Consider the following 141,533-nt stretch of genomic DNA (forward strand, 5'->3'; position numbering starts at 1 on the left):
TATTCTGTTATCTTTTTAGTAAAAAAAAAAAAATAACCCAAATTAATTTATAACCAACAATTATAATTTTAAAACATTTTTTTAAAAATTTTTTTTATTTTTTTTATATTATTATCTATGTTTTTTTCTTTTTTTACATACTGTCACCCTAGCAGTACAGTGTCAAAAATCTTCATCACCCCCCACAAGTAGTACAGTGTCACCATGGTGCAACTGTACTGCTTGTAGGGGGTGATGAAGATTTTTTTTTTACACTGATTGCTTTTACACCCATAAAGGCTGTAAAAGCAATCATTTCTCCTCTCTAGCTGCAGTTTTGCAGCCATTTAGAACTACCGTGTGAGCTGTGATTGGTCACAGCTTGTCACATGGTACAAGGCTGTTGTGAATAGCCTTGTACCACGTGACCTCTGTGATCATTAACAGATTTCACACGTAGTAAGCAATGATGTCAGACGTGACATCTTGTTTACTACTCTGCATGTGATCACTGATTGGCCAATCAGTGATCACATGATCGGGACCTCACACAGAGGTCACGTCCGATGATCGGTATTCCACTGTGTCTGGAGGACACAGCGGGCACCAGATTGCTGTGCTGCGCGCTCCCAGGGAGCACGCACAAGCAGGGTGCGAGGAGGCCGTTTATAAACAGCCACCCGACCCTGCACTGCCACCGTCCGGCCGTTTATATACATGGGCCGGACGGGAAGTTGTTAAAGTAGTTGTGCTCTAGGCAGAATTTGACACCCTCAAGAATAAAATGGGCTTGTTTATAGTGAAAATAGGGTTCCTTTCGCAGAAAAGGTCCCACGGCAGTGAAATCATCCTCATGGAGAATGGAGGTATACAATGAACAGACATCCAAGGATAACCACACATATGAATCTTTCCATTAGTAATGAGATAAAGTGTCGAGAAGTAGTGAGACTCACACATATGACAGGAGGGCCTGAACAGTGGGTTGCAGAAAGGAATCAACATATTGGGACAAACCACTGGTCAGACTCTCCATGACTGCAATAATGGGTCTGCCAAGGGGACAGGAGCAGTTCTTGTGTACCTTAGGCAGATGGTAAAAGTAGGGGTGTTTGTAAAATTCCCTATATAGAATATGATACTCCCCCAAATCAATTATTTTATTATGGTAAGCAGTATCAATGAGGGTTTTCAGCTCAGCCTTGCGAGAATTTTTTTTATAGGTGCTGGGGTCAGAGATAAGTCTGAAAGCCTTAGTGACCTAATCAGACCTATCCTGAATTACAATGCCCCTCCCTTATCTGCCTGTTTGATGACTATGTCATCAGAGGCAGCTAGTTGATCTAAAGCTAGTCTTTCTGGTCTAGTGAGGTTATGATGTTTGTGAAGACTAGAGTGAGTAGTGGAACATAACTTTAGTATGTCTGCATATGTGACCTGATAGAACATATCTATAAATGGAACTTTAGAATAAGTGGGATAAAAGGTGAAAGGCGGTTTGAGTCCAGTGTGTGAAATTGAATTACTAGGGATGGAGACATGGTAAAAATCATCCTCACTGGTCTGGTCTGACATAAGTTCTTTTAGAGCGGCCAGTGCCATCAGGTGCTCCGGATCCCAAACCACTTCCTCATTGGATGGGGAGAGGGGCGGGTCTGTGGTCTGGGAACTGAGGCTCCTGATGTGACAGATTCGTCTCAGCTTAAGTTTGTTCATTAATTTGTTAAGATCCCTAAAAAGTGTAAAAGAATTCGGGGGATTGGTAAGAGCAAAATTTAAACCTTTTTTTAAGGAGAGAGATCTCATCTACTGTGAGTGTATGTGAGGAGAGGTTAAATATTTTAATGGTGTCTGTGTTGACTCTACATGGTGTCTTTTTCTTGTGCTTCCCACCTCGTCTTCCTCTTCTGTGGCTTTTCTTTTTATAACCTTGTCCTGTGTGTGATGAGGTGGGGTGGACACTAAAAAAGGTTGACCTGGAGCGGATGGCCCGTCTGAAGAAACAGGTGGGGTCACAACTTTGGACATATTATTGGGAGGGTGCCCTTTGTAGGCACTGAAACCACCACAAAGGGTGGTCTCTCGAGGGAGACTGGTATTGGAAGGAATGGAACTGGGGGAAGGGATGGGATCAGGGGAAGGCTCATCTCGGATGGAACGACGTCTGTGGGGTCTCACTTGAATACTAGTATTGGTGGAACTGACACAATGATCAGTATTAGATGGACATGTAGCTCAGACACAGGAAGAATCAGGATATGTAACAGGGGCAGAGGGAAAGGGCAAATGTCTGGATCAAGACTGATGGGAGATCCTATTGTTAAAATTTGTTGGGAGCTTTTTCAGAAATCGACTGGTGCTAGATCAAATCTTACTAGGATCTGGTGTATGAGAATGTCTCCTATGGTCTGGAGTAGAGATGAGCGAATTATTCAAAAATTCGGTTCGGCTGATTCGCCGAATTCGCGGAAAAAATTCGCTTCGAGCCGAATATATTCGCTGCGAATTTAACTTATAAAAAGGGTGTTTCTAGGCTTCAGAGAGCCTTTATATTAGTGCAGAACACTGTACCTTTAATTTAAATGCCCTTGGAGTCTGCTGGGGAAGAGAAATAATACTGTCAGTCAGTATGACATGCAGATGAGTGCCGTCGATCTTAGAATCACCGCACACTTCACTCATTTGGGCAGTCACGGGGCCAAAACCAGAGTGTGGAGCCACAGTGTGGCGGTGGAGGCAGCAGCAATGGGAGGCCATACAGCACCCTATGACAAAATGGAACCCACCAGCAGTGTGAGGAGACCTGAAAGTGGCACATGGCAGAGTGTGGCGATGGAGACAGCAGCAATGGGAGGCCGTACAGGGACCCATGACACACTCTGGACCTGGCAGCAGCATGAGGAGGCGGTACAGGGGCCCATGACAGATTACGGGCCTGGCAGCAGCATGAGGAGTCGGTACGGGGGCCCATGGCAGATTACGGGCCTGGCAGCAGCATGAGGAGGCGGTACAGGGGCCCATGGCAGAGTGGCGGAGCGTAAGCAGCTAAAATTGAAGGCCATACAGAGGCCTATGTTAAAAAGTCCCCCCAGCAGCAGCGTGGGGAGACGACTATCAAGAGTCCAATGGCAGAGTGGCGGAGCAGAAGCAGCTTCAATTGAAGGCCATACACACGCCTAGGTTAAAAAGCGGAAGCCGTCAGCAGCGTGAGCAGACGACAGAGACACATGGCGCAGGGTGGCGGTGGATGCAGCAGTATTCGGAAGCCAAACACAGGCCTCGGTTAAAAAGCGGAAGCCGTCAGCAGCGTGAGCAGACGACAGAGGCACATGGCGCAGGGTGGCGGTGGAGGTAGCAGCAATGGAAGGCCATACAGCACCCTATCACAAAATGGAACCCACCAACAGTGTAAGGAGACCTGAAAGTGGCACATGGCGCAGGGTGGCGGTGGAGGCAGCAGTATTCGGAAGCCATACACAGGCCTAGGTTAAAAAGCGGAAGCCGTCAGCAGCGTGAGCAGACGACAGAGACACATGGCGCAGGGTGGCGGTGGATGCAGCAGTATTCGGAAGCCAAACACAGGCCTCGGTTAAAAAGCGGAAGCCGTCAGCAGCGTGAGCAGACGACAGAGGCACATGGCGCAGGGTGGCGGTGGAGGCAGCAGCAATGGAAGGCCATACAGCACCCTATCACAAAATGGAACCCACCAACAGTGTAAGGAGACCTGAAAGTGGCACATGGCGCAGGGTGGCGGTGGAGGCAGCAGTATTCGGAAGCCAAACACAGGCCTCAGTTAAAAAGCGGAAGCCGTCAGCAGCGTGAGCAGACGACAGAGACACATGGCGCAGGGTGGCGGTGGATGCAGCAGTATTTGGAAGCCAAACACAGGCCTCGGTTAAAAAGCGGAAGCCGTCAGCAGCGTGAGCAGAAGACAGAGGCACATGGCGCAGGGTGGCGGTGGAGGCAGCAGTATTCGGAAGCCATACACAGGCCTAGGTTAAAAAGCGGAAGCCGTCAGCAGCGTGAGCAGACGACAGAGACACATGGCGCAGGGTGGCGGTGGATGCAGCAGTATTCAGAAGCTAAACACAGGCCTCGGTTAAAAAGCGGAAGCCGTCAGCAGCGTGAGCAGACAACAGAGGCACATGGCGCAGGGTGGCGGTGGAGGCAGCAGTATTCGGAAGCCATACACAGGCCTAGGTTAAAAAGCGGAAGCCGTCAGCAGCGTGAGCAGACGACAGAGACACATGGCGCAGGGTGGCGGTGGATGCAGCAGTATTCGGAAGCCAAACACAGGCCTCGGTTAAAAAGCGGAAGCCGTCAGCAGCGTGAGCAGACGACAGAGACACATGGCGCAGGGTGGCGGTGGATGCAGCAGTATTCGGAAGCCAAACACAGGCCTCGGTTAAAAAGCGGAAGCCGTCAGCAGCGTGAGCAGACGACAGAGACACATGGCGCAGGGTGGCGGTGGATGCAGCAGTATTCGGAAGCCAAACACAGGCCTCGGTTAAAAAGCGGAAGCCGTCAGCAGCGTGAGCAGACGACAGAGGCACATGGCGCAGGGTGGCGGTGGAGGCAGCAGCAATGGAAGGCCATACAGCACCCTATCACAAAATGGAACCCACCAACAGTGTAAGGAGACCAGAAAGTGGCACATGGCGCAGGGTGGCGGTGGATGCAGCAGTATTCGGAAGCCAAACACAGGCCTCGGTTAAAAAGCGGAAGCCGTCAGCAGCGTGAGCAGACGACAGAGACACATGGCGCAGGGTGGCGGTGGATGCAGCAGTATTCGGAAGCCAAACACAGGCCTCGGTTAAAAAGCGGAAGCCGTCAGCAGCGTGAGCAGACGACAGAGGCACATGGCGCAGGGTGGCGGTGGAGGCAGCAGTATTCGGAAGCCATACACAGGCCTAGGTTAAAAAGCGGAAGCCGTCAGCAGCGTGAGCAGACGACAGAGACACATGGCGCAGGGTGGCGGTGGATGCAGCAGTATTCGGAAGCCAAACACAGGCCTCGGTTAAAAAGCGGAAGCCGTCAGCAGCGTGAGCAGACGACAGAGGCACATGGCGCAGGATGGCGGTGGAGGCAGCAGTATTCGGAAGATATACACAGGCCTAGGTTAAAAAGCGGAAGCCGTCAGCAGCGTGAGCAGACGACAGAGACACATGGCGCAGGGTGGCGGTGGATGCAGCAGTATTCGGAAGCCAAACACAGGCCTCGGTTAAAAAGCGGAAGCCGTCAGCAGCGTGAGCAGACGACAGAGACACATGGCGCAGGGTGGCGGTGGATGCAGCAGTATTCGGAAGCCAAACACAGGCCTCGGTTAAAAAGCGGAAGCCATCAGCAGCGTGAGCAGACGACAGAGACACATGGCGCAGGGTGGCGGTGGATGCAGCAGTATTCGGAAGCCAAACACAGGCCTCGGTTAAAAAGCGGAAGCCGTCAGCAGCGTGAGCAGACGACAGAGGCACATGGCGCAGGGTGGCGGTGGAGGCAGCAGCAATGGAAGGCCATACAGCACCCTATCACAAAATGGAACCCACCAACAGTGTAAGGAGACCTGAAAGTGGCACATGGCGCAGGGTGGCGGTGGATGCAGCAGTATTCGGAAGCCAAACACAGGCCTCGGTTAAAAAGCGGAAGCCGTCAGCAGCGTGAGCAGACGACAGAGACACATGGCGCAGGGTGGCGGTGGATGCAGCAGTATTCGGAAGCCAAACACAGGCCTCGGTTAAAAAGCGGAAGCCGTCAGCAGCGTGAGCAGACGACAGAGGCACATGGTGCAGGGTGGCGGTGGAGGCAGCAGTATTCGGAAGCCATACACAGGCCTAGGTTAAAAAGCGGAAGCCGTCAGCAGCGTGAGCAGACGACAGAGACACATGGCGCAGGGTGGCGGTGGATGCAGCAGTATTCGGAAGCCAAACACAGGCCTCGCTTAAAAAGCGGAAGCCGTCAGCAGCGTGAGCAGACGACAGAGGCACATGGCGCAGGGTGGCGGTGGAGGAAGCAGCAATGGAAGGCCATACAGCACCCTGTCACAAAATGGAACCCACCAACAGTGTAAGGAGACCTGAAAGTGGCACATGGCGCAGGGTGGCGGTGGATGCAGCAGTATTCGGAAGCCAAACACAGGCCTCGGTTAAAAAGCGGAAGCCGTCAGCAGCGTGAGCAGACGACAGAGACACATGGCGCAGGGTGGCGGTGGATGCAGCAGTATTCGGAAGCCAAACACAGGCCTCGGTTAAAAAGCGGAAGCCGTCAGCAGCGTGAGCAGACGACAGAGGCACATGGCGCAGGGTGGCGGTGGAGGCAGCAGTATTCGGAAGCCATACACAGGCCTAGGTTAAAAAGCGGAAGCCGTCAGCAGCGTGAGCAGACGACAGAGACACATGGCGCAGGGTGGCGGTGGATGCAGCAGTATTCGGAAGCCAAACACAGGCCTCGGTTAAAAAGCGGAAGCCGTCAGCAGCGTGAGCAGACGACAGAGGCACATGGCGCAGGGTGGCGGTGGAGGCAGCAGCAATGGAAGGCCATACAGCACCCTATCACAAAATGGAACCCACCAACAGTGTAAGGAGACCTGAAAGTGGCACATGGCGCAGGGTGGCGGTGGAGGCAGCAGTATTCGGAAGCCATACACAGGCCTAGGTTAAAAAGCGGAAGCTGTCAGCAGCGTGAGCAGATGACAGAGACACATGGCGCAGGGTGGCGGTGGATGCAGCAGTATTCGGAAGCCAAACACAGGCCTCGGTTAAAAAGCGGAAGCCGTCAGCAGCGTGAGCAGACGACAGAGGCACATGGCGCAGGGTGGCGGTGGAGGCAGCAGTATTCGGAAGCCATACACAGGCCTAGGTTAAAAAGCGGAAGCCGTCAGCAGAGTGAGCAGACGACAGAGACACATGGCGCAGGGTGGCGGTGGATGCAGCAGTATTCGGAAGCCAAACACAGGCCTCGGTTAAAAAGCGGAAGCCGTCAGCAGCGTGAGCAGACGACAGAGGCACATGGCGCAGGGTGGCGGTGGATGCAGCAGTATTCGGAAGCCAAACACAGGCCTCGGTTAAAAAGCGGAAGCCGTCAGCAGCGTGAGCAGACGACAGAGACACATGGCGCAGGGTGGCGGTGGATGCAGCAGTATTCGGAAGCCAAACACAGGCCTCGGTTAAAAAGCGGAAGCCGTCAGCAGCGTGAGCAGACGACAGAGGCACATGGCGCAGGGTGGCGGTGGAGGCAGCAGCAATGGAAGGCCATACAGCACCCTATCACAAAATGGAACCCACCAACAGTGTAAGGAGACCTGAAAGTGGCACATGGCGCAGGGTGGCGGTGGATGCAGAAGTATTCGGAAGCCAAACACAGGCCTCGGTTAAAAAGCGGAAGCCGTCAGCAGCGTGAGCAGACGACAGAGACACATGGCGCAGGGTGGCGGTGGATGCAGCAGTATTCGGAAGCCAAACACAGGCCTCGGTTAAAAAGCGGAAGCCGTCAGCAGCGTGAGCAGACGACAGAGGCACATGGCGCAGGGTGGCGGTGGAGGCAGCAGTATTCGGAAGCCATACACAGGCCTACGTTGAAAAGCGGAAGCCGTCAGCAGCGTGAGCAGACGACAGAGACACATGGCGCAGGGTGGCGGTGGATGCAGCAGTATTCGGAAGCCAAACACAGGCCTCGCTTAAAAAGCGGAAGCCGTCAGCAGCGTGAGCAGACGACAGAGGCACATGGCGCAGGGTGGCGGTGGAGGAAGCAGCAATGGAAGGCCATACAGCACCCTATCACAAAATGGAACCCACCAACAGTGTAAGGAGACCTGAAAGTGGCACATGGCGCAGGGTGGCGGTGGATGCAGCAGTATTCGGAAGCCAAACACAGGCCTCGGTTAAAAAGCGGAAGCCGTCAGCAGCGTGAGCAGACGACAGAGACACATGGCGCAGGGTGGCGGTGGATGCAGCAGTATTCGGAAGCCAAACACAGGCCTCGGTTAAAAAGCGGAAGCCGTCAGCAGCGTGAGCAGACGACAGAGGCACATGGCGCAGGGTGGCGGTGGAGGCAGCAGCAATGGAAGGCCATACAGCACCCTATCACAAAATGGAACCCACCAACAGTGTAAGGAGACCTGAAAGTGGCACATGGCGCAGGGTGGCGGTGGAGGCAGCAGTATTCGGAAGCCATACACAGGCCTAGGTTAAAAAGCGGAAGCCGTCAGCAGCGTGAGCAGACGACAGAGACACATGGCGCAGGGTGGCGGTGGATGCAGCAGTATTCGGAAGCCAAACACAGGCCTCGGTTAAAAAGCGGAAGCCGTCAGCAGCGTGAGCAGACGACAGAGGCACATGGCGCAGGGTGGCGGTGGAGGCAGCAGTATTCGGAAGCCATACACAGGCCTAGGTTAAAAAGCGGAAGCCGTCAGCAGCGTGAGCAGACGACAGAGACACATGGCGCAGGGTGGCGGTGGATGCAGCAGTATTCGGAAGCCAAACACAGGCCTCGGTTAAAAAGCGGAAGCCGTCAGCAGCGTGAGCAGACGACAGAGGCACATGGCGCAGGGTGGCGGTGGAGGCAGCAGTATTCGGAAGCCATACACAGGCCTAGGTTAAAAAGCGGAAGCCGTCAGCAGCGTGAGCAGACAACAGAGACACATGGCGCAGGGTGGCGGTGGATGCAGCAGTATTCGGAAGCCAAACACAGGCCTCGGTTAAAAAGCGGAAGCCGTCAGCAGCGTGAGCAGACGACAGAGGCACATGGCGCAGGGTGGCGGTGGAGGCAGCAGCAATGGAAGGCCATACAGCACCCTATCACAAAATGGAACCCACCAACAGTGTAAGGAGACCTGAAAGTGGCACATGGCGCAGGGTGGCGGTGGAGGCAGCAGTATTCGGAAGCCATACACAGGCCTAGGTTAAAAAGCGGAAGCCGTCAGCAGCGTGAGCAGATGACAGAGACACATGGCGCAGGGTGGCGGTGGATGCAGCAGTATTCGGAAGCCAAACACAGGCCTCGGTTAAAAAGCGGAAGCCGTCAGCAGAGTGAGCAGACGACAGAGGCACATGGCGCAGGGTGGCGGTGGAGGCAGCAGTATTCGGAAGCCATACACAGGCCTAGGTTAAAAAGCGGAAGCCGTCAGCAGCGTGAGCAGACGACAGAGACACATGGCGCAGGGTGGCGGTGGATGCAGCAGTATTCGGAAGCTAAACACAGGCCTCGGTTAAAAAGCGGAAGCCGTCAGCAGCGTGAGCAGACGACAGAGGCACATGGCGCAGGGTGGCGGTGGAGGCAGCAGTATTCGGAAGCCATACACAGGCCTAGGTTAAAAAGCGGAAGCCGTCAGCAGCGTGAGCAGACGACAGAGACACATGGCGCAGGGTGGCGGTGGATGCAGCAGTATTCGGAAGCCAAACACAAGCCTCGGTTAAAAAGCGGAAGCCGTCAGCAGCGTGAGCAGACGACAGAGGCACATGGCGCAGGGTGGCGGTGGAGGCAGCAGCAATGGAAGGCCATACAGCACCCTATCACAAAATGGAACCCACCAACAGTGTAAGGAGACCTGAAAGTGGCACATGGCGCAGGGTGGCGGTGGAGGCAGCAGTATTCGGAAGCCATACACAGGCCTAGGTTAAAAAGCGGAAGCCGTCAGCAGCGTGAGCAGACGACAGAGACACATGGCGCAGGGTGGCGGTGGATGCAGCAGTATTCGGAAGCCAAACACAGGCCTCGGTTAAAAAGCGGAAGCCGTCAGCAGCGTGAGCAGACGACAGAGACACATGGCGCAGGGTGGCGGTGGATGCAGCAGTATTCGGAAGCCAAACACAGGCCTCGGTTAAAAAGCAGAAGCCGTCAGCAGCGTGAGCAGACGACAGAGGCACATGGCGCAGGGTGGTGGTGGAGGCAGCAGTATTCGGAAGCCAAACACAGGCCTCGGTTAAAAAGCGGAAGCCGTCAGCAGCGTGAGCAGACGACAGAGGCACATGGCGCAGGGTGGCGGTGGAGGCAGCAGCAATGGAAGGCCATACAGCACCCTATTACCAAATGGATCCCACCAACAGTGTAAGGAGACCTGAAAGTGGCACATGGCGCAGGGTGGCGGTGGAGGCAGCAGTATTCGGAAGCCATACACAGGCCTAGGTTAAAAAGCGGAAGCCGTCAGCAGCGTGAGCAGACGACAGAGACACATGGCGCAGGGTGGCGGTGGATGCAGCAGTATTCGGAAGCCAAACACAGGCCTTGGTTAAAAAGCGGAAGCCGTCAGCAGCGTGAGCAGATGACAGAGGCACATGGCGCAGGGTGGCGGTGGAGGCAGCAGTATTCGGAAGCCATACACAGGCCTAGGTTTAAAACTGGAACCCAGCAGCGTGAGCAGACGACAAAGACGCAGTATGAGAAGGCGGTACAGGGGCCCGTGGCACAGTGTGGTGATGGGGGCTACAGCAACTGGATGCCAGAAAGTGGCCGATAGGGCTATATACTGCATGACTACATAGGTGGTTTTTATAGTACTTTATTTTGGCCTCCCTCTCAGCAGGTGTGAAAAAGGCCACCATTTTTGAACAGTAGCGAGGGTCCAACAAGGTGGACAGCCAAAAGTCATCCCTCTGTCTGATGGTTATTATTCGGCTGTCGCTACGCAAGCAACCGAGCATGCTATGGGCCATTTGTGCCAAGGAATGCGAGGGACTCCCTGCCTCCATCTCCACAGCATACTGCCACGGTGCGTCTGGGTCCTCTGTCTCCTCCTCCTTCTCTACCAGATGCTCCTGCTCCTCCACTCCTGTCCGCTGAGTGGAAAAACCACCCATTTCACTCAATAATTCCTGAGCACCAATGTCCTCCTCTACCTCCTCCTCTTCTTCCTGTCCTGCCCCCACAGGGGTCATGTGGCGTTGAGATCTGTGCGCCACGTCTACCACACCCTGACCAGCCATTGTTAACAGCATTTGTTCCAGAACGTGCAACAGAGGAATGACGTCGTTCATCCCATAGTCCTGCCGACTCACGAATAGCGTGGCCTCCTCAAAGGGCCTGAGTCAGCGGCAGGTGTCACGCATGAGCTGCCAATGGCTGACATCTAAGTTACACAGGGGAGTACCTTTATCCGCTTGTAACATCAGGAAATCGGTGATGGCCTTTCGCTGTTCGTAAAGGCGGTCTAACATATGTAGGCTTGAATTCCACCTTGTTGCAACGTCGCAGATCAGGCGATGCTGTGGAATTCCGTTCTGCCGCTGCAGCTCAAGGAGGGTGTGCTTTGCGGTGTAGGAATGGCTGAAATGCATGCAAAGTTTACGTGACATTTTAAGGATGTCTTGCAGTGGGATGGTGGATTTTAGGAACCGCTTGACAACCAGATTGAACACGTGAGGCATGTATGGCGCATGGCACAACCTTCCTTGACGCAGAGCAGACACCATGTTCTTTCCGTTGTCGGTCAACATGTTTTCAATTTTCAGTTTGCGCGGAGACAGCCATCTGTCGATTTCTCTGTTCATTACACTCAGAAGTTCCTCCCCTGTGTGACTACGTTCGCCAAGGCATACCAGGTGCAGCACAGCGTGACACCGTTGCGCCCTGCACATGTGATATGCCGGTCGGGTAATGGGACTTGGCACGGGGGTGGCGGCTGAGGACACGGCGGAAGAAGAGGTGGTAGAGGCGGACATCTTTGCTGGACCAAGGACGTGCAAACGTGGAGGCAAAAGCGGCGTGACCTGTCCAAGTTGCTGGTGCGGCTGTGCCGGCACCACGTTCACCCAGTGGGCCGTAAATGACATGTACTGTCCCTGACCGTAGTTACAGCTCCACACGTCGGCGCTGCCGTGCACTTTGGCAGAGACCGACATGCTCAAAGACTGGCCCACCATCTCTTCTACATGTGAATGCAGGGCTGGCACTGCCTTTTTGGTGAAGGAATGCCGGCTTGGCACTCTCCACCGCGGCTCGGCACAAGCCATCATTTCTCGGAAAGGTGCTGAGTCCACCACTTGGAAAGGGAGGGACTGCAGCACCAGCAACTTGGACAGGAGGACGTTCAGCTTCTGCACCGTCGGGTGCGTGCTCGCAAACTGTTGTCTCTTGGAAACGGATTCCAAGAAAGACTGCTGACGGAATCCGTGAAGAGGAGTAGCAGGAGAAGGAGCATCTGAACGAGCGGAAGATGCCAACGAGCGACAACTCCCCTCAGCAGAGGTGTTGGAGCCTTGACTGGCTGATAGAGGGCGATTGACGTCGGGTGACGGAGCAAGTAACGGAGCGGGTGATGGAGCGGGGGCTGGGGCAGGCAGAACCGCCGTATCTTTATCACGGTTTTTCCAGGCCACCGAATGGCGACGCTGCATATGCTGACGCAACGCTGTAGTCCCAACATTGGCCCCCTGGCCACGCTTGACTTTCTGGCCACATAGTCGACATACGGCTACGTTTACTTCCTCGGGCGTCTTGACGAAAAATTGCCACACCGCCGAGTAGGAAACTTTGCCCCCGCTACTCCTCACTGGCTGACTGCTACTTCCTCCGTGCACACCGGCACCACTACTGGCCGTGGTGGTAGGCTGCAGTGGAGCTGGTGCTCTACTCCGTGGCCGTTTGGCTCCACTGACACTGCTGCGACCCTGCTGCCTCCTGGGCAACCCACCGACTGTTTTGCTCGCTGCCAAGCTGGCACCCTCTTCTCCTGATGATGCGGAAGCAATAGCCTGATGACGACGAGGCTGCCAAGTGCGATCAGCCTCATCATCATCAATTAGGGTCTCCGCGTCACTACTAGCCCCCTCGGCTGCGTGTGGGTCAGGAGACAGACCTGTCTCTAGACCGGCTACCGAGCCACTCTCCTCGCCAGTACTTCTTCGCCTGGCTGCTGAAGAGGCGGATGTCTCCCCCCGTTCCTGACCGCCCTCTGTTAGCTCTTCCTCACTGTACAGTGGGGCTGAGCCCACAGCATTTGATACTTCGCTTGGTGAGGGAACACCAAAGGACAGGGGCAGGTCGAGGACATGTGATTTCAGTGGGCTTGCTCCCGGGCCATGCCAACTAACGGTTGTGTCTGACGTACCCACCGACCGTTGGCTGTAGGTGTCAGAGGTGACCTGGGAAGAGGAAGACGACCGAGTCAACCAATCGATGACGGCAGGGTTGTCGGTGGAGACACGACCGCTGGATGACACCGGGAGCACTGGCCTCTGGCTGCGACTAGTGCTGCCTCGACCCCTTCCTCTGCTGCCACGTCTGCTCGCTCCTGAAACATTGCCTCCTCTGCCACTCCTCTGCGTGTTGTCTGACATACTCTTTAATTCAATAAGCACCCCAAAAATAAAACCGGATTTAACTCTTTGAACGTACAATAGTGGTTGTGAAGCAGAAATTCAGTTTATTTAGCACAATCGGTCAATTGCAGCTTGCCGTTGGCTGGAAACTGTACGTTTATGTCACTGGAATGCACTAATCACCCAAAAAATATTACCGCCACCCGGCGTGTAAATGGATCTAACTCTTTGAACGTACAATAGTGGTTGTGAAGCAGAAAGTCAGTTTATTGTACACAGTCGGTCAATTGCAGCTTGCCGTTGGCTGGAAACTGTACGTTTATCTCACTGGAATGCACTAATCACCCAAAAAAAATTACCGCCACCCGGCGTGTATATGGATTTAACTCTTTGAACGTACAATAGTGGTTGTGAAGCAGAAAGTCAGTTTATTTAGCACAATCGGTCAATTGCAGCTTGCCGTTGGCTGGAAACTGTACGTTTATGTCACTGGAATGCACTAATCACCCAAAAAATATTACCGCCACCCGGCGTATATATGGATCTAACTCTTTGAACGTACAATAGTGGTTGTGAAGCAGAAAGTCAGTTTATTTAGCACAATCGGTCAATTGCAGCTTGCCGTTGGCTGGAAACTGTACGTTTATGTCACTGGAATGCACTAATCACCCAAAAAATATTACCGCCACCCGGCGTGTAAATGGATCTAACTCTTTGAACGTACAATAGTGGTTGTGAAGCAGAAAGTCAGTTTATTTAGCACAATCGGTCAATTGCAGCTTGCCGTTGGCTGGAAACTGTACGTTTATGTCACTGGAATGCACTAATCACCCAAAAAATATTACCGCCACCCGGCGTGTATATGGATTTAACTCTTTGAACGTACAATAGTGGTTGTGAAGCAGAAAGTCAGTTTATTTAGCACAATCGGTCAATTGCAGCTTGCCGTTGGCTGGAAACTGTACGTTTATGTCACTGGAATGCACTAATCACCCAAAAAATATTACCGCCACCCGGCGTGTAAATGGATCTAACTCTTTGAACGTACAATAGTGGTTGTGAAGCAGAAAGTCAGTTTATTTAGCACAATCGGTCAATTGCAGCTTGCCGTTGGCTGGAAACTGTACGTTTATGTCACTGGAATGCACTAATCACCCAAAAAATATTACCGCCACCCGGCGTGTAAATGGATCTAACTCTTTGAACGTACAATAGTGGTTGTGAAGCAGAAAGTCAGTTTATTGTACACAATCGGTCAATTGCAGCTTGCCGTTGGCTGGAAACTGTACGTTTATGTCACTGGAATGCACTAATCACCCAAAAAATATTACCGCCACCCGGCATGTAAATGGATCTAACTCTTTGAACGTACAATAGTGGTTGTGAAGCAGAAAGTCAGTTTATTTAGCACAATCGGCAAACTGCAGCACCAACTGTGCACGACAGCCACCAAAAAAAAAAATGGTGTATGTCACTTTGAATTTTCGATTCTTTGATAGCTGTGGCCCTAAGTAACGATTCTGTGTCCCTGAGTAACGATTCTGTGTCCCTGAGTAACGATTCTGTGTCCCTGAGTAACGATTCTGTGTCCCTGAGTAACGATTCTGTGGCCCTAAAGTCTCTGTGGCCCTAACTCTGTCCCTCAATACACAGAGGTCTGTCTCTCTTAAATGACCGGAGGCTAATGGAGAATTCTAAGATGGCCACGATTTATAGCTCCACCATTACACAGTGCTGGCTGGCTGGCTGCTGATTGGCTAATGCGATCACATGTCATGATTCATGACTCATGAATGCATTATGGGTCAGCGCGCCTTGTCTGTGCGCCTTCCCAGAGATCCCCGCCCCATCTTCTCTGTCCATTTTCTCCTGTCGCCACACATGTCGCCGCCATTTTTGGGAAAATTTGATTCGTGCATCCGAAGTTTGCTAATCTTTGGATTCGTCGCGAATAGAATTTTTCCAAATCTTCGGAACGAATTCCACTTCGTCATGTTCGATTCGCTCATCTCTAGTCTGGAGCTGTACGTTCCATTGTATTGTCTGGTTCTTAATCAAGCACTCAGAAGGGATGGGGTGGAGGCTCATGAGAGGTACAGGAGGGTGAATGTTGGACCTCACATTACGCAAACCCCAGCGATACAAAGCTGAAGTAAATGTCCTGTCTAATGTATAGTCCTCCAGGTCCAGGTGGTGTATTGGGTACAGGTACATTACAATTCATGTCTCGGGGGGCAGGGACACACATCATTGTGTGAGCACTGAATACACTTGTTCGTTGTACAAGATGATTATTTTATATACCAAAATGTAATTTATATTCTAAAGACAGAGTGGTCAATTCACTAAGATAAATACCGCATGGATCTTGCCTGAAAATAACTTGTGCTGTATTTACCGGTATCTCAAAAATAGTCAATTCACAAAAAAAAACAATATGTTAAATATTTATGTTTTATGATAGTCATCGCTTAAATCTAGTGTCATTTTTACTTTGTTTTATCACATTTTTTTTCACAGGCTAACACCACACCAGAGGATGATTGTTGTATGAATAAGGGTACATGCACACTGATCATTAAAAACAACTGCTATGGATGTTTTTTTCTGCCAGCAAAAAAACGCTTGTCTGTTTATTAATTTCATTGGCCAGAATAAATAATTGATTCCATTGGAATGAAAAAAACACCCAAACATAAACGAGCCTAGCGTTAATGCGTGTTTACACAAGTTTTTGTTGTGTTTGGCATTTTTCTGTCAAAACACTCCTCTCCTGAATGTTGTGGTTCCTCTTCCTAAACTCTGGTGAAAGCCTATGTGTGCATTGACACCGTGGGGGTTATTTACCAAACTGGAGAGTGCAAAATCTGCTGCAGCTCTGCACAGAAACCAGCTTCCAGGTTTAATTGCCAAACCTTAAAGCTTGTGGCTTCATAGCCTGGTGCCTGCTGCACCTCCTAGTTGGTCCGGCATGTCTTCAGGGACCTGTGAAAGTTCCAAGGAGACTGTGGGAGGGAGGAGGGGGCTGAACTTCTGGCTCAACTCGCCGCGGCAAACTGAGCCGGAATTGGGAGCGGGTACCTGTCAAAAACAGGTATCCGCTCCCCCCTACCACCTAAAATTTCTAATTCTAATTGAAAATATCAACTCAATCTAAATTATTATGAAGAATAGCTGGTTCTATTCTATTCGAATTTCAGAAGATGGCTATATTCTTTCAATTCATTCTATTCTATATTTTTCTATTCTAGGCTTTTATTTTCTATTCTTTTCTATTCTATTCTGTTTTATGCTATTGTTTTCTATTCTATTCTGTATTATTGTCTTCTATTTTTTTCAAAATATGAATAAGTGGAAGAAGGCTATATTCTTTCTATTTTATTCTATTATATTTGAAATTCGAATTTTGGAACTTTATTCTTTCTATTCTATTTTGTTCTTATATTAAATTCTATTAGAATCTTTTATTTTCTATTAGTTTCTATTCCTTTATATTTTATTCATTTATTTCTATTTTGATTTATTGAATTTTGGAAGATCCCTATATTCTTTCTATTTCATTCTATTCTATTTTTTAAAATATTTTATGCTTTTATTTTTTATTCTTTACTATGCTATTCTTTTTCTTTATTTTCTATTCTATTCTGTTTTACTGTATTGTTTTCTATTCTATTTTATTTAATTTTCTTCTATTATTTTTGAAATTTGAATTTTGGAAGACAGTTATATTCTACTTTATTCTATTCTACATGAAATTCGAATTTCGGAAAACTACTTTATTCTTTCTATTCTATTTTATTCTATTTTTTCTCCAATTCAATTCTATTTTTTTCTATTCTATCATTTTCTATTCTATTCTTTTATTTTCTATTCTATTATTTTGCTTTCTATTCTGTTTTATTCTATTTTATTCTAGTCCAAATTCAGATTTTGGAAGAAAGCTGTATACTTTCTATTTTATTCTATTCTAATCTATTTTTTTCTATTCTATTCTTTTATTTTCTATTTTATTCTCTTCTATTCTCTTTTATACTTTTCTATTCTATTCTATTTTATGCTATTCAATTATTTTTAAAATTTGAACTCCAGAAAATGGATATATTCTTTCTATTCTATTCCTTTCTATTGTATTGTTTATTTTCTATTCAATTTTTATTTTCTATTATTTTAGTCTATCCTATTCTTTTTGAAATTCAAATTTCGGAAGATGGTTATATTCTAATACACACAGTCTTTGAAGTAAATCAGCAATAGTTAGCAATATGCTTACATTTCATATTTGTTTTCAATTTCAATGTAGTTTTCAAATTCGTTTCAAATTCATTTTGAGTAATGTGTTACTTTGACGAAATTTAGTTTTGTTATTTTTGATTAATTTATATTCGTTACTATTATAATAGAGAAATTTAGATACATCCGAACTTCTGAATAATAAAAATGTTGGCTACATTTTGATTTGGAACAAAATGAACTGCACATGTCTGCTAAAAAGGTGAGTTTAGGAGCAGCAGTGTGCATGAGGCTTAAGTGCTGGTTCACATATATGCGGATAGGTGTGGTTTGAATGACGTGAAAAAACATTGCTTCCTATGGTGCCTGTTCACATATATCCAGTGCACTGGCGGTGCAGATTCAGTGCGCATTCAGTGCGGATTCAGTGCGGTTTTAAAATGAGTCACGTCCGATATCTGAGCAGTGGCTTCAGGTGCTGGTACAGATTACAGGCTATTGACTTCTGTGGGAACTGTTCCTAAATCGCATATGTGTGAATAGGATAAGATCCTGTCCTGAACCTGATGTAAACCTGACATGAACCTGTGAACAGCTAGGCTCAGTTCACACTAGCTTTGTCAGCACGCATCAGACAGGCATTTGGGAAGCGTTTTTAACACTTATCAAACGCCTATGAAAAGTCTGCACATGGCAGTACACAGGGCTATTCACACTGAAGCGTTAGCATTGCGGCGCAGCAAAACTGACGCCTTGTGTCGAGTCAGGAGGAGTTGAAGCCTCCCATTCAAGTCTATGGTGCCACTCTGCAAAGGCCTGTTAGGCGTTTATGGTGCAGTTGCGACGCAGTTGCGAGGCGGTTGCGGAGCGTTAATACCATTTAACTTCATTATAGGCGTTTGTGGTGCAATTTTAACGCTTGGTAAATGCCTATCAACCTCCTCAAAGCCATGCACGGGGCGTTTGTGGAGCATTTGAGGAGTGTTAAAAACGCTTCCCAAATGCCTGTCTAAGGCTTGTCAAATGCTATAGGGGCGTTTTGCAAGAGTTAGAAATAAAGTCAAGTGTGAACGAGCCCCTACTGTATCAATTAGCTGTGAAACCTGAGCTTCAATCCACTCTGCATATGTGTGAATCAGCTGTAAAGACAAATATTATGACACTATGAACAGATTGTTAGTGTGCCTTCAATCACAGTGAAATGCTACAATGTATTTACATTCCTGAACTCGCCAACTTTTCCACACTGATACATTGTATATTCCCCTCTGTTATTTTGTATATTTTTGTAATATTGAAGGCCTGCACCATGAGATAAATAACAAATGTATTTTTTTTTGGTGAATTGACTTAAATTACTGATCTCATTTTTTTTTTTTTTTTGCAGTGTTTACCTCAAATTCTACATTTTACTTTGATGAACATTAAAGCGGAGCTCCACCCAAAAGGGGAAGTTCCGCTTTAAGGACTGCTCCCCCACTCCCCATTAAGAATTGGCACCTTTGGGGGTGGGTACCCGAATTTGCCAGGTACCCGCTCCCACTTCCGGTCTGATAGCTTAGGCGATCGGAAGCAGAAGGTGTCTTCCCTCCCTTCCTTCTTGTAGTCTTTTGGGACGCGCATGTGCAGTGGGTACCTGGCTGTGACAGACGGTGAAATGAACTGCGGGGGACACACCATGACACCGAGGGATGGGTAAGTGGCTGTTTTTTAAAAGTGAGCAGCTACAGTTTTTGACAGGGTGAGTGGAACTCCGCTTTAAGACTACATGCATATTGGGTTCTTTAACCTCCCTGGAGGTATTCCTGAGTGTAGCTCAGGGTAAAGTTTCAGCACCACAAGCGGTAACCCCGAGCTACACTTGGGAATATCCTGCAGCGTTGCTCTGGGATCTCTTCTTCACTTACCTTGTCCTGCTCTCCCGCGATGTCCCCCCTGCAGTGTCCCTAGCAATATCCTCCGGCAGATGTCGGCATCTGTCTTCTGGGTTCCATTCCCTGCGACGTTGGGACGTACGGGGGACGGAACGGCAGGAAATTTAAAAATGTCAAAAAGTGACATTCACTAAATACACTAAAATCACATAGTATAACATTACTGTATCAAACCATTTCACATACATTTTGTCCCGAGTGCTTTGTCCTGTGCCCTGCCTGCATTTTTACTGTTCTTTCTGCCTGGAAACTGAGAAATGTCCATGGCGTCCAAAAAGCGTCCCTTTAGGTCAAAAGCGGTTTTAGATCAACTACAGAACAGCGATAGTAAATCAGAACCACTTGCAGAATTGAGTGATAATGATTCGTGGGGAAATTCGTCATCAGACACTGAAAACGATTTTGCGACTTTGCTCAGCGATGTGTGAACTTGGCACTATATTTCAAATTTCAGTGTTTTTGGTTTTATTATATTATTGAATTACATTTATTATTATATTATTATTTTTCATGATTATTTATTACATTATAATTTATGATTTTGTGTTTCAAGTTTTAGCCTACCCGGGATGTTTACTAGACTCTTGTTCGGACAGATTTCAGTGACTTATTCCTAAGAATTACAGGCCTACAATATAAAACGCCAAATTTCCATGCAAAAAAATGTAGTGCTTTGAGCACAACAAAACTGACATAATCAGACTGCTAGGGAGGTTAATAACGCTGGTAACCTTAGCTGTGTAAAGGCACGTTAAAAGTTTTTCAGTGTTTTTTCATTAGCGTTTAGTCTTGTTTTGCCGCGATTTTTCACATTTGCAGTTTTACCACATAAAATTTTTTTTTTGCTCCAAAAAAGTCCATAAACTCTGCTTTGCCGCATTTTTCAGCGTCAGAGCGTTTTTACAGCTAAAAAAATCCTCTATAAACCCACTAATTCTGGGGGGGGGGGGGGTTTCCAGCCAAAAAACGCTGATTACAGTGTATGTGTGTATGGACACATAGGATAACATGCTGGGGGGTTTACTTGTTGTAGAAAAAAATGTCAAAAGCCAAAAACAGCAGCTGTAAAAACGTCCCGTGTGCATGAGGACTTATTGTTACATACACAAATGTTGCATGTAATAATATTTAGTGAAATGAGCCCAGAACAGGGGTGGACTGACCATTTGGAAACTCAGGCACTGCCCGAGGGCCCGGGGTCAGTAGGGGGCCCCATGAAATGCCCCTGGTACCTTTCATAGGCTTTTTTGAGTTTGGGCAAGGACACAGGGGCCCCATGATCCCGTATTGCCCGGGGGCCCCATGAGTTGTCAGTCCACCCCTGGCCCAGAATGTGATATAGCCGGAACAATTAGCTAGTAGTAGTCACATTGAACTGGTCTTGTTCTGAAATGGTACACAAGGTTCTCCTACGACTGAGGCGGACAGTACGAGCAGGGAACCGTGTGAACATTGCAGAAGCCGACCTAGTATGATGAGGAACACGAGAGCCTCCCTCACACACGCCTGACTCCCCATCCCATACATTCCCCTCACGCACCCCGCCTATTGCCGTGTGCGCTCCCTGCACACTCGCCCCGCCCCCGATTCCCATGTGATAAAGTAAACAGTTCTTCGGCGTTCCGGCACCTTCTAGCACACGATGACGTCAGTGCTCGGTTCGGCTCCCCCTCCCGGTAACCCAGAACTCCCTGGAATGGTCCACCCCCTCCCCCGGTCACCGCGCACATGATTCACGTCACGGCGCCGTTGTGAGCCGGGGCTGCGGTTGGACGCGGAGGCTGCAGGTGAGTGTTCGGTGTCCCGGTACACATGTTGTTGTTATTGTACACTGACAGCTGATATCAGTGCTGTTCTGGGCGGGGCGCTCAGTGTATCTCTTCTGCTGGAGGTGACACCGCCTACTGCCCTCTGTTCCCTGTGCTGGGTACCCGGGTGATCTCGGGGCCTCCATGGTGATCATGCATTCCTGGTCTTCACGTGTCCTTCCTGGACCCCCATAGGTGTCTATTAGAAGTTTATAGTCCGGATGGAAGAGAAGAAGGCCAGAGAAGAGATCGGTATAAAGGAGTGAGGGGGGAGATGAGCCCCTTCCCCTGTTCAGTGTGTCACAAAGGTGTCACCTGTAGGGCTCATTCACACTGGAAACCCGCATTCTGTTCACATTTCCCACACCGCGTTCAACATACACTGGGTGTGCGATGTGCACAGGGGTGGACTGACAACTCATGGGGCCCCTGTGTCCTTGCCCAAACTCAAAAAAGCCTATGAAAAAGGTACCAGGGGCATCTCATGGGGCCCCCTACTGACCCCGGGCCCTCGGGCAGTGCCTGAGTTTCCAAATGGTCAGTCCGCCCCTGGATGTGCACAATCCTACCAATGCAGTGCATTTACCTGCACCGAATCGCATGGGATCACAGTATCATCCAATCTGATGCAGTGCGGCTTTGAAAAGTAGTGCATACAGCAGGGGCGGACTGACAACTCATGGGGCCCCTGGGCAATAGGGGATCATGGGGCCCCTGTGTCCAAACTCAAAAAAGCCTATGAAAAAGGTACCAGGGGCATCTCATGGGGCCCCCTACTGACCCCGGGCAGTACCCGAGTTTCCAAATGGTCAGTCCACCCCTGGCGTACAGTACTGTTTGTGCAATCCGGTGTGATATCGGTCCATTCAAATGCGTGGGCTGAAATATAACACTGCAGAGGAATCACACAGAAACATGGACTGTTTTCAGATGTGAACCTGACCTAAACGTAAATAAAAAATAAATCCTGTAAGGTAATATAATGTACTAGTGTGCATCACATTCTAGCCCATTATGAAAGACTTGCCTTAAAGGGGTAGCAAAGTCTGCTGTTGGTTCTACTTTTTGGGTATCCCCAGGTAGGTTATGCCGTTGTGTTCTAGTATGCCCAGCGTGTTAGCACATTATGACAGACTTAGCTGTCAAAGCAAGCCCTCCAGTGCTGCGCTGTGATCGATCTGGTGGGTCCCAGGCAATTCCATCTTCCTTCCAGGTTCCATGACTTCAGCCACTTGAATGGCTAGGCTGTGGTGATGTCACTCCCACGCATGTGCACGGGAATCAAATTACAGCAGCACAGATCAGGGCTGTAAGCTTTCACTGAGCTGCACATGCACTGCTCAGTGTACATGACAGCTGACAGGCAGGAGGAATATCCTGTCTGTCAGCAATTTTTTTACAAAGAAAGTTTACTACCACTTTAAAGAGAAGACCTCCAGTGGCACGCTGTTACTGCTGACAGGGCTGCCATCTTCACCTGGTTTTCTGGGTTCATGGGCTCCAGCTGTGTGAATGGCAGAGCAGCGATTACATCACTCCCATGACACAGAGCTGTGAAGGGAGTTCTGGTGTCACTGGCTGCAGAAACAGTGAATATCTCCTAAATGGTGCACATTTAGGAGATATGCCTTGTACCTACAGGCAAGCTTTATTATACATTTACCTGTAGGCACAAGCGTTAAAACGGTGTTTACTACCACTTAAGGTTTGGTTCATACTGCTGCGACTTAGGATCTGACTTGAGACCCAGAGTTACAGGTCATGTGAAATGCCATGTATCTCTACAGACCCTTTCACACAGGCATTCTGTATGTCCATTTTCATCTGTCCATTTACGGATGAAAAACTGACACCCATGTATTTCTATGGACTAGCGGATGTAAACGGTTGATCATCTGTTTACATCCATTAATGTCCGCATCCTATAACATCCTTTTTTTGAATGGAAGAAAACCGTAAAAAAAGATTGATGTAAATTGATGTAAACAGATGAAAAACTGACATAAACTGATGTGACCTGATCCATTTTTTTCTTGGAAAAAAACATAACTGAACTGATGAAAAAAACGGAATGCCTGTGTGAAAGGGACCTATGAGAGCTGTTCCAATAGACAATACCCAAGTCGCTGCGACTTCAGAAAAGCTTCCTGCACTAGTTTGATCCAACTTAAGTGCCAGAGAATGTAAACATTGTATCAAAGTTGGACTCCAAAGTTGTAGCGAAAATCATGCGGTCAGCTAGTGTGAACCGAGCCTTAAAGCCTCACTCACACCATACGTGCAGAAAAATCAAATTTCAGCATATATTTTGACACCCAATGCAGATTACACCTGCAGTGTGGGAAACGTGCATGGACTGTGGGTTTCCTGTACTGCGTTCTGGCCCTCAGTCTAGAGCTCTGTAGACAGTGATGTTCATGTGAGTTTATCAGATCATACTGGCTCATCTCTTCTAGTTAGGTAAATGTCTCTATAGTCTGTATAGAGACATTTATCTAATTATAAGAGTACGCAGCTTACATCAAATGTTCTGCTTTATTTGTTGGTGGACGTCCTTTTTTTTTTTTTTTTTTTAAGCCAGGTCCTGTGCTACGTGGGAATACCTGCACCGTGTCTTGTACACAAAACCTCTAGTACACTTAGCTATTGGCCTCTTAGACATTTTATGACATATTTTCAAGGGCTTGTTTACACTTGCGGTTGAGGGGAAGTAAAAACATGCAGTTGAGCCTGACGGGTGTACACGTGTTGTGCCCATGGTGAGAATTGAACCCCTGTGAATGAGGCCATGGTGTGGGCTTTTAGTGGTTAAAGTGACACTAAAGCTTTGCTGTTGTTGTGTTGTTTTTTTTTTAAATAACATGTTATACTTATCTGCTCTGTGCAGCAATTTTGCATAGAGCAGTCCTGATCTTGTTTTCGGGTCCCCACTGGCGCTCCTGGGTACTCCCTTTCAAGCAGTGTTGTTTACCCTGGGGGCACCGCCGTGTCCTCATCCCCAAGCTGCTGCTGCTCCATATGTCCATAAGACACATAGAGCAACGGCTCAGCCCCCCCCCCTCCTCATTGGCTCACTGGCTGTGATTGACAGCTGCGCCCTGTCCAAACTCATAGCGAGACTTGGGTAACACATAGGAAGAATGGGCGAAGTAGCAGATGTACTTTGTTCCCCGGGAAACTGAACACATGATTTAAAATCAAAGTAAGACTTATTTAAAGCTGAACTCCAGGATACACAAATATTGTCTAAACACGAGTCATTTATTCTTACTCGAATCTTTCTGTGCTTTGTGTATTTCTTCCAGATCTGTGAAGTAATCCATTGCGAAATGTTGCCTTTGTGCAGGAGCTTCCTATAATAAAGACCGCTCATTGCTGCCCTCTCTCCTTGTGCAGGGTGACTGGTTTTGTTTCCGCCCCCTCCTGTAGTTGTCTAAAGGTAGACTGTACTGGGTGGACTCTTTTCATAGCTCTCCACACTGTACAGGCTATGTATAGCACAGTGATTGTCATTGCTACTTTTAGAAGGTAATATCTTGGTTTGCAAAGGGATTTGGAGTACACAAACCAGGTTTGTATCCTTTGTGGCTATTGAAGAATACATTTAAATAAATGTTTTTTTGTGGCTGGAGATCAGCTTTGACAAGAAAAGTACACCAGGTGTCGAAACAGGTCTTTATTTATCCTGCTCTGAATTTTACACACTGCTCCTCATAATTGAGCTTTATTTGGTATTATCTAGAGGTGTCAGCAGTATTCACATGGGGATTAAATGAATTTGGCATGTGCTATAGATGCCAGGCTCGCTGGATGAGCTTCATCTTCTGAGTCATGGTCTATAAACCAAATGGGTGAGGCATTGACTCACAGAGCTGTCACTTACTTGATATTGCCAAGCAGAGTATATGTTTAAGCCAACAGGGCTAGCTTTGAATTAAATTTGAAGTATAGGGAATGTGGACAAGGGTCTTGTCATCTTACACTGAGGAGGGCACACAGGTCTGAAACTGTATCCGGAAGTTTTGTTTCCTCTGCTGTAAAATCCTGTACGTGTTCAGAAAATGTCCACCATGTAAGTGACACAGACCCCCACCAGCTTCCCTGTTTGCTTTTGTTATTAGTTAGTTTTTGTCCTCCCAATGCTTTATTTTGATGTTCTTTTTGTTTCTTTCAGCTCTCCATATCAGTATTACAGAAAAAGACTCTTCAATCTGCAATCCTGGAATATAACTGATCCCTGGATCCCATCGATAATGCTGTGCTGGGGAAATACTTCCTTTGGACAACTAGGACTAGGAGGAATCGATGGAGAAATTGTTATAGAACCCAGAAGATGTGACTTTTTCCTAAATAAAACTGTCCGTGATGTTGGATGTGGCAGTAGGCATACTGTGTTTGTATTGGATGATGGGACAGTTTGTACCTGTGGATGCAATGATCTAGGACAGTTAGGACATGACAAAGGCAGAAAAAAGCCAGGTAAGGTTCTGTTTTGGAATGCTTGATGTGTATTATGTGCAGCTTCAATGATGAACATCCTCCTAGAGTTTGAGTTATCACAACGGTAGAGGAAATGCTGATTTATGATAGAAACTTCATTTTCACTTTACCCCTGGTAACTTTTTAAAAACAACTTAACATCTATTGGAGGTCTACGTAAATGCAGAATAAACTGACTTTATCCTGGAACATGGCTCTGTACATTTTGAGAATGCATTATATTTATTAAAGAGAAAGGTGTAAATAAACCTTAGAAAATGCTTCCTCACTGATGCTGGCTGTGTCAGACCCAGAAGAGTACATAAATCAGGTTTCTAATCAATGCCTTTGTAGTTGTCTGGATAATTGCAGTGCCTATACACAGATTTGGATTTTGCTGCTAACTCCCAGGCTGCCATGTTCTTGATGTAAAGAAAAAAAACAGAGGGCGCACAGGTCTAGTGCATTACCTCAATTACATTTATTGATAAAAAAATAGCAGATGGTGATATATTCACAAAGAGCAATGGTAAAAAGGCTCATCATAAAGAACAGCAATGTCCGGTCCGCCTGCTGCAGTAATCCCCACAGGAACACTGGCCCTGCAATAGACTAAAGCGTTTCAGGGAGCGTTCCTCAGAGCCTGTGATGCAGTGGTGTAAAACAAGTCCCCACTGGACTCTAGAGCAGTGGAGACATGTTCTCTGGAGTGACGAATCACGATTCTCTTTCTGCAATCCCATGGGTTTTTTGGTTGCCAGGAGAATGGTACTTGCCTGACTCATACCAAGATATTTTGGACAATTTCATGCTCCCAGCTTTGTGGGAAGAGTTTCGGGATGGCCCCTTCCTGCTCGAACATGACTGTGCACTAGTGCACAAAGCAAGGTCCATAAAGACATGGATGAGTGAGTTTGGGGTGGAGGAGGTTGACTGGCCTGCACAGAGTCCTGACCTCAACCTGATCGAACACCTTTGGAATGAATTAGAGCGGAGAATGCGAGCCAGGCCTTCTCGTCCATTATTAGTGCATGACCTCAATTACGCTTCTGGAAGAATGGTCAAACATTCCCATAGACACACTCCTAAACCTTGTGGACAGCCTTCCTAGAAGAGTTGAAGCTGTTATAGCTGCAACGGGTGGGCCAACTCAATATGGAACCCAACGGACTAAGACTGGGATGCCATTAAAGTTCATGTGTGTGTAAAGGCAGGCATCCCAATACTTTTGGTGATATAGTGTACTTCAGTGTAGTATTTAGGTGTTTGCTGGGAGTTTTTCTTTAAATGTTATATATCGGGTAGAATATTGGTAGATTAAGTTTAGTTTACTAATTAATATAAAAAAAGCTCTTTACCTGTTCATTCCCCTTGCTGCTGCTTGTATGTGGAAAGTGCTTACAGCTGACACAAGCTACACTTTTGAATCAGCCATCTCCTTCAAAGCTGTTGTCAGACCAGCCCCAGCAGGATTGGAGGTGGGCAGGTGAGACCTCATAACTAGGGTTTGAGAGCACTTAGAAACATGAGAAATAGTACTACATGTACTTTGTTCCACTGGGGACATCACTGTAACAAAAACAATTATAATAAAGTCTTCTCTCTGTTTTCAGGAGCTCTCGTAGTTAGTTCAGCTATGAGCACTAATATAACCAAAAGCTTCTTTTTTTTTTTTTTTTTCTCCAAGATGTGGATTTTTTTTTTCTCTCATGTGTTCAGTAATATTTAGCTAACCTATCCATTATTGGGCATAATGACTCGTTTCTTTATTTTCAGAACAAGTTGGAGCCCTCGATGCTCAGAATATTGTTGCGGTCTCCTGTGGGGAAGCACATACATTGGCTCTCAATGACAAAGGTCAAGTGTTTTCTTGGGGTCTAGCTAAGGATGGACAGATAGGTCTATCTGTGATAGAGGAATACGTCAGAATACCAAGGTAACACGTTTTACTTTTGGTGAGTTTGTTTGTTTGGCAAATTTAGATCTTGTTAATTCATTGGAAAATCTCATTCTGTTCATTTTTGTATTTAAAACATAAAATGTTTGCCTATAAACAGAAGGAACAAAAGATTGCACAACTTATTATCAACAGTCATTTTACTCTCAAAATATTGAAATCTGCTCTCACACGTGGAGTAGTAGGTTAGTAGGCTTCCCCGTGAACACCAAAGCCAGTACCATGGCCAGTGGTACTGGAAGTTGAAAGATTTCTCAGTTAGCCTCATTATCAGTCGGGATAAGTATAACAGTCCATCCTGCTTCCTGATTAAGGCAATATGTTCCCTGCGAGCTTTTGCTGTGCCAGCTACATGGCTCTACTAGTGTGCAATTCTTTGTTTTTTGACTATATATACATTTTAGTTCAAATATCTCCTGTATTAGGTTTTTTATTGTACAAGAGAGAATGAGATCAGCAATCATATTTAAAGCAGTTCTTGAGTCTTTTTGAACAAATTAGAAGTCAGAAGCTACAAATACTTGAACTGCTGACTTTTAATAAAAGGACACTCTCCAGGGGCCCAGTGCCGTGCTCACCCAAACTGCTTCTTAGCCAGTCTTCAGGTCCCTGGTGCTGGCATGTTTACTATGGGAGCCGGCTGTGATTCCTTGCAGCTTCACAGCCGCTTGCCCACTGCGTATGCTTGAGCCATGCTGCACTTTGTGAAAAGTCCCTGTGACGTATCCCAGAAGATTGCAGGGAAAAGAGGCGGGTGTTGTTTGCCAGTGACATGAAATGGCTGCATGTGCAACCATAAAACCGTGTCTCAGGATGCTCTTTTTAATCTTTGAAAAGGACACCGGGATCATGGAAAGGAGAACTACTTCAGGTGAAGCCTCAAGGATGACGGTGCACATACATTCCCTGTCCATACATCTAATAATAAACATATTTTAAATAAAGTGATTCTTAAGATTCATTTTTTATTTTTTTTTAAAAACAAACATTTATTTATTATTTATTTCTGGTACTTTATTGTGCCGTCAATTTACGCAGCTCTTTACATACATATATATGGTACATTCACATCAGTCCCTAACCCTCAAGGGGCATACAATCTAAAGTCCCTAACTCACATTCATACATACACATACTAGGGACAATTTCTTAGACAGGAGCCAATTAAACCTACCAGCATGTCTTTGAAGTGTGGGAGGAAACCGGAGTACCCGGAGGAAACCCACACAGTCACAGGGAGAACACGGAAACTCCAGGCAGGTGGTGCCGTGGCTGGGATGCGAACCAACGACCCTAGTACTGCCAGGCAGAAGTGCTAACCATTTAGCCACTGTGCTGCCCCAAACATGTTATACTTACCTGCTCTGTGCAGTGACTTTGCACAGAACAGCCCCAAACCTTCTCTTCTTGGGTCCCCTGTCAGCACTCCTGGCTCCTCATCCACCTTTCCAAGTACGCCTATAGCAAGCTGCTTGGTCTGGGGACACTCATGTGTGCTCACTCCCGAGACGCCTCTGTGTGTTTTAGACTCACAGAACATGGCTTGGCCCTGTCCCCCGCTTCCTCCTCACTGGCTTTGATTGACAGTAGCGGGAGCCAATAGCTACCTGGCTCCCGCTGCTCTCTCTAAGCTAATGAAATGTGAGAAAGCAGAGAGAGCCTCGTCTCGCATGCACATCACTGGGTTGTGATTGGGCTCAGGGGGGCTGTGGGGGAAGCTGTAGATATAATATAAACTCTAAATATCCCTACGAAAAGTATCACTCTCACCCTTGAAAGTGTAAACAAAATATAAATAATATCTTTTCGATACTCCCTCAAACACGAACTTTACAACCCCCACCAGTGCAAAACATAAAACAGCAAATGTCCACATATAAGTCCAAAATAAAGTGCTTTTCAATAAATAGTGCTTTTTCAAACGTTGAGGACTACTCCACTTTGCTGAATTTCAATCCAGGAACCTCAAATCGGGATACCTCAAAAAAATATAAACTCAATATAGTGTATTATCATTACAACAAAAAAAAAACACTCGTGAAAACTAAAAGTGATTCCTCCTGGACTCCCACCCGTGATAAATCAACACTCCAAAACGTGATAAAGTGCAACACTCCACACCAGTGTTACCATCCAGATAAACTAAATACCATTACCCTCTCATGAAAAATCACATGCATCCAAATGAGATAGTGCCATCTCTCTTGTGATATAAATACTATTACCCTCTTCCAATGCAGACCAAGCAAAACTCCTTCCAGGCAGTCCAAAGTTTCCCCCTCTTCGGAAGCTTCTTATTGCTTCCAATCCACCTTCCCCGTTCCTCAAAAGGGGCAGATAATACAAGACTCAATGAAGTATATAAAAGGATTTCACAAATTTATTCATAGCTTACATAAAGAATGCCAGCGTCCATCCTCTCCCACAGTCCATATAGCTGAACTCCAGTATTCAAGATGGCCGAGCCGCTCCTTCCGGTTTGAAATTGTATTGTACGTCCTTACGTCCCTTACGTCCCTGACGCGTTTCGTCACTTCCGACTTGTTCACAAGGGTTCCGGACGTCTAATGTGCGGCTCCTCTTATCCTACTCTCAGTACTGGCAAAAAGAGCGGGCCTCCATCTTAACTAATGGCAAAAAACCGCCACTTCCTATGCCTTCTAAATACGGCTTTAATAAACGGAAAGGCGGAATACAATCACATTTAATACATCTAAATCCAATTCAATAAATAAAACATTCACCTATTTAAAATACTCCTAAAGATAATTATACTTTAGTTACCTAAAAATGATATTATAACTATAGGGGACAAACCCACCCTCCTGCTCCCCCTATTGTTCAAAAATTTTAACAGCAACAAATTATCACATCTTACTATCCACTCATAACTTCCATTCATGATGACATCAATATCAATATATGTGGGGGAAGCTGCACATAGAATGCATGATGGTTAAAAAAAAACAAAAAAAAAACCTTCTGCTTTTTACAACCATAACAATTTTAAATGGCCTCTTTCCTGCACCTCTTTTGCTGTTGAGTTGAACCGCAATATCAGATGACTGTGCTGTACGCAGCTCATACATTCCTCTGTCTTGTTTGTTGTTTTGCTGTAAGGAGTTATCTTAGTCCTTTACTAGGGGACTTTGTATTGGCATGCCCCTTTATACTGCAGCATGCACAGTCAATGCAGATGTGCATATTTCATTGAATTTGAAAAATGTCACTTTTCATTTGAGAATTTTGGAACAGAAGACAGGGAGATGCATTCTGTTCCAAATCTCTAAGACTAACATGGTTCTATTTTGCTATTAAGTGTTGTTTAAAAAGGAAGCTGGGAATTGACACTTGAGTCTTTGAGCCCTACTGGAAATATTTTCTGCACTGGAGGAGTGTGTCTGTGCTCCTGGCTATGGAATCCCACTGTCGGAGGCTATTTTAATAGCTCAGGCATTTAGTATGTTCTGGTATCTTCTAGCAGTTAGGGGGTGGGAAACCCTTCTTGGCTTGATTTCATAGTTCTCTGCTGCTAGTGTGTATGTATGTTATTTTAAAGTAGTATTAAATCCTTCCTGTAGTGTTGTGCTCAATGTGTTAAGCTAAAAAAAAAAAAAAAAAAAAAAACACAACAAAATAAACATTCTTCAGTAAACTATTTGTAAAAATTCTTACCCCAGCACTTGCAGTTTACAACTTTCAATGCTTCTGGCTCCTGCTCTCTTAGTGCTGCTTCTCTAAACTTCCAGTCTTAACATGAAAGAATTAACAGTAGACAGTGCACTCCCAGTCTGTTAGCATGAAAGCCGGAGATGTAGAGGAGTGCCTTGCCATCCTAGGGACATGGAGCTATGCAATTCTATTGATGTACACAGTGTATGGAGACACAACTCTAGTCCCTACATACAAGGGTGGCTCCATAGGATACTGCAAGAAAAAGAAGCCAAGCTAACAGATGCAGCTGCTGTCAGTGCTGTATAAGCCGTATGTAGCATCACTGCATACAGTATGGCACGGGGACTTCACAGGAGTTGGGTGGGTGCATGACCTCACAATCCCCACCTCAGCCGTTAAGAGGTAGTCTTATGCAGGCCATAGACTGGTCGTTTATCAGCCGAATTTTTGTCCGCACTAAATATCGGCCGATATTCACACCGTTAGTGGGGTCAGCCTGTCAGCCGGTTTTCGCAGATCTTCTCATTTATTTTTATCGGTCATGCTGGAAAATCCACAATAAACGGCCGTTTTTCGTGGACATTGGTGGCAGCATCGGCAACGACCGATTTTTCGTTTATCGGCTGATAAACAGCCCGTCTATAGCCTGTCTTATATTCACTGATAAAAAAAACAACAGATTACTGTGAATTGCTGGGCAGCACTCGGGGAACAAAAAGAATGGGATTTAGAAAGAATGAACATTATTTCAGCATACTGATGTGTAGGGAACAGGCTGAAAAACGCTCAAGTGTTGATGGAGGCCTACAAGCTTGCGGTTTTGTAATTATTCCTTTATTAAATGTATATATTTGCTAGACGTTAACATTTAGTGGATCACAGAAATGCACTGAAGCAGCAGGAAAGCCTGAGGAGGTAAGCACCAAAGTGACTTTTGTTTTTTTTCTTTATGATTCCCTTGCCTGATTGAGTCATTTTATTTCATACAGAAATCTGAAAATCCACCAAAACTCAGAATCCAACAACAAGTATTTCAAATATTGCAGTAAAGTGGATTCAAGTACTTAAAACCCAACTCCAGAAAACTTAACTCTCCTTTGCACTGGGGTTGCACCCACATTGCAAGCATTAACTGCTTGTTTAGGCTAGGGGGCATAGAAAAGAAGACTTATCCACACCTCCATAGAGCCTTGAGACTGATGCAGGGTCCTTAGCTCTGCATTGGACATGTTGACACCGGGGACAGCATGAGTGGGGAGCTGCACATTAAAGGTTTTTTACCTCAACACATGGAATGCATTAAGTACAAAAAAAAACCCTTTAACCTTTACAACCACTTTTAATGAAAGTATTTACACTCTCACCTACAATAAACCATTAACCCACACAGCAAAGTAGAATGTTTTAGTTTTCTGGAGTTGTTGGGCATTAATGCCAGTTTCAACTTTGCCATGTTTGTTTCTAATTTCATTTTTGTTTCTTCCAGAAATATCAAGAGTTTGTCTGAAGTCCAGATTGTGCAGGTGACCTGTGGGTACCATCACTCAATGGCTCTCTCTAGAGGTAACGAGTTCATCTTCCCTGTCACTTACAAAATCCAATGAATATTTCCTTTTCTTCACCAAAACATTACAAGCCATGGTATAGGGCAGTGATGGCGAACCTTTTTGAGCCCGAGTGCCCAAACTGCAACCCAAAACCAACTTATTTCTTTCAAAGTGCCAACACTGCAATGAAACCTGAATATCGAGCTTTTGGTTTAGAAAAAACAACTCGTACAGTAGTGCAAACTAATTAACAGTACAGGGATGACCAGAGACTGCGGACACAGTACAGGGATGACCAGAGACTGCGGACACAGTACAGGAGATGACCAGAGACTGCGGACACAGTACAGGAGATGACCAGAGACTGCGGACACAGTACAGGAGATGACCAGAGACTGCGGACACAGTACAGGAGATGACCAGAGACTGCGGACACAGTACAGGAGATGACCAGAGACTGCGGACACAGTACAGGAGATGACCAGAGACTGCGGACACAGTACAGGAGATGACCAGAGACTGCGGACACAGTACAGGAGATGACCAGAGACTGCGGACACAGTACAGGAGATGACCAGAGACTGCGGACACAGTACAGGAGATGACCAGAGACTGCGGACACAGTACAGGGGATGACCAGAGACTGCGGACACAGTACAGGAGATGACCAGAGACTGCGGACACAGTACAGGAGATGACCAGAGACTGCGGACACAGTACAGGAGATGACCAGAGACTGCGGACACAGTACAGGAGATGACCAGAGACTGCGGACACAGTACAGGAGATGACCAGAGACTGCGGACAGCACAGGGATGACCAGAGACTGCGGACAGTACAGAGATGACTGCTGACCTTTGGGGAGGGAGGGGGAGCGGGTACCTGAATTTGACAGGTACCCGCTCTTACTTCCGCAGAGTTTTTTTTTTATCTTATCTGTTCCTTTATCCAGCCGCGCGCTGTCTTCCCGGCTTCTGTAGTGTGGGCGCTCGTCGGACAGCCGGATGCCCAGTGCGCATGCGCGAGAAGCGCTGCGCTTTGTGATTGGTCCGGCGGCTTCTGGGATCTGTCATGTGTCCCAGGTACTGCCTTACCATTCACAAAGAGCACTGCTTCTTGTGCATGCGCACTTGGGACCCGGCTGTCACGCACACTACAGCTGGGAAGACAGCGCGCCGCTGGATTCTCCTGGCGTGCCCACAGATAAGGCTCGGCGTGCCGGCTGTGGCACGCGTGCCACGGGTTCGCCATCACTGGTATAGGGTGTCCCTAAAGTCTGGGCACATAGCAAAATGCATATTGAGAAAAAGAACATATAGTTAGTGATATTTCCTATGTGTCCAGACTTTAGGAACACCCTGTATTGGGCTTATGGCCAGTGTCATTTTGCTCGACTGCAGTTGTGTATCTCTAGACAAAACTGTTTTCTGATTTGAGGTTAGCAGGGAATGTTTAGCATCTCTGGCAGTTATTTATTGCTGGTTCTAAACCTTCCGCATATGAACTAGAACAAGTTTAAGCTGGTCTACTTCAGTCACCCCCCCCACCCGGCAGCCAGCCTGCAAGTGGTCAGTGAGGGAGTAGCAGCAGATTGATGAGATTATCCACCCTGCTCTCTCCTCCTGCCAACATATTCTTTGCCAGCACATGTATCCAGATTGGCTTTTTGTTTTTGTCTACTGTACAGGGGAATAAAAGGTTTAAATTCAAGTTCACTAGTTGCATTTAAAAACACATGTAATGATCTTTTCTTATTGATTGCATAACTGTATTCATGTTTTCATAATATTCACCAGAAATTTAACTTATTTACACTGCAGACCCTGTAATCAGTGTGCAGCTCCACATGCACATCTACATGTGTTTGTAATATGTTTGCGGTGTAAGGTTTTTTGTTTTTTTTTTGGGGGGGGGGGGGGTTAATTTTTTTTTTTTTTTTCCTTACTGACTTGAACGCATTTAAATGTGTTTGCAGTGTGCTCATATGCATTCTGATGTGAAAGAATGCAGCATGCTGTACTTTTTTCTTTTTTTTTTTTTTCTTTTCAGCACACATGAACTAGGCTCATGCAATAAATTTCATATGCATTTGTGCTGTATTTAAAAATTAATTAAATTGCATATGATGTAAATAAGGCCCTGATGCCTCATTCACATAGATGCAGAGGCCCATATACCATGAATACACTGTTTAGTGTGCCTTTTGGTACTGCTCACCCACATGCTGGTCACATTAGGTTAAACTGCTGTGTGCGTTCAATAGAGTTCAATGAGCTGCCTGCACCCAGCACCTGGAGAATAGAGAGTATGGAAAAAAAAAAGTCCAATCATGGTATATGAGCCTCAGTGCCTTTTGTGAATGAGACATAAATCTGTAAATTTCAATGTTTAACTTTTGTTTGGTAAACTCTGTAGCTTTGCTTGTAACATGCTGTGTTTTTTTTTTTTTGCACTACAGAAAGTGAAATCTTTGTATGGGGATCAAACAGATATGGCCAACTTGGTCTGGGCTATGAACAGAAGAATGTAAATGCCCCCAGACCCTTAAAATCTTTATCAGGGATCCCATTTCACCAGATTGCTGCTGGAGGTGCCCATAGCTTTGCACTGACTCTTTCAGGTGCCGTTTTTGGCTGGGGGCGGAACAAATTTGGTCAACTTGGTCTTAATGATGACAATGGTAAGACAATATTTACATATTATATGCATTATTTGAATATTAATAATAATTATACTGTTGGAAAGTTAAAACAATAGCTTGCATACACAAGACACGGAATAGACTTGTTTACAGGTCATTGTATTCGTATTATTTTGTAATAGTGTGTATTACGCTGTCATTTTTCAAGTTTCTCTTTTAATAAAGAGTTGATTTAAAAAAAAAAAAAGAAAGGTGAAGTTTTACATTTAAAAAAAAAAATAAAAAAATCCCTACAGCTTTAGCCACATCAATTGCCTATAATGAAGTATGTCTCACCTTGTCCAGGTAGCTGGATCCTGAAGAAATCTTCAGTGCAGGGATGTTCCGTCCTCTTCCTGTATCTGAACTTCTGACGCTGCAGTGGTTAACAGCTTTGGTTCTTCAGGTATAATAGCAGTACAGACGGTCTGATGGGGACATGTCCCCTTCTTCCTTCTCTATTGAGAAATGTACTTTGATTAACACCTTCCCGACCGGCCTATAGCAGATTGATGGCTAGGCGGGACACTCGCCGTTGTGACTGGGGCGTCATAAGACGTGCTGTCAAAAAGAGCCACTCGCGGTGCCGCGATCTATCACTGGCTGTGTCCAAGGGACACAGCCGATGACATATCACTACACCAGCCCGTTGCCAGTGTCATGTGACCGCTGTGACCAATCACAGCAGATCACATGTCAATTGTATACAGTGGATGACTTCCTGCCATGCCATCCATTGTATACAATTATGTTGTTAGCTGTGACTGGTCAAGGCAGTCACGATACAGACAGGGCCAATCACAGCCCAACTGTATCATGTGTTCAGCTTTGCCCAATCACAGCTAATCACAACAAAGGACTGAATGAATCCGTTTCATTCAGTAACAATGATTGCAAATATCAATTAAATACATGGTATTCGCAAGCAAAAAAAAAAATCCTGATAACTTACCCAGAGTAGTTCAATGTTACTATGGTAACATTGTATTGCTTTGGTCACAGTGTGCTGAAAAATAAAATAGTAAAAACAGTAATTAAAAAAAAAAAATACAAATTCAATTATTTTCACCAAAGAAATGTAACAGAATACATTGTGACCTAAATTTATGAAGAAATGTTATTTATTTGCAAAATTTTATAACCGAAACAAAGAAAAGTGTGGTTTTTTTTTTCAAAAGTTTCAGGTGTTTTTTGTTTTATTTAGCAAAAAATAGACTCTGTGGTGATTAAACACCAACAAAAGAAAGTTCTATTTGTGTGAAAAAAATTATAAAAATTTCATATGGGTACAGTGTTGCATGACCGTGCAATTGTCATTCAAAGTGCGACAGCGCTGAAAGCTGAAAATTGGCCTGGGCAGGAAGGGGGTAAAAGTGTCCGGTATTGAAGTGGTTATACTGCCTGGAACATGATCTGCAAATGGGGGAGACAATCCTGTGACAGATCAGACAATCCCCCATTCACAGATCGTGTTGTACTACCTCCAACTGTGATATTCTATTGTGTAAACAGTATCTTAAAGTGCAGTGTGCATTATATGGCAAAATTCATATAAATCATAAAGATAGTAAAAATGCAATATATATTAATATCACTCAATATAAAGTGTCCCGTATAATAAATCTACCAAAAAATGTGCTGTGAAAACTTCATATAAACAGGTAAAAAACAAAAAGTCCTATACAATGTCCAATATAAAATGTAACAATCTTGTGTAAAACGAAGGACAATCCTTCCAAATTCTTCCTTGTTTCACCAAACTTGGTACTCTCCACCACCAAATGTACCAAATAAACTCAGCAGAGGAAGGTGCCGGTAATGCTGTAACCCAGCTAATAGTGCATATGACTCTGGGAGTCAGGATCTGCAGCTCATCCCAGTTCAGCAACTAGGGCTGAAACAACTAATTAAATATAATAAATTATTAAAATATTTGTCAACTATTTTTATAATCGTTTAGTTAGTCAGCCGATTAGTTGGCCTGCATACAGAATGCATGGTTTGTTTATTTTCAAGAAATACAGTGCATTACACATACAGCTCAGTACACCATTCATACATGTCAGTAAGTGCCTGAGAACTTGTGAATGTGTGAGGAGCAATGCTTCATGGGACATGTAGTCCTGGGCAGGAGAAGGAAGTGATAAAGGCAGAATTTTTTTTACCTTGCTATAGAGCCACTCTATACTATACTTTTGCAGCTTGCTATAGGGGCACCCTGAAGGCAGGGGGAGCCAGAGGTGGCAGTGGGTGACCCCCAGAAGAAGAGAGAACCGGGGCTGCTCTGTGCAAAACCATTACACAGAGCAGGTAAGTAAGACAAGTTTTCAAATTGCCACATTACTGCGTATATCCTCTGTTCAATATCACATGGATAAAGAAAAACAGAACAGTAAAATAAAAAGAACATAAAATAATGCTTTAAACCAAAAAAGTCCCATAAAAATCGTAGTCCTTATTAATATTTCTCCAGTCAATAAACCGAGCCACCATTCAATAAATATGCTCATATCCTCTCTCAATTTGTGCACCTCCACCAACACACACGGTGTGTTTTCACTTGGGAGATTTTGACCTCACATGTAAAATGTTTGGTTCAATAGCACTTGTCCCTTTTAATTGGACTGTCATACATATGTTATAGTCCTGTCTGATAATCTGCAAAACCATGTTTTAGGTCTTTTTATTTATTTAATTTTCTTTGAATAAAAATGATTCAACCTCTTGGAGTGGAGTCTTTTTATGAACTTTAAATATTAACTTAATTATACAACAAACATTTTTTGAGATTTTTGTCAGATTAAACAATCGGCCAACTAATCGATTATGAAAATAATTGTTAGTTGCAGCCCTAGTGCCAACTCCGGCAGCAAAATCAGGCCACAAGTACGGACCCCGCATGTATGGTGACATTACCTTCAAGCACCACCCTATGCGTTTTGTCATCCAATGGCCTCCATGGGCCCCTGGGTTTTAGCTCTTAAGATTTGGAACACTCACCGTATTTTAATTGGAGGGGTTTAGCACATAAGCAGACCTTGCTTTAATGATTATACTTTTTTTTTTTTTTTGTGTTTTGAGACACGCGCACAAATTTGTCTGCGCTTGTCCCTTCGGATATTCTCTCGAAAGCAGTGTGTTAATGATCACATTATCGGACGATTGGTCCTTGTACAAAAGTTTTTGTATGAATTTCTTATTGTGTGTACGGGACTTTAATCTCAAAACACTAAAAAAAAAAAAAGTATAATCATTAAAGCAAGGTCTGCTTATGTGCTAAACCCCTCCAATTAAAATACGGTGAGTGTTCCATATCTTAAGAGCTAAAACCCAGGGGCCCATGGAGGCCATTGGATGACAAAACGCATAGGGTGGTGCTTGAAGGTGATGTCACCATGCATGCGGGGTCCGTACTTGTGGCCTGATTTTGCTGCCGGAGTTGGCTCTAGGGCTGCAACTACAATGCCAGATTGTACGGTTTTGGTTTAATCTGTACAGTAGTTGTCGGAAAATACATACCGATACATGACATCACTGTTAAAATGCTTTTTTTTTTTTTTTTGTACGTTTTAGTACCCTCTACAATCTCGATATGGTGACAAACATGCAACAACAAAAAAAGATCATTTGTCTGATATTCTATCATATCTACAGGGATTAAATCATAGACTTGCAGCATCTCTTTAAAAAAAAAAAAAAAATGTGCTTTGTATTTTGCACGGTTATAAAACACACATCGGACAATGTTTACCAGTGATGGAACTACAAATTCTAGCATGCTGTGGCAATTGCCTGGCCATCCTTTTACATATTTTGACCATCAGGGCTTGCTTGTAAGTCCACGGCATCTAAAAGATCTGGCTGCATATACTGTATCTGGTGTACGGTGACTGAATTGGGTAACATATGGTGCACTGGAATTGAAATGGTCTAATCATAGAAAATCTAAATATTTTGTTTAACTATGGCTGTTTGCTTTTTTTATTGTAAAAATTGGCTAACGCGTGTTTTAGTCATTGCCTCACATGGGTCTAAAGTTGGTGTCTACACATGTAATTGTGATTGAATTAATTTCATTAACATTTTATAGCTGTTTTTTTGGTGAATTACAAATGTCTGTTTTTCCTGCAGACAGATATGTTCCATGTCTTCTCAAGTCACTGCGCTCTCAAAAGATTGTACATATCTGCTGTGGAGAAGATCACACTGCTGCACTTACTAAGGTATGATAATCCACAAGCTAACTATGTCTTCATTGTGTATTATTGGTGTAAAACGAGAAACCAATGTTGTCTTTGTAAATTCTTTTCTATCATGTTGGTCACAGGTAGTAAGTTGTTGATTCTTTTGAATAGGAGGGTGGCGTGTTCACCTTTGGAGCTGGAGGATATGGGCAACTAGGCCACAATTCTACTAATCATGAAATCAACCCCAGAAAGGTGTTTGAGCTCATGGGTAGCATTGTCACACAGATCGCCTGTGGCAGGTAATTGCTTCCAAACCATTAGTATTACTGCTTTGAACTACTTGATTAGATTTACTTTATAGAGATAAGATTGTAAAGGTACTTTTATTTTATTTATTTTTTATTGAAACTTTCATGTTTAAAATATAACAGCAGGCTGTGTTCTCATAATTTACATGTTATATATGTCATGGCATAATAATTGAATAGCTTATGCTTTGGTTGGTTACAGTAAATTATCACAGCAAGACTCCCTAACAAACAAACTTCACCTGTCAACTTCTGTGTACAAATTTGATGGACATGTATGTCCCTTTCCCCCAATGTATATACCTGTACTCCCTCACATGGATACACATGGTGAGATAGAGCAGATATTATTAAGGAAGCCAAGTTACATAACTTCAAAAAATTTTATCCGACTGGGAAAGGTAGTTCTAAAGATTTCACCAAGCTGGATTAGTGTAGCAACCTTTATGCAATTTAGTGTCATATAGTATAGTTTCTTTTAACCTTTTCCTCTATTCAAGAACAGTTTAAAACTGCTGTGTTTGCTACTCAAGCAGTTCATTTTTTTTTTTCCCCCAAATGTGAAAAGATAGTAAATGTATACCATTTATATGGGGAACTGCATAGTAGAATAAAAAAAAGAAAACTATCCTAGCCCCACTGCACTGAGACACTCTAAAAATTGCCCGTTCTTCTCTATGACTGATGTCAGCGTACTGTGTGCAAAGCTGGAGAATTTAGGACAATGCTCAGCCCTTGCAAAGCTATAAAAACCAGCTTGCTGTAAGTCTATTATATTTAAGGTTATGTACTTTTTACAATCTTTAGGGCACATTCACACAAGATGTCTCCTCTCAAGCCAGTTCGCATCACCCTGTTGCAGTGGTGCGCACTGAAAAAACGTACAGCATGCAGTAGGTCCAGGTTCGGCAAACTATTAACAGATAAGATTCTAATCCCAGAAAACATAACTTTCTCCTATATTTGAATTGCTACAGATGTGTTTTTTTTTTTTTGTTTTTTTTTTGTAGCATAGATAAATCTGAACGGTTAGATTTTAGTTACATGTGCTGTGTTTGGAAGATAAGGCTCCCCCTATTGATATGCAAATGAACCCGCTGGACTAGTTTATGAGCTTAGCACAGGAAGTCAGGCCATGTCAGGATATGATGTAGCAGGAAAAAGGTGGAGGGGAATATGACTTTGAACAAGCTATGTGCTCGGACAAAGACAGTTGTTCTGGGAGACAAAGGAGGAACACACTTGTTCTGAAGACGGAGGAGGAATCAGTTGGACTCTGAGCAAAGAACCATGAAGAAAGTTCCATCAACAGAAAGACCCAGGTTTAGTAGCTTTTTAGTATGCTTATTGCATACAAATTATAAATGCTTATTTGCTAGGAAGATAGTTTATGCATGTCGTAAGCATATTTTGTTATGCTTTGCATGCTAGGAATTGTGTTTTCTGCAGTTGTATGTACAGCTTTTCGGTTTAGTAAAACCATTAATACACTATATGGCATAAGCCAAGAAAGCTTAGACCTCTAAAGAAACTTTATTAGACACAAAGCAAAACCTGGACAAGCTTCAACATTCCTTTCAGCATTGTTAGCAATGTCCTAAGCAGTCTGTTACATGAATGGAAGGAAAGTTCCAGATGAAAGTCCCTTGTCCTCCAGACCATAAGAAAATGTTCAGATGAAAGTCCAATCCAATTCATCTGCCATGAGGAAATTATCCATATCTTCCTCATGCTATCATCTCCTCTTCTGGTTTGCCTCATCCCATCAGGCCTGGTCATCTGCTCTGCTTGCTCCACCTCTTTGATGTTCATTACCTTAAAAGAGTAAAAGACAAAGCAGATTATATATTCCTTCCAACTGTGCCGAAACACATAGCTCCCTGCTCACATTTCTCTTATCTGCCCATTTCTAACTGCAGAAATATTGTAGGGTGCCCACTGTTGCCTTGTAACACTTCCATGGAAAGGTATAGATTTCCAGCGCAATAAATAAACCTGTATCTCTCTCTATGCTGTCCTAGTAATATTGGCTTGCTGTTGTCCAGTCTTTACAGCATGGTACTCTCTAACAATGTGCCCCAGGCTGTGACAACAAAAAAGCCTAATGTGACTGAATCTATTATTTCCAGCTACATGCTTATACCTCTTAAGCAAAAGAGGGCATAGGATTCCCATCTATTTCCTCTCTAGGGACTCCCAGCTTGGCGTAAATCAGTCCACATGTGTCTCTTGGAGATCATAGTCCTTGCCTTCCTTTTATCTGTATCATGTACCTGGTGCTGGAGGCAAAGGAGAAAGGGCTTCCTATTGGAAAGAATTGGGCCATTTTGGATAGCCGATCGATCACTAGTAGTAGTAGTAAACCCCTCAGAGGGTGGCAAGTCCACAGTGAAGTCCATTGCAATCATTTCCCAGGTACGATTTGGGGATAGGCAGGGGCCTCAATAACCCCCAGGCCTCGGTTTTGTTCCCCTTGCTACGTAGACACACTGCAAGATTTTACATAGGATCTGCAATCCTGACTCAAGTTGGGCCACCAAAAGGATCCCTGGATACGTTCCAGTGTTTTATGGACCCCAAAGTGTCCAGCAAGTTGATTGTTTTGGAATGTACTGAGAACTTGGGTACTTACCACTTGGGGTACAAATATCTTATCCTGGTGCTGTAGCAAGCTATCCTGCATCTTTAACGAGTCATGTTCGGGTCCGGAGCATAGTGCAGAGGGGAGGGGGGAAGATGAGAAGGCTCAGCCGGGTCGGGAACATACAGGATAGAGCATCTGCCTTCCCATTTTTGGATCATAGGCGATAGGTTATGTGGAAGTTCAATCTGGAGAAGAACAGAGCCAATCTAGCCTGCTGTGGTCTTGAGCGCTTTGTGGCTCTTAAATATTCCAGATTTTTTTATGATCGCAGATTATTATCGGGTGGCTAGCACCTTTCAAGAGGTATCTCCATTCTTCAAAGGCTACTTTGATTGCCAAAAGTTCCCTTTCGCCCACATATTAGTGTCTTTTAGCTTGGCTCAGTTTCCTAGAACAGAAGGCTACCGGACGAAGCAGAACCTTTGGGCACTGTTGTTGCGAGAGCACGGCTCCTGTCGCAACCTCAGATGTATCCACCTCCAGGATGAAGGGAAGTGCTGGTTCTGGATGTTGCAACACAGGAGCAGAGGTAAATCGAGCTTTTAATTGTTCAAATGCGGTTTTTGCTTCCTGGCTCCAGAGGAAACATGTTTGCTGGCGAGTGAGTTGTGTAATAGGGGCAACGATGGTTGAAACGTCTTTGATAAACTTATGAAAGAAGTTGGCAAAGCCTACAAATCTTTGGACCCCTTTCCTGTCAGAAGTTGCAGTCCAATCCAAAATTGCAAAGACTTTCTGGGGGTCCATGGAAATCCCCTCAGTGGAGATTCTGAGCCCCAAGAACCGGATAGACTGCTTTTCGAACTCACACTTTTCTGTCTTTGCGTACAAGCCATGCGTCCTCAGAGTATTCATTACTTTTCTAAGATGGTCTCAGTGGAGTTCAAGTGAGGCTAAGAAAATCAGACTATCGCCCAAGTAGATGATCAAGAAAAGATCAAGGTATTTACTGAAGATATCGTTTACAAAGTGCTGAAATGTTGAAGGGGCGTTACATAGTCCAGAAGGTATCACAAGGTACTTGAAGTGTCCGAAGCGTGTTCTGAAGGCGGTTTTCCACTCGTCGCCTTCCCTAATGCGGACTCAATTGTAGGCCCCCCATAAGTCCAGTTTAGTGAATACTCGGGCTGTCCTAAACCTCTGAAATAACTCAAGAACAAGAAAAATGGACACCAAATTTTTGATGGTAATTTTGTTGAGTTCTCAATGCAAGGTCTGAGAGACTGATCTTTTTTTTTCAACAAAGAAGATACCTGCCCTGGCAGGTGAGGAAGAGGGGCGGATAAATCCCTGTGCTAGGTTATCATCTGTGTATTGGCGGAGGGCTTCCAGCTCAAGTTCGGACAATGGGAAAATCCATCCAAAAGGTATTTCTGCCCCTGTAAGCAGTTCAGTTGGGCAGTCATAAGACCGGTGAGGTGGCAATGTGTCGGCCTTTTTCTTTTCGAACACATCAAGAAAGTCATGGTAGGTAGGAGTAACAGATTGACTGGCATCTGATGTAGGTTGAACAGAGAGGCACACAGGAGAATTGATGGGAGTGAAGGGACCACAGTGCTGAAGGCAGTAGCTAGATAAGAAGGTGACCTCTTCTTTGGACCAGTCGATATGTGGGTTGTGAGCTTGCAACCAAAAGTATTCCTAGGATGGCTGGAAACATGTGAGACCTAATGACATCAAAACGAATGAACTCCTGGTGGCCTGAGTCAGTTGTTGCGTATTCTGGCTTGCATCCGTGTGTATAGATGTTCGCCAATGTGCATTTCTGTGGCCAAGCAAGGTACAGGCAGGAATGCCAGGTCTCCACTTAGCTCTGCTGTGGACAGAGCCCTGACAATCTGACTTAACTCCGTTATCTTTATTTGAGCTGATCAGATTCCCAGTTTCCTGCTTATTGGAACAGTGGAACATGTCCTACTCCTGCTTACATGTTTATTACCTTTTGTCCTTTTGTAACAGCATCATTGGACTTGTTCATGAGGGCTGCACATCTCTCATTCAAATCTTCAGCTATGCCTACAGGGGTTTGAACACACTTAAAAGCCACTGCAGGTTTGACTTTGAGTGCCCCACTTTCTAAATCCCTTGCCTTGCATGTAGTGTCTTCCAAACACTTGGTCAGCACTGCTACTTTTTCAGCAAGTCTTATTCTACTTCTGCCTTTTTCCTGTTTTCAGAATTAGTATGTAGAGCATGCAGGAAGTTCAAACCAAAGACCGCTACTGCCTGCATATCTCCCTTAATGAACCCAAAGCCGTTAAGACTAAAGTCTGAGGGAAAAATCAGAAACTCCATCACCCCAAGCTCTGTTCAAAGGAGATACATACCTAACGCTCCTTTGCAACATACATCCACTTACTGTCTCTCGCCAAGGTAGGCAGGGTACACTCCTCCTCCTGGACACAAGAAACTGTTGCAGCCTTACTCTTCCTAAATATTGTATGCAGCATTTTTCCTCAGCGCAAACAGAACACACTACAGAAAAAAAGTCTGCTTCGGTGGAACTTTAGTGCAAATCCTGGCACAAGACTCTAATTGTTTTGCTTTGTCTTTTAAAGGTTCTTTTGTGGTACAAGCCAAGGAAGCTTAGACTTCTGTAGTGTACATATATGTACTTTTCTAAACCGAAAATGCTGCACATACAACTGCAAGAAAAACCATTAACAGCATGCAAAGTATAACACATGCATACAATATACACATGCCCAAACTATCTATCCTTCTCAACAAATAAACATGGACCATGTATGCAATGCATACGTATACTACTCAGCTACTTAACTTGGGCTTTCCATTCATGGAATTTTCTTCATGGTTCCTTCCTTCAGAGTCCAGCACAAAACATCTATTTCCTCAGAAGTCTTCCAGCACAACTGTTGCTCCTTTGCCTTCAGAACAAGTCTGGCTTTGAGCACATGGCCTGTATCCCTCCCCCCTATTTCCTGCTACCTCATATCCTGTAACCTGAATCCCTGAGCTCATAAACCATTCCTAATGGGTTCATTTGCATATCAATAGGGAAGCCTAGCTTCCAAAAAAACACACATGTAACTAAAATGTTACTCTATATTAGTGCTATAAAAATCAACATAAATAGCCATGGCAACACAACATGATCAGGCAGGAGTCCCCCACTTAATATAATTTATCACAATGTCACGGCAATTGGTATGGCTGGGTTTTTATACTGTACTCAGGGTGCCTCCTGTACATACCTCTGCTCTCTCCCAGTTACTGTACTGACAACTGCACATTAGAAGCATAACTTAGGCAGGATTTAAACATAACCTCTACATTGCAACAATGTCGCCTTAGCATGAGATTGTGTGACCAGCTTTTTCAGGGGTAGTGAAAGGCCTAAACTCTAATATATATTGTAACAGGTTCACTGTAATACCCCCCCCCCTCAGCAGTACAGACTTGCCTTTTGCTTTATTTTCACTTTATTCAGCTGAGAGCAAGTAAAAGAGCTCCATTTTGGGATTGAGTTACCAAGTGCTTTTCAGTTGTCAAGGGGCTGAACAGTGCAAAGGAGGAGTGGAATAAAGATCAGTATGTGCAGCTGGAGCAATAAAGTAAACCCCTTGGATTACCTTGCATGAACAACGTACAGGTTTACTTTAAAGGATACGTTCACCTTTAGAAATTTATGATGGAACACGTAACATGTTTCAGCTCCTACCCCCTCTCTTCCCGATCCCACCCTCCCTGCACCTGCTGTCACTTTTTTAAAAACAGTGCGGTTGTGCAGGGCTTGGCCCACACTTCATCATTCATTTACAGATTCTTGTGACTGAATAAACTACAAGTACTGCAGATGGACTTGTACTTTCAATGGGCTGCAGGGGCACTGACAAGTGCTTTCATAGTCCTCCAGCTTTCAAACAGAACCTGTACAGAGGTACGGGCTTAATGCTGGAGGACATTTTTGCAGGATCCCACGTTGCACCCATGATCTATTGATCGCAGGTGCAATGCTTTCCAGGTTTGTACAGGAAAAAATAATACATGCCCTTTCTTCTGCAAAAATATGTGCATTTATTATTTTTTATTATGAAGTTAGCCTTTAGGTTGGTGATCACCCCCTCACTTGAAACCATCATTTCCGTATAAAGAAAAATTGCACATCTCATTATTAACATACAAGGTGGCATTTATTTGCTCTCAGCATGCAATGTAGTGATCTGCCTGCTTTCTCTTGTGTGGGCTACACAGAGGTAATCCCACTCTAGGAAGAGAAAGTTCTTCCATGCACAGAATGCTCATTCTTTACTACAGCTTTTATTTTAAAATTTATTTTCAGTCTGATTTTATAACTTGGTGTGATAGATGGGTTGCAAAATATTTTATCTTAGGTCTGTTTGCCTTGGGGAGTCCGTTGTAACGTTGTCCTCTTTCCCTCTCCATAGACAACACACCTTAGCTTTTGTTCCTTCTTGCGGGCGCATCTACTCTTTTGGACAAGGTGGCAATGGGCAATTAGGAACTGGGTCTACGTGCAATAGAAAAAGTCCATTCACTGTAAAGGGAAACTGGCTATCCCATAGTGATTACTCCCAGAACCCTCAGGGTAAGTTCTATATTTGGTGTTCATTTTGCTATGTGTTTTCCTTCTGGCTAACTGCCTTGTTTTATGTTTCAGATGTGGACAGATATTACTGCGTGAAGAAGATATATTCTGGTGGAGACCAAAGTTTTGCACATTATTTTCATATAAAGGTATTATAAGAAACCTGATTTTGCTTCCTTGGCTAGTTATTTTATATAAACACATGTAATTTTTTTTATGGCATTTGCTGTGGGCTTTACCTTTGTGTTGCTGCTGCAGTGTTCAGTAGAATGTATCTGTACCCCACATGAGTTTTTTGGGTTAAAACTAAATTTCACTGTAGTAGGCCCTCTAATATAGGCATGTAGGTGAAGCGTCATAGGACATTTCATACACCACACTCTCCTCAAATTGTCGATTTATGACATCCAAGAACTGTCACAGTGAGCTAACTGCTTCATATTGTAAATGTTGGAATACACTTGGTGTTATTAATTTGCTTGTTGCAGTACTATGAAGCACCTCTTGCCTAATGCTATGCACTTTAACGACTTGCCAACCGTGCTTTAACCAAATGGCCGCTACAGCGTGGTTGTCCAGTTCTGGGAGGGTGTCATATGACGTCCTCCCAGAACGCACCTCCCGTGTGCCCCCGGCAATCTCAGTGATCGCTGTGTCCTATAGACACAGCTGATCATGTAATGTGGTAAAAGGCCAATGACAAAGGCCTTTTTACCACGTGATCAGCTGTGTCCAATGGCACAGCAGGTTGCCGGTAAATGCAGTCGCCGGTTATCGGCTGCACTTTCCTCACGCTGTCACAGCGTGAGGAAAGTACTGCCGATAACTGGCAATTGTCAGAGGATGGATCTGCGCCGATCATTAGGGCACTGTGATCAGTGCCCAGAAGTGCCACCCACCTATGCCAGCAGTTCCTAGTAGTGCCACTCATCAGTGCCCAGCAGTGCCGCCTATCAGTTCCCATCATTGTTGCATATTAGTGCCGCCTATCAGTGCAGCCTCATCAACGCACATCAATGAAGGAGAAAAATTACCTGTTTGCAAAATGTTATAATAGAAACAAAGAAAAAAAATTTTTTTTTTTTTAATTTTTTGCTTTTTTTGTTTATAGCGCAAAAAATAAAACACCCAGTGGTGAGTAAATACCACCAAAAGAAAGCTCTATTTGTGTGAAAAAAATTATAAAAATTTCATATGGGTACAGTGTTACATGTGCTAAAAATAGCCTGGGCAAGAAGGGGGTATAAGTGCCCGGTAGGCAAGTGGTAAAACCCCATGTTCCAGCCTGTGCAGTCTGCTGCATCATTACAGCATTCATATGTAGCAAATGTGGGAAATTTGCTGTTCTATTCCATTAACACCTTATTGCCACCTCCCGGTGAGTGGTAATGCTGGAAGGTGGAGGCAGCTACCTGATCACGTGATTGCCTGTCACAGTTGTCACATGATCAGGAGCATTTTCAATCACAAACAGTGATTGGGAGTTGTGTGAGCAGGCTGTAGGTACAGAGGCTTGTAACCCAACGGATGCATATATGTGGCAGCTGGGCTTTAGGCCCACCCTCTATGTCAGCACATGTATACTTTGCACAGTCAGCAAGCGGTTAACATTTACTCTATACTGACTAGTTGCACCAGCATTTGCTGTGACAGAGTTATGGGGTCACTTGTTCTGTTTAAGCACAACTCTGCACTGAGCTACATTGCCAGCCTCATCTCAGAATATCACCCAGACTGCCTTTTTCACTCTAAGACTTCCTGCTGTCTAGCGCCTTCTTTTATTGCCTCCTAGACTTTTTTAGTACTCCGCTCATCCTCTCAAACTCCCTTCCCCAACTTGTACTACTATCTCCTACTCTCTGCCTTTAGGGGATCCCTGAAAACTCTTCAGGGAAGCCCTATCCAAACTTTGTTTAACAATTACACTTTTGCTTTCTCCATCAACTCATCCCATCACAGTTATTACCTTTTGTATAGCTTGTCCTGCCGTGTAGATTATAAGGTCTCACGAGTAAGGCCCTCCTAACCTTTTTGTTTTGAATTCTTTTGTAATTATACTTCATATTGTAAAGTGCTGTGCAAACTGTTGGCTCTATATAAATCTCGTATAGTGGTAATAATAATGTGAAATGCAATAAGCATTGATTTGAAATGTACTGTATATTCTTGCATTGGCTCTGAAACCACATCACCAACTGCATCACTCAAGTGTTCAGAAAATAAATGAGTCAGCTAAAGAGGGTAATACAAAGGGGGAAAAAAAAACCCAAAAAATTATTTATTTATATATATATATATATATATATATATAAATAACCTTATTATTCGCTCCATAAGACACATTCTTTCCCCCAAAAAATGGGGGGAAATGTCTGTGCGTCTTATGGAGCGAATATGAAGCGGCCGGCCTGCTATTTCCCCCATTGCCGCCGCCATGTTAGAATACCGGGCTGGCCGCTCGGCTCTTCTGTGCAGCAAAAACCTGCTCTTTGGTCCTACCTGTTCCTCGGTCCAGCGGTGTCCTCACCGGCCATCTTCTCTCCCTGGCACTGGCATCTTTAGTGTGGGCTCCCAGCTCTGACAGCTTGCGGCTTCACAGCTGGGTGCCCACTGCACATGTGCGAGAAGCGCTGCGCTTTCTGAATGGCCCTGTCGCCTTCTGGGACCTGACTTGTCCCACAAGACTACGGCGAGAGAGGCGATTGCAGCGGAAGTGGGATCGGGTACCTGTCGAATTTGGGTACCCCCCCCCGCTCCCCAAAGGTCCACAGGCTCTGGTCATCTCCTGTAGGACGTCCGCAGTCTCTGGTCATTTCCCGTCCTATGTCTGCAGTCTCTGGTCATCTCCTGTAGTACATCCACAGTCTCTGGTCATTTGCTGTACTATATCTGCAGTCCATTGGTTCAGAATATTTTTTTTTTCTTGTTTTCCTCCTCTAAAACCTAGGTGTGTCTTTTATGGAGCGAAAAATACGACACACACACGGACATTCAAGTTCAACAGACAGTCAAAACGTTCAAACTTTTGAGTTTTAATAATAAAAGAATACGTTTCAAGGAGTGGAAACCATTTATTTTTCGACATACTCTTCTGCTACATTTCTACACTTATCCCAACGTTTAATGCCTGGAAAGCTTGGGCATAGAAAAGTTTTCAGTATGCCTGAACTTTCATAGGACAGCCTGCCTCACTTCGTCATCATTGTGTTCACCATTCCCACAAAAAAATTTGTCTCTTGTGCAATTTCACAAATGGTTATGCGTCAGTTATCCAGGATCAGGTGTTCCACACGCTGAATATTCACAGGAATGACTGCTGTGGTCTGGGAACCACCACAGTCGGGATTGTCACTGATGGACGTACTGCCATCTTTGAAACGTTTTTCCACCATTCTAATGTCTTGCTGTTGCTGGACATCTCATTGTTGTACTGTGCTTGAAATCTTCTGTAAATATCCACCGGTTTTACGCCTTCATTCACAAGAAACTTCATCACCACACGCTGTTCCATGCATGCACTAACACTGTTGTCATCTTGATTAATGGTCTCTGAAGTGGCCAGCGACATGTTCGCCACCTACCAATAATAGGGCTCACTTACCACTTACTACTGAACATAGTAGCACCACACTAGCATCCCTTTTTCCACCTGTAAAATTAAAAGGCCTGGTTTGACTTGTTCGCACAAACGTGTATATGTATTCATACACACTGTATACACTTAACAGAAAAATTCATCTACTTTAGGAAGGTCTCATTCTGTCTTTGTAAGTATCTAATCATATAGGAATTTAGCATTTGAGAGTGTAAGAATTGGTGTGGGTTTCTATTCATCACAATTCTTGTTATCTGGAGAAAAGTTCTATTTTCTATGGGCTATGCTGATAAAAATGGATGTGCAGGGTATCTCAATTTAAAATGGCCTACTGGCAGTTACACTTCTCATGGCACATCCAGAGACCCCTAAGGTTAGCCTGCTGAGTACAGAACTCTGCATGCTAACACTATAACCACAAAGTTACCTAATTATGTATTTTCACTGAGAGAGATCAGAAAGCCACTTATATACATGATATCATAAGGGAACCCGTGATACATATTTATATCTCAAATCCCCATCTTTATTAAAACCTATTCCTAGGTGACGTATTCAAAATGGCCAGCCATAATTTTAACCATTGCACCTACTTGTAAGGGTTAAAAAAAAAAAGCAAGATCATGTGCAGATGTGCTTAACTCCTTTTGCTGCCAATGGCATATGGCATATGTCTGCAGCAGCAGTGAGTTTTACACACAGTCCTGGTTGCTACAGTAGCTTGGAGCATGTATAAATCTGACAAGTTAGTTGATATTAGTAAGGGGCTTTGTGGTCATGTGACCGCAAAGAAAAAAAAAATTATATTGCGATTTGTGCTTCTTTGTATGCAGCACAATGAGGAGAAGCGGGAGTGACAGCAGAAGGGTAAGAGTTATAGTGCCTAAACCTCTACTGTAAACAAGCCAAAGTATCAGTCCAGGGGGGATATTCTGCTTGGCAGGTCTTGGAGGTCGACAGATGCCTGATACAGTGAGTGGAGTGGCTGCCAGTGTTTATCATAGATCTCTGCATATGCTCTTTTGTGTTCATTTCTTTTATCAGTGTGACCTGTATATTACAGACAGCTTCTGTTCATCTCCGCCAGGCATATCTCATCAGGATCTGGTGAGTGGTCTATATACATCTGAGGTGTTGGTATTAAAAATATTTATCTCATTCCATGATTTTTATGAGATGGGGTGAATCATGATTTAAATGATGTAAAATTAATATATTTGTGTGCATCCTTTAGATCTCATATTGCTTGGTCACCCAAGTCTGAGGTCAGTTTGGAAGTGCGTGATTCCGATTTAAGTCACTGCATTAAATGATGTTTCTCATTTCTAGAACTGCCTTCCTCCAGATGACTTCAGAATTTGTAATCATTCCAGACGTATATGGACCATAAATGAAGAGCTCATCCAGAGATGGTTGACTTTTTCATGTGGAAGGCTTCCTCCAGACATAGTAAAGTAAGATTTTTGAACACTGCTTTCTTTAAGTTTCTCCTAAATTCAAGATTTAGTGCTTATTTAAATATGAGGTAACTTTCTATATATCTACAATAGTTTGAAGTTTCCTCTAACCATAATGTATTACCCACAACATGTCTGTTTTTCTTGCAGACAATCCATTATTTAAGCTTGCTATACATGGTTTGTTAAAAAAAAACCAAAAAAACCTAACAGATTCCCCCGGAGTGTTTTTCATTTCCAACTGTTTTTATTGAAAGGTGTTTTTCAAAAGGAGAAGTATAAGCAACATTTTTAAATGGCGGCGTTACAACGCCATATCATACAGCTCCATAAACATGTAAGGACAATAAACATCATAATATATGTGAGAAAAACAAGGCTACCAACCGACACAAGCGAGTCTAACCATATACACAAAAGTGATGACAGCTCTGCACCTGGTTTAATGCAAGATGAATGTTCTCATGGTCATAGCACTTATTCCTCCTATTATAGGTGACTTGGATACATTGCATCACAGAGGTACAACATCAAATAGTTAAACCATTGAGGTAATGCGCAGTGCACTAACAAATGTTAAGTTCCCATTACGTGATGTCGCCTCTGTGAATGAGAGCGGCCTTCCCCCCCTCCCCCCCCCCCCAGAAAAACAGAGATTATCAAGAACGGAGAAAGGAAGGAAAGGAGATAAAGAAAGTGGAAGAGGGAAGAGTAAAAGGTACAAATAGTCGCCAACTCTCCAGATTACCATCTAGGCTGAAAGGGTCAGAGCGTCCCCTGACAAATACTGGATCCAGGGATTCCAGGTTTTTTCAAATTATTTAAGTTTATCATTCAATATAGCAGATATGTACTCATTAATCATGAGTCAAGTCAGTTTGACTTTAACCTATTCCAGAGGTACCACCGCTGACCTCCATGATCTAGCTATTGCAAGTTTCGCAGACCTGGGCCTGTGTGCAAGATCATAAGTTGGGCCCCAATACTTGATAAGAAGAAAAAAAAAAAAAAGCAGTTTGTTTAGTGCACCACAGGGAAGAGTGGGCATGGTTTCCATTGTGCCAGGGATGTTGCTAGGATTGTAAAAAAAAAAAGAAGAAAAACCTTGGGCACCTTTAGACACACCAAGTAGAAGAATAATGTGTCATGCTACATGCGCTGCTACAAACAGTGTGTGTGGTCCCATTGTGTTAATGATGGGAGGGCCTTAAGGGGTATGGTTAAATAAAACAAAAGACTTCTTGTACCAATAAAATATGCTTAGATTGCTGTGCTACAAGTAAACATCTCACAGGCATGTATAGCTCTCAGCACAATCATTTTTTAAAATAAAACTCTTCCATTACATATGATTTTGTGTACACTGAAAATAGACAGAGAACCAACACTTTCTGAACCTACCTCTTTATTAAAATAGTCAGTGACTGCTTAACTATCAGCAGCTGAGACACAGAACACTTTGGTCATATGTACGTAATGTACAATATAGTGTATATAGTGAAGGGGTATGTAATGTACTGGATTGTATAATGGTGTGTGTGCATGTGTATATATAGTGCAGAAGTCTGTAATGCACAATGTATTGTATGTAGTGCAGGAGTGTGTCATGTACAATATAGTGTATACATTGCAGGAGTCTGTAATCTACAATATATTGTATATAGTGCATGAGTCTGCAGTGTACATTATAGTGTATATAGTGCAGGAGTGTGTCATGTACAATACAGTCTATGTAATGCAGGGGTCTTTTACGCTGTCCAGAGATGGTTCAGGTTTTCTTGTCGACCTCCTCCCCCAGGGTCAGTCTGTCTCCCAGTACAATCCACCCCCCCTTCCCAGGTCAGTCTGTGCCCCGGTATAATCCCCTTGACTCAGGTTAGTCTGTCACCAGTATAATCCTTCTCTCCCTAAATCTGTCTGTTCCCCATTATAACCCCCCCCCCCAGATCAGTCTGTCCCCCAGTATAATTCCTTTCTCCAGGTCAATCTGTCCTCCAGTCCCCCGTATTCCAAGTCAATCTGTCCCCCAGTACAACCCCACTGGGTCAGTCAGACTGACAATCCTTGCAGTAGTTTATCTTTTTAGGCTCCATGATAGTTGCACAAATGTATACACTAAAACATTATTATCCCACATAAACATAACTTACAAAATGTCTGTTAATTTCCTACTACAGTGATTCTAAAGACAAAATATTTACTTTTTAAAAATAACAGACATGGTATACTTACCTTCACTATGCAATGGTGTTGCACAGAGCAGCCTAATCCCCCTCTTTTCGGGTCCCCGCTGGTGTTCCTGCCCCCCCCCCCCCCCCCCGCCAAGTGCCCCCATACCAAGCGGCTTGCTATGGAGGCACTTCTGCATGCTAGCTCCCAAGCCCCACTCTCTCCTCAATAGCTGTGATTGACAGCAGCAGGAGCCAATGGTTCCCACTGCTGCCTTTGTCCAATGAGGAGAAAGGGAGCCGCTGCTCTTGTGCACATTGCTGGATTGAGATAGGGCTTAGGTAAGTATTTAAGAGGTGTCTGGGAATGAGCTGTATACATAAGGTTTGTTTACCTTAGTACATAGAATGCATTAAGTTAAAAAAGCTTCTGCCTTTAGAATCACTTAAGGCCTCGCTCACTAGGAATTACTAAAGTGTATGCCCACGAGGGCTTTGTTTATTCGCACGGGGATGCATGTTCTGTGCACCCCAAACCTCCCCCCTCCCCGCAGAGTTTCATTCACGTCAGATGAGACGCAGCAGCTGCACAGACACAGTTGCTGCTCCCAGTCTGACATCTGTATGGGTGCACAGCCTTGAATGCCGACAGTGTGAGTTCAGAGATGTGCACCCACACAAATATCAAATGGTAAGCAGCTGCTGCACAGACATAGCTGTTGCTTTACTATAGGGGGGGGGGGGTGTCAGGTTTTAATTTTATTTACAATGTTTTTTTGTTTGTTTTTTTTATTTTGTGGGGGAGGAGCTTTGATAAAAATGTCAGGGAGATACAGACCCCTGATGTCTTTTTTGAGACCGAAAAAGGGACTGAGGACAGAGTCCTCAGTCTTAATTGTTCACAAATTGAAGCATAGTGGTGATGCACTTCGGGGCATTTCAGGGTGGGGGTTGGATCGCCTTGGTGGGGGAATATATTTGGAGAGTTTGATTCACCTTGAGGCTACCCTGTAGTAGCTGAAGCCGGGGTACAGGACTGGGGGGGATCGTTAAGGAGGGCCCAGTATGGAGGGGAAAGGTAGCGCGGAGGCAGCTGGAGCAGCGGGGGTCTGTTTGCAAAGTTGCTGCTGCAGCGGAGCCACAGGGGATTGGTGCTGCAAGGGGTGCATCTTTATTCAAAGATTTTCTCTCACTTCTTGCTTTGGTGACAAATGTAAAATGTTGGATTTCCCATCACTTTCTGTCCCAATGAAAACATTCACTAATCTAAATAGAGAGAATGAATCTTCCCAGTGGGGAAAAAGCAATAAATATCTGACAGTTGTTTTAACCCTTAGCCACTCTATCCAAAACTAACAAAAAAAAAAAAGGTTTGGGTTTTATCTCATTTGCCAATAGCATCCAGTCATCTTCTGTCTTCAATTTTTTTCTCCCACACAGCTTAAAAATCTAAAACTGCTCTCCAGATGAGACAAAGTTTTTTATTAAAGATTGTGGAGGCGTATCTGTTCACAGATTTATCTGCATTACACAAACGCATGATCTCTTTGTATCTTTTGTTTGTACCTGCACATAAAAGGCTTGTTTCACACTGATCCTTGCTGTGTTTTTACTGCCTTTTTTAACAAGACATATGACTCAAAAACACACCAAAAATGCACCGCAGGTGCTTTTTTATGCATTTTGGCTGCGTTTTCCATTAATTTCAGTGGGGAAGTGTGGTGTTTTTTTTTTGTTTTGTTTTTGTTTGTTTTTTTGTTACTGCACCAAAAATGCAGCAAGTGGGATTTAAACAAACGCACCTGACCCGCAACCGATCAGTTCAAAGAGTTCCATAGGAATACATGATCACGCATTTTTATTCTGCTTTTTTTTTTAACACAAAAGTGGGAAAAATGGATTAGTTTGAAACCAGCCTAAAAGATGACACTATATTGAGACGATAAATAACAAATATATTTTGGCTTAAAATCATGCAATGTAAAAAATCCAAAAAAGGATATATAAAGTGGTAAATAGGTGACACATTTAAGGTCTTTACAGCTTTATTGGTATTGTTACAAATAGTTTGACAAGTCTCCATGTGGATTGTATTTGTATCAGTCCCTAGCATCTTCTCTATGCCCAGCAGATGCAATGTGGGGACAGGGAGTCCCTAGTCCACAGCCCTCCTTTCTCCTGTAAGTGGGACACTAAATCTTTGTGTTTTTAGGCACGCTTAGGGCTCAGCACTTTCAGGTTCAATCAGTGTGGAGCAGATCAGTGAACTGGAGTTAAAATGTTTTCAGTGCAGGCCATCCAAATGTCAGCTAAACAGTCCACAGGCTCCCAGAGCAACAAGGAGAACAGGGCATGTAGAAGTATATTAGTGGCTTCTAATGATACTTTGGCAAGAGGAACCTGAGGCTTTCATGATTTTTGTTTTAATTCAGTTGTTTCTTGGGGTTTTGTTTTGACAGTGAAATTGACAAAGTGTTTTCATCCGCTGCCTGTCTGAATGGAAGCTTTTTATCTACCAGGTAAATGCCATGCATGTTTCTTTTCACCTGTTTAAATATTTTATTTTAAAAGGTCTAATCTGTTCAGTCATTGTAAATATTTCCTATGTTGTATATTAGGAGAAAATGTATGTAATACACTGCATTGTGTTAGTGCTTGAGTTAAAGAATGTTACCCCAACATTTCATATTCCTGATAAGTGTATGGTGTACTCTGGACTTGTGTTAAAACATATCCTGTTCTTCCTTTGTGTTAAATACTTAAGTGATCTTGACAGTCCCTCTGCTTTCCTATTTCAAACTGACTACACTAGGCATGGTGGCACCTCCACATCCATCCCAGCATGGTCAGTCAGTGATCTGGCTGTGCTGGGAGCAAAGCCTGCCTGTCCTCTAATGGCCAAGACCTGTGCTCACACTCCTCCCCTGCACATCCATTCACTGGGAATAACAGTGTATTGGTGTTTTTCCACCCCCACCTCTGAAAGCCCCTCGTACAGCTGAGAACATAATTATGTGATTACGTAAAAGAAAAACCGGTGTTTTATACACAAATGTTTTGCTTTCCATTTCTATTTTACACAGAATGGGTTATTTTACAAGGTAAGGGTTTACAAAAGTTAAGAAATATCTGACATTAGAAATATTAATTTGCAATTCCCTGGCATGGCTACAGGGGCTGGTGAACCAGGAGTTTGGTCTATGTCATGGAATGACTATGCAACAGTATAGTTAATTTTATCCCAGAAATATCCATCAGTTGAAGACTGAAAAAGCTTTCTACTTGTGTTGTCAAAGATGAAGTGCTGGGTTCATCTGCCCCATTGTCATTCTTTACTGGTAGTATATCTGTGATAGGTCCATTTAAATACAGGAGTGTGCAACATTAAAGGAGTACAGCCAAAGCTCTTTTGGCTGTACTTCTCCTGTGGATCACAGGAGTGCAGCTCGTTTTGCACTCTTGTGACCCGTTTTCAGCTGACAGCAGGCAGAGGTCTTTAAAGCCAGGATCGTCCCCAGAGTCTGGAGTGGCACCTGGCTCAGCCTGTCAGCAATCTGTTGAGAGCCTGAGCCAGCTGCTCCCTCCCCTCCACAGTCCAGTGCCCCAGACACCGCTCTCTGCTCACAGCTGTGGTGAGAACTCAGCGGTCATGTGATCGCTGAATTCTCAAACTTAGAGCGGGCGGGGGACACATGCAGCATCAGGCTGATTCTGCATCCACCGAGGTAAGTCTAAAAAACCCCCATACTTCTCTTTTAAGTAACCTTTAGTGCCAAGTCAGAATTCAGCCTATGCACAGTACAGTTCACTGAAATCTGAGTTCTTGCCATTAGTGGTGCACCGAAATGAAAATTCTGGTACTGAAATGGAAAATTCAGGGTGCACTTGGCCGAAAACCAAAAGCGAAATGTCTGCGTATGTGGGGGTGGGGAAACTCAAATTTATTTTTTTAACGAATGTTTTTATTTTTTCTAACTTACCATTTTATGGCTATCACATAGGGGACCAATAGTCCCCTATGTGATAGCATACAAGTGACAGGTCCTCTTTGTAGGGGGGAGGGGGCAGTGTGTGCAGGGAGGGGGAAGGAGAGGAGCAGTGTATACAGACAGGCTCCCTCCCTTGCCGCCGCTAAATGTCATTCTTGGTTTTTAAATGCAATTACTGGCTTTTTTTTTTCTTCACTATAGCTCCAAGAAGGAGCTGTCATTCGCCCCACTGCTAAAGTAAACAAAGGGTTGGGGTCACTGGGCAGTATCTCAGTTGCCCCCCCCCTCTTTTCTCCTTCACTGTATACACTGCTGACCTCCTCTCCTGCCTTTCTCCTCCATTCCCCCCATCTGCAGTACACACAGCCCCCCAAAAACCCCCTGGCCAAATAGTCAGCCCGACCCTCATTGGGGCCGGGTCTCTCATTATTGGTACCTGTATCAGCTCACATTTTCCTTTCGGCAAAATGCTGATGGGGCTAGTTTTGGCAGCCGAAATTTTAGTGCATCCCTACTTGCCATGAGTCCTCGCTGTCCATTGTGTTGCTTGCCTTGTTCTGTTTCAATTGTGGTTCCATGGCTTACATTGTTTTTTCTTTTGCAGCAATAATGACCATTATAGAACTTGTGCAAAATTCTCAGGAATAGATATGAATTCTGCAAGACTTCTTTTTCACAAGCTGCTGGATTCAGCCCAACCACAAACCGTACAACAGGTGAGATTTAGCCAAACATCAATGTGGATTGTGTATTATAAGACAGGCTAAGCTGACAACATTGGAGTGAACCTGTCAAGTCCTCTCAATTGATTCCTAGATTTCCAGGCCATATTTAGCAGCTTTGGCATGTGTTGATTAACTCAACAATACTTCTATAAATAATTTGCATGCCTGCATAAATTTGATACATTTTTTAATTGATATGTAAGGCTTTTTTTTTTTTTTTTTTTGCCACTGTTTTAAAAATTACCCTTACTCTCTCCCCCCCCCCTGCAGGCTGAAGGCAAACATCATGTTCAATGAAGCCTTCAGCCCACATGTGATCACTATGTAATAGCTGAAATACATGATTAGCTTAACACTAAATCTAGTTACTTCAGATGCAAAATGAAAAATGTTGTTTTTTGAAAAGTGTACATGTTGTGCCTTCCATCCACAACCTCACACATTTGTTGAATTCTCAGTTTTAGCAGTGTCTATACTTGATAAGCCCCATTCCCTACACCTGACTACACTCAACATGCAGAATATCATTCTTTCTAATTGTCCCTGTTCACCCACAAAAAGTACACTTTTAAAAAAAAAAAAGTATTCAGGCATTTTTTTTTTTGTCCCTTTAGACCAGGGGTGGGCAAACTTTTTGACTTGAGGGCCGCAATGGGTTCATATATTGGACCCGGGGGCCGGACCAAGAGTAGATGAATGATGTGTATGTGTCATCCATAGTAAGTATGGTAATATTCCCCCATAGTAAGCATAGTAATTCATCCCCCATATAGTAATTCATCCCCCATATAGTAATTCATCCCCCATATAGTAATTCATCCCCCATATAGTAATTCATCCCCCATATAGTAATTCATCCCCCATATAGTAATTCATCCCCCATAGTAATTCATCCCCCATATAGTAATTCATCCCCCATAGTAAGTCATTCCCCATATAGTAATTCATCCCCCATATAGTAATTCATCCCCCATATAGTAATTCATCCCCCCATATAGTAATTCATTCCCCATATTAAGTCCCCAAGTCCCCCGTGTCAATTCACTTACCTTTGCTCCGCGCGTTCCTCTCGCCGTGTTCCCGCGCCGTTCCGGTGTAGCATGAAAATCTGTCTCCTATGAGGATCTGTCCCCCTCGACGTATCTGCGCATGTGCCAGTTTCAGGCATTAGCAGCCGATCGGCGATCTCCGGCACATGCGCAGATACGTCGAGGGGGACAGATCCTCATAGGAGACAGATTTTCATGTTACACCGGTCTTCAGGGCGGACTGTGAGAGGAGCTTAGCTCCGCGGGCCGGATTAAAAGGTCCGCCGGGCCGTATACGGCCCGCGGGCCATAGTTTGCCCATTGCTGCTTTAGACTTTACCAGGAGTTACTGTAAATGTGTGTTTTTGCAAATGATTTTTTGTGCCTGAAAAGCTGCTCTCCTCTCCTTGTCCAGCCCGGGAAACAAATGCCTGACGCTTGATACAAGTGCAAAAATGCCTTTAAACAAGCTTCAAAATAACCAGAAATATGTTCTGCTTTGGTGTGAATGCAAGATAACATTGGAAAGGTTGTCACATATCATGGTACATGCAGATAATGGTTTTATGCAGAGAATCTTGTTTACAGTTTTTGAAATCTGCTAGTCTGTTTTTCACCTCCAATATTATTCATTTTATTAAGCTTCATTTTGCTCTTTTTTTTTTTTTTTTTTCACCATGTAGGTGGCTGCCAGTTTAGAAAAAAATCTTATACCAAAACTAACAAGTTCACCACCTGACATTGAAGCTTTGAGATTGTACCTCACATTGCCAGAGTGTCCACTGATGACAGATCCCAACAACTTTTTCTCTTTAGCAGTGCCATTTGGAACAGCAATTATTAGCCTTGAGAAGGCACCACTGAAAATTCTAGGTGAGTGTCGCACACACTGCCACTTTTAGGGCTCTTTCACACCATGGTGCAGTAAATTTTGCTGCATGCGTTCTGCAAGGGCACAATGAAATCAATTGTTCTCTGTTCACCTCACAACACTAGTATCACATGCAGATTTTTTTCTGCGCAGGAATTTGCAAGGTGTATAAAATTCATTGAAGCGTGCATGAAAACTGATGTAAACTGATGTCTCTGCAAGTGAAATCTGCTCGTCAGCTTCCATCAGTTTTTCTGCACGTATGGTGTGAACAAGGCCTTATAGGTCAAAATAGAAGCTTGTTAGGGGAGGTGGGGGTCCTTGCTGCCTTCTACCTTTCTGTTCAGATAGACAAAATGCTAGTTTACCGACTGTCTTTACCTTTATACTTTCTAAATCACAGACCCAAAATGCAACACGTGACGTCTGAATAAAGTCAGAACTGTATGCCTGAATGTATAATGTCAGTAACTGAGAAGGTATTACTTTTAGAAGGTCAGCATACATGCCAGAGAACAATCATTTCTAGTAGTAGGTTGGCAATGGCAACCTACATATTTCTCTCAGTACAGGTTACCTATGAACTTTCATTTGCTGCCAGTATAAGGATTACATCTGCAGCAGCACCAGCATAAACAGACTGCCTGCTGCTATAGTAGCTGGGAGTTTGTTTACCTTTTTCCCTGTGCTGTCAGCACCTTTGTAGAACTGATTCAGTAATCTGTAAAGCTGCTCTATTACTTTTAAATTCTGTGCAAGATTAGCTCTGATTCTGGGTTCAGCGCTGTCATTTCCTTGGCTGGGGAAGAAGCTGATCTAGCATGGTCTGTGCTTGGACAGCTTTCAGTACAGAAGTAACATATGCGGTCTAATGGACTTAACCACTTGCCTACCGGGCACTTATACCTCCACTGATCATCAGTGCCCTGGTGATCACTGATCATCAGTGCCCTGGTGATCACTGATCATCAGTGCCCTGGTGATCACTGATCATCAGTGCCCTGGTGATCACTGATCATCAGTGCCCTGGTGATCACTGATCATCAGTGCCCTGGTGATCACTGATCATCAGTGCCCTGGTGATCACTGATCATCAGTGCCCTGGTGCTCAGTGCTGATCCGTCCTGCATTTACTAGTGATCTGCTGATGACGTGGTAAAAGGCCGCTGTGAATGGCCTTTTACCACATCACCTGATCACGGAGATCGCCGGGGTGCGCCCCCCCAGGAGGACGCGTTCTGGGAGGATGTCCTCCCCGAACTGAAAAACCGAGCTGTAGCCGTCATTCGGCTATTGTGCGGTTGGCAAGTGATTAAAGAAGAACTGAAGGCAACATTTTCTTTTTAATTTTAGGTAGAATGGAGAAGGATTAGAACACCTGTTTTTTTTTTTTTTTTGGGGTATCTGTATCCCCGTTACATACGATTTGTTAACATGGAAAGTGAAAGTGTAAGCAAAACTGGATTCTTTCTACATACTTACCTGTAAAATCCATCTCTTAGAGTACATCACAGAACACAGAGTAGGCTATTCATGACTATGTGGGTTATATGCCACCTATAGGTGAATGGACACTGGCCGACCAATCAGAGAGGAAGTCCTCCCCTATATAGCCCCTCCTACACAGGAAGTACTTCAGTTTTTGTAGCAAGCAATGAAATTCCAGAAAGAGGGGAGGGACCTTTGTGTCCCGTGATGTACTCCAAGAAATGGATTTTACAGGTAAGTATGTAGAAAAAAAATCCAGTTTTCTTTATCGTACATCACGGGACACAGAGTAGGCTATTCATGACTATGTGGGATGTTCTAAAGCAATAAAGAAATTTGAGGGGAGGGTGACACTATGATAAGCACCGTCTATAATTCCTCAGGACCTACTCAACTGTCCGTAAAACTAAAGGCAGAATCTTCTGCGGCTCTGACATCCACCTGGTAGGGCCTTGTAAATGTGTGAACCAAAGCCCATGTAGAGGCTTTGCAAACCTGAGCCACTGACACCTGATGGCAGATTGACCAAGATATCCCCACACTCCTGGTTGAGTGTGCCTTTACTCAAAAGGGTGGGACCTTACCTTTCAAACCGCAGGCTAGAACAATCAATTGGCAGATCCAATGTGAAATAGTCACCTTGGATGCCGCCTGCCCCTTCCTAGGCCCCTCTGGCAGCACGAACAGAGCATCTGATTTCCTGACCTGTGCTGTCGCCTTCAAGAAAATTCTCACAGCAGCGCGTACCACATCCAAGGTATGCAGAGATCTTTCACTTGCTGACTGAGGCCTAGGAAAGAATGAAGGCAGAACTATGTCCTGACAGATGAAAATTAGAAACCTCCTTTTGGTAATAAAAAGTCTGTTGAAGTTGCAACACCACCTCTTTATCATGATGCAAAACCAGAAATGGTTCTCTGCAAGAAAGAGCTGCCAGCTCTGACACTCTTCTTGCAGAAGTGATTGCCACTAGAAACAAAACCTTACCAGTCCACAGGACCAGTGGAATCTCCAAAACCAAGTTCAGGTCCTAAGGACACAAAGGCAACCTGACAAGAAGAGCAATATGCATTACTCCCTGTAAAAAAAGTGCGAACCAAAGAGTGAGACGCAATGGGTCACTGGAAAAAAACAGCTGCTAAAACCTGGCCCTTAAAGCCAATTTCTTCTCCAGCCCTGTTTGAAGTAACAACAGAATCCTACCAATCACATACTTTCGTGGGTGCCTGACCTCACACAAGGAAATGTAAGCCTTCCAAGTTTTGTAATAAATGTTCCTAGAGACTACCTTTCTAGTACACAACATGATGGGAATGACAAAATCAGATACTCCCCTATCCTTTAGGATCTGGGTTTCAATAGCCATGCTGTCAAATTTAGCAACTGTAAAGCTGGGTGCAATATAGGACCTTGAGACAGCAAGTCTGGCTGGCATGGCAGGGACCACAGACAGTCTACTGCCATCTTCACTATGTCCGCATACCAGGCCCTCCTGGGCCAGGCCAGGGCAATCAGCATCACCAGGAATAGACTCCTCCCAATTCCTGCGTAAGAGACTTGGCAGCAGCTGAATTGGAGGAAAGGCATAAATCGGTGAAAACATGGATCCAAAGAATCACTAAGGCATCTACCGTTTGCTGCGCAAGGGTCCCTTAGCCTGGACACAATGACTGACCTTGTTGTTGAACCTTGATGCCAATAGATGTACGTCTAGGCAACCCCATCGCTGGCAGATTCCCTTGAATGAACACCGCTGACCAACTCAGAACATCTCTCTGCCCTGGTCAGAATGTAATTCACCTCCTCCTGAACCCCTCGACTTCTGGTACCGCCCTTTTGGTTGATGTATGCCACTGCTGTGGCATTGTCGGACTGGATCCTTACAGGCCAACCCTGAAGCCTGGATGTCCAATACTTCAGAGCCAGCCTCACTGCCCGAAGTTCCAGGACATCGATTGGTAGACCCCTTTCCTGTGGAGGCCACATTCCCTGAACTGTGGCCTCCTCCAGGACAGCCTCCCAACCTGAGAGGCTGGCATCAGTGGTCACCAATTTCCACACCACTGGCCAAAAGGATCTCCCTCTCCAAATTGTGAGTCATCAACCACAAATTCAGGCTTTGCAGTACCTCTGGAGACAGGGACATACAGTAATCTAGGACCATCCCCAAATACTCCAGGCTCTTTACTGGCTGCAGGGCCAACTTCTTATAGTTAATCACCCAGCCCTGTTTTTCCAGGATCTGCATCGTAAGGACCATGTCCTGCTTCAGACCTGGCACTGACTGAACTCTGAGCAACAGATCGTCTAGATAACATGTGACGGAAACCCCCCGAGTTTTGAGCAGCCCCAACACTGGAGCAAGAATTTTTGTGAAAACTCTGAGAGCTGTAGCCAGCCCAAACGGTAGTGCTATGAACTGGAATGAATAGTGCACATGTAGGTAATATGTCCTTCATGTCTATGGACACTAAACAATCCCTTTCCTGTAAAGAGGCCACTACTGACTGAACCAATTCCATACGAAAAGACCAGACATTTAGAAACTGTTTCAGCTCCTTGAGGTACAAAATGGGCCTTACATCCCCATTTGGCTTTGGAACTTTGGAAACAGATTTGAATAAAACCCCTGAACACCTTTCATCTGCTGGAACCTCCATGATCACCCCCTGAGACAATAGGCAATTGAGTGCCTGTAACAAAGATTTTCTCTTCTCTGGATTCATCAGTACATTGGATTTTAGAAACCGGGGAGGGAGGAAAAACGAAATTCTAATCTGTACCCCAGAGAAATCGTGGAAATGACCCACTTGTCTTGGATTAGAGCCCTCCAGGCAGCAATAAAATTCAAAAGCTTACAACACCTGATATACCCAGGCAGTCTCCCTCCCAAGTAGTAACCAGGGCTTGACCCCGTTTAGATTCCGAGTTCACACGAGATCAGGTGCGTACAGGGTAATGCGGCTGTAATCCATTGTAGCTCCACCACCAGGAATAGCTGCAATGCCAGACAAACACAGTGGCCCAGATACCCCTGACACCACTGGTTTATCATGAAATGAAAACACCGCCAGATTAACACAGCCAAACCCTCCCCCTTCCCTAGACCTGAGGGCGGTGTACCTGCTTCTCTGCTGGCTACATCTTTTGGGACCCTTTAAGTAAAAAAAAAAAAAAAAGGCTGCAACTATACGGTCACCTAACTATGCAGTCCTTCAGGGATATGTGTCCATAGCCATCTTTTTTCTATAGTTATGCGATCACACAGTAAAGCAAGCATGCAGCTATGCAGGTACATAGGCATGTAAGTATGCAATTTATGCATTTCATGCAAATGTACGTATGCAGTCAATGTTAGTATGCATGTATGGATGCGGCCCAAGCATCAGGTACGGATGCGGCCCAAGCATCAGGTAGGCATGTACGGATGCAGCCCAAGCATCAGGTAGGCATGTACGGATGCAGCCCAAGCATCAGGTACGGATGCATGTACAAATGCAGTTTATTCACTATACAGTTCACAAAACTACGCAGGTATACATGCAATAAAGTAATACAGTTCTGCAACTGTCCTGCTTTCTAGAAGCGTATAGTTTCAAAGAACTGCATCAAAACTAAACGTTCTTGGTTCCATGCTAGGCAAACACATATGTATCAAACACAGCCTGAATGCAGCATTCATGCTGCTTCAGTGCAGCTAAAATGTAAGCTCCTGCAGATCAAATGCAAGCTACTCTAGAGACTCAACTCCTGCAAGTTGTACAAGCCCCTGGGATTATGCAGGCTAATGCAGTGTATAATCATGTCCTGTCTGGTCATTCAACTCCCCCATAGGAAATACTCACACACCATCATCCCAGCCATAGACTGCTCCATTTCTCTGCTACCTCTCTGGAGCCTCACAAACCACCAGCCACATGGTAACACAGGCTAAAATGGCATCTACTTCCTGCCTCTGATGCACCAGTGTAGGCTATAGAGAGCAGGCCCATGACCTCTAGTGGCTGGAGGAGAAAACTGCAGCCCAATACTCCTTCAGAGACACACACAGCATGCCTGGCCAGCCCAACAGCACACTGCCCCCCGTGGCCACTGGGAAAATGACCAAACAGTCAGATTTTTCAAAGGAATACTACAAATGTGAACTTGCCGTTCCCGCCGAAGGACCCTGAATCATAACAGTCCAATTTTCACCCATCACGGCAGGCTTTGTCATGCAGACCTTCAAGGACTTAGTCCCCATAATGTGGGGCCACTGCCTTGGACCTGTACAGCTCCCCGCTGGAAAGCACCTTGGTTAGTATAATACTGCACAGGGTTCCGTTATGCAGGGTCCAGCACCATAAATCTGCATTACAGGCAAAACCCCGAGGATTCTTTTCCTTATCCAGCGAGGCTCGGGTACCATCCATTTTCGCTAACAACTTTCCGAATGGATCCGATTAACGTCCCTGATTCTCTAATGGAGCCATTCTGGACCTTCAGGTATGCTCCTAGAGCTCATGCAACACTTTCAGTGACTATCCACCTTACACACTGGCGAAAAGACTGAAGTAGGTAGGGTTATATTGGGAAGGACTTCCTCTCTGATTGGTCGGCCTTTCTCTATTCACCTATAGGTGGCATATAACCCACATAGTCCTGAATAGCCTGCTCTGTGTCTTGTGATGTACGATAAAGAAATCCCAAATTTTGAATGGTCATCTGAACATGAATAGAGTGAACGTTTTCCATTGGGGACATTTGTTCTGGTGATCCTTTGACTACCAGGGATTTTCCTCACTTCGGAGAGTTTTCATCTTATGTCCTGTTGTGGCTTTGGGACAAGAAGTAAAGGGAAGTCTCCCCAAGGGGACACCAATGGCAAAAAACTGACTAGGGTTTTAATCCTCATCCTCTTACTCTATCCTGCCTGCACTATGCTATCTCATAGGGTAAGAAATCTAGGACCATCATTCACTGTTAACTGGACAATTTTTGGTACTATAGTTTTTTTTGCTGTTTCTTGAGCTTGCACAATTTTAAGACTTGAACTTCTACTATATATTAGGGTTGCACAGTTACAGGTTTTTTTTATCGGCGAGTACAAGTACAATTACTGATATCTTTGCGCTGCAATTTGAGCCCACACAAAATGAATGGGCTCAAATTGCTCTGCAAAGAATCACATGTAATTTGAACATGAATGTGGTGCGATTTCTACCCGAGTCAGATTTGGATTCCGCATGTGATTCGGACATTAATCGCACCGCAAAGGTAATGGTGTTGGGTATCAGAGCAAACCTAATCAATATAATTCTCTCTATCTATATATATATATATATATATATATATATATATATATATATATATATATATATATATATATATATATATATATACAGTCAGGTCCATAAATATTGGGACATCGACACAATTCTAACATTTTTGGCTCTATACACCACCACAATGGATTTGAAATGAAACAAACAAGATGTGCTTTAACTGCAGACTGTCAGCTTTAATTTGAGGGTATTTACATCCAAATCAGGTGAACAGTGTAGGAATTAAAACAGTTTGCATATGTGCCTCCCACTTGTTAAGGAACCAATAGTAATGGGTCAGAATAATAATCATAAATCAAACTTTCACTTTTTAATACTTGGTTGCAATTCCTTAGCAGTCAATTACAGCCTGAAGTCTGGAACGCATAGACATCACCAGACGCTGGGTTTCATCCCTGGGGATGCTCTGCCAGGCCTCTACTGCAACTGTCCTCAGTTCCTGCTTGTTCTTGGGGCATTTTCCCTTCAGTTTTGTCTTCAGCAAGTGAAATGCATGCTCAATCGGATTCAGGTCAGGTGATTGACTTGGCCATTGCATAACATTCCACTTCTTTCCCTTAAAAAACTCTTTGGTTGCTTTTGCAGTATGCTTTGGGTCATTGTTCATCTGCACTGTGAAGCGGCGTCCAATGAGTTGTGAAGCATTTGGCTGAATATGAGCAGATAGTATTGACCGAAACACTTCAGAATTCATCCGGCTGCTTTTGTCAGCAGTCACATCATCAATAAATACAAGAGAACCAGTTCCATTGGCAGTCATACATGCCTACGCCATGACACTACCACCACCATGCTTCACTGATGAGGTGGTATGCTTAGGATCATGAGCAGTTCCTTTCCTTCTCCATACTCTTCTCTTCCCATCACTCTGGTACAAGTTGATCTTGGTCTCATCTGTCCATAGGATGTTGTTCCAGAACTGTGAAGGCTTTTTTAAATGTCGTTTGGCAAACTCTAATCTGGCCTTCCTGTTTTTGAGGCTCACCAATGGTTTCCATCTTGTAGTGAACCCTCTGTATTCACTGTGGTGAAGTCTTCTCTTGATTGTTGACTTTGACACACATACACCTACCTCCTGGAGAGTGTTCTTGATCTGGCCAACTGTTGTGAAGGGTGTTTTCTTCACCAGGGAAAGAATTCTTCGGTCATCCACCACAGTTGTTTTCCGTGGTCTTCTGAGTCTTTTAGTGTTGCTAAGCTCACCGGTGCGTTCCTTCATTTTAAGAATGTTCCAAACAGTTGTTTTGGCCACGCCTAATGTTTTTGCTATCTCTCTGATGGGTTTGTTTTGTTTTTTCAGCCTAATGATGGCTTGCTTCATTGATAGTGACAGCTCTTTGGATCGCACACTTGAAATGAACTCTGGACCATTGTAATTGGGATAATGAGGGAATAACACACACCTGGCCATGGAACAGCTGAGAAGCCAATTGTCCCATTACTTTTGGTCCCTTAACAAGTGGGAGGCACATATGCAAACTGTTGTAATTCCTACACCGTTCACCTGATTTGGATGTAAATACCCTCAAATTAAAGCTGACAGTCTGCAGTTAAAGCACTCTTGTTCGTTTCATTTCAAATCCATTGTGGTGGTGTATAGAGCCAAAAATGTTAGAATTGTGTCGATGTCCCAATATTTATGGACCTGACTGTATAATCATATTTTTCGCTCCATAAGACGCTCCTAGGTTTTAGAGGAGAAAAACAAGAAAAAAATATTCTGAACCAATGGACATCAGACACAGTACAGGAGATGACCAGAGACTGCAGACACAGTATAGATGACCAGAGACTGCGGACAGTACAGGGGATGACCAGAGGCTGCGGATAGTACAGGGGATGACCAGAGACTGCGGACATTACAGGAGATGACCAGAGACTGCAAACAGTACAGGGGATGACCAGAGACTGCGGACAGTACAGGGGATGACCAAGAGACTGCGGACAGTACAGGGGATGACCAAGAGACTGCAGACAGTACAGGGGATGACCAAGAGACTGCGGACAGTACAGGGGATAACCAAGAGACTGCGGACAGTACAGGGGATGACCAAGAGACTGCGGACAGTACAGGGGATGACCAAGAGACTGCGGACAGTACAGGGGATGACCAAGAGATTGCGGACAGTACAGGGGATGACCAAGAGACTGCGGACAGTACAGGGGATGACCAAGAGACTGCGGACAGTACAGGGGATGACCAAGAGACTGCGGACAGTACAGGGGATGACCAAGAGACTGCGGACAGTACAGGGGATGAACAAGAGACTGCGGACAGTACAGGGGATGACCAAGAGACTGCGGACAGTACAGGGGATGACCAAGAGACTGCGGACAGTACAGGGGATGACCAAGAGACTGCAGACCTTTGGGGAGGGAGGGGGAGCGGATACCCACTCCCACTTCCGCAGTGGAGCTGTGTCCGGCTGTGCCGGGTGCCCACTGCGTATGCGCGAGAAGCGCTGTGTTTTGTGAATGGTCTAGCATCTTCTGGGACCTGTCATGTGTCTCAGAAGACACTGGACAATTCTCAAAGTGCAGCGGTTTTTGCGCATGCGCAGTGTGCACCCGTTTGTCACAGTCGGGTGCCCACACTAACAATACCGGCGTGGGAAGACTGCACAGCGCTGGACAGGGGAACAGGTAAGGTCCTGCTGCAGAGAAGAGCTGAGCGCCGGGCCCTGACATTGTGGCGGCGGCGGAAATACCAGACCGGCTGCTCCATATTCGCTCCATAAGACGCACTTTGGGGAAAAAAGTGCATCTTATGGAGCGAAAAATACGGTATATCTAATACAGGACTGAGATTGAGCTCTGCAGTCACTTTTGCACCAGTTGTTTTTTTTTTTTGTTTTTTTTGTTTTTTATTAAGGGTCCCAATCATGTACAGCATCCATTTTGTTTCTTTTGGTCAGTTGTCAATCACGCTTATGCTTATCAGATGACCTTTGCCTAGAAACTGTATATGCCGTCATAACCTTTGATACTGTACCTTGCAAAATGGCAGATACTTTGACAGCTTCAGTCACAGAAACACCAGCTAAGCAGGAACCAAGAATTTGCCCTCTTTGAATCTCAGTAAGCTCTGACTTGACTCTACTACTAGCAGCACACGCAGTGAATGATGACCGTGAGGCTTTCCACCTGTTGGCTAGGTGCCATCACACAGCGGAAGCAAAAGAATGTTACATCTTCGTGTGTGTGTATGTACATACACACACACATTGTTATTTTTATTTTTTTCATGTATTTTATATATTTTTTAACAAATGTTGAGGCTTGACATATTTTGACGTTGCAAATTCATATATTTTACCCCCCAAAAAACTATATTATATTGTATTTGCACTAAAATGAATTTGAGTATATTTTTTTTACCAAAAATATAGGTTTGAGAAACCGTTAATGATATTATTGTGACATACAAAATGCAACTGGCATCATTTTATTCTGTAGGATCTCACGATATGTTTTGGGATTTTGGGTAATTTTTAAGCCTAAAATGGCTTTGGCAGAGAAAGGGTCACTTGTCACCTCGAGTTAAGAGATGAAAAGATGAAATCCAGTCATAAAATGCTCCCACGACCACCCGCCAACTGATATCCTAAGGCCAATATCCCATGAGCGATCTTGACACTGGTATCAAATTGCCATTGTCAGGATTGCTAAAAGATTGCCAGTCTCTTGAGATTGCTTTGTTATAGCACTGCTTGCTACCATTACTGTGAACACCACCGCTAACTGTTCTTTATAACATTCTCTGCCTTCAGATCCGTCTGTTTAGGAGTACTTTTGAGTTCATTTAACATTCTGCCATTTCACTCAGGAGGATTGTGTGGCTCCCGAAACACATTGGATGTCCTTTTCCCTGCTTGTTGTTGTAATCAGTTGAACAATAAACACTTTTGCAGGCCATAGACGGGTCGTTTATCGGCCAAATTTTCATCCAACCGAAAAATCGTCCGATATTCACACCGTTAGTGGGGCAATGCCATTGGCCGTTTTTCGCAGACCTTCTTGTTTCTTTTTATCGGTCATGCTGGAAAATCTCCGAAAAAAGGGCGTTTTTCGTAAGTATTGGTGGCAGCAACGACCAATTTTTTTTCGTTTATCGGCCGACAATTTGGCCGATAAACGGCCCGTCTATGGCCAGCCTTAGTCTATGAGAAGGGACTCCTTCTCATATGTATTGTTCAGTGTGAGGAGCTGGGCTTGCACCCGAGCAGGATGTGTGGGATCTTAGTGAGTAAACCGACCTGGAGCAGCTTACATTGTTCACTAAAAACTTTGTAAGACTTTGTACTTCTAATGATTTTTCATTTGGTGTTCTCTTTTCTACTTGACTGAGAGAAAATGTTTTGGCAGTGTTCAGGGCCAGTGAGGGAGCATTTCTACAGAGTTAAGCCACAGACACTTCAGCATGACACCCCCACTGGCAAGGTGTCACTAGGAGTGGAGTCGCCCTTATAAAATCAGCCCAATAGTTCTTTTCCAGTGAAATAGGTTATAGATGGTCATTGGTGAAACTGTCTTTGAAAATTCATGTTTTTCCATCAGTATTGTGTGATGGACTGATGAACTCTCAATAATTAAAGTGCCCTTGTCAACACAGAGTTTCTTTCTGTATAGTACATAAAGAAGACTTCATATACTTAACTATTGAAGGAAGCTTGTTTCTTAACAATTTGCAGTTCTTTTCTGTTCAACATCTTCTGCAAGTATTCATGTACTTCCTGGTGTGCTGACAACCTTTTCCCCCGCCACTCACTGTGGTTTCTCTTTCTGGTTTGTATATCGGTCATTACAAGACATACGAGCCAGCAGAGGGAACACAGCTAGTTGAGGGTAAACAAATATTCAACCCTTTTGACCAGCTGAATACTTGCAGAGGATGGTGTGCTGACAGGGACACTTTAAGCCCTTCTTCACTTCTTCGCATTCTGTAGCATGCTGGTAACCGTAGTGGGTTTGTTTGCGAAGGTTCTCATTTTTCTCGGTCAAGGTATATCTGGTAGTAGTTGGCCACATTCAACTGAATTTCCAGGCTTAGAGAAGATACTTGATGTCTTTAGCATTAAGAACAAGTCCAGTTGAATGTTTAGTAATGCTTGAGTTTAGTTTGTGTTCAGTGACTTGCTTGTAAGATGTTGGAGAGCTCACTTTACAGTCAACCTCCCCCTTGGTACCAATACGCTGCATGATTTCCGATAATTGTCAGGGTAAGAATTCTTTTTTTAGAATTGTATAGTTCTTTATGCTTCAAAGTTGTCAGTTTGTAATGTGTATTGTTTTGTTTTATAGAAAACTGGTGGTCTGTACTCGAACCCCTTGAGTTCATGCGGCTAATACAGCTCTTTAAAGATGTCGTTTTACATCTCCTGAAACTAACAAAAATTGGAATCCCGTTTTCTGAAAGAAGGATTTTCAACACATTTCTGAATACAGCCTTCAAAATTTTGGAAATTCTGCATAGGGTATGTATGCGCCTTTATATTTCTGTATTTTGATAATAAAAGTACCTACAGTCAGGTCCATAAATACTGGGACATCGACACAATTCTAACATTTTTGGCTCTATACACCACCACAATGGATTTGAAATGAAACGAACAAGATGTGCTTTAACTGCAGACTGTCAGCTTTAATTTGAGGGTATTTACATCCAAATCAGGTGAACGGTGTAGGAATTACAACAGTTTGCATATGTGCCTCCCACTTGTTAAGGGACCAAAAGTAATGGGACAATTGGCTTCTCAGCTGTTCCATGGCCAGGTGTGTGTTATTCCCTCATTATCCCAATTACAATGAGCAGATAAAAGGTCCAGAGTTCATTTCAAGTGTGCTATTTGCATTTGGAATCTGTTGCTGTCAACTCTCAAGATGAGATCCAAAGAGCTGTCATGATCAGTGAAGCAAGCCATCATTAGGCTGAAAAAACAAAACAAACCCATCAGAGAGATAGCAAAAACATTAGGCGTGGCCAAAACAACTGTTTGGAACATTCTTAAAAAGAAGGAACGCACCGGTGAGCTCAGCAACACCAAAAGACCCGGAAGACCACGGAAAACAACTGTGGTGGATGACCGAAGAATTCTTTCCCTGGTGAAGAAAACACCCTTCACAACAGTTGGCCAGATCAAGAACACTCTCCAGGAGGTAGGTGTATGTGTGTCAGTCAACAATCAAGAGAAGACTTCACCAGAGTGAATACAGAGGGTTCACCACAAGATGTAAACCATTGGTGAGCCTCAAAAACAGGAAGGCCAGATTAGAGTTTGCCAAACGACATCTAAAAAAGCCTTCACAGTTCTGGAACAACATCCTATAGACAGATGAGACCAAGATCAACTTGTACCAGAGTGATGGGAAGAGAAGAGTATGGAGAAGGAAAGGAACTGCTCATGATCCTAAGCATACCACCGCATCAGTGAAGCATGGTGGTGGTAGTGTCATGGCGTGGGCATGTATGGCTGCCAATGGAACTGGTTCTCTTGTATTTATTGATGATGTGACTGCTGACAAAAGCAGCAGGATGAATTCTGAAGTGTTTTGGGCAAAATTATCTGCTCATATTCAGCCAAATGCTTCAGAACTCATTGGACGCTGCTTCACAGTGCAGATGGACAATGACCCAAAGCATACTACAAAAGCAACCAAAGAGTTTTTTAAGGGAGGGAAGTGGAATGTTATGCAATGGCCAAGTCAATCACCTGACCTGAATCCAATTGAGCATGCATTTCACTTGCTGAAGACAAAACTGAAGGGAAAATGCCCCAAGAACAAGCAGGAACTGAAGACAGTTGCAGTAGAGGCCTGGCAGAGCATCACCAGGGATGAAATCCAGCGTCTGGTGAGGTCTATGCGTTCCAGACTTCAGGCTGTAATTGGCTGTAAAGGATTTGCAACCAAGTATTAAAAAGTGAAAGTTTGATTTATGATTATTATTCTGTCCCATTACTTTTGGTCCCTTAACAAGTGGGAGGCACATATGCAAACTGTTGTAATTCCTACACTGTTCACCTGATTTGGATGTAAATACCCTCAAATTAAAGCTGACAGTCTGCAGTTAAAGCACATCTTGTTTGTTTCATTTCAAATCCATTGTGGTGGTGTATAGAGCCAAAAATGTTGGAATTGTGTAGATGTCCCAATATTTATGGACCTGACTGTATATTGTTGTATAATGTTTTGTATAAGCAAAGGACACAGTTATGGTTTCATAATAGAATAATGGTTGGCATAACATGCATAACAATAAATCGCATGAAATTATGATAACACGTTGCACATTACAATGCCCTACCATAAAGACTCCTAGCACTAAAACTGGCCATACAGTGATCAGACTTCGATCAGTGTTTGTAGGCTTCCCCACTCGATTGTTTCATCGACTCCTGTGGAAAGGACATATTGAAAAATTTCCTATCAATTGGGGGATGCAGCTGATTATCAGTGTATTCTAAGAGCAGCAAGTGGTGCTTTCAAAATACAGTGTCCCGTGGGAAAACATCCTTCATCCACCTTGTTTGTGTGTATGTAGGAATATAACCATTATGGGTGATTTGCCCTCACACTAATCCTCCCTGTAACCCCAAAACACCACCTAATGCAAATGTAACCTCCAGTCTGCATAATCGCATCTCCTGCTTCAGTATCCTCTGCACTGAAGGCTAACCCTTCCTGCCCAAAGGATACCAATTATGTTCCAAATTGTAATTGAATATTGTTATCTTTCTTCAGGTAAACGAGAAGTCATCACAGATCATCCCCTATGATAAGTTCTACATCCATGAAATACAAGACTTTGTTGATATTCGTAATGATTATGTGAATTGGATACAGCAACGGGCGCTTGGTGTGGTAAGTACGATGCCTCGTTTTATTACAGATGTGTCTCATCTGCTTTTTACTAGGCCAGTGCTCTTATCTGTGAATATTTTCAGTGTATGTATTCTTATATCAAATACTGGTGAAGTGCTTTCAATACGACATAACAAGTAAAATATCATATATCCTCATACCATAATTCTTTATCATAAACAGATCTATCAGCCTGTATATCTGTATATGCAATACAGCATGCTTGTTATACTCACTGTGGAACCTAAGGGGTTAATCATCTGCATTGTGTAAAAAAGGCTGTTTGATCCTTTCTTCTCCGTTCCTGCCCTTTTTCAAGAGACCACCCCTTATCACTAGACTAAACCATAGGCATGCACATGCTCAATTTGATGTATATTGCTAGAGAGGTTTTTTTTTTTCTTTTCTTGGGAGAGTGCCTGCGATCAGCACTGTCCAGACAGAGGTCAGGGGATTTGTATCCTCCTAGAGCACAAAGAAATCCCCTACAAGCTTTAGCTAGTGCTGGGCTGGACACAGAATTCACAAGACTGCTCTAACTGCTGATGAGAAAAGGTATTTAGCAGTTTATATTTACTAACATAATTGCACTTCCATGTCGTGTGTAATGTGGGAGACCAGATATAGTGGATGCAGGGTCCTGGGTTTAGTAACACTTTAAAAGCATAAAAAACAAAAAACTTGTGGTCCAATGTAAGGGTCCCATACACCAACCAATCTTCGTGCAATCCTTAATCGATATATCGGGTTTTGTCAGAACAGCAATATGACTTTCTTAACCACTTCCTGACCGCTCTGTAGCAGAAATACTGCTACAGGGCGGCATGGGTGCGCAAAATCACGTGTATATATACGTGATTTTGTATTTCCGTGTAGGGGGCTATATACGTGATTTTGTAATTCTGTGTAGGGGGCGTTGCATGAGCCGCGCGCACCCTACCCGCACCACCATTTGCGGCTGTTAATCAACGGTTCCCAGCCGGTGATTACTTGCTGGCGTCCGGTGATTTCCGAGGATCTCAGGGAGGAGAACTGTTTTGTTTACTAACAGTTCTCATCCCTGTCAGCACAGGCACACTGCTTTGGTTAACCCTTTGATCGCCCCTCATGTTAACCTCTTCTTGCCCAGTGCAATTAGTACAGTGTCAGTGTTTTTTTTTTTTTTTATCACTGTTCACTGTATTGGTTTCACTGGGGATGTCGGTGACACCAAGTCAGTTCCCCCCCAGTGTCAGAATGTCTTCTGCAGTCCCGCAGTCCTGCTATAAGTCGCTGATCGCTGCCATTACTAGTAAAAATAAAAATTAAAAAAAAAAATCCAAGTATATATACCGCCATTTGTAAACTCTATAACTTTCACATAATCCAATTAATTTACACATATTGGGATTTTTGTTTAGCAAAGACATAGCAGAATACATTTTGGCCTAAATATATGATGAAATTTGAATCTGAATTTTTTTTTTACTGGACATGTTTAATAGCAAAAAAGTCCAAAATATTTTTTTTTTCTCAAAATTGTTAGTCTTTTGTAAAAAAAAAAGAACACACAGGCGATCAAATACCACCGAACGAATGCTCAATTTGTGCGAAAAAAGGACGTCAATATCTTTTGGGTGCAGCGTTGCATGGGTAAATCCTCAGGAGGGTAAGTGGGCAAGTGGTTAAGGTCATTACGAATTTCCCAGGGACAGATATATTAAAAGGAAGTAGAGAAAAATCCAATAGTGCAGACCGCTAGTTTCCTGATTTATTTGTTATTTCTGCATTTATTTTTTTTTCTGCAAATTTTTCTTTTTCCTCTTCCCACAATATATACATATTTAATTCTTCTATTAAAATAGATTTAAGGGATTATATGTTTATATGTACTGTATGTATTTGGTGTGTGTATATATGTGTGTGTGTGTGTGTGTGTGTATGTATATATATACAGGTGAAACTCGAAAAATTAGAATATCGTGCAAAAGTTCATTTATTTCAGTAATGCAACTTAAAAGGTGAAATTAATATATGAGATAGACTCATTACATGCAAAGCAAGATAGTTCAAGCCGTGATTTGTCATAATTGTGATGATTATGGCTTACAGCTCATGAAAACCCCAAATCCACAATCTCAGAAAATTAGAATATTGTGAAAAGGTGCAATATTCTAGGCTCAGTGTCCCACTCTAATCAGCTAATTAAGCCATAACAAAGAGAGGGCGCACCGGCCTAGTGCATTACCATAAAAAATGTTTAATAAAAAATAAAGTAGGTGTTGTACTCACAAACGACAATATAGTCAAGGCACATCATAAAAGAACAGATGGGTCAACACCGCGCTGAGTAACAGTCCGCAATAGGGAGTTTAGACATCCAAAAGGCTGACGCGTTTCGAGGACTTGCCTCTTCCTCAGAGAGGAAGCCTTTTGGATGTCTAAACTTCCTATTGCGGACTGTTACTCAGCGCGGTGTTGACCCAGCTGTTCTTTTATGATGTGCCTTGACTATATTGTCGTTTGTGAGTACAACACCTACTTTATTTTTTAATAAACATTTTTTATGGTAATGCACTAGGCCTGTGCGCCCTCTCTTTGTTCTTTCCCCATTCAGTATATTTGGATTCCCCCGGTCCATTTGAGGGCAGCAAGGTGTGCATGTTCCAGGACATTCTTAATGTGGTTGTAGCCTGCATCGAGTCCATCCCCAAGCGCAGGAGCATTTGTGTTTGCTAATTAAGCCATAACACCTTTTAAATGGTCTCCCAGTCTGGTTCAGTAGGAATCACAATCATGGGAAAGACTGCTGACCTGACAGTTGTGCAGAAAACCATCACTGACACCCTCCATAAGGAGGGAAAGCCTCAAAAGGTAATTGGAAAAGAAGTTGGATGTTCCCAAAGTGCTGTCTCAAAGCACATTAATAGAAAGTTATGTAGAAGGGAAAAGTGTGGAAGAAAAAGGTGCACAAGCAGCAAGGATGACCACAGCCTGGAGATGATTGTCAGGTAAAGGCCATTCAAAAGTGTTGGGGACTTTCACAAGGAGTGGACTGAGGCTGGAGTCAGTGCATCAAGAGCCACCACACACAGACGGATCCTGGACATGGGCTTCAAATGTCGTATTCCTCTTGTCAAGCCACTCCTGAACAACAAACAACATCAGAAGCGTCTTACCTGGGCTAAAGAAAAACAGACCTGGTCTGTTGCTCAGTGGTCCAAAGTCCTCTTTTCTGATGAGAGAAACTTTTGCATCTCATTTGGAAACCAAGGACCCAGAGTATGGAGGAAGAATGGAGAGGCACACACTGCAAGATGCTTGAAGTCCAGTGTGAAGTTTCCACAGTCTGTGTTGATTTGGGGAGCCATGTAAAAATATAATATATTTCTGGAAATAGGATGTCATTTAATATTTAAATTCCTATATATATTATGTATTTTATATATATTATGTAATATATCCATGGGTTTTTTGTAATATATTTTATTTCTTATTTAAAGTATTTAATTATTTACTGTGTTTTTATTGTGGGTTTTTTTTTTCCTTTTCTAATATGCTGGCTTTTATGGCACTGTAAGCTATTTAGTGTAATGCTTATTCGACTCTTAATCAGATGACATTTCATTTCACCTTTGTTCATTTGTCGTAAGGGAAGTAGGGAATGTCTCTGACATTCTGATTAGAACAGCTCTTATTTTTTGCCTAGTGATTATCTTTGGTTAAAAGTTAGTTTGTGAGCAGCATATGGTCTCCAAAAAGATGGCAGTGGAGGTGAGGTAAAAGGCTGCTATGTATCACTGGCTTCTGGAGATATCCCACCTTCAACCAGGTCACTGGCAGGAGGAACAAGCAGGAACACCCCTTAGTGTCATTCCGCTCTGGGCTTGCTTGCTACTTGCTTCTGGTGAGTGTATTATGGTGGAGGTGCAGTGCGGAAGTCACAGAAGTCACTACATTTTGTTGATTTGATCACATCACTATTTTTGGGACTATTATGATATTTAGAGGACTTATATATTTTTATTTGTTATACCGTCCATTTTGTTTCTTCATTGGAGTATTCTCAATTCCCTATTTCTGTTTTATGATGTTTCCTTTCTTTTTTACAATCACACTGGTCATCATTTATTATAACACACATTTTTATTAGTGCTGCACATTGATATTATAGTGTTTTGTTTTGGTGGAGACAGAGGGTTTGCCACGTTGTGCTTGCTGCTTTACTTTTTTGTCTTGCGCTCACTATTTATTCTTTGATTATACAGGATGCAATAGATATATAAGAGTGTGGTGCTGTTGACTAGCTTGAGCCTTTAAGAAAGCTGACTGGGTCGGAACCCGTCAGGCGGGCAGTCACCTCATCAAGCTGGGCGTAGCTTAGACGCCATTTTGGAAAGTCGAGTATCCTAATAGCCTTTTACATGCCTCTATGAACTTTTTAACATGGGAGTCAGATTTTAACTTTCTTATGGAAATAAATTAGCGGTCTGCACTATTAGATGTTTCTTTGCTTCCTTTTAATATATCTATTCCTGAGAGATCGGTAATGACCAGGTGAATGCTGAAGAGGATCGTGGTCTCATATATAAAAGAAAAGCGCAATTGACCCTCCTTTTGCAGTGGAGTCCATGATATAAGGTGAGGCGATACCCATGAGGTGTGATGAAGGTGCGGTGGTCTTTATTCACGTTGAAGGAAGTCCTATTGCTGTTCTGAGAAGAATTGATATATCGATTGAGGATTGCACAAAGATTGGTTGGAGTATTGGAACTCTTACTTTGGACTACACAGTTTTTGTTTTTTATGCTTTAGGAGCTACATATGTATTTTTTTGCACATTCAAAAAATAATTTGTTTTATGCTTTTATATATGTATTTTTTTGCATAATCACAAAATGATACTGAGTACTGGAGGGGGGATCTGTGTATGATAAAGGGTTATGGTATGAGGATATATGATATTTGATTTGTTATGTCATATTGGAAGCACTTCACCAGTATTTGATATAGAATCATTAACACAGTGGAGTGTTTGCACAGTTGGGTGGCAGCTTCTTTCCTGATTGATTGAATTTGACTTATTTTACTGATTAATTTATTTTATTCATAGTTGTTTTTATAGAGTACTAATAGCGTAGGTGTCTTTTTTTTTTTTCTGTTTGTATTTTTATAGGTATTCTTCGTTTACAGTACTCTCCTGCTTCCTGACATTTGCAAGACATTTGGTGATAATTTATTGCCAAGACCATAATTTATTGGTGTTATTGTATGGCATAGAAAGAACCTCCTGGATGGCTGCTGTGGGCAGCTACAGTTGTCTCAGAGGAAGGCCTACTGTGCTTTTTGGGTCTTAAGAAATTTCTTTCCAGCCTTTTATATAAAACTGAGTCTGTGATTTAAAGCAAATGTTAAATATAAAAACTTGAAATGAAACCACGCTTGTGATCACCAAAAAAAAAATTGATGATAATCGTGAAAAGCTGTGAACACAATATGTGCTATCTCATATTAAAATATTAAATAAAAAAAAACAAGCATAGCTCTAATCCGACATAAGCACAAATATTAAGATGCTTAAGTAATGACTGAAAAGTGCAAAATTATTTCTGAACCCCTGTGGTTTTTATGAGTGACTCAAAAAAAGAAGAAAAAAAAAAAACTATCAATTCGAGTAGGTGATCAAAAAAAAATTATACAATAAAAGTCCACCAAGTTTAAATGTGAAACACTGACACCAGAATCTTCAACTGTGCTCTTCGCTGTCACTCCACATCACTCTGTCCTTGCATAAAACTGTAGTAACAGTGCTGTATAGAAAACCCCACTTCGGGGACATGGTGATGCACTTCCAGTAGTATAATGGCATTGTACTGCTGTTACACAGGGAGCCCCCGATAATGTTGTGACAAAACGCATAAGTAAGAGTGGAACGACATGATGTCATCACGGAACTGGAAGTGCATCACCGTGTTTTTTTATTAAAGTATATTTGCAGATTCACACTATTGGGAGCATTTGGCTCTTCTTTTCTGCTTCTTATCATACATATTTCGGACTGGATAAGACCTGTTATGGATACAAGATGTGGAGTTTTTATGACATCCTTTGTATTTTGACCACTCTAATGCAGGGGGTCATGGCTTTCTGGTAAGCCTCCATGTTGTTCACTATGGTGGGAGTGAAGAGCACTGTTGAAGATTTTGCATATAGGGTGGAGCAGTACACTGCAATGTTGTCAAGCCACTGAAGTTGCATCACTGTGTTTTTGAGTTACAGTGCCTTGAAAAAAGTATTCATACTTTGGAAAATTTCAAGGGGTATGAATACTTTTTCAAGGCACTGTAGGGTTTTCTATACAGAACTGTCACCATCAGTGGTGTATTTTGGTTTTGTGCTGCCCTAGGCAACACTAACATCTGCCCCCCCATCTAAATTGAGAGCGAAATATAGATAAAGAGGGAGAGAAAGATAGAGAAAAAGGGAGGGGGGAGAAAGAAAGATAAAGAGGGAGAGAGAGAGAGCAAGATAGAAAGATAGAAGGAGAGAGATATAAAGCCAGCGAAAGAGATAAAGAGGGAGAGATATAAAGAGAGCTAGAGATGAAGAGGGAGAGAAAGAGAGATAGAAATAGAGTGAGAAAGATAAAGAGGGAGGGAGAAATATAGAGATAGGAGAGAAAGATAAAGAGAGTGATGATAAAGAGGGAGGGAGGGATAGAGAGATAAAGAGAAAAATAGGGAGAGAAAGAGAGAGGGAGATAAAAAGGGAGAGAATGAGATCAAGAGAAAGAAATAAAGAGGGAGAGAAAGATAGATAAAGAGAGGGAGAGAAAGAGAGGGAGGGAGAGAGGTAAAGAGAGACTAGGCTGATCAGATAGGATCCCCAGTGCAGCTGGTACTTGTAGTCCTCCAGGCTGTATAGATCTGCTCACTATAACAGTATATAACAGCAGCAGATGTAATATGTGTGTAGTACAATTACAGATCTGTGACTCCATAGCCAGAGCAGGCAGGATCCTGGGTACAGCTGGTACTTCTAGTCCTCCCTGGCTGTGATCTCGCCAGACTCCATGGAGCAGCAGATGTCATCCTTCCATCCTCCTCCTTGCTGTGCTGTTTCCTGCTGACGTGTCTGCCTCTCTCTGCTCATACTCCTTCCATACCCTCCGTACACTGACACCCAGCAACTGTCATAGCTGCAGCCAGCCCCTCGCTCTTGTGCTGTGGATCACACACCTGTCATCCGGCTCAGCCCAGGATCAAAGCTTCTCTGACATGAAGCGCTGCGCTGACCTGAAGTGTAGCAGCCAGTGAATGAGCTCATGCAGTGTTGGCCCTCACCTGGTCCCCATCGTTGGTCACCTGCCAGCTGCCTTGTGTGTCCTTTCTTCCAGGGGGCGGCGCCGCCCCCCTGAAAAATGCTGCCCTAGGCAAATGCCTTGCTTGCCTCGTGGTGGATACACCCCTGGTTACCATGGTTTTATTTGAGGACAGAATGATGTGGAGTGGGAGTGGAGAGGACTGTTGGAGATTGTGGTGTCACAGTGTTTCACAAATGAACTTGGTGAACGTTCATGTATAGACTATGTTGTGTAATATGTATGTGTGTGTATATATATATGTATATATGTGTGTATATATATATATATATATATATATATATATATATATATATATATCTTGCATTCTAGTGATTACCTAAGCATCTGAGTATTTATGCTTTTGTTGGATTAGCGCTACACTTGTTTTTTTATTTTAAAAAATGTTGTCTGGAAGAACAAAGTGTGATTGCACAAAATACTTATGAGGGATTTTTTTAGGTGTTGTAGAGTAGGGTTTGATACCATGCTGGATCTTTACTGCGATACATCACCCTGGTTGGGTGTTTACTCCCACTCCAGTATGTCGCCATGATAGTAAGCAGATTGCTGTGAGATGAACTTTGGCTTTACTGTCTGCTAAAGAGTTTACTGGATACTACAGTATTTCTTTATTGTATATCTTGGGACACAGAGTAGGCTATTCATGACTATGTGGTGTATATGCCACTTATAGGTGAGTGGACATTGGCAGATCAATCAAATAGGAAGTCCTCCCCTATATATAACCCCTCCTACATTAAATACTTCAGTTTTTTCACCAGTCTTTGTGTAAGGTGGATGGTCACTGATGTGCTCTTGGAGGTTTGAAACAGTACTTCTGTGAATCAAGGACTGGAATCTGATCCATTTGGAGAGATCTTAGCTAAAATTGAGAGCACCCAAGCCTCTTTGGATAGGAAAGAAGAATTTTGGAGGTTTGCCTGTAATGCAGCCTTATGGAGCTGGACCCTGCATAATTGAACTCTGTGCAGTGTTTGTTCTGACCAAGGTGCTTTTCAGCAGGGTGCTATACAGGTCCAAGGGGTGGACCTCAGATGTAAGGGGGACCGAGTCCTTGAAGGTCTTTTTATGACGACCAACTGCCGTGATGGGTGAAGGTTGTACTCCTGTTATGATTTAGAGTCCTACGGCTGGAATGGTAGGTTTACATTTGGAGTGTTTCTTTGAAAATCTGACTGGTCGTTCTGCTGGTGGTCATTGTGGGGCAGTGTGCTGTTTGGTCTGGCTGGGCCATGCTCTGTGTGTCTCTGAAGGAGTATTACGTTGCAGTTTTCTCTTCCAGCCTCTACTGGCCATGTAGCCACTCTGTATAGCCTACTCTTGTGCAGTGGAGGCAGGAAGTAGAGAGGTGGCCATTTTGGCTTATGATTGAAATCAAATGTGGGCTGTAGGTTCAGTGAGGCTACTGAGACATAGCAGGGACACCGAGCAAACTATGGCTGGATGATGAAGTGTGAGTATTACCTATGGGGGAGTTGCATCACCAGACAGGGCACGATTATACACCGCATTAGTCTGCATAATCCCTGGGGGTTATGTACAGTTTTTTTTCTGATGCACCCCTGCACAGGTATCACTGCACTTAAAGGAGTTGGGTCTCCAGTGTAGCTTGCATTTGATCTGCAGGAGCTTACATTTAGGCTGCACTGCAGCAGCATAGAGGCTGCACTCAGGCTGAGTGTTCATATGTGCTTGACTAGTCCTGCAAAACTAGTATGGAGCTAAGTGCAGTTAATTTTGACACATTTCTTTGATAAAACAATACACTTTTAGAAAGTGGAGCAGGGTAGGTGCAGCATAGTATTATATTATTGCATGCATACCTGTAGAATTGTAATACTGCATACTTACATGCATACTTATATTCCTGCATACTTACATGCATACTTATATTCCTGCATACTTACGTGCATGCTTATGTAGCTAAATACAGGCTTACTTGTGTAGCTGCATGCTTGCATAAACGGCATATGTACATGTATACTTGCATAAACGGCATACTTATACTTGCCTAAACGGCATAGTTGTGTAAATTGCATACTTGCTTAAACTGCATACATGCATACTTGTATACCTGCATAACTGCATATCTGCATGCTTGTATACCTGCATGATTGCATAGCTGTAGACCAACATGGCTTTGGACCTGCGTCCAGGTGGGATTGCATAATTAGGTTTTGGCAATTATGGTTGCTACTTTACCTATTATACGATTTAATGGTCTCAAAAGGGGGAGACAGCTGGAGGCAGGTGCACTGCCCTCAGGTCCAGTGGGGGGGACTCCAGGGAGGGTTGGGTGTAATCTGGTGGCATTTGCATTTCACGCTAGACCAGTAGTGTCAGGGGTATCTAGGCCACTGTGTTTGTTTGACATTGCAGCTATTCCTGGTGGCGGAGCTGCAATGGACTGCTGCCCCATCATCCTGAATGCGCCTGATCTCATCTAAACTGGGATGCTAAGCAGGGTCAGCCCTGGATATTACTTGGAGAGGAGACTGCCTGGGAATACCAGGTGCTGAAAGCTTTTCCCCTTCAGAGTCTGAGGCTGCTGTGTTTTGAGAAGTATCTCGGGCAGAGGATGCTAGGACAGTCTCTGAGGTGATTTGCTCCGTCTTTAGCGACAGAAATCCAATAGGTTAGTTAAGCAGTGCTCAAAATTTCAAGTCCTCAGCTACTAGCCAGGCCTTAAGTGTTACTTGACACAAGTTGCCCTACTCTGCCCCGCCCCTAAACACATCCTCGTAAATTATCTAATGAAATGACTGTTAAATGTTTTATTCAGAATAAAGTTATAAAAATAAAAAACACCCATCAGGTGTCCTCTTTTACATCAGGTGTCCTCATCAGAATCCCCCTTTTACATTGGATGTCCCCATCAGAGTCCCCCTTTACATTGGATGTCCCCATCAAAGTCCCCTTTTACATCAGGTGTCCCCATCAGAGTCCTGTTCTCCGGTGCAGCCATCTGCCCCCATGTGCTGTGGTAAGTCCGCCGCAGCTGCCCTGATTCACTTTCTCATGCCCTGGTTCTCTATCTCCTGCCAGAAAAATAGGATAATTATACCATGCTAATCTGCACCACCCACAGATATTAGAATGCCACAAGATGAGTAGTGCAGCCAAAGCAACCAACAGAAGTAAGGAAGGGAGGGAGAGAAGGACAGAAGGCAGGGAGGGAAGGACGGAGGGGAGAGGAGGAAGGAAGGAGTGAATGGAGGGGAGCAAGGGGGAGGAAAGGAGCGAAGGAAGGAAGGTCAGACTCGCATGGATGGTCTCCGGCTCACTCAGAAGCATCACAGAGCTGCTGGCTGCTTTGTATACAATTTCCCACCCACATATCCCCTTCTCATAAGCTGCACAGACTGGAGTGTGGGTGGGCACAGGGGAAGGCAGAGCAGATACAGCCTCTCTTGTTTTCTATTGGTGGTGTGGAGGATGGGGGGAGGGGCTGGGCTGTATACCAGAGTACCTTAATGTTCTTTTGCTCAGGAGCAAGCTGTTCCAAGTGTAAAGTGAAATATAAGAAGCAAAAGGTATCCTTCGATACGTCTTTGCATGAGGAAATGGTACCTATGTTGAAGCAGATTTGTACAGTATGTGCAGTTCCACTCCAAAGGAACATTCTCTGTCTGGATCATGGACATCCAGTCATTTGATTGCCGAAGGGCTTTGTCCCCAGGGTATTGCAGAGTCCGAATTAGTGGTTGTTCAGAATCTGTAAAAAGGGTAATTTTCCTTCCAGGGATATGGAAGACGGTAACCATTGATGCCAGTCTCACTGGTTGGGGAGCTGATTTGGAGGTGGCTATAGTTCAAAAGACTTGGTCTTCACAGGAGAAAATACTGCCCATCAATCACTTGGAGCTTAGGGCAGTATGCCTTGCTCTGGATCATTGGATGAACCAGTTGCACAGGTTGTGATCAGGGTGCGGTCCAAGAGTGCTATGGCAGAGGAGTATATCAACCACTGGGGGCGGCATCAGGAGTTCTGCAGCTCAGGAAAAGGTGAACCACATTCTGTCTGGGGCAGAATACCATGTGCTGTCTCTGTCAGCAGTACATGTTCCCGGTATAGAAAACTGGCAGGGTTTTTTTTTTTTTTTTCCCGGCAGTCATCAATGGGTAATTCTGGGACAGTGGTCCCTGCATCCCAAGACAATCTCTGCAGCCTGCCAGAATTGGGGAACTCTAGATCTGGATCTACTGGTTTCCAGGTTCTACAAGTTAGGTTGTGTCCAGGTCGAGAGTCCCACTTGCAATAAGAGTAGATGCATTAATAACACCTTAAGGACCAATTATCCCTAACCTAAGCCTTCCCTTGGTGGTAGCCTGGCACTAGCCCAGGAGTGCTTGGTACACCGACATAGTGTATCTGGCAGCAGATGCTTGGCTATTGAAACCTAGGTCTGGACGGATTGGGGGGTCTTGGGTCTTGTTTTCTCCGCACTAAGGTGCCAGGAAGCCGCCTTCAGGGAGCTTCCGTTATAGGTCCTGGATATCTTATATCCCTGGTATGAAGCTAAGAAATAGCACCTGCAGAAATGTGCAATTGAAAGGTTTTTGTCCTTCCAATTGGGAGGGGAAATTAAATTGGCCTTTATAGAAGAGTTTCATCCCCTTCTCAAAAATTAAAAGTCTGCACTTAACTGTCCAGGGATCCAGCAGTGTCCTCACCCCAAGCCAATTCTTCAATCGACGATCGGGTGCTGGCGCTGCCATCTTGACTAAGGGAAGCTGGCAGTGAAGCCTTGTGGCTTCACAGCTGGTTTCCTACTGCGCATGCGCGAATCGCGCTGCACTGTGTGAATGGGATGCAGTTCTCTGGGGCCTGTGAAATGCCCCATAGGGCTGCGGTAGGTAGGAGGGAGGGCTGAAAAACCAGGTACTTTCTCCCCCCCAAAAGGTGCCAAATGTAGTAGCGGAGGAAGGGGGAGGAGGCAGATAAGCGGAGCTTCCAATTTTGGGTGGCACTCTGCTTTAAGTACCATTAAGGGTCATATTTTGGCTCTATCCATTTTTTTCCAGAGACCGTTGTTTCGCACTCCTTGATTTGTACTTCATGCAAGGTGTAATGCGAACGGTCCTGCCTGTCAAGCCACCCTTGTGTCCTTGGGACTTGAACATGGTCTTGGCTGTCCTTGCAGAAGCCACCTTTTGAACCAATTCGAGAGACTGTGGTAGTCCTTTGACTTGGAAGGTGGCTTCTTTGATTACTATCACTTTGGCAAGTAGAGTGTCAGTGCTGGCAGCTCTTTCATGTAAGGAGCTGTTTTTGATTTTGCATCCTCATCACCATGATAAGGTGATGTTGCATCTTCATTCATCTTTTTTACTTAGAGTAGTTTCTGATTTCACTTGAAGCAGGACAGTGTCTTCCTTTCTTTTTTCTAGTCCACAGGCGCCAGGGGAAAAATTAATGCATACTCTGGATGTAGTCCAGGTGGTCAGGATTTACTTGAGTTTGGTGGCACAGGTCAGGAATCCTGGTTTGTGCTGCCAGAAGGGCCCAGGAAGGGCAGGTGGCATCCAGGGCAACTATTTCTCATTGGATCCGCTACTTAATCATTGAAGCCTATGGTTTGAAAGGGCAAGGTCCCACCCTTTTGGGTGAGGGTACACTCTATCAGGAGTGGTGTGGGAGCATCTTGGGCTTTCCACCATCAGGTGCCAGTGGCACGTTTGCAAGGCCAGGACATGCTCTTCGGTTCATACATTCACAAGATTTTACCTGGTGGGTGTCAGAGCCACGGAGGATGCTGCCTTTTGCCGCAGCATGTCACCTTTGGGATTGATGGTGGTGATTATTATGGTGTTACCCACCTCTCAAATTTTCTATGCTTCAGGACATCCCTCATAGTCATGAATAGCCTGCTCTGTGTCCCTTGATGTATGATAAAGAAAAGTTTATTTTTTTTCTACATACTTGCCTTTAAAATTCATTTCTTGGAGTACATCATGGGACACAGAGGTCCCTCCCCTCTTTCTGGAATTTCATTGCTTGCTACAAAAACTGAAGTACTTCCTGTGTAGGAGTGGTTATATAGGGGAGGACTTTTTGTTTGATTACTTTGCCAGTGTCCTTTCACCTATAGGTGGCATATAACCCCACTTAGTCATGAATAACTTGCTCTGTGTCCCATGATGTACTCCAAGAAATGGATTTTACAGGTATGTATGTAGAAAAAAATCCAATTTCTTCTGTTACCAGAACTATAGGGGTTGCTCTGTAGGATCATATATACAGAATCCAGACTGAAACCAGGAGGTCTGTGTCACAGTTGCTTTCCAGGTATCATGACTAGGACAATATTGGGAGGGGGTGGAGGGGGGGGGGGGTGTTGAGAGGTGGAGATCCAACCAGGGATAGAACCTTGCTTCATTCTACCCAAACATTAAAAAAGTGGGCTTCTGCCTTGTGTCTGCTCTTATCTTTGGTTTGTGCTGTCTGTTAAAACTTAAAGTGATAGTAAAGTTAACTAAAGAAAAAGGGTCCCCCCCACAGGTTTAAGCCATAATGTGCTAGTATACACTGAATACTAACACATTTTATCAGACATACCTTTAAAACGAATCCCTCCAGCGGCACCCTGTCACTGCAGACATGGATTCCATTTTATCCTGGTTGTCTTCCGGGTTCGTGGGCTCCGGCAGTTTGAATGGCTGACCCGCAATAACATCACTCCCACACATGCATGCGGGAGTCACAGGCACGGCAAAGAGCTCTGAAGGAACAGCACAGGTATGCCGTTCCTTCAGAGCGCATGTCTCGGTGACGTCAGCAGCTGCTGCTCTCTGGAATATATTTTGAATGGTGCTAGTTTAGGGGATGTAATAAAGTTTACTTGTAGGTGAAATAAGCTGAACTGTAGGTAAAAGTTGAAAAGTGGACTTAACTACTGCTTTACCATGTAGAAGAAATAAATGCATCCAAAAGTTGGTTACTTTAACTGAATGTTTTATTGTGGCGTCGTTGTGCTGATTGTCCATACATTTAATTTTTAAACACGGTTTTATTTTGTTAATAAAGCCCCATTGAACCCTCATGATTTATTACTGTAATGTGAATACACAATAAATAACAGAATAAATCTGTTCTTCTTTTACCCTTTTTTTAACTAGTAAATGCTGCAGCAAAGGTTGAATTATCGTTTGGTCCATGACTCTATCACATAAAGCATTAGCCTGATTCTCTTGCAGTTAAACCCTCCTACCCCATGACTGTGACCCCTGGGATAGTGCACCAATTAACAGCGCCAGAGTAGCACTGCTTATTAATGCACTGTTCGGGATCAGGGAGCGTGGGATAGCAGGGCCACTGCTTTGTATGAGAGAGATGCAGTCCTACTCTCCAGATTGCTGTAGCACAAGGTATGTTAACCCTTGCTGCAGCACTTGCCATTTAAAAAGTATTCAAATTGAATCTAATTTATTAATGTATACAGCAGTGCTCAAAAGTTTTCATGCCCTGGCAGAAATTGTAAAATTGTGGCATATATATTGCAAATATGACTGACCGTGCTAAAAAAACCCTGTCTTTTATTTAAGATTAGTGATCATATGAAGCCATTTATTATTACATAGTTGTTTGGCTCCTTTTTAAATCATAATGATAACAGAAATCGCCCAAATGGCCCTGATCAAAAGTTTATATACCCTGAAATGTTTGGCCTTGGTACAGACACACAAGGTGACACACACGGGTTAAAATGGCAATTAAAGGTTAATTTCCCACATCTGTGGCTTTTTAAATTGCAATTCATGTCTGTGTATATTCAGTGAGTTTGTTGGCTCTCACATGGGTGCACTTAGCAGGCTAGACACTGAGCCATGGGGAGCTGAAAAGAACTGTCAAAAGACCTGTGTAACGAGGTAAGGAAACTTTATATAGATGGAAAAGGATATAAAATGATATCCAAAGCCTTGGATACACCAGTCAGTACTGTTCAGTCACTTATAAAAAAGGGGAAAATTAGGAAACCTTTTAATACCAAGCCAAAGTCAGGTAGACCAAGAAAAATTTCAGTCACAACTGTCAGAAGAATTGTTCAGGTTCCAAAGAAAAATGCATAGGTAACCTTAAGAGAAACACAGGCTGTTCTGGAAAAAGACTATGTTGTTGTTTCAAGGAGCAAAATATGATGATACTTGAACAAAAATTAGCTGCATGGTCAAATTGACAGAAACAAGTCTTTCCTGCACCAATGCCATAAAAAAAGCCTTGTTACAGTATGCTTGACAACTTCTAGACATGCCTAACCACTTCTGACACACTGTAAGCAGGAGTGATGAGACCAAAATAGAGATTTATGGTCACACCCATAAGCACTATGTTTGGAGAGGGGTTAACAAGGCCTATAGTGACAAATATCCCATCCCCACTGTGAAGCATGGTGGTGGCTCACTGATGTTTTGGAGGTGTGTGAGCTCTAAAGGTACAGGGAATCTTGTGAAAATTGATGGCAAGATGAATTCAGCATGTTATCTGTAAATACTGGCAGAAAATTTGCATTCTCCTGCATGAAAGCTGTGCATGGGACACTCTTGGACTATCCAGCATGACAATGACCCTAAACACAAGGCCAAGTTGACCTTCCAGTGGTTACAGGAAAAAAAAATGTAAAGGTTCTGGAATAGTCATTGTAGTCTCCTGACCTTAATCTCATCAAGTCTTTCCAGGAAGATCTCAAACTTGCAGTTTATGCAAGACGACCAAAGACCTTGCGTGACCTGGAGGCATTTTGCAAAGATGAATGGGCAGCTATACCACCTGCAAGAATTCGGGGCTTCATAGACGATTATTTCAAAAGACTGCAAGCTGTCATTAATGCTAAAGGGTCCAATACACAGTATTAAGAATTAAGGGTATGCAGACTTTTGAACAGGGGTCATTTCATTTGTTCACTTGTTGACATGTTTTGTTTTATGATTGTGCCATTCTGTTATGGGATTCATATTCAATTGTAGATCATAAGAAATACAACAAATGTGTTTTCCTTGCTCACTCATGTTTTCTTTAAAAAATGGTACATACTGTATATTACCAATTCTCAAACTTTTGAGCACAACTGTATGCAGCCTGGCTGCATTACAGTAACAAAAATGAGGGTTTAATTGGGATTTTTAAGCACTGATTTTGTTTATCAGGTACAATAATCTGACTTTAATTCAGGTAAACAATGTCATTGCCTTTATAGGGTCCATAAAGCTGGATAAGAGTCTAGCACCAGGGACCTTCAGAGTAACAGACAAATGACATAATGATTTAAGTCACTACATATGTAGTCTGTTATTTGTATTTGTAATGGTGCACAAAATTGTAGATCCCAAGATTTAGTTGTTTTGTGGAAATTAACTATGGCTAGTGTGTAAATTGCATCGGGAACTTGGGTACTAACAAGCACTTTCCTCCTACTGCATTTTTGCAGGACATAAACCAGGAATTACCAGAGGTAAGAATAGGCTTTTCTTCTTATTCATGTCCCCTGCCATATCCATGCAACCAATCCTCCTCTTCCCAGCATCCTTTGCACTGGGAACTAGCATTGTACCATCCTTTGTCAGTTGCATTACAACTATACCCATGGAGGTGGGCTGAGGGTGGGTGTTGCTGGATCCTATACAAAAGTTTGAGCATATGGTATTTTGCGTATTAAAGGACAATGCTACCAAATCTGCAGAACACTGGTTTAGATATTAGATCCTTTTTATTTCCACTGCCCCTCAAATGTAGTCACTTTTTGTGCACGATCAATAATCAGCTACACTTTTTGTTTATTATTTATACACTTAAATTGGAAATTTTTATCCCCATACGGTGCCACTTCATTGCCTGTTTTAGAGTTGTATTATATTCACTATTTAAGAGTTGGGCCTTCATGTTTTCCAGTACATGATTGTTTCCTTAATACTATAGCAAAATGGCCACATGTCTGTATGCATTGTCCAGAAAGGAAATTTCAGGACAGAAGTATTTTAAAATGTGTTAATCCATGCTGTGCAGTTATAGTATTTAACATTTTACTGCTACTGTACTCTGTTTTCCCTCTTGTTTTACAGGGGCCAGATAGTTCTCTCACTATTTGCACATATCCTTTTGTGTTTGATGCGCAAGCCAAGACAACACTGCTACAGACTGATGCCTTCATACAAATGCAGGTAGGATATTACAGCTGAAAAGAGAAATGTGGTGCCTGTAACAGCCAATCGTCCTATGCTCATGCTAGCGATAAAAGAGAATCTGGTTGCATAAAAGAACATGGAACTTGAGACGTTTACTTTCAGCACATTTAGTTAAAACAGTTGGCTGGTGAATTGTCCATCCTCAGTTGTGTTTTGTTACAAAGAAAATCATCCACTCAGCCCAATGTTACTATGCTTGGGTTGTTAAGGAAACATTTTTGACTTAAAGGAGAACTATAAATATGTGCTGCAGTGTACACATACCTGTTGAGCCTACCTACCTAATGCTGCTTCCTTTGATGGTGTTACAATGATGTGCATGGCTTCTGCATTCAGATCAGAGTTGCCTCTCTCATGTAGGCTGTGGAATTCTTGCATGATAGTGGGATAAAAAAATGTTGTGGGGGCATGGATATCCATAATGTTACTGCTGATTCACAAGCATGTAAAAAGAGGAAATATATGAAAGTTGCAACATTTTAAAATAATGTTACCTGTTACCAGAAGGTTAATCACTGGAAAAAGAATCCAGGACTAGTACAGTAAATGCAATTCTGGAACTGTTAGAGCTGAGACATGTGTAAATGTTCTTAGTATCCGTAGATAATACATATTGAGGTGTGGACTATAGTTCAAAGACAGCAGTCTAACTATTTCCCTTCATGTCTTATTAGATGGCTGTTGACCAAGCCCACAGACAGAATTTTTCATCCATGTTTCTTCCAGTGATTGAGTCGGTGGACCCATGCCTTATTTTAATAGTACGCAGAGACAATATAGTGGGAGATGCTATGGAGGTGTTAAGAAAAACAAAAAATATTGATTACAAGAAGCCATTGAAGGTAAAGTTGGAAGCATTAACTTTTTAATAGAAATAAATTATTCACTTTAAACTCTGACTCTCTTACGGCTTCCTTTAGGTCATTTTTGTGGGTGAAGATGCTGTCGATGCTGGTGGTGTCCGTAAAGAGTTTTTCCTGCTTATCATGAGAGAACTGCTAGATCCAAAGTATGGGATGTTTCGCTACCATGAAGATTCAAGGCTCATCTGGTTTTCTGACCAGGTACAGAAAGATCTTGAACTTTTAAGATTCTAAACGGATAGTTCTACATGAACAGCTCATCCCTCAAGTGTTTTATTAGGCTGCCACTTGTGTGTGTGTGTGTGTGTGTGTGGGGGGGGGGGGGTCTCTTTATGGCCACTAGTGACAGTATACCAGTTAAATAAATTAATTATCATATGTACTTTAATCTGAAGATTTGTTTTAGGTTTTTGGTGCCTCATGCACACAGACATTTACAGGATCATAAGTGCTCAAGTGTAAAATTCTCAGTGCTTTCCTACGCCTGGGGAGCTGCGTACAGCCGGCCATGTAAGTGAAGGGCTGTACTCATGTAAACGTTGATACTGATCCTGTGCATTGGCATTTACTCACACTTGCATATACAGTGTATTTCTTGAATACGTGAGCATCGCATTTAGTGAAAATAGGCCATGCATAGACAAGTAAATGCAGATGCACTTGAGCATTGGCAGTACAGATATGTAACAGCTATTCACTTGTCTGACTGTACTCTTCGCTTGCAGTTCCCCAGGTGGTGGAAAACACTGTGAGTTTTACACTTGAGCCTCCAAGGCTTCATTCAGACAAGCCCTTGAGCCTCTAAGGCCTCATTCAGACAGTCACTAACACTCATTGTCAGTGAATGAGCCACGGAGCTGCACGGCTGTCAAACTGGGACGAGTGGCTGTGTCTGTGCAGCCGCTGCACCCCAGTAGACATTGAATGGGCTGCCTGCATGCCTACACCCGGCAGCTGAATCAGCATAAATTAGGTGCAATGACTGCAGGTGTCAATGGCCATCTGTATGAGGTTTAAATGTCTGTGTGCAAGACACTAAAATAAAACTGTCAGTACCCAAATTGTTACAACAGGCTCCAGCATTACAATGTAGACACAAAATTATGTCTGCATATACTTCTAGATGCTTTCTTGTCTGTGTGCTTTGAATCCTGGTTTGCTGTCGCCTTCAAGTTTCAACATTTCCTAATAGTGCTCCCACTTGTTCCTGTTGGCCAGTAAGACCAGGAGGGAGGGCCAGCACTCAACACTGTCAGAAAGTGTCTAAATTTTTCCAGCAGTCTGGGAGTTGGGATCCAAAGAAAGAAGTAGTGCCTGTGTTGTAGTCTGTTGGTCCAACTTGGGTACTGGAATGTGTATTTTTGTAAAATGATAATACATATACTGTATACATATGTTTTATTAAAAACTTGCCTTTGTATATGTGTAATGTTTTTAGCAGGCACATTAACAATGAGAAAGTGTAAGTTGAGGAGGAAATACATAATTTATTATATCATCTATTTTTTTTTTTTTTTGTAGACCTTTGAAGACAGTGATTTGTTCCACCTCATTGGTGTTGTTTGTGGTTTAGCTATTTACAACTTTACAATTGTTGAACTTCATTTTCCACTGGCCTTGTATAAGAAGCTGCTGAAAAAGAAACCTGTACTGGATGATTTAAAAGAGCTAATGCCAGATGTTGGAAGGTGAGCGAGAACATGGTCTTGTGATCGATCCATGTAGGTGGGTTTTCTTGTTTTTCATTTCTGTTTGGTTCATATGCTCTGCCCCATAATCCAGTATACAGTTCTGTTAACACAGGTGTCAGTGTTAACGAGGGCAAGGCTGGAAATCACCCTATCATGCTGACTGGGTTAGAATAACAATCTGGAAGGTTTAAAAGGAGGGTGGTGCTTGAAATCATTGTTCTTCCTCTGTTAACTATGGTTACCTGCAAGGAAACTAGTGCAGTCATCATTGCTTTGTACAAAAAGGGATTCACAGGCAAGGATATTGCTGCTACTAAGATTGCACCTAAATCAATCATTTATTTGATCATCAAGAACTTCAAGTAGAGAGGTTCAATTGTTGTGAAGGAGGCTTCAGGACACCTGTGACAGACCCAACCGGGACAGGGGCCTTTGTAGGGGACTGCAGGCTAGCCTCTTGACTACTGACTATTGCCCTGGCATCTGAGGGTGCTCTATTCTTTTATGTGTGCCTGGGGGAGAACCTTTGGAGTAGTTTGCTTGGGATTCAAGTCCATGTCTCCCCAAAACCTACAGACTCAGAGAACTAGAGGACCAACGTACAGATTTGCGGTCTCTGTGCCCAAACTAGCAATGACTGCTTCAACCCCCTCCTTCCCAAACTCAGAGACTAAGAAGATCTGGATGTAATTAGCAAAATGACCTGATATGAGGACTCTTGCTCTAATGTGTTTATTAAGGTGTTATGTGTTTACTATCTTCTCCCATTGTGTGCCTACTAGGTGTGCATTCCCATTTTTAATTGAGCCCGCTATTGTGGGTCTGTTGGCAAGTCCTCTTGGAGGCTCCTACATCATGAGATTAGACTGATGTCAGTTTCACCTCGTTATCTAATCAGTATGGGATATAATATTTGTTTTATTGTTCATGTGGGGGCACTGCCCCTATTTCTGGAGTATACAAAAACTGTATTTTTGTTCAATAAAGTAGTTCCAGTTTGCATCAAGCTAGTGTCGCCTAGTGTTGGGTGCAGTACCCAGCTATAATACCTTGGTCCTTTGTCCCAGTGGCGAGGAAGCGGTTCTCTGACGGAAGGCACAAGCTGGGTGCCAGGTGTTCTGTCACAGCACCCAAGAAAGTCCATCAAGCGCCAGGACCGTCTCCTAAAGTTGATTCAGCTGGGGGATCGGGGACCACCAGTGCAGAGCTTGCTCAGGAATGGCAGCAGGCAGGTGTGAGTGCATCTGCATGCACAGTGAGGCGGAGACTTGAAGGATAGCCTGGTGTCAAGAAGGACAGCAAAGAAGGCGCTTCTCTCCAGGAAAAACATCAGGGACAGACTGATATTCTGCAAAAAGTACAGGGACTGGACTGCTGAGAACTGGGGTAAAGTCATTTTCTTTGATGAATCCCCTTTCCGATTGTTTGGGGCATCCGAAAAAAAACCTTGTCCAGAGAAGAAAAGGTGAGCGGTACCATCAGTCCTGTGTCATGCCCACAGTAAATCATCCTGAGACCATTCATGTGTGGGGTTGCTTCTCATCCAAGGATGTGGGTTCACTCACAAAATTTTGCCTAAGAACACAGCCATGAATAAAGAATGGTACAAAAATTTGCTCTGAGAGCAACTTCTCCCAGCTATCCAAGAACAGTTTGGTGGCAAACAAGGCCTTTTCCAGCATGTTGGAGCACCTTTCCATAAAGCAAAAGTGATAACTAAGTGGCTTGAGGAACAAAACATTGATATTTTAGGTCTATGGCCAGGAAACTCCCCAGATCTTAATCCCATTGAAAACTTGTGGTCAATCCTCAAGAGGCGGATGGTCAAAAGCCCCCCACAAATTCTGCCAAACTCGAAGCATTGATTATGCAAGAATGGGCTGCCATTAGTCAGGATGTGGTCCAGAAGTTGATTGATAGCATGCCAGGGCGAATTGCAGAGGTCTTGAAAAAGAAGAGTCAACACTGCAAATATTGTCTCTTTGCATAAACTTAATGTAATTGTCAATAAATCCTTTGACACCACATCTAAAAACACTGAAGCAGCAGACTTTATGAAAATTAATATTTGTGTAATTCTCAAAACCATGCTGTATATGCAGGGGTTGGACACAATTATGGAAATACCAGGTAAAAGACTGAAATTGTTACCTAATATGGTGTTGAACTACCTTTTGGCATCCAAGACGGCCTGAATTCTCCTAGAAATCGACAAATATAAGTCTTGGATGGTGGATAATGGAATCTGATACCACTCTTGATCCAAAAATCATTCCAGTTCTTGCAAAGATGCCAGAGGCAGAAAACAAGCCCAAACCTTGTTCTTCAAAATTGACCATAGTGGCTCTATGATATTGAGGTCTGGTGACTGCAGCTCCCAGAGAAGGTGTGGAACTTCATCTGCATGCTTGTCAAAGCACGAATTGACAACACCAGCTGTGCGAATAAGAGCATTATTGTTTTGAAAAATGGCACTTTCTTCGGGAAACCATGTCTGCGCCATGGGGTTGGCCAAAATTTTCACATAATCGCTGGGAGTGACTCTACCTTTCAAGGTGATGATGGAGCCTACAGAATATCAAGATATGGCTGCCCAATCCATGATACCGTCTCCACCATGCTTTACCGTTGGCACAAGACAGTCCTGGTCGTAAGCTTGGAACGGTGATCGATAGTCCATGATTTATGGGTGGTGCACCACTCTCTTCTTTTCTGCACAGTAATATCAGTCACTAGTGGTTTTGCAAATGCAGCTTGCCCGTGAATGTTTGGTTTATTGAGTTCCCTCCATACAAGTGTTTGTGGACATGGGCTTTGGAAGACTGAGCTTGAGCTCTGTCTGCAGTCACTTTTGCAGCAGTTATTTTTTTTTTTTTCATCGGGGTCGCAATTCTGCACAATGTCCCTGTACAACACTTCTGCTTTCAAAGTGAAACATGTCGAAACTTTCACACTTGCAAATCATGTAGTGTTTGTTCAATTCCTGTATGGATAATCACAGACACATGAAATATAGAGCAATGTGCAGGTGAATTGAGCCTTTTATTCAGGTTTTGTCAGTGGGAGATATGTGTCATGGGTAATATGGAATAGCTCTTGACATGCAGCAATGAATAACAGCCAATCCGTTCTGGTGCGGTGGGTCAACTATGAATCCAGATGCCCTCCAGTAAAACTTTGTGAAGGCATTTACCATATCTGAAAAGGTTGTTTTGTTTGTCATAAGAGGTGCATGATTAGCTGAAATGTTTCAGTAATACTACTTTTGTATTAGTTATTTTACAGTGAACCCTTCTAAACATTTTTCCTCATTTTTGTGCGATCCAGGAGCATGCAGCAGCTGTTGGACTATACAGAAGATGACATCGAGGATACATTTTGTCTAAACTTTACAGTACGTGTCCATTTATAGCATTTTGCCTGTTAGTAAGAACTGAAGCAGCTTACAACTTCACTTAGACTTGGTATGTTTTATCCTAAAGCTTTAGTTTCTTTTATGTAATTTGTCTGATATTTGTACACATCTCATAGCTACAATTGTCAAACAAACCCACAACTTTAGGAAGCTGTAGAATTTGTGCTAGAGCAAATTGTTTTCTAAAAAAGGGTTTTTGGCTTTGAAAGTAGCAAACACATCACCCAGTGCCTGAGTCAAATGTGTAAATGCACACTTGTAGAGTCATACTTTGTTGTTGCTGGTGCTTCATAGAGAACATTTGATCAGTTTAGTTGCTGCCATTGCTAGGTTTACAGTTAAATTGTCCTTTCTACAGTTTCACACAGTTCCATTCAACATTTTTCAAAGCTTTATGAAGTGTTATAATTTTTAAGGCTCCTGTACTTCAAAATAGGTGGTTTTCGACCTTCTTTGCTTATACTCATGTGTGAAGTTCACTAGCCTTCTTGTTCTGCCATTATCGACTTGGATCTTGAGCAGTAGTGATGGAAGATGTGATTGTTCAGGACCCAAGTGTTTGCGTACATGTACTGTATTTAGTTCTTCTATGATTGTATTAGGTGTTCCATAACTGATATGGATGGTAGATCATATTTGACTATCACCTTGGCTGGTCAGATCTGTTTATTATGCCTATTTATGAGCAGTTGTCTCAATCATTGAAACTATAGCTGTGTTTTTATCTCATTATTAAAGACAACTTAGTTGTCTATGCATTTCAAAACTTTGCTTTGTTCTGTTAAACAGATCACAGTGGATAATTTTGGGACAACAGAGGTCAGGGAGCTGATTCCAAATGGTGCCGAAACACCCGTAAACCAGAAAAACAGGTAATTTCCAAAGAGCTCATAGCTAGATATAAACTTTATCTGTATGTTATGGTGTTTATTCAGGGGTTACAATAGTATGTTACTCAGGAATATGGAGTATTTATGGGAAAATAAGACAACATAACCCTGTCTTATCTGGCTCTTTTACTAGTCCGCGGGTTTGCTCAGCTAAACCTTTTTTGTTGCGTATCAGGGCAGTCAGCAGATTTATGCTGTAACACATTTTTCAGTAGCGTTTTTATGCTTTGCTGACCACACACAACCTTGTTAATCATTTCAGCTCCTGCACCTTAAATAATGGACTTGAGCAATTTTATGCTATGAACATACTGATTCGGCAAAAACATTGTCACTACTTATGATACCAAAAGAGAGATACAGTGGATATAAAAAGTCTACACCCCTCTGGTAAAATGTCAGGCTCCTGTGATGTAAAAAAAAGTAAAAAAATTAGACAAATATAAGTCATTTCAGAACTTTTTCCACCTTTTAATGTGACCTATAAACTGTACAACTCAATTGAAAACAAACTGGGGGGGGGTTAAGCATAAAAAAAAACTAAAACAATGTGGTTGCATAAGTGTGCACAACCTCTTATACTTGGGGATGTAGCTGTGTTCAGGATTAAGCAATCACATTAAAAATTATTCAATTATCATTATTCAATTAAATAGGAGTCAGTACACACCTGCCATCATTTAAAGTGCCTCTGATTAACTCCAAATAAAGTTCAGCTGTTCTAGTATGTCTTTCCTGACATTTTCTTAGTCGCATCCTACAGAAAAAGCCATGGTCCGCAGAGAACTTTCAAAGCATCAGAGGGATCTTATTGTTAAAAGGTATCAGTCAGGAGAAGGGTACAAAATAATTTCCAAGCCATTAAATATACCATGGAACACAGTGAAGACAGTCATCATCAAATGGAGAAAATATGGCGCAACAGTGACATTACCAAGAACTGGACATCCCTCCAAAATTGATGAAAAGACGAGCATAAAACTGGTCTGGGAGGCTGCCAAGAGGCCTACATCAACATTAAGGGAGCTGCAGGACTATCTGGCAAGTACTGGCTGTGTGGTACATGTGAAAACAATCTCTCATATTCTTCATATGTCTGGGCTATGGGGTAGAGTGGCAAGGCTGAAGCCTTTTCTCACAAAGAAAAACATCCAAGCCCGGCTAAATTTTGCAAAAACACATCTGAAGTCTCCCAAAAGCATGTGGGAAAATGTGTTATGGTCTGATGAAACCAAGGTTGGACTTTTTGGCCATAATTCCAAAAGACATGTTTGGCGCAAAAACAACACTGCACACCACCAAAAGAACACCATACCCACAGTGAAGCATGATAGTGGCAGAATCATGCTTTGGGGCTCTTTTTCTTTAGCTGGAACTGGGGCCTTAGTCAAGGTATTGGGAATTATGAACAGATCCAAATACCAGTCAATATTGGCATAAAACCTTCAGTCTCTGCTAGAAAGCTGAACATGAAGAGGAACTTCTTCTTTCAGCTTGACAACGACTCAAAGCATACATCCAAATCAACAAAGGAATGCTTTCACCATAAGAAGATTAAAGTTTTGAAACGGCCCAGCCAGGGCCCAGACCTTAATTCGATTGAAAATCTGTGGAAGGATCTGAAGAGGGCTGTGCACAGGAGATGCCCTCACAATCTGACAGATTTGCAGTGTTTTTGCAAGGAAGAGTGGGCAAGTATTGCCAAGTCAAGATGTGCCATGCTGATAAACTCATACCCAAAAAGACTGAGTGCTGTAATAAAATCAAAAGGTGCTTCAACAAAAGTATTAATTAAGGGTGTGCACACTTACGAAATCATATTATTTTAGTTTTTTATTTTTACTTCCCTCCACTTAAAATATTTCCATTTGTTGTTCAACTGAGTTGTACAGTTTATAGGTTACATTAAGGTGGAAAAAGTTCTGAAATTATTTATGTTTGTCCCATCCTTTTATATCATAGAAACCTGACATTTTAACAGGGGTGTGTAGACTTTTTATATCCAGTGTGTGTGTGTGTGTGTGTGTGTGTGTGTAATACACACACACACACACACACACACACACACACACACATATATACATATACACACACACACACGGTATAGAAAAGAATCACCCCTCTTTTAAAATAATGACTTTTTGTTGAAATGAAGACACACAGTTTTTGTTTTATCCAGCTGTATTTACTCAGTGCAACTTACACTATCCAAGTGAAAGATATTACACCAACATGTCCAAAGATAAATTCAAATACAGAGTCACAGAGTTTGAAAAAGGATCACACCCTTGTGTCAGTATTTTGTTGAACCACCTTTTGCTTTAATTCCAGCCCTTAGTCTGTTGGGATATGTCTCTACTAATTTTGCACATCTAGACTTTGCAGTATTTGCCCGCTCTTTTTTGCAGAACTGCTCAAGTTCAGTTAAATTTGATGACGACCGTTTGTGAACTGCAGTCTTCAAGTCATTCCACAGATTTTCGACAGTGTTTAAGTCTGGGTTCTGACAGGCCATGCAAGGACATTATCTTTCTTCTCCTTCAACCACTGTGTGGTCATTTTTGCTGTGTGCTTTGGGTCATTGTCATGTTGGAAGGTAAACCTTTGTCCCATTGACAACTTTTTGTCAGAGAGCAGCTGTTTTTCATCAATAATTTGATGGTATTTTGCCCCATCCATTTTTCCTTCTATCCTGACAAGTGCTCCAGTTCCTGCTGCAGAGAAACATCCCCATAACAGGATATTAACACCTCCATGCTTTACTGTAGGAATGGTGTTATTTGGATGGTGAGCTGTATTGGATTTCCGATAGACATATCTTTTGGTGTTGAGGCCAGATAATTACATTTTAGTTTCAACTGACCATAAAATTTTTTTCCATGTGGCCTCAGAATCTTAAAGGTGCGTTTTGACAAAGCTCAGTTGTGATTGCATGCATCCTTTCTTGAGGAGTGGCTTTTTTTCTTGCAACCCTCCCATACAAGCCACATTTGTGGTGAATTTGTGATATTGTCACATGCACACAATGACCACTCTTTGTTATAAATTCCTGCAACTACTTTAGAGTTGCTATAGACCTCTTAGTAGCCTCCTAGGTCTTTCATCCAGTTTGGAGATACTTCCTGATCCGGGGAGGGTCTGTGTTGTACCAAATACCTTCCACGTCTTAATAGTAGACTTCACTGTGCATCTAGGCATTGATAAAGCATTTTGACATTTTTTTGTATCCATCTCCTGACTTGTGCCTGTCCACAACTCTGTCCCGGAGATCTTTTGGCATTGCCTTGCCATCCATAGTTGATTGTTTGCTTCAATTGCACTACCAGGAAAGCTCTTTTCATGCTGAGCTAATCAAAATGACCACAGCTGAACACAGGCCAATGTCAGATAGCTTTGTGTGCCATCAAGAAGGTGATGAGCTACACCTGATTGGGAAACAAATACTCCTCCCATTTCAGGGATGTGGTTTTTTTTTTTTTTTTTTTTTTTTTTCTTTTACATTTAGCCCTGCTGCGGGCAAGAAGTAAGGTTTACTTTTTTTTTTTGTTCCTGCTATTCCCTTTTAAGCAGGTGTGATACAAGTGGCTGAATAGCCACTTGATCACTTCTACGGGCAGTGGAAGGGGGTCCCTGCTGTGCAACCTGCTGAAACGGTGGCAGTACACAGAGAGAGGAAGTGGCGTTGTGCAACTTGGGTGTAACTTTTTTTTTTGGGTGTAATTTTTTAAAAATAACAACTTTTTTTTTACGTAACCTTTTTTTTTTTTTAATCACATAGGGGGCAAAGTCCCCTATGTGATGATGTTTGGTGACAGGTTCTCTTTTTTTTTTTTTTTTTTTTTGAGACATCCAGGGTCTAAAAGACCCTGCTTGGCTCCCCTGTGCAACCCTGAATATAATGCAATGCACATTGCACCGCATTACATTCTTTCCCGTCCTCAATGGGCAGGAATCTGTCAACGGGGACCCGGAAGTGACATCACATCACTTCCGGGTCAGGACAAGAAGGGGAGGGGAGCGGATGTGTCCACTGTCCTCCCTCTGCTTTACCTGCCGGCAGCCACTGACTGGTCCCAGGCCCGCAGAAGGGCAAGCGGAGCCCAGAGACAGTGGGCGGGAAGGGGGGGGGTGAATGCTGGCACCATAGTTGGCTGTGTGGAAGCAATCGGTCGGCAGTGCTGCCGTCCGAATGCTTCCACCTGGCAGATGAGCCCTGCCGCTTGCCCAGCAAGGGCTAATTGTATAAAAAAAGAAAAAAAACTACCTGTCTGACACACAGAACTGCATGTCTCGGGTGTCGGGTGATATACTTTGAACATCCCTGATATAGATATATATATTTATCTATAGTTTTTCCCATATATGTTTGGACACAGGCACGATTTTGTTTTTTTCGGGTATTTACCAAAACATATTCAAGCTAGTTACATAATGGATATGGACTTGAAAGTACACACTCTCAGGTTTATTTGATGGTATGTACATCCAAATTGGAGGAAGGGTTTAGGAATTACAGCTCTTAAGAGTAGCCATCCCCCCTTTTTCAAGGGACCAAAAGTAATTGACCAGTTGAATCAAAAGCTGTTTCATGGCCAGGTGTGGGCTACTTCTTCATTATTTCTTCCTAAATTAAGCAGGTAAAAGGTCTGGAGTTTATACTAAGTGTGGTATTTGCATTTGGAATCTATTGCTGTGATCCTACATCATGCATTTAAAGGAGCTGTCCATGAAAGTGAAACAGGCCATTGTAAGGCTTCAAAAACGACACAAACGAGAGATCGCAGGAACATTAGGAGTGGCCAAATCAATACTTTGGTACATTTTGAGGAAAGCAGAACACACTGCTGAGCTCAGCAACATAAAAAGGCATGGACGTCCACGGAAGACAGCAGTGGTGGATGATCGCAGGATTTTCTCTATGGTAAAGAAAAAGCCATTCACAACATCCAGACAAGCAAAGGACACTCTCCAGGAGGTTGGCGTATCATTGTCAAAGTCTACAATCAAGAGAAGACTTCATGAGAGCAAATACAGAGGGTTCACCACAAGGTGCAAACCATTCATAAGCCTAAAGAATAGACTTTGCCAGATTAGACTTTGCTAAAAAAAATCTAAAAAAAAGCCACACCAGTTCTGGAAAAGCATTCTTTGGATGGATGAAACTAAGATTAATCTGTACCAGAATGATGGGAAGAAAAAAGTGTGGAGAAGGTTTGGAACAGCTCATGATCCAAAACACACAACGTCATCTGTAAACCATGGTGGAGGCAGTGTGATGGCATGGGCATGCATGGCTTCCAGTGGTACTGGGATATTGGTGTTTATTGATGATGTGACAGAAGACAGAAGCAACCAGATGAATTCTGCAGTGTTTGCAGATATACTGTCAGCCCAGATTCAGTCAAATGCAGCAAATTTGATTGGACAGTGCTTCATATTACAGATGGACAATGATCCAAAACACGCTGCAAAAGCAACCCAGGAGCTTTTGAAGGAAAAGAAGTGGAATATTCTGCAATGGCCGAGTCAATCACCTAATCTCAACCCAATTAAGCATGTATTTCACTTGCTGAAGGCAAAGCTAAAGGCAGAAAGACCCACAAACAAAGCACAACTGAAGACAGCTGCAGTTAGAGCCTGGCAAAGCATCAGAAACAAGGAAACCCAGTCTTTGGTATTGTCCATGGGTTCCAGACTTCAGACAGTCATTGCCAGTAAAGGATTCTCAACAAAATATTAAAAATGAACATTTTATTAATGATTATATTCAATTGTACAATTACTTTTGGTCCCTTGAAAAAGGGGGGTTGGCTACTCTTAAGAGCTGTAATTCCTAAACCCTTCCTCCAATTTGGATGTACATACCCTCAAATTAAACTTGAGAGTGTACACTTTCAACCCATATCCATTATATAACTATAGCTTGAATATGTTTTGGTAGATAACTGAAAAAAACTAAAGTCGTGCCTGTGTCCAAATATATATGGACCTAACTGTGTGTTTATATGTGTGTGTATGTATTTTCATGGAACATTTACTGTAGATAAGAGTTTGTTCAATCGTTTGTCCAATTTCTAATGACAGTTATATTTCTGCTACAAAGCACATCAGTTATATACAAATTAAATAAAGCTGCTTTTTTATTTGTGCATTTATTTTATGCAACACTTCAAAATGGATAAAACAAAAAAAAAATAGTTTGCATATGAATGGTAAAAAAAAAATCCTTGTGTTGTGTGTATGGCGCTTTCTAGTTCTATTGGGCTATGGGCTCCTCCTGAGCTTTATATGTAGATAATCTGTTCAAGCACTTTGAGCTAATATTTTAAATGTTCTTCTAGAGTTTGTTTTTAATAAAATATACTGCAGTACTGTATCTGGAGACATCTCCAGCAATGCTTCTTCTCCACAGGATGTCCTCAGTCTTCTGGTTTGAATGCCCAGCACTGCTCAGCCCAGAAAACTGAGGAAAGACTGTGAGCGCAGGGTACCATGGCTGATGTCAGTGCTGCTCTACATCATAAGCCACTGTTTAAGTGTTACCTCCTTCTGGCAAAAACCTGTCTGGATAATGATCCTTTACTAGGAAGATTGTTCAGTGTCTTGATCTTCAACATATATCAGGCTGCTATCCTACATCTATATGTAGCTATAATATGGAGCACAGCTGCTTACATTTGACAGGGTAATGCAATCTCTTTCATTACGAACACCCATTACCATCTATATAACACATTTGATTGCTGGTAAGTTACTCTCATAAACATCAGGGAGGTCTTCAGTGAAAGTTCTGTTACAAATTCCGCTCATTCCATGTGATGAAAGGAAGACTTAATGACTGCTGTCCTGTTCATGGACCTTAAAGTAACCAGTGATATCATCTTTACAAAATGAAGGTACTTGTCCAGTGTACAGAGGTCAGAGCGGACAGATATGCCAGCAATGCTAACAACTCATGACTGCTGCCTAAAAATACATTCAGACAGTCAGGCTAATGCTTTAGGTTGGTAGTACGGGGAGCTGATGACAGACCTATAAATACCAGTGTGAACAAATAGCCTTTGTTCATTAATTAGCACGTCTGAGTGCTGAAGATCTCTGCTTTTCGTCATGGGTTTGGAGCAGATTTTCTAGAAGAAGACACTTGTACAACTTGTACTTGCTGTTCTGAGTGTGTGGGGATAATGCCACAACAATAGATAATGTGAGTGGTAACATTTCACACAGACTCAAATGGATTTCAGTTTCCCAGCTAGGTTATGAGCTTTGTATTTGGCACCTCCTTCTGGAGGGAACCTGAAAATTCCTTTTAGTGCATCATTTCTTGTAAAGCTTACACATAAACAGGTAACTTATTTTCGATTTTCACAGTGACCTGTGGATAACATTTTTGGTGTACAATAACCTTATTGACATGAGAAAGTTCTACAATGAACAACAGGTACCTTCAGGTGCTTGAACATTTAGGTTCTCTTCTTTTTCCCAGCACCCAGGCACACATACCAGCTAGCCTGCAAGAAAACCAAATTGACCCTGTCTAAGAATTCACATTAAAAACAGAGGGTGTAGTTGCATACATTTGCAAATAGATGTGAAAGCCATGGTGTCCTGCCTAGGCTGCTCAGTATACTGCGGTCCTAAATATAGTTTTGAGAGGCTCTAAGTTGGAGAATATATATCAGTGGTTTGCCTGGAGGGAGCCCACTCCTCCTTAAAAGCACAGGGATACATTGAACACCCAGCAAAAGCACAATGGCAGCTGAAAGCATACAATGTGTCCCCATGCTAAATCCAGCCTACAAACTGTATAGATAAGTGGCAACCACCCCAGTCTATAACTATCCTCTATGATGTGCAGATCCCTTCCATGTGCACTTTACTGCAAACAACTGAACATTTCCCAGCACACTTTCCAGCTATTCTACAAGAAAACCAAATTTAAAAATATATGTGAAAGCAGCAGTGTCCTGCCAAGGCTCCTGTGTATATTGCGGTCTTAACTCTATAGTTTTGAGAGTCTCCAAGTTGGAGTACATATAACAGTGGATAAATTAAGGGCAGGTTTACCTGGAGGGAGTCCATTACTCCCTAAAGGTACAAGGACACAGGCAGGCACCTTCAGGCAATTGAATATTTAGGTTCTTTTCTTTACGTGCTCTGGAAATACTCATCAATTCCTATGATCATCAGCTGTGGCTTGGACCTCTTCTACTCTGTGCTCTGTCCTTTTGCTGTACTTTTGATTAAGCGAGGTCACCCATCGGCATGACTGGCCACCTTTATAAATGTTAGTTAACAATAGTAATAGTGGAGATTTTAGTACCAGGGACACCATGTTGGCTCTTTAAATGAATATGGTGCTTAAACAAAAATCTGTATTTTGGTATGTCTGCAGAGGATAAATGTACAAACTTAATATTTTGTAAAACTGCTTTACTACTTGCCGCATGGACACTTCTGGTCCAAAACCATTCTGTTTTTAACATATTCACTGCTTCAGTCTATAATGCATCCCAGATTATGCTAACTTGGCCTATATAACCGGGAGAACTTTTTTTTAAATTCAATTCTTTAATTAGTTTTTAAAATATACAGTAAATGGAAAGAATGGAAGATGGTGAGAGGCACGGTGTTACAGTCAATGGGTAACAGCACTTTTTAAAATTCTTTATAGACTTACACAGAAGCGGTCATGCCAATATCAAAGTACAGGCATGTGTAAAAGAAAATTCACTGGAATTTTAAAGGTTTATCCAGTGGACAATGAAGGACAGATATCTCATCCACATTACATTACATATAAAAGAAGGCCATGCCTCCCATCCTGTCTAAACAATTAAAACAAGGAAAGGGAGAGCAAAAGAAAAATGAAAAAAGAGTGTCTGTGAAAGAGGGGCAACACAAGAAGAAGAGAAGATCAAGAAAAGGAGGGAAAGGGAAGATAGGGGTGGGAGTTGATGGAAGTTGTCCCGCTGATGCACTCTGTGTTGTCAAAATAGGAAATAAAAACAATTGTGAAGCAAGAATTTATTCTTCAATTGTCAGAATGGTTTCATATTCTCTGGAGCAGGTTAACATTATCCAATGGAATTAATTGTGTGTCTGAATCTTCCTTCCTTTCCTTTCAGAGTAGTTGTGGTGTTTTCCATGCATTTATGCCTAGTACACACTGTTGTTTTTGGGTTTTTTTTCGTTCAACTCAGCGGGCTGAACAAAAAAATATTGAGTAGCTCGGGAGTAAATCCTGTACTTAACAATCCGACGTTCATACAGCAATCTCCCCACTGAGCTATTGTGTTCTGACATGGGGATGCCCCCCCCCCCCCAGAACACACCGATCGAATGCTGATTGGCAGACCTTTTTCATTCATGACCCTTCAACTTAAGCTGGACGTTCTCTGACGTACACAGTGGCTTTTTTCTTTTGATACCGCCCAATATTCAGCAAATGTGTACTTGCTTAAATCTCATTTACCTTAACAAATTACAGTGAGAAAGTTGGTGAGGGATGACTGCTTCCAGAGTACAGGGATGCAGGCTTTGGCCGCATTCAACAAATGGATCACCATCCTTTTTTTTTATTTTATTATTATTATTATTATAATACTTGTGCCTAGAAAAGGCAGAATGGTGCAGCAGGTTTCTTGCTGGGTTATCTCCTACATCCTAGTCCATTAAGTGTTTAATTTTCTCCCTTACCATTGCCCAGAAATCCCTAATTTTACAACATGTCAAAATAAATGAAGCATCCCCTCAGCTTCTTTACAGTGCCAGCAGACATTCACTGCACTGGGAAACATATGACAGAGCGAGTTCTGTTGGCTATTATTTTATGCATGGAACATCATCCTTCTCTGCTTTAAATAGTCTACTCCATTCTCTAGACTTCTATGTGCATTTGTTTACCTCCATTTTGCTCCTTTGTATGTGTAGAATAACTAATTTAGTCAATGGCTGCCCCAGGCATATTCAATACTATCTAGCAGAGACGGAGTAGCCTGCTAAATAAGTATCAGAGTACTTTGAGTATTATGTGATGTCTTTTCTATTGTGGTGAATGACTTGTTGAAACATTTGAAACACATGAAAACGTCAGTTACGATCTAATAAAAAAAAAAAGTTTTATCCAGGTGTTGTTTTAATGCAGCAATTTAAATCTTTTGTTTCCCAGTTTCATCAGCACACTTCTGTGCTTTTTATTGTCTCTAATTGGGTTTCCGTTCATTTACCCTGTGGAATAAAGGCATAGAACCTTAACATTGGCCTACTTTGTTCAGTCTTTTCTTTTCCTTTCACACAAGAATTGAAAAGATATATATATATATATATATATATATATATATATATATATATATATATTCAAATATTTTACCCCTGACTTCTACAGCTCAGCTGGTCATTAAAGCCACTCATTACACTTGGCAGCCAGCAGCAAGGTATGAAAAGAAGCCAGAGAAAGCAAACATTGGACCTTTTATGATTGAAAGCTCAGGGCTTTGGCACTTGCCAGGTGGTTTATTTGCTACAGGTACTCTTAAGGGTTAAAATACACATCTATGGAGCTCCAGATATTTCTGAGATATTTGTTAGATTGCACAGCAGTGACCTCGTTTGCGTTTAGCTGTAAGCTAAGCACTATAGTCATTTGAGTTCTCCATTCTAATGAAAAATTTAAGTGACAGAGCTTGATGACATCATTTGGCCTTGAGCCAAAAGCAGTAGAAATTTCTGCAGCTAGTGGCAGCACAGGAAGAGGAAGAAGGAGCTAATCATGGGGTACATTTTACTATAGCTACAGCTAAAATAATGTAGCAGTGGGGTATTATTTCTTTTAACATACATTATCTCATTTCTCTTTTTTTAATTTCTCCTATATTTATAGTGGGCAGTGTATTCATTTTTTTATTTAGACTGCAGTTCTGCTTTAAGAAGTTTGACTAGACTATAAACTCAATTGACAAAGCTTTACCACAAGTATAAGTAGTGTTATTTTAGTAATGTGAATGTCATTTTCAAATCTCCTAAAGTAACAGTCAGCTGCATTTGTTTTAATAATGTTCCTAAATCTAGTGTGTTAACGTTTTGAATTGGAATGTTTATTAAAATAATTGAAAATACCAAGGGCTGGGACTTTGGTAGACAGAAAATGTCTACAGTAAATTAACTTTGTTTGCATTGTACAGGATTTGCAGTATAAAGAGTGTTTTTACTTGTTGTCCTTTTTCAATTCACAGACAAGAATTTGTTGATGGCTATGTGGACTACGTCTTCAATCACTCTGTAGCCTCGTTATTTGATGCATTTTACAGAGGTTTCCATAAAGTGTGTGGAGGAAAAGTTCTAGAGCTCTTTCAGCCTAATGAACTGCAGGCCATGGTCATTGGAAACACAAACTATGACTGGATGGAGCTGGAAAAGGTCCGGAAATCAAATCAAGAGCATTTTACAGCATTTTTGCTAACTAGTAGGAATAAGTGAAGCTCTTCGAGCTGACTCCACAAATTGTTCACTTGTGCAGTCCTATACAGTTCAAATTTACTAATCCTGTAGGTCTTTTACTTCCTTTTTTGGAGTGTGGGATGGTAAATTGGCTGGTGTTTTATTTATGCAATGCAATATAAATAAATGAAAAAAGAAATCATAATTACCCCCTTTTCAGCAGTTTATATTTAAAAAAATAAGTTCAAGGGGAGCTTGTTTTCCCATCCCAAGCTATCTCTTGCTATTAGTGAAGAGTGGGGGAATACCAGTAAGGATGGAAAAAGCTTCATCATATATTTATTTTTTTTATTTCTGGAAATTCATGAATAACATACCATGTTTTTTCCAATGTTCTTGATAGGAGATTTTTTTTTTTATAAACTCCATCTTTAACATACTCTACCTGGAGAGTAAAACCCAGCTTAAAGTAGAATTAAACCCTCCCCAAAATAATTGCTTCTATATAGTATAATGTTGTCAGCCTTAAAGTAGAATTCCATTCTGACACTAGCTAGTCTTAAAATATCCCCTCTCCCCTCCTGCTACCTCTACTGCCTAACCTGTGTAAAAAAGATGTGTATATTTACAGTCATGGCCGAAATTGTTGGCACCCTTGATATTTTTCCTGAAAATCAAGTATTTCACACAAAAAAGGTATTGCATTAACACATGTTTTGCTATACACATGTTTATTCCCTTTGTATGTATTGGAACAAATATAAAACAGAGGCAGAAAAGCAAATATGACATAATGTCACACAAAACCCCAAAAATGGGCTGGACAAAAGTATTGGCACCCTTAACTTAATATTTGGTTGCACACCCTTTGGAAAACATAACTGAAATCAGTCGCTTCCTATAACCATCAATAAGCTTCTGACACCTCTCACCCGGAATTTTGGACCACTCTTCCTTTGCAAACAGCTCCAGGTCTCTCTTATTGGAAGGACACCTTTTCCCAACAGCAATTTTAAGATCTCTCCACAGGTGTTCAATGGGATTTAGATCTGGGCTCATTGCTGGCCACTTCAGAACTCTCCAGCGCTTCTTTGCCATCCATTTCTGAGTGCTTTTTGACGTATGTTTGGGGTCATTGTCCTGCTGGAAGACCCAGGATCTTGGACGCAAACCCAGCTTTCTGACACTGGGCCCTACAGTGCGACCCAAAATCCTTTGGTAATCCTCAGATTTCATGATGCCTTGCACACAGTCAAGGCACCCAGTGCCAGAGGCAGCAAAACAACCCCAAAACATCATTGAACCTCCACCATATTTTACCGTAGGTACTGTGTTTTGTTCTTTGTAGGCCTCATTCCGTTTTCGGTAAACAGTAGAATGATGTGCTTTACCGAAAAGCTCTATCTTGGTCTCATCTGTCCACAAGACGTTTTCCCAGAAGGCTTTTGGCTTACTCAAGTACATTTTGGCAAACTGTAGTCTTGCTTTTTTATGTCTCTGTGTCAGCAGTGGGGTCCTCCTGGGTCTCCTGCCATAGCGTTTCATTTCATTTAAATGTCGACGGATAGTTCGCGCTGACACTGATGCTCCCTGAGCCTGCAGGACAGCTTGAATGTCTTTGGAACATGTTTGGGGCTGCTTATCCACCATCCGGACTATTCTGCGTTGCAATCTTTCATCAATTTTCCTCATCCGTCCACGACCAGGGAGATTAGCTACAGTGCCATGGGTTGCAAACTTCTTGATAATGTTGCGCACTGTGGACAAAGGCAAATCTAGTTCTCTGGAGATGGACTTGTAACCTTGAGATTGTTGATATTTTGCCACAATTTTGGTTCTCAGGTCCTCAGACAGTTCTCGTCTCCTCTTTCTGTTGTCCATGCTTAGTGTGGCACAGACAGACACACAATGCAAAGGTTAAGTGAACGTCTCTCCTTTTTATCTGCTTTCAGGTGTGATTTCTATATTGCCCACACCTGTTACTTGCCCCAGGTGAGTTTACAGGAGCATCACATGCTTGTAACATTCTTATTTATCCGCAGTTGTGAAAGGGTGCCAATACTTTTGTCCAGCCCATTTTTGGAGGTTTGTGTGACATTATGTCGAATTTGCTTTCTTTCCTCCCTTTTTTTGTTTTGTCCCAATACACACAAAGGGAATAAACATGTGTATAGCAAAACATGTGTTAATGCAATACGTTTCGTGAGAAATACATGATTTCCTGGAGAAATATCAAGGGTGCCAACAATTTCGGCCATGACTGTACCTATTTTTAGTCTGCTCTGTTCCAAAGGTAATGTTACAGATATTTTTTACAGCTTAGGCGCATAGGTAGCAGGAGGGAAAAGGGAGCATTTTTAAGACAAGCTAGTGTTAGCCTGAAGTTCTAATTTAAATGGGAACTAATAAAGGATCTCCAGATAATAAACGTAGAAAGCAATTCAACAATGATTTGATTTACAGAAAATGTACAGTGATACATGATGCCACACAGTGTGAAATCTAGATTTAGGGTTTACATACATTTTAAGATGGGGAAGACCCCTTTTTGACTACACTCTGTGTTAACTTCTCTTTAACAATATATAAATGCAACAAAAAAAACAAAGCTTTTTTTAGATTTATAAATATTTTAATAATATTTTACATATGAAATAAGTTTAAAGGATAACCAATAAATATGATTGATTTAAAAGTTCAAATTTTTTTTTTTTTTTTAGCATACAGAATATAAAGGAGAGTATTGGGCAGATCACCCAACAATTAAAATCTTCTGGGAGGTTTTCCATGAATTATCCCTGGAAAAGAAAAAGCAGTTCTTATGTGAGTATTGTTTGCACTTTATGATGTGATTCTTCAGTGGTTTGTTACATCTTTCCTTGGGTGGTCTGATACCACTTGCATATGACCTGTGTAGCATTGTACCTCACAGAATTACAAAATACACATTTATTGACACTGGAACTTTTGGGGGTTATTTACTAAAACTGGAGAGTGCAATTCTGCATGGAAACCCATCAGCTTCCAAATTTAATTGAACAAGCTGAAGTTAGACACTAATTGGCTACCATACACAGCTACACCAGATTCTGAGTGCACCAGTTTTAGTAAATATCCCCCTATGTATCAGCTGATGTGAAGATAAGCCAGAAAAACTGTCTGTGGGCCAGCACAATATTCTACAGGAACATTTGTTAAAGCTGGAAATATGAAATGTGCATCTGTTGATAGCAGCCAGTCAGATTCCTTGTCCCATTTTTGATCATATATAGTGAAAAATGAATGGTATTAACAATTAGTGATGTTTTATATACAATAAGTAATATTTTGTTTATTTCTATCTTTACAAACAGTGCTTATATTATTAGATAGACCAGCTTTGTCCTGTGTTTCAAATACTCCTGGGAACTTCTTGGCAGGGTATAGTGGTTTTGATCACTCTAACCATATGTATACACTGGAGAAAAGAAAATGCGTTCATGTTATCCATGGGTTCCTTTATTTAGCTATCCCCACTTAGTAAATGGAGTGAATAGGACCAGCAAATACAGAAATATGAGGACAGTCAAATATGTTATAACATTTTTTTCCACCTGACTTCAACATACATTTTTAGACATTATGGGGGTTATTTATCAAAACTGCATGGTTCAAATTCTGGTGCAGCCCTGCAGAAAAACAAACCAGCTTCCAGGATTTATTGTCAAAGCTTAACCTCCCTAACGGTATTCCCGAGTGTAGCTCGGGGTAAAATGTCAGTGCCAAAAGCGGTAACCCCGAGCTACACTCGGGCTTACCATGCGGCGCTGCGTAGGGAGTCCCTGCAGCACTTACCTTGTCCTCCGCCCCCCGCGATGTGTCCCCTGCAGCATCCCTGGCCATCTTCTCCGGCCGATGCCGGCATCCGGCTTCTGTGTTCCAGTCCCTGTGACGTCGGGACGTACGGGCGCCGCCGGCGGCGGGAAATTTGAAAATTTGAAAGTCATTTTTTTCAAAACACATTTTTCATAGTAAAACATTGCTGTTTCCACCCATTTCGCATACATTTTGTCCCTAGTGCTTTGTCCCGTGCCCTGCCTGCGTTTTGTCTGTTCTTTCTGTCTGGAAACTGAGAAATGTCCATGGCGTCCAAAAAGTGTCCCTTTAGGTCAAAAGCGGGTTTAGATCAGCTAGAGAACAGCGATAGTAAATTAGAACCACTTGCAGAATTGAGTGATAATGATTTGTGGGGAAATTTCTCATCAGACACTGAAAACGATTTTGCGACTTTGCTCAGCAATATGCGAACTTGGCGCTATATTTCAAATTTCAGTGTTTTCGGTTTGATTATATTATTGAATTAAATGTATTATTATTATATTATTATTTTTTATGATTATTTATTAAATTACCAAAAATCTGAAATAATCATACCACTAGGGATGTTAATTGAACAAGCTGAAGTTAGAAGCTGACAGGCTACCATGCACTGCTGCATCAAATTATGAGTGCACCAGTTTTAGTAAATCTGTCCCTATGTCATACAGTCTCTTATAAGCTGAACACTGTGATGAGAGCTTGCCTCTGTACTCTGACCAATAGGCAGCTGGCAATTTCCAACCCTTCTAATCTACTATTGTTGAGGGAGAAAAAAACAAGATTTATGATGTTTAAATGTTGTCCTATATGTGCAATACAAACTTTTTAAACCTTAAAGTACAAATACAATTGTATATTATGTGAAATGATAATATAATTTTAGATTATGCATTAGTTTTATCATCCCATTATATAAAATTTGTTATGTATTTTTTTGCAGTGTTTTTGACCGGAAGTGACCGTATCCCAATTCTTGGCATGAAAAGTTTAAAACTTATAATCCAGCCAACAGGAGGGGGGGGAGATTTTCTGCCTGTTGCTCATACCTGCTTCAATCTATTGGACCTTCCAAAATACACCAGCAGATTGATTCTGAGAGACAAACTAATTCAAGCCATTGACCATTATGAAGGCTTCAGCCTTGTGTGAAGAACCCATATTAAGGCTACTCCTCCATTGATTACTTGCAGTCTCTTAATAACTGAGCCAGCTAAAATTATATTTAATATCCTATGTATATGGTTTTCTAAAGGCTGTTTTTGCTATTAACAAAACGGGAAACATGTACAGGCTGTATAAGTGAAACACAGCAACTATTCATTGTATATAACCATACAGGACACTTTTCTCCTTCATACATTAGGATTCAGTTTGCTCACCAGTTAGTTATTCAAAACCTTAATTTTATGCTATATAAGCTTTATAAACTATTCTGTGAAAAATAAACAAAGTTTTTACATTATGCATTGGTAATTCTGTTTTGGACATTTTATATAATATTTATTTTATCGTTCACTTGTATACAAAAGAGGACTTTGGGTTTGAACCAATGCTAATAGAAAATTGCTCATCTCTTCTTCACTGGTGTCTTACTTTAGTGTTTCTAGACAAGTAGACAGAGAGGACCCATTGGTCAACATTCTTTTAAATGTTTTGTCAAATTTCCTGAAGGCTTAGGAATCCTACACTGAATAAACCTGGGAGACCAATGAACATTTACCACTGCTTACACTTGTTAAAGTGTAGCTGCCTCTTCTATTGTACCTAAAGGACTGTACTTTCTTATATAAGGTGTGTAACCAGTCAAGCTAATTAGTGGTGAAGTCATCATAATTTTGACTTCTCTAGATCCAAAGGTGCCATAGTAGGTAGAGGGACCTTGGATTGTATCAGAAAAGAAGTGCCAAATAGAAAGATGCTGAAATTCCTAGTTGGGTGCTTTTATTTGAAGTCTTAACAATTGCTAACACATATTGGGAGTTGAAATTAACTCTTTCATAAGGGCTTTCACATTATAACACAAACAATATATCAAGGCACTAAACCTTATTGGCCAGTGGTGACTGAAATAGTCAAATAGTTGTACTGCTGTATAAATCCACTTGAGAGTAGGAAACCTCAAAAGATAACACTCAAAACGCACTGCCAAGACTTTGAGAGTATATATGGTGTCCTAATTAACAGCCCAGATGATGGTGTTTATTTCTTTACAGATTACTTGGCTATAAGTGCCAATTACAGGCTAATTCCAATGCCGCATATGGTGCTCAACTACATGCCCAAGCAATAAACACTATTATGATGATGTTGAATTAATTTCCTGGATGCCAAATTCAAATAAAATCCAATGGACTTTTTATTGCGTCAATAACGGGTTAAAAACAAAGTCCACAGTGAAAAAATGATATCCACATAAATATAGCAATCATAAATAGTGCTTACACTGGTTTCTGTGGTGTGCCGTAGATGAAAAGCATATCTAACACCATGGTGGGACTCTTGTCTGAGGCTCACTCTCACAAACAACCTGACCAGCAAGTAGTATGTTGCATGATCTGTGCTCCCTAGAGGGTGAGAGTGGAGGAAACTGCAGCATTCAAGCTGGCGGGGAAGCTAGAGCTGCTCTTTTGGACCAAAAGTTCTTCACTGCTAACAGGCAGTCCTCAGGTGGCCATGTTTCCGGAGTCCATTGTGCCAGTGAGCATACAAGGTCTCCAAGATTACATGTTTCGAGGTCTTACCTCTTTGTCAAATCTTGAAGAGAGAGACCAGAGCTTTTAAAAAACAGTATGGATTGCACGAGCGGGCGAGAGCAGCATAACTGTCTCACTGAACACAATGTCTGCCTAGGGTTGCCACCTCGTTCCTTTAAAACAGAACACATATTATTTAAACAGGTTCTGTGGCTGATTAAGGTGGTAATTAAAACTCTGTGCCTTATCTGCATTAAATTAGCCACAGAATCTGTGTTCGGTTTTAGGGCTAGTTCACACTAGATGCAGTTTAGTGCACATTTTTTCTGCATTAAAAATGCATGCACAGTGTTTTCTATGTATTCCAATGGCCCTAGTTCACACTAGTGCAGTCAGTTCCAGTCAGTTTCCAGTGCAGAAAAAAAAGTAGAACATGCTGCATTTTTTTCTGCACAGAACCATACTGGAACATAGCAAACTGCATCAAAACTGCACCGGAACTGCGTGTGGTGTGAACTGTAAGCAAAAACGTATCCAGAGTGCATTCTTGTAGTATGAACTGGCCCTTAAAGGGATTAGGTGGCAACCCTATGTCTGCCATGCTACTGATGTCCAAATCATATACCATACAGTATTATAGTAACAATGCGATAAGCCCCATATTCTGCAGATACAATAATAATAAACAACAATAGACCAAAACCTGACTGCGGGCTCTTATGACAGCAATCTAAATATATTATTCTAACAACATACAAATAAAATCAATTTAACACCTATTTCCTGTCTCATGCAGAATGTCTTGATAGCATAACGCCAAAAATAAATGATAAAAAGTAATGAAAAAAAATTCAGAATTAAAAAAAAAGTCATTATATCATACACCAGGCAAAAGATGAATAAATGCATAAATATTTAAAGTAATGTAATAAAAATATGCAGCGCTCATATATTAGAAATTAACCTGATCGCATACATTAAATATAAATTAAGCTAGATTCATGATTAAAATAAAGCGTTAAAATATAGACATATTAAACTCGTGACTTCTGTGGTGCATCCGAGGTTGAAAAACCAGAGGGATGTTCGTGACTCTTGTGGTGAAAAAACTGAGAATAGCTTGCACTAACCAGATGTCTCAGCGCATGGAGTAATTAAAACCTACTCCTGGTACTCTGAAAGGAAGCCACTGAAGAGGATGATGTCATCTTATCTCTCACCACTAGATGTCATGTTCCCAGGACAGCAGGACAGGGATCCCAGAGATGTACATCAGCAAATGGAGGGATTAATCCAGCAAGTCAGTCAGCAACCCACAGGAGACCAAGAGGAACCGAGCACCTTCAAAAGGCCCGGGCTCCCGACTCTGCTCTCTTCTCCCGCCAGACGTTCGTCACTCCCGTAGGGCTAATCTGTACCGTGGGGCCGGGCAGAAGATACAGTATAGCATTGTTTAGGATCAGTATTATTATATAGTGTTTTATTAGAAATCTTTTTTTATTTTAATCATACAGTACATGACACAGGTAGTTATTCATATACAATGGTGCTAAAACTCAACCAGCACGTAGACTCAAGAGGATGACCAGATGTTACATAACACCACCACTACTGTGCAGGGTTTCCTTTTGCCCTTTCACCACTAGGATTCGTTACAGGATGGTCTGAACCTTGGTTACAGCATACACCTTACAGACTTACTTACCCAACTCTCTGTACCCTACTCCGTGAGTACCCCACAGAGAAATACCCTCTCTTGTATTAATGGCAGAGACCAGACAAAAAGATATCAATGTGATCCCCCAAATATACTGTGCCACCACTGCAAACAACTTTTGAAATTACACTAATGTGTTAGTAATTGGGTTTTATTCTGCTTTAAATATATATATTTTTTTATATATGTGTTTTATAGTTGGGATTGGAATGGCCAGCTGGAGGACCATGACACCCTGCAGCAGGCTCTAGCAGTCCACAGAACAGGATTCCCCAGAGCGTGGAATCTAAGTCCCAGTCTGCTTGTTCACCAGGGCCCCTGATGGTGGGGATGGACTTGGAGCAGATAGTGACCAGGTCGCGGCCCCTGAGTACACCCGCCTGTGGTAGAGGGATCGGCCAGAGGTATATACAGGTGGAGAGCCTAATGTGAAGAGGCGGAAGGCCTGAGCAGTGATGACTGGATCCGTGCAGGACAGATAGATGGCAGAGAAGTGTGCGTGGTCAGACAGGCCGGTTCGGTAATGGTGGGGTCAGCGCAGTACAAGGCAGCAGGCAAAGAGTAGTCAGGTCACTCGCCGGGTTCGGTAACAGGAGTTCAGATCAATAGGAATATCCAGGAGAGTAGTCAAACTGGCCAGGGGTCAGAGCAGGAGATAGTCAGCAGAGGTCAAGATCAGGCAGGGTCGGCAACAAGTCAAACAGCAGATACACAGGAACAGGAACACAGGATAATTAGACCATACAGCAACTAGTGTCTGTGCAGGGCTGGTTTAAATAGGGCGCCCTGCGCCGTCATTGGCGCCAGGCGTGCACACCCGTGAACGCCAGTGCGCATGTGCGGCCACCACCGCCCAGGTCCTAGCGCCAGTGGATTAGGGTGCATCGGCGTTCTGCACATGCACAGATCCGTGCTCCGTCGCGCTGGCTGACACTCTCACATCCATTAACTGATAATACTGCTTTTTGTGGTCCCTCCTGTTGTCAGATGTGTAAAGAAAGCTTCTGGGAACACTCAAATTACAGCTTTACCCAAAGAAACAGACCATATGTATCTTGTCAGTTTTCCTCCTTTCTTTTTCTGTGAGAGTTGAGACCTTCATCCCACCAAACAGGACTGCAAGTAGTGGTTTTATTACTAAATCTATCTAGGGCATGAGCAGACAGACTAACCTGTTAATCAGACACAGACTAAATATCCAGCAGCCTACTTAAACACTTCTGATTTAGGCAGGTGCGCATTTCAGATAAATGAGCTGCAGAACTGCATAATGACCAATAGATGTGGACAGGGTATGTGAGGGCACAGAGTGGCACTGGTGCTGAAATTCCCAGACAGATGATGCAGGCCCAGAGAGAAAACTCAAGGAGGAAGCCTTGAAGGTGGATTGCTTTTGAGGAGTGGTGGGCCTACCAGGAGCAGACAACCTCAGGGGAACTGGCATGCAAAGCTCAGCAAGGCCAAAGTCAGCAGCTGGTCAAAGGCAGAAGTAAAACAGAAATAGGAGAAGGTAGAATCACCATCAAGAAACGGGCAGAAGCCAGACCAGAACACGTAGCAGGTGGAAGTCAGCCATAGTAAGCCATATGGTCAGGAGACACGTCAGGTCAGCAACGTGCAGACAGGAGCAAGCCAAGCTCAGGAGACAAACCAAGTCAACATTAGGTAAACAGGAGCTAGACTTAGTCTGGAGACAAGCTAAGTCACCAACTAGTAGACGGAAACAAGCCATTTTTTGATTGAAAAGATACTTTTATTACAGAAGCATCAAAAACAACATGATACGTGTAATCGGGGTACATCTCACCCTGTACTGCGACGCAGCGCACCACATAGCAATACAGTTCCAAGCATACAATAAATACATTCAGAAATAAATACATTCGCTCAGCGGTATGATGCCTGACGTGATGTGCAGAGGATGAATCCCCAGACCGCCACGTCATGCATGACGCCGCTTTACCCCAAAAACCATAGCATCCTGATACACAGTACTAAGTCATGCAATAAACGAGAGCGAAAAAAAACGAAAAACCGAAAATCACAATTTACAATAGGCATCGGGTGTGTGGGGGGGGAAGGGAAGAAAGGGGGAGACACAGGACCGAAGCTTTATTGAAAAGACAAAGACACGCAAGGGGGAGTAGGGGGAAGGGGGAAATCTGTCAGACGTCCTCTTCCTCCTTAAAGTCCATCAAGGAATAGTCTCTGAGCAGACTGAGGATCAGTCTGCGGCAGTCCTCAATGGACATCCTCTCCCGCTGGTGGATGAGGCGCTTTCTGGCACACCATAAAGCGTCCTTAAAGCAACACAGCACCCGCCAGGAGCCGTCAATGTCCTCCAGAGAAAAGGTTCCACAGAACAGTCCATTCAACACCCCAAAGTGAGTGATGGCTGTCTGTGTTACAAAGTCCTTGAGTTCAGGTTCCAGGGCCCCCAACAGGGCCTGAGCAAATGAGCACTCCCAGAAAACGTGGTAAGACGTTTCCTCGTGGATGATGCAGAAGGGGCAGTGTCTGTATCTGCTCAGGTTCCTGGCATGCATAAATGTCCTGAGAGGCAACCCCCCTTGGATTGCCATCCATGCCAGGTCTTTGTGCCTGTTGGTAAGAATGTTGGAAGAAACATTCCTCCAGACCACCTTGCAGGTGTCTGAAGGCAGGCCTGGAACCGACTCCAAAATGTCGCTGGCTCGGATGAGCTTGTAGATAGTCTTTGGCTTCCACAAGTCCGGCTTGACTCCCTGCAGCCCTTGCTCCCTGATGAACTTGAAGGTATCCAAGTAGTACCAAGGAGTGTCCCAGTTGTAGGGGATGGAACTATCCCAAGTGTCCCACCCCAGGGACCTCCAGAGAGGCAACAGGAAGAAGCGAGACATTGCGTTCCCGCCAGAGTCCATAATCCATCTAGGCAAAGTTCTGCGGATGCAGTTGCAAGCAAAGAACACCCTCAGCTGGGTGGCGATGTCGGGCACGCCCTTACCGCCCTTGAGGGGTTCCTTGAACATGACTGCCCGCTTCACTCTGTCCATCTTGGAGCCCCAGATGAAGTGAAACACCACCCTGGTGATGGCCTTACAGGTGTTGACCCGTGGGGGCCAGGCCTGGGCGAGGTACTGCAACACAGGGAGGATCTCGCTGCGGAGTACCAGTGTCTTCCCTTCGATGGAGAGGTCTCTGAGGCTCCAAAGTCCAAACTTTTGACGCATCTTGGCCAGTCTCTCCTCCCAAGACTTCAGGGCTGCGCCCTCGGCACCAAACCAAACTCCCAAAATTTTCATGAAGTCTGTCTTGATGCCAAAGGGCATGGATGCAGAAGAAGGCAGGAACCACTTTCCGAAGAGCATGACTTCCGACTTCCCGCAGTTGACCTTTGCCCCCGAAGCTTGGCCGAAGTCCTCGCAGGTCTGGACGAGCAGGTCGATGGAGCGCTGGTTGGCACAGAACACCGTCACGTCGTCCATGTAGAGCGAGCAGTTCACTTCCCGTCTGTCTGGTCCCGGTGCGGTGATTCCCCCGATCTCTGGATTCCATCTGATGCATTCGGCGAAGAGCTCTATACAGCAAACAAAAAACAGAGGTGAGAGAGGACAGCCTTGTCTGACCCCGGAGAGGACCGGGAAGGGGTCAGTCTTCCAGCCGTTCACCTGCACGGAACTACAAATGCCGTTATACATCATATCCACAACCGAACAGAACATTTCCCCAAGACCAAACCTGCGCAGGGCTCTGCACATAAACCCATGGGAGACACGGTCAAAGGCCTTTTCCTGGTCAAGACTGACCAGGGCCGCGTGCACACGGCGGTCTTTGATGTACTGGACCGTGTCCCGGACAAGCGCTAGGCTGTCCGCAATCCTGCGGCCAGGAATGCCACAAGTCTGATCCGGGTGGATTATCTGTCCGATGACAGCCTTCAACCTGTTCACCATAACTTTGGCGAGGATCTTGTAGTCCACGTTCAAGAGAGATGGGACGCCAATTTTTCAAGTCACATCTCTCCCCCTTACGCTTGTACAGGATCGTGATCATCCCCTCCCTCAACGAAGGAGGCATCTTGCCCTCCACCACCATCTCCTCGTACAGCTCGAGCAGGTCCGGGCCCACGAGATCCCACAGCGCTACATAGAGCTCCGCTGGGAGACCGTCGCAGCCCGGGGTCCTGCCTCGCCTAAAGGATTTAGCGGCAGAGTGCAGTTCCTCCGACGTCAAGGGGGCGTTGGTGGCCGACAAACCTGCAGGATCAATAGCATTAGAGATACCTGACAAGAACCTGTCGGCCGCTGCCGTGTCTGTTGCTTTGGGGGAGTAGAGGTCGGAGTAGTAGTCGCTGACCACTTCCATCACGGCCTCCTTCCCCTTCTGGAGTGTTCCAGTCTTGTCGCGCAGCTCAGACAGGGGAGTGTGTCCTGAGTGGAGTTTCCTGAAAAAGAAAGAGTTACACTTCTCACCTTTCTCGAGATGCTCCACCTTGGCACGGAAGACAATGTGCCTGGATTCTTCCTCAAAGTGCTTTTTCAAGCTCTTCTTGGTGTCCTCCAGGTCTTGCCTCACGTCCCAGCCACAGAGATGAAGGTCCTGCAGGGACTGCAGCTGACGCTGCAGCCTCCTGAGTTCCCTCCTCCTGGCGCACACTTGCTGGCGTCCCCTGGCCTGAAAGAAGCTGCGCAGCTTGACTTTCACGAACTCCCACCAGTCGCTTACCTTGGGAAAGAAAGACTTCTCCCCTCGCCAGGCACCGTAGGTTTCCCTGAGCTCCTCTAGCAGTTCCTCATCGTCCAGCAGGGTGCAATTCAGCTTCCAGGAGCCTGGGCCCGGGGCAAAGCCCTCTCCCAGATCGCCTTGAAAGTGAATGGCCCTGTGGTCAGAGAAAAAGCAGGGAACCATGGAGAACCCGCGGTGCCTGACTGCCCTGGAGGTGAGCACAAAGTCAATCCTGGAGCGCACAGATCCATCGGGGCGGCTCCATGAGTAGTTCACGGAACCGCGCCCCACGGATCCCACTGCGTCTCGCAGGGAAGCCTCCGCAATCATCTCCCGGAGCAGCTTCGAGGTGGCGTCGAGTTTTGCGTACATGCTGGAGCTGCGCCCATCCTCCTCTATCGGACAGTTAAAATCACCGCCGATTACTACTGTTCTCGTTGTGGCGAGTTGCGTCCGCAGGGTTTGGAAAAGTTCCAGCCGGGCATTCTTCTCCGGGGAGGTGCACACGTTGATGAGCCTAACAGGCTCCCCCGCCCACGAACCGTCTAAGACCAGAAGGCGGCCACAGACAAGCTCATGGACGGAGTCCACAGTGAAACGTCCTCCCCTGATAAGAACCGCAACCCCTGCGGACTTGCAATCGCCACCCCCAGACCAGTAGGAGGGACCGTGGGTCCACTGGGAGGACAAATGAGTGTACCTCCTCAGAGGGGGAAGTGCGCACTCCTGAAGCATGTACACATCACTCTGCTGTGTGGAAAGAAAGGTCAGCACAGTCTGCCTCCTAGACACATCCTTGATGCTCCTCACATTAATGGAAAAGACAGAGATCTCAGCCATCATGGGAAAGAGATGAAGGGGTTAGTCGGCAGGGGCTGTGCCTACCTCCCCTGGGGAGGGGGGGCGACCTCTGCGGCCTGGCCAGGGTCCTGGCTCAGTCCGATCTGGTTGAGGACCTCGTTGAGGACCTCATCGAAGTCGGTGGAGAGATCTGGCCCCGACCGGGTCAGAGCCATCTCTTCTTCCACCTCTTCCTCTTCCTCCAGTGTGTCGAGGTCCTCCCCCACGGGGTCGGGACCTGCGGTATTCTGGAGGACAGCAGGCCGTTTGGTGGCGGAGGAAGGTTCCTCCGCCGCCGGGCTAGCCTCCTCCTTCTTCCGCTTCCTGATCCCCGACGCAGAGCTGCTGACGGGGGTGGCAGGGGGAAGGGGCGGGAAATCCTCCTGTGAGGACAGGTCAGGGGGGGGTGGAACCGGGCCCGGGAGGGGTGGGGCGGGGGGGGCAGGGGGGCCAGGGGCGGGGGCGGGAGGGGCAGGAGGGCCAGGGGCGGGGGGGGGGGCAGGGTCCGGGGGGGCTGGGGTGGGAGGAGGGGGGTTCCTCTTACCTGGGTCCTTTGGGGGTTTCTGTGTTGCTGGTTTGGCGGCAGGGCCCTTGCTCAGGGCCCCAGCATACGTCCTGCTTCTCTCTGGGCAGTCCCTGTAGACGTGCTCTGACCGTCCACAGAGGTTGCAGGTTTTGGACCTCAGGCAATCCTTGGTCTCGTGACCTGCAGACCGACAGAACCTACATGAAAGCACTTGGCAATCCTTACCCTCGTGCCCCGGCTGTCCGCACCTGCGGCATGACTGGGGTTGATCCGGGTAGTGTAGGAGTCCTGCTGACGCTCCCAGGGAAAAGCACTGTTGCAGGTGTTGGAGATCTCCAGCGGGACGATCTCTCAGCAATCTGCAAAACACAGACCACTTACCTGTCCAGAAGCCGTTGGCATCTAGTATCCGGACTGGGTCCTTCAACACGACGCAAAACCTTTGGAGGTAGGTGGCGATGTCTCTACCAGGGACATGAGGGTTCCTCATGGACACCGTGATCCGCCTTTCGTCCCTTTGAATGGGAGAGTTCGCGATGAACTTTCGGAAGAGGGAGTCGGGTCCAGAGGTCTTCACTGCCTCCCAGTACCTTCTGCATACCTGTAGAGAAACAAAAGTTACGAAGAAAATACCTTTCATGAAGGATTGCACCGACAGGGTCTCTGCCTTGCTAAATCCTTGTTCAAGGATCATTTTCTTCCCGAAGACTTCCGGGGTCATGTCCGGGACTCTGCCGTCCACTTCTTTCAGCCGCAGCACGACTGTCTGCTTCATCCAGGGCTCCAGTGGAGGGAGACCGTCTGCAGGGCCGGAGCGATCTGAGGTGGAGGTGGAGGCGGAGGGGGCTTCTCCCGGGGTCTTGGCGGTGGTGGCGTTCTGTGGCTTCTTCGCGGTTTGCTTGTTCTTCCCCATCTTGTCGCAGAGGAGTTCTCAGGAGGGCTTCCCAGAGATCTTGATTGGATTCCTTCTCCTTCTTCTTCCTCGGCGGCTTCACTCTCGCTTGCTTAGCCTTTGAAAAGGCTATTGAGCGTCTACTGCCCGGAGGTAGTAACGCAGAGTGAACAAGGGGGGGGAAGATCACAAACTTGTTCTGTGTGGGGGCTAAGCCTCAAACCCAATAGCAGCAAGCAGGTGAAGCCGAATTTAATCGACGATCCTACAAGGCCGGGAAGAGGGTACCCCACACAGACCAAATGGCTGGGATAGATGCAAGTGGTTCTCAACGTCCTAGCTGGAAGCAGGGACACCCCTAAAGGCAAGGTCGATCCTACACTTGATCTTAGCCAAAAGGCCGAGAAGCGATCTACCAACTAGTAGACGGAAACAAGCCATGGTCAAGAGACAAGCTGGGTCAACATCAGGTAGACAGGAGAAAACCATAGTCATGAGACAAGCTGGGTCACCATCTGGTAAACAGGAACAAGTCATGGTTAGGAGACAAGTTGGATCATCATCAGGTTGATAGGAGCAAGCCATGTTCAGGAGACAAGCCAACATTAGGTACAGTAGATAGGGGCAAGCCACGATCCGGAGACAAGCCAGGTCACCAACTGGTAGACAGGAGCAAGCCATGGCTAGGAGAAGAGCTGTGTAATCAGGTAGACAAAAGCAAACCATAGTTAGGTGAAAAGCTGGATCAGTAAGTGTTAGACAGGAACAAGCCATGGTCCAAAGACAAGCCAGGTCTGCAAGTGGTAAAATTAAAAAAAAAACATGGTCTGGAGACAAGCCAGGTCAGCAAATGGTAAAGTGAAGCAAGCCATGGTCATGAGGCAAATGAGGTAGATGAGCAGACCATGGTCAGTAGAAAAGTTGGATCGGCAAGTGGTAGAGAGGAAATCTGATGGTCTAAAGACAAGCCAGGTCAGCAAATGGTAAAAAGGAGCAAGCCTGATCCGCAGCTAGTAAACACAACAGGATCGGGTATTCAGGTCACAAAGTAAATAGTTGCAAACCATCTAGCAATTTTCTGAAATAACTTTGATCTGTAAAAAGACCTTCTGGTGCACAAACTGGGATTGGATGTAACATCTTTACGCATGCAGGCCAGGCAGTGACTGCATGTGAGCTCCTGGTTGAATATGATTCTAGACCTATGGTTTGCATGCTAAAGCACACGCATGCACACATTGTATTGTGGTACAGGGGAAGTACTATGATCTCTGTGAGATGTAATAAGCATCTATGCTACACATTATTCACCATGCATGTATACTATGAAAAAATATATCAGATGCTCGGTCCAAATAAACAAAAACGCATACAGCTTTTCATATTGTCACAACGTTATTGAACATAAATTTGTACAATTAAAACGTCCATCAATCTTTAGGATAACAATATAAAAAAGAGCATTTGGAGGCACTTAGTGTGAGTTATTCAGAAGTTCCAACCCGCTCAGAAGTGGTCTGTCTTGCCATATACGGTAGGCCGGGACCCGGTGATCGACAGCTGAAGCCACCAATGGCCTTTTCCTACCCAGAAATGCAAAATCACATATATATACTGTACATGATTTTGCACAGACGCACAGCCATGCCGCCCTGTAGCAGTATTTCCGCAAGTGGTTAAAAAAATCTAATTGCATTACAGGTGCATTATACCGAAAGGTCTGCAAAACCTTCTAGTTCATTTTCTCTAGAAGGCAGCCACAGCCTGAGTAGAAAAGCCTATCCCATGTCAGCATGCTGCAGAGTGGGAGGTTTTGCTCTTTGTGGAATCAGTGGTCTCTTTTTTAGAGAAAACAGGCCCCTGGTGACTCAGAGCTACAGCTCTCCAATCAGAAGGGAATTTGAGCTTTGCTGATTGGATAGCTTTAGGCCTTACTCCCTCTGCAAAGAGACTACTGCTTCCACACAGAGAGCAGGGGTTCATCTCTGCAGTATGCTGGCAGGAGATAGGCTTTATACTCAGGCTGTGGCTGCTTTCAGGGGTGGACTGACCATTTGGGCACTCTGGCACTGCCCGAAGACCCGGGGTCACTAGAGGGCCCCAAGAGAGGCTCAGTCCGTTCTTGTATGTGCCGCTGCTGAAATAAGCAAGCCTTGAAGGGACGAACAGTGAGGTCCGGTTCATGCAGTAAATGGAGAGAAGGAGCAGAGGACTAATATTGGCCGGCCTGGATCAGAAAGTGTTGGTGGATGGGGCAGCGCCATGGCAGGCACGCAAGACACCTCTCCTCCTTAAAGTTTCAGTGAAGGGGCGGGTTCACATCCCTGCCATGGGTGCTGAAGTTGGAGAGCCAAGGGGTGGGCAGAATAGAGAGCGGTGTCATTATCGAGCTGGGCTGCCTTGTATTCTGCAGCAGGTGAGTGTGTAATATCCCGACCCCGGTGACAGCACTGCAGCTGCATGTGGGAGGGGGACTGGGGGAGAGTGAGGAGGGAAGAGAGAGGGTGGGGGGAGAGTGAGGAAAGAGAGAGGGGAGAAAGGGATAGAGGGGGAAGAGAGAAAGGGAGAAGGGAGAGAGGAGAGGGGGGGAGAAGAGAGGGAGGGAGAAAGAGAGGGGGAGATGGAGAGAGAAAGGGAAGGGGGGGGGGCAGAGAGAAAGAGAGGGGAGAAGAGAGAGGGGGAGGGGTGGAGTGAAAGAGAGGGGGGGAGGGAGAAGAGAGACAGAGAGAGAGGAGGGGGAGGGAGAAAGAGAGGGGAGATGGGGGATAGGAGAGAGAGGGGAGGAGAGAGAGAGGGTGGAATAGAGGGAGCAGAGGGGGGGGGAGAAAGAGGGGGGGAGAGGGAGAAGAGAGAGAGGGAGAGAGAGAGAGAGATGGAGGGAAGGAGAGAAAGAGAGAGAGAGAACAGAGGGATTGGATGTGATAGACCAACACAAAGTGGCACATAATTGTGAAGTAGAAGGAAAATGATAAATAGTTTTCAAAATTCAAATAAATATCTGAAAAGTGTATTCTACCCCCCTGAGTCAATACTTTGTAGAACCACCTTTCCCCGCAATTCCAGCTGCAAGTCTTTTTGGGGATGTCTCTACCAGCTTTGCAAATCTAGAGAGGGACATTTCTTCTTTGCAGAATTGCTCAAGCTCTGTCAGATTGGATGGAGAGCGTCTGTGAACAGCAATTTTCAAGTCTTGCCACAAATTCTCCGTTGGATTTAGGCCTGGACTGTGACTGGGCCATTCTAACACATAAATATGCTTTGATCTAAACCGTTCCATTGTAGCTCTGGCTGTATGTTTTGGGTTGTTGTCCTGCTGGAAGGTGAACCTCCACCCCAGTCTCAAGACTTTTGCAGACATGTTTTCTTCTAAGATTGCCCTGTATTAGGCTTCATCCATCTTCTCGTCAACTCTGACCAGCTTCTCTGTCCCTGCTGAAGAAAAGCATCCCCACATGATGCTGCCACCACCATGTTTCACAGTGGGGATGGTGTGTTCAGGGTGATGTGCAGTGTTAGTTTTCCGCCACATATTGCGTTTTGCTTTTAGGCCAAAAAGTTCCATTTTGGTCTCATCTGACCAGAGCACCTTCTTCCACGTTTGCTGTGTCCCCCACATGGCTTCTCGAAAACTGCAAACGGGACCTCTTATGGCCTTCTTTCAACAAAGTCTTTCTTCTTGCTACTCTTCCATAAAGGCCAGATTTGTGGTGTGCACAACTAGTAGTTGTCCTGTGGACAGATTCTCCCACCTGACCTGTAGATCTCTGCAGCTCCTCCAGAGTTACCATGGGCATCTTGGCTGCTTCTTTGATTAATGCCCGGCCTGTCAGTTTAGGTGGACGGCCATGTCTTGGTAGGTTTGCAGTTGTGTCATACTCTTTCCATTTTCAGATGATGGATTGAACAGTGCTCCATGAGATGGTCAAAGCTTGGCATATTTTTTTATAACCTAACCCTGCTTTAAACGCCAAAACTTTACCCCTGACCTGTCTGGTGTGTTCCTTGGCCTTCATGATGCTGTTTGTTCACTAATGTTCTCTAACAAACCTCTGAGGGCTTCACAGAACAGCTGGATTTATAATGAGATTAAATTACACACAGGTGGACTCTATTTACTAATTACTGAAAAGTTAAAAAAATATTTTCTACTTTCTGCTATAAAACATATCCAATAAAGAAATTTAAAAAATAAAATTTCTTAATAAATTTAGGCCAAAATGTATTCTGCTACATGTCTTTGGTAAAAAAAATCCCAATAAGTGTATATTGATTGGTTTATGTGAAAGGCATAGCATCTACAAAATCTACAGAATATGGGATATACAGTATCTCCCAAAAGTGAGTACACCCCTCACATTTTTGTAAATATTTTATTATATCTTTTCATGTGACAACACTGAAGAAATGACACTTTGCTACAATGTAAAGTAGTGAGTGTACAGCTTGTATAACAGTGTAAATTTACTGTCCACTCAAATTAACTCAACACACAGCCAATAATGTCTAAACCGCTGGCAACAAAAGTGAGTACACCCCTAAGTGAAAATGTCCAAATTGGGTCCAATTAGCCATTTTCCCTTCCTGGTGTCATGTGACTCATTAGTGTTACAAGGTCTCAGGTGTGAATGGGAAGCAGGCGTGTTAAATTTGGTGTTATCACTCTCACTCTCTCATACTGGTCAATGGAAGTTAAACACGGCACCTTATGGCAAAGAACTCTCTGAAGATCTGAAAAAATTATTGCTCTACATAAAGATGGCCTAGGCTAAAAGAAGATTTCCAAGACCCTGAAACTGAGCTGCAGCACAGTGGCTAAGACCATACAGCGGTTTAACAGGACAGGTTCCACTCACAACAGGCCTCACCATGGTCGATCAAAGAAGTTGAGTGCACGTACTCAGCGTCATATCCAGAGGTTGTCTTTGGGAAATAGACATATGAGTGCTGCCAGCATTGCTGCAGAGGTTGAAGGGGTGGGGGGTCAGCCCGTCAGTGCTCAGACCATACGCTGCACACTGCATCAAATTGGTCTGCATGGCTGTTGTCCCAGAAGGAAGCCTCTTCTAAAGATGATGCACAAGAAAGCCCGCAAACAGTTTGCTGAAGACAAGCAGACTAAGGACATGGATTACTGGAACCATGTCCTGTGGTCTGATGAGACCAAGATAAACTTATTTGGTTCAGATGGTGTCAAGCGTGTGTGGCGGCAACCAGGTGAGGAGTACAAAGACAAGTGTGTCTTGCCTACAGTCAAGCATGGTATTGGGAGTGTCATGGTCTGGGGCTGCATGAGTGCTGCCGCCACTGGGGAGCTACAGTTCATTGAGGGAACCATGAATGCCAACATGTACTGTGAGATACTGAAGCAGAACATGATCCCCTCCCTTCGGAGACTTCGGATAATGATAGTAAATTCCAAGGCTCACCTATATTAACAGCCACACATAGCATGGGAGCTGGTAAACTATATGACTCCAAGTGGAAGGTTAGATTGGATGTGTATCCGATAGTGGACTCTATATGGATATATACTGTATATATCAATGTCTTTACTGGCCAGTTATCATTAAAGGCACACAAGTATCTCCAAAGTATAAGAAATAGAAAAAAGGACACTGCTCGCCTAGTGGGAGCCTTTGTGATTGGATGGACTCATCAACAGTATTAAAAGATGAAAGCATATATACACAACCGATCCAACCTAGCAAAACAAACAAAAAGGCCATAAGTTGCCATACATTTCATCCCCATGAATGTGGGATACGCACCATGCTTCCATAGTCCTAATGAGAGAATTTCACTAACCTTGTAAACCGCCGGCCAGCCACCAGTTTACCAAGCGTCCTCATAGATAATGCCCTCCCAAGTTAGTGCCTAAAAACCGTAGGGAAATGCCAAAGGGCCACCTCTTAATTTAGGAGGGTTAAATTGAGCCCGCAGGTGTGCCCGCAATATGTTGGTGGGTCTCTCCTTCCCCTTCCACATGGGTGTCAGGAGTATCAAAATGATGTTGAAAGCAGAAGTGTGCAACCAGAAGTTGTGCATATCCAGAAAAGACACCATATCGGGTTCAAACAAGCACAAGCTAAACCAGGGAACCCCGTCCTCAACACAGGAGCCAAAGAAAACAACACAACAAAAGGACAAATGAATGCTGAATGGCAGATTCAACAGTTCTATTTTTTGGCACATACAAGTACCAACATGGGGGAACACCCCCAAAGAGTCACGGAAATTCTGAGGCGGGGGGGTACATGGACTGGCAGCCAACAGTTACCTAAAAAGGAATATCCAAAAGAAAACACAAACATAATATTGTTAAAATTGTGAAACTACATGTATGTGTACATTTATCACTAGTGCATATAGAATAACATATGTGGGGTGTACAATATACAACGAATCAATACAGAAAAAAGGAAACCCAATACAGCTTTCAATGGAACACCTTTTATTCTCATACTATACAAATCCTAGATCATATAGAACACAAAATTGTGCTTGTTATGGATAAACACAAGCCTTATAGAGTATACAGTGTTGTAAATCCTATTTAACGGGGGTCATAGGTTAATCAGGGGTCAGAAAAGGAACAAAGCTTATTGACTCATTCAAGCCCGGTGGTCCGGTAGCTTGCTCTTATCCTTTTGGCAAGTTGTCACCCACAGACATCTTTTTACTAAAAAAAAAAAAAAAGAAAAAAAAGAAAAACCCCATTCAAACAAGAATTTCAAAAAGATGAAATTCTGTACTTTTGATATGACATTTACCATGTTGTAACCAGGAAGGCTTTGTCCACTGATAGAGCTTCTAGGTTTCAACAGGATCCTGGGATAGCATTTTACTTTCACCAGAATCACCCCCTATGATGCAGAACTACAAATCCTATGAGACATTGCAAGGCTCGCAGTTACAAGCAAGACTCCCAAAGGCAGAGGCATGATGGAAATTGTAGTTCCTCAACAGCTGGAGGGCCACAGTTTGACACGTGTGCGCTAAGGTGTTGCTACACAGAGGTCCAAAGTAGGAATTTCCATTTTCCTGGAGCTCTTGTCAAAAGTCCAATCTTGCTTGGGATTACCAATTCCTCTATAATTTTGAGATTGTTCACTTTTTGAAGAAAACACAAAAATGTAAATGGACAGAGGATTTGTGTCATGAATATTGAGGCTCAAAATAGCTGTATACAATGTATTTAACCTGTAGATTCCCTAAACCTAAATGATAAACAAAAGTATTATTTCTGTCTTTCTGTCTTGCAATGATAGCACTAGAGTTGCCAGAGCTTGGGCCAGATCTGCAAAATGAAAGGAAGCATCAGTTTGACATGCCAGCAAAATTAAAAGATCATATCATGAGAAGATAGAGATTGTTTTTTTAATTTAAGGCGCTTACCATTATTTCATGAGTAATGTGGTTTTGCTTCAACGTTCAAGTTTTCCTACGGAAATTAAATGTTGCGATCAGATAAGGTGGGCTGTTTGTCAGTGGAGGAAACTGTGTAACGTAAGTGAGGTAAAGCCACAGATATTTCCAGGAGGTATCAGGCCTTTAACAGACTGCAAAGATTTGTTTGTAAGAAGCCAAATCCTGCAGCTGCTGACTTTAAAAAAAAGGAAATGTACCTGTCCAGGGATCCATCACCATCCTCACCTGGGCCAGTTCTTTGCTAGTCTTCAGGTCTCCAGTGCCATCATGTTTAGTATGGGAAGCTGGCACCGACTCCTTGCGGCTTCACAGCCAGCTTCCCACTACGCATGCACAAGCTGCCCTGCACAGGCTTCTGGTGGGGATGGAGGGTGGGGTGAACTTCTGAAGGAATCGCCTAGGTCAGTGGTGGGCAACCTTTTTTTTCAACTGAGCCAAATCTCGCCAAAACCACAATTGAAATTTATTTTGAGAGCCACATTTTTAAAACTGAAAATACATAGGATGGTACACTATTTTTAGTTTCAATAAGTTTTTATAGTAATTCATCCCCCATAGTAATTCATCCCCCATATAATAATTCATCCCCCATAGTAATTCATCCCCCATATAGTAATTCATCCCCCATAGTAATTCATCCCCCATATAGTAATTCATCCCCCATATAGTAATTCATCCCCCATAGTAATTCATCCCCCATATAGTAATTCATCCCCCATAGTAATTCATCCCCCATATAGTAATTCATCCCCCATATAGTAATTCATCCCCCATAGTAATTCATCCCCCATATAGTAATTCATCCCCCATAGTAATTCATCCCCCATAGTAATTCATCCCCCATATAGTAATTCATCCCCCATAGTAATTCATCCCCCATATAGTAATTCATCCCCCATAGTAATTCATCCCCCATAGTAATTCATCCCCCATATAGTAATTCATCCCCCATAGTAATTCATCCCCCATATAGTAATTCATCCCCCATATAGTAATTCATCCCCCATATTAAGTCCCCAAGTCCCCCCTGTGTCAATTCACTTACCTTTGCTCCGCGCGTTCCTCTCGGCGTTTCCCCGCGCCGTTCCGGTCTTCAGGGAGGACTGTGAGAGGAGCCTAGCTCCCCTCACGCTCGTCACGCTGCCCCGCCTACACACATCCTGACACCCACATCCGCGGGCCGGATTAAAAGGTCCTGACTTTTGGGGCGGCCGCCTGAGAGGAGGGAGGGGAGCGGGCGCCCAGCACACAGAAGAGCCGCATTAGCGTGTGTAAAGAGCCGCATGTGGCTCGCGAGCCGCGGCTTGCCGACCACTGGCCTAGGTGATCCGACTGGAAGTGGCAGCAGGTACCTACTAAAATTCAGTTCTCACTCCCCCCCCTTCCCGAAAAAAAAAAGTTCCAAAAGAAGAAGAGGACAGGGGAGGAGGACATAAAGCAGAATTTCCCATTTAGGGTAAAGTTCCTTTATATAAAATGTTATATAATGGACTGTAGATACTGCACTGCAGAATCTATCAATGATAGTCTTGGTGAAAAGACTATCATTGAACAGTCTTGTACAGGGAGGTAATAGGCTCATGGAATCTGCAGTCCATAAAGTCTTCATAAATTCAGTGGATTGGGAATCCAATGACGGAGAAGGGGATAAACAGTCTGAATGCCAGGGCAAGCTGTGGTAGAGTGAAGCAAACTCGAATGTGGAGAAACAGAGAAAAAAACACAGTGCCTCTGAGTGTAGACCAGAGGTGTCAAACTGGCAGCCCTCCAGCTGTTACAAAACTACAAGTCCCATCATGCCTCTGACTTTGGGAGTCGTGCTTGTAACTGTCAATTTTGCAGTGCCCCGTGAGACTTGTAGTTTGGCAACAGCTGGAGGTCCGCCAGTTTGACACCCGTGGTGTAGACTGTGTTACAAGTTTAATTGCTAAAAAGTAAGTAGGCAAGTCACATGTTCAAAGTTACAAACAGGCTCATCATAGAAGGATGTACAGTCCGCCTCATCGCCAAGCTATTAACCGCAATATAGTGTGTCAGAGTGGGACAGTAGGGAGTGCTGGAGAGGGAGGAAAAGTTCCGGGTTGTAAAACTATAGTAGCCCACTGTGAAGTTAGGAGCGGTGGCATCGGCATCTGACGTCATAGAAGTGCAATGCATTTCTGAGCATGCGCAAGGTCCGGCATAGACCAGTGCGCTCCTTTGTCAAGCATGTGATATGATATGAATGGGAGCCTTATATGGGGAACAGGGAGGGATGGTGGGAGGGAAGATTGACAAGGGAACAATTAGGGGAACCGGCTTGTTATTGTTCCTCTGTCAATCTCCCCTCCCAATATCCTTCCCTGTTCTCTTAATTGTTCCCTTGTCAATCTTCCCTCCCTGTTCCCCATATAAGGCTCCCATTCATATCATATCACATGCTTGACAAAGGAGCGTGCTGGTCTATGCCGCACCTTGCGCATGCTCAGAAACGCGTCGCACTTCTATGACATCAGACGCTGGAGCCACCGCTCCTAACTTCACAGTGGGCTACTACAGCGGTACAACCCAACTCTTTTCCTCCCTCTCCCGCACTCCCTACCGTCCCACTCTGACACACTATATTGCAGTTAACAGCTTGGCGATGAGGCGGACAGTACATCCTTCTATGATGAGCCCAGGGGTGAACTGACCATTTGCAAACTCGGGCACTGCCTGAGGGCCCAGGGTCAGTAGGGGGCCCCATGAGATGCCCCTGGTACCTTTTTCATAGTTTTTTTTTTAGTTTGGGCAAGGACACAGGGGCCCCATAATCCCCTATTGCCCGGGGGCCCCATGAGTTGTCAGTCCACCCCTGGATGAGCCTGTTTGTAACTATGAACATGTGACTTGCCGACTTACTTTTTAACAATTAAACCTGTAATACAGTCTTACAGTCTACACTCAGAGGGGCTGTGTTTTTCCTGTTTCTTGGTGAACAGAAAGAATGCTCTAACCATAACAATCAACCAAATACGTACTTTCAGCAGAATAAGGGCATTAGAATTCTGCTGGGTTGCGATGCTAAACTGTTATACAGTGAGTTCTGAAATCCAAAATATAAATGATCTCTGATACAGCATACACAGATGTACAATACTAACAGCCTACAAACTGATGGGAATGTACAATGCAGGGGAATTTGGCAGTATCAATAGTACATGGCAGTAGGGAACTGTTGATACCATTGGGTGCAGCCACATGTGGACCATAGACATATCCTACAACCTGTCAATGTCTTCTTACATTCTCACTGTGCTTTTTACAGATATTTTGTGATGCAACAAATAGTAATGGGGAGCATCTCAATGGAGATGAACAATGTACAGATACTGTATACTATTATTTCAGTGTAGCAGCAAAACTCAAGTGAACCAAGTTAAGCTCATTGAAATTGGAGCTGTCACCACGCATAATAGGAAACTTCAAAACTAATCTCATTATTTTACTGAAAGAGTAGTTGATGCTTTGAATAAACTTCCAGCAGAGGTAGTGAGTCAGTCAACAGTAAATAGCTTCAAACATGCTTGGGACAAGCATAGATCTATACAAAAAAGTTAACGGAAAAAAAAAAATGCGCAAACTCAATGGGCCACCTGGTCTTTTTCTGTATTTCTATGTCTTTGGTGCTACCTATATGTCTTTTATATAATTAGAGCCGATCCATTTACCAAAGGTAGTAGTAATATTGATGAACATAATTGTTTTTTAACTTCCATGAGCATAGCCAGCTATTTAAATTGAAAACTACCCCAGAAAAAAATTGACCTACTTTTATACTTGGAAGATTACCTGTGAAAACAGGTATGTCCACAGGGATTGAAATATTGACATCTTGCTTGTGATTTTTCATTTCAGGCATAAGCAAGAGTATATCAGTGATGTTTTTAAAGTTGAACTCCAGGCAAACAGCTTAATACACAGCTGAAATAACATATGTACAGGGGCGTATTTACCACAAGGCAAACAAGGCTTTTGCCTAGGACAGCATTTTTCATGGGGGTGGCACCACCTCCTGGCAGAAGTGACACACGTGGCAGCCAGTGACTGAGGATAAGGAGCAGGTGAGGCACAGGCACAGCCGTGCGGGCTGCTGAAGGGTTTCTGACTCTCGTTCCTGGATCATTGTCAGAGACAGGCACAGCAGTGCAAGCTGAGGTCTGCTGAAGGGTGTCGAACTCTCATTCCTGGATCCATGTCCGAAACAGGCACAGCAGTGCGAGCTGCGGACTGCTGAAGGGTGTCGAACTCTCATTCCTGGATCCATGTCCGAAACAGGCACAGCAGTGCGAGCTGCGGTCTGCTGAAGGGTGTCCAATTTTCATTCCCAGATCATTGTCAGATATCAACGCAGAAGGAATATGTTGGGCTCCTGGGGTGGCCGGTGGGTGAGTGTTGGAATCTCTCTCTCTCTCCGCAACCCCGATTTTACTCTTGCCTAGGGTGGCACACAACCAAAATACACCACTGCATATGTAACAACTGTTTTACCTGTCCAAATCCAATATAATGACCTAAATCTTCTAGACTGAAATTAAGCAAGTTAGGTCACTCAACCATTCTCACCCTGTGACTGAACAACAAAGAAGTAGAAGCACATTGATGAGCTTATCTATGTGCTCATTCTACATTTTTCTCCTATTGGCATAGTCCTTGTTAGTTCATGTGCACCTAACACACCTGGCCCTCCTTTTCCCTACTGGCCACAATTGTCACATGGTAGGCTAGAGTTTAATGGCAAGCAAACCTGCAGTGACTTGTGGCATTCACTTTTTGCAGTAGATAATGGATGTGCACAGATAGCAAGAGAATCACAGATGTTATGTCAAAGTGGCATGCCTGGTAACATCCGCTGTTGCCACCAGGACAGAAAGTGAAGAAAAATCTGAAATAAAGCTGTTACAATGAAAGAAGAGTAACAGATGAGCTCATCATCATTCTGCTGTTTCTCAGAGACTGGGAGAAAAGGAAGACCTGTAAAAGGCTGGGTTTACATAAGTGCAGTACACTTTAGGTGCATTTTATATATGCTTTAGGTACGTTTCCACTGAACTCTATATAATGTGCTGTTTGAGGAAAGCGCACCAAACATGCAGCAAGCAGAATTTTTATAGCACCATACCTAAAGCGCATGTAAAATACACGGGTGAACAGGGCCTAACTGCAGTGGAGAAAATTGGATTGGATGGGGGTAACGGGGAAGCCGTTTTCCAAGTGCAGTAAAAGTTATTTCTACCCCAATCACTTTTACTGAAAAGCCAGGAGTCTGCTGAAATAAATGATAACAAGCTTTTTATAACCATTTGCATTTAGGTTATTTAGAAATGGCTTATGGATGGCAAGTGGTGAGAGAACTAAGTTATGCTGCTTGGTTGTTGTGTTGCAGCACGTCACTGCTTCCTACAATTGGGGTACATTAACCTCCCTAGCAGTCTGATTATGTCCATATTTCTGTGCTCAAAGCGGTACATTTTTTTGCATGGACATATGTAGTTTTTTTATTGTAGGCCTGTAATTTTTAGGAATAACTCACTGAAATCTGTCCGAACAAGAGTCTAGTAAACATCCCGGGTATGATAAAATTTGAAACACAAAATTATAAATTATAATAAATAATCATTAAAAATAATAATATAATAATAATAATAAATTTAATTCAATAATGTGATCAAACCAAAAACACTGAAATTTGAAATAGATCGCCAAGTTCACACATCACTGAGCAAAGTCGCAAAATTGTTTTCAGTGTCTGATGACGAATTTCCCCACAAATCATTATCACTCAATTCTGCAAGTAGTTCTGATTTACTATCGCTGTTCTCTAGCTGGTCTAAAACCGCTTTTGACCTAAAGGGATGCTTTTTGGACGCCATGGACGTTTCTCAGTTTCCAGGCAGAAAGAACGTTATAAATGCAGGCAGGGCACAGGACAAAGCACTCGGGACAAAATGTATGTGAAATGGTTTGATACAGTAATGTAATACTATGTGATTTTAGTGTATTGAGTGAATGTTACTTTTAAAATTTTTTAATTTCCCACCGGTTCCATCCCCCGTATGTCTCGACGCTCGCAGGGAACGGAACCCAGAAGACAGATGCCGGCATTGGCCGGGGATGTTGCAGGGGGGACATCGCGGGAGCGAAGGACAAGGTAAGTGCAAGAGGGAATCCCTGAACAAGGCTGCAGGGTAATCCCAAGTGTAGCTCGGGGTTACCGCTTCTGTTACTAAAAGTTAACCCCCAGCTACACTCAGGAATACCGCCAGGTAGGTTAAAGGTGAAGTAGGCCCAAAGCTCTGTTGGTCGTACTTCTTCTATGGATCACAGGAATGTGATTAAGAACTTATTGGCCTTGCCTTACTTGTGCCGGGGCCTGCCTTTTAATTTGCTGGTTTGGTGCTATTCACAATCATATTACAAAAAATGTAAACTGGTCAATCAACTTATGAGTTAGTAATTAAAATAGCATGATGCTACTATCAAATAGTAAGATCAAAACATTTATAAAAACTGAACTATCTCTAAAGTGTCCAGAATTAAGCGGACAAGTCCTGTCTCATATCATTACACCTAATGGCCAATGGGTAAAACTAAAAATATATCTCACAATGCCTATACAAAAGTGTATAAATAAACTGTGAGAATTCCTGGGCATGCTGCATTTACATCAACTCCAAGTAACATCATAGATAAGTGGCCACAAATAAGAGTGCAAGATAAATATGAATGCACCAAAAAAATCTTCAGTCATAGATCTGATTGCATAAATCTGCAGAACTATCAGTTAAGGAACTGATTTATTTGCAGACTTGAGCATATGAGTGGCATGTGAAAATGGACTCTGAAGTATCCTAGACTTATGGGAAGCCAGGGATTGACTCACCCTATCGGGCTCCACCAACAACTCAAATATAACTTTTGGGTGGGCTGACCATTTAACACTTTCTTTTGGCCTTCCAAGATACCGTACTGAACATCTCCCTCAATACTACTGGCGATAAAATCTCCTTCTGCTGCTCTGCCTCCATGCCGCCATCTTGAAACTTCTCTTTCCTGGTTTTCATCCTGCTCACGCGCAGACATACTCTTGGTCTCTGCTAGATCTTTGGAGCTTGGCAAAGCATTGCCACATGCCTGTGCATGCATGTGGTTGGCATCAAGAACACACACAGGTCCCAAAGACCTAATACCTATGATGTCTGTATATGAGCAGGATTGAAATCGCACAATACTTCTCAAGACTGCCTCCTGGGATGTGTGACATGAA

The 141,533-nt window shown here is 43.6% G+C and overlaps 1 protein-coding gene across 5 annotated transcripts; it reads left to right on the top strand.

The window, feature by feature from the left end:
• Nucleotides 1–20,990: 20,990 nt before the first annotated feature.
• On the top strand, nucleotides 20,991–116,910 carry HERC4 (HECT and RLD domain containing E3 ubiquitin protein ligase 4). Of its 5 annotated transcripts, none has more exons than XM_089687768.1 (26): nucleotides 20,991–21,177; nucleotides 25,373–25,677; nucleotides 27,454–27,613; nucleotides 32,796–32,872; nucleotides 35,315–35,536; nucleotides 39,668–39,759; nucleotides 39,892–40,022; nucleotides 47,085–47,245; nucleotides 47,318–47,394; nucleotides 51,885–51,947; nucleotides 52,170–52,294; nucleotides 56,925–56,984; nucleotides 59,059–59,170; nucleotides 60,891–61,080; nucleotides 73,192–73,364; nucleotides 75,631–75,750; nucleotides 92,539–92,562; nucleotides 93,170–93,268; nucleotides 93,967–94,134; nucleotides 94,213–94,356; nucleotides 95,677–95,843; nucleotides 99,174–99,240; nucleotides 100,051–100,133; nucleotides 111,386–111,569; nucleotides 114,311–114,413; nucleotides 116,389–116,910. In XM_089687768.1, exons 2-26 carry the CDS (start codon nucleotides 25,452–25,454, stop codon nucleotides 116,595–116,597), a joined length of 3,237 nt encoding a protein of 1,078 aa, XP_089543894.1. In that variant the 5' UTR covers nucleotides 20,991–21,177; nucleotides 25,373–25,451; the 3' UTR covers nucleotides 116,598–116,910. The 5 variants fall into 5 exon arrangements, with proteins under 5 accessions (XP_089543894.1, XP_089543890.1, XP_089543891.1 ...); XM_089687764.1 differs by lacking the exon at nucleotides 20,991–21,177 and adding an exon at nucleotides 25,133–25,270; XM_089687765.1 differs by lacking the exons at nucleotides 20,991–21,177; nucleotides 92,539–92,562 and adding an exon at nucleotides 25,134–25,270.
• The last annotated feature ends 24,623 nt before the right edge of the window (nucleotides 116,911–141,533 follow it).

This window comes from Staurois parvus, unplaced genomic scaffold (assembly GCF_062004578.1).
Source record: "Staurois parvus isolate SC_StPar_1 unplaced genomic scaffold, SC_StPar_1.0 ptg000437l, whole genome shotgun sequence".
Lineage (NCBI taxonomy): Eukaryota > Metazoa > Chordata > Amphibia > Anura > Ranidae > Staurois > Staurois parvus.

Excerpts from the sequence above, each read along its gene's own strand:
- HERC4 (XM_089687764.1), top strand. Across the intron at positions 51,948-52,169 it reads GCATATCTCATCAGGATCTG|AACTGCCTTCCTCCAGATGA; the intron begins GTGAGTGGTCTA and ends TCTCATTTCTAG. Across the intron at positions 111,570-114,310 it reads ACTGGATGGAGCTGGAAAAG|CATACAGAATATAAAGGAGA; the intron begins GTCCGGAAATCA and ends TTTTTTTTTTAG.